The sequence below is a fragment of the Oreochromis aureus genome, linkage group 10 (genome assembly GCF_013358895.1).
Source record: "Oreochromis aureus strain Israel breed Guangdong linkage group 10, ZZ_aureus, whole genome shotgun sequence".
Taxonomy (NCBI): Eukaryota; Metazoa; Chordata; class Actinopteri; order Cichliformes; family Cichlidae; genus Oreochromis; species Oreochromis aureus.
In genome coordinates, this window is record NC_052951.1 from 941,483 (window position 1) to 1,085,661 (window position 144,179).

The 144,179-nt window shown below is 42.3% G+C and overlaps 3 protein-coding genes across 6 annotated transcripts in view; 2 read left to right on the forward strand and 1 right to left on the reverse strand.

Annotated features, from left to right (window-relative positions):
- The first annotated feature begins 1,597 nt into the window (after positions 1–1,597).
- Positions 1,598–52,264, forward strand: hlcs (holocarboxylase synthetase (biotin-(proprionyl-CoA-carboxylase (ATP-hydrolysing)) ligase)). 2 transcript variants are annotated; one of them, XM_031758979.2, is made up of 11 exons: positions 1,598–2,251; positions 2,999–3,139; positions 4,683–4,845; positions 12,766–13,739; positions 14,635–14,814; positions 24,190–24,470; positions 40,037–40,104; positions 41,403–41,563; positions 42,990–43,104; positions 50,433–50,646; positions 51,305–52,264. In XM_031758979.2, the coding sequence occupies exons 1-11, from the start codon at positions 1,877–1,879 to the stop codon at positions 51,474–51,476; spliced, it is 2,844 nt and encodes a 947-aa protein (XP_031614839.2). In that variant the 5' UTR covers positions 1,598–1,876; the 3' UTR covers positions 51,477–52,264. The 2 variants fall into 2 exon arrangements, with proteins under 2 accessions (XP_031614839.2, XP_039474062.1); XM_039618128.1 differs by lacking the exon at positions 1,598–2,251 and adding an exon at positions 2,457–2,735.
- Positions 52,265–72,444: 20,180 nt separating this feature from the next.
- sim2 (SIM bHLH transcription factor 2) lies at positions 72,445–113,918 on the reverse strand. The gene is made up of 13 exons (XM_031758978.1): positions 113,744–113,918; positions 108,833–108,915; positions 86,291–86,380; positions 85,942–86,050; positions 81,620–81,705; positions 77,902–78,101; positions 75,779–75,885; positions 75,340–75,487; positions 75,105–75,258; positions 74,434–74,582; positions 73,052–73,596; positions 72,694–72,798; positions 72,445–72,536 (listed from the first exon to the last, which is right to left on the reverse strand). The coding sequence occupies exons 1-13, from the start codon at positions 113,916–113,918 to the stop codon at positions 72,445–72,447; spliced, it is 2,043 nt and encodes a 680-aa protein (XP_031614838.1).
- A 26,080-nt stretch (positions 113,919–139,998) lies between these two features.
- Positions 139,999–144,179, forward strand: part of riox2 (ribosomal oxygenase 2) — a 14,273-nt gene continuing 10,092 nt past the window's right edge. Inside the window, exon 1 of one of the 3 annotated variants that reach the window (XM_031730358.2) lies at positions 139,999–140,273. The gene's annotated coding sequence lies outside the window, so the exon portion shown is untranslated. The other 2 variants (XM_031730366.2, XM_031730375.2) reach the window with 2 other exon arrangements.

Here is a 144,179-nt window from a genome sequence, read left to right on the forward strand (position 1 = left end):
AATACTGTGAATGCTTTTACAAGCATTCACACTAATAAGCAAGATTACAACAACAATACTGTGAATGCTTTTCAAGCATTCACACTAATAAAGAGAAACAGAAGAACAATACTGTGAATGCTTTTCAAGCATTCACACTAATCAGACCATTTAGAAACAGCATTTTGTTTACTTGTGTTCTCTTTGTCTAATATTTACATTTGTTTGATGATCTGAAACATTGAAGTGTGACAAACACACAAGAATGAGGAAATCAGGAAGGAGGGGCACACTTTCACGCCAGTGAACTCATAATGTATATACAAATAAAGTTAATAACTTTATTAAAATAAAGTTATTAATAAATACTATTGTTCATACATGACACTGTAACCAAAGCATTTTAACATGAACTTATGGTAAATGGACTGATTCTTCTATAGCGCTTTTCTACTCTCCCAAAGTACTCAAAGCGCTGTATACAACATGCCTCATTCACACCCACTCATGCAAGCACTTCTAAACGCAAGTGCAAACTAATCTACATTCACACTCTGATGGATGCATCAGAGGGCAACTTGGGGTTAGTATCTTGCCCAAGGATACTTGGCATACAGACTGGGGAAGTCGAGGATCGAACCACCAACCTTCCAGTCAGCAGCTGATCTGCTCTACCACCTGAGCCACAGCCACCCCAATGAATGACAAACGGCTTTGATTTGTTGATGTATTTCTTCATCAAAGAATAGGAAGCATTTATTGAACCTAACTTTCTTCATATAACTACAATCTTTGTCTGTGGTGTGATGTGCACAAAATAACCAAAAATGTTTCACATTTCATTTAATTGGTATCATTGCCAACTATTTTGCATGGCTGACAACAAAGATTGAGTTGCATTTCTAGTAAAAGTCTAACAATTCAACGATTTGTGGTGAAAAAATATAGTGTTAAAATTAATTTCCCATGAAATAACTGTCACATGGGACTGGTGCCTGTCCAGCTGTAACATGGTGACAGGTACATCCTGGACACGTCACCAGTCTGTGTAACATAACTGGATGGAAAATGTAGATGGCACCATTTTTATGGTTTTGTTACTACATTTCTTGACTTTTTTTTTTTTTTTTAAATGAAACGCCATAGGAGACATTTCCAAAAACAGTGACTTTTAGTTCCCACTAATCTTTTCTGAAATAACACTTTTATGCTAATTGTATGCATGTATTTGGATGTACGGGAATATCTCGCTCTCTCCCTCCTTCATTAACAACTTCAGCTTCCTTCCTTCTCTCACTCTTCTGTGCAGAGATCACAAGTTTAATTTTGTAAAAGTATTCAAACATCACCAGCTTTTGCAGTGCGAGTGGAAATGGGAGAATCTGACACAGACGAGTTTTATTGGAAACAGCAGGGCACAACCTGCAGCTGCACATCACAGCTCTCTGGACAGTCATTCAGCTCCAACGATACAAGTCTGCATCAACAATGGTGATTGAACCATCATACGTTGTGTTCATCATATTGACGCAGACCGCGTGCACACTGATCATCGGTCGGCTTCATCACGTCCTCCTTACAGCAGCTGATGGACCACGACAGCTTCAGCATAGCCGCTGGTAGCTTGTTAGCACGATGAAGCATGACATATGGAAGGACATGGACAGGACAGAGTCACTTGCGTAAAAGCTGGCAGGAGAATATGAAGAACCTGAACACTCACTGTGAATGACTGACTTTATTTAAGGACTGTAAACAAACGCGACACCGAGACGTTCAAACTGGATGTAAACAATGCTCCATTAGATCACCTGGATTATAATTAATGCAGTCATCCCGTCGGACAGCTGGCAAAATGCAAAAACTCGAAGAGGAAACCGAGATGATTTTCGCATAGATGGCGGTAATGCGCCCCGCTGCTTGTTGCTACCTACCACTAAAACCAAAGAAGAAGAGCTGTAGCGTTAGCTTCACGGCTGTGGACGCATATAGCAGCGATGCTTCCGAGTTGGTTTCAGTTGAGGAGCCACCATGGGCGCTCGGTGCGCAGCCTAACATGCTCATAACGCTGTGCTACGTCTACATGTGGGTGCGCTTTCACAGGTGCTACTCTGCGCTGATCCGGAGCAGTCTGTCCCGGCTGAACAGCAGCAGCTTCAGTTTCAGCCTGTGCTCGCGCCGCGCCGCGCGCGCGCGTTCAGGCTCGCTTCAGCTCGAGGACAACGTGTTTCTTCAGCGGGGAGATAAGGCCGTGTATGTTAGCGAGCCTCAGGTTGGTCACCGGACACACGCTTACGTCATACCGTGGCGAGCGAGTACTTCCTGAACGCTTTAAAATCCTACTAACGGCAGGTTGACGTGTGTGTGTGTGCGTGTGTGCGTGTGCGTGTGTGCGTGCGGTGGGCTGTCACACGCGCAGGTCCCCACGGAGCCTGACCTGAACAGCACGCTGAACACCTTTCTGAAGCTGTGCCGCAGCTAAACGGATGGAAAGCTGCGAGTTAGGCTGGCGTTCACTCAGTGATACTGTGTGTGTGTGTGTGTGTGTGTGTGTGTGTATAGATAGATATCTCCGCAGGCCAGTACCTCAGGTCTGGCCTGCGAGACTGAGTAATGTAGAATATGTAAATGGAGCATGGTGAAATGCTGAGCAGTGTTAGAATCAGGATCCACCCTTGTATGAAAACAGAAGGAGGTGATTGTAACTACCACTCGTGTCTTGCACAAGCATGGGAAGAGTGAATGCAGAGGAACAGGTCAGCTGTTACAGTATGAGGGACGAGTCTTTGCATCGGAGCTTTAACAGCTGGTCATGCTGAGGCCATTCCCACAATGAAATAACTCTGTTACTAAAGCCATCTTAGCCCAACACTTTCATATCGGTCACATTGTACACCACACTGATACCATACTTGATAATGGGGCAGTCAGAAAACATGTGACTATTGTTACTAACTACTTTATGTTTAACACTTTGTAGTGTTTGAACTTGTCGTCTGTTCTGTCTGTACTTTCCCAGGTATGTGAGGACCTCAGCCAGTGGACTGTTCTCCTGCGGTCTTCTACCGTTTATGCTCCACGAATAGACAATATTTTTTTCATCATAGAAGCTACAGAACATAAAGTGGGCTCTCCTTCTCATCGGCCGTCTAATAAGAAAGTAGGCACCGTGCTTTCTTAACTTCTGTTCTCATTATGAAATAACAAGCTTGTGTGTGTGTGTGTGTGTGTGTGTATGTATATGTATATAAATATAAATGAAACACTGACTGGGTGACTGGCTCCAGCACAGCTCAGGACAGATGTCTAAGAAGAGCGCAGTCCTGGGAACAGCAAAGATACTGCACAGGACCCTAAAGCTCCCAGCCTCTGGTAGAGGACCCGAGGGATAAAGACAAATGCCAAAATTAAAATATAATGAAATGAATAAAATTTGGATTTTGTTTTGTAAGCTCAGGGGAAAAAAGGTGGAGGTATCTGCTCATTTATTCAATAGTTTCTCTTGATCGCAGCTTTTCTGCAGTGTAAAACAAAACTTTATTCCTCAAAGTAGTCATCCTCTGCCCCTGACAGATTGGACGCTGTAATAATGAAACTAATAACAGGAGAGTTGCTCCAGGAAAAGAAGCCCAACAGTGCCCTTTACTGGAGACGTTCATCAGTTACTACACTGAGATACTTTTGCAGTCTTTCAATAAAAGTTAAAAGGTCCCATGTCATGCTAATTTACAGGCAAGATTAAAACAACAACAGAAATGCTCCATTTCTTTCAAAGAAACTCATAATTTAAACACCATGTTTGTCCTCACCATTGCTCACCAAGAGACTGTAACAACGTTTAGTGTTCAAATAAGTAAACCTACTTCACTTTGTCAAATTCAGAAAGTTCCCTTAATTGTAGCTGAGGGCTTAAGCTTATGTGAATGCTGATGTTTGTCAGTGACGTGGTTCTAAAGTGATAATAATTTTCTTTTAAATGGCTTAAACACATTGGCTGGTTGTCACTTTTGTCCTAATGAGCTGGCTCTTATTTTATGCTTGTTCCAACGGAAAGAAAAACAGCTGAATGTAGAGTTGGCTGTACTTTAATACAGAACTATGAAGAGAAGGGAGCATCGGCCATACGTAACATTAGCTACCCACCATGCTAATGGGACGATCCCATTGTTGTAATGTTGCCGTCACAAATCGGAGTAATTTACCAGGTCTTTGTACTTAAGTGTGTTTGTAATACAAGCGTCTGTAGCTAGCATGCAGCTGGCAGGTGCTAACGTGACATCAGTGTAAATGAGGCCGTTGTTTCCTTGTGCCTCTTTAAAACACTACACTGAATGAACCGGCGCACAATGCAGAATGTGGATACTAATGGTTTTGGTGGTTATGATGGTTTTCATATTTAGTATTTTAGCAATGTTAAATGTAACACACCGAAAAATATGCATTTAACAAATATGGGATAAAGTATGTGTTCTTCTGGTTTGTGCTGATGGAGCCGTTGATGCTGTTCAGATGATGCTGTGGTTGTTATTAGTTTAGTTTTTATGAAGTGAGGTTAAAAATGGACACGTGACCATCATTACAGGCTTATAACATTGTTTCTGTTCCAAACCCCTCCTGAACACCAGGTGATGATGTAGTAGGCGGGGCATGCTGAACTCTAACACGTGTCACTGTGAGTTGTGTTGTGTATGTGTTGTGTGCAGGTGCTGAAGTTGTCTGACTGCTGTCTCCCTGTGGCGTGTTGCCCTGGCCAGCCGTTCAGGGCAGTCGCTCGAGCCACCGTGGAGAGCTACAGCCAGCTCGGGATAGCTTTCATAGAAGATCGCCTCCAGCTGGACAATGGACTTACGCCCTCAAAGATAGTCCGTATGTTGTCTTCAAGTAGATTTTCTACAATGTTGTTGTTACATGGTATCACACCTCAGTTCCTTACTCATGTCTCGTTTGCATTGAGTATTATGTTGATCAGCGTGATTAATAAAGCCCAACAAAAACAGCACTTGGAAAGTTTCCGCTGCCAATACCTTTATCTTGTCACTGTAGAGAAAGCGATGAGGATCGTACTGAAATTCTGTTGGTCAGGTCTTGCTCCACCCCTCTACCAAACGTTCTAGTTTACGTTTCCAAGATAAAAAGAAGCGTGTTCTCACCCTGAAGTAGCTTTTTAAACTCAGCCTTGCATCCAGCAGCAGCAGGAAAGTGCTTTCACTCACAAAACCTCATATACAATGTTGAGCTTACAGTTATAGAGCTGCACACTTTAGTGCACAGTTTAAACTTAAACTGTCTCATGACCCATTGAAGAGTTACAGACATTTTTTGACTGTATTCAGGAGCTCAGGTTTAAATAATGGCACAAACATGTTTTCTGTCATCTGTGAGGAAGCTGTGACCTGTAACTGCCCGACGTGTGGAACTCTACAGCCACTGAGCTTCTTACCCCATCATGACATGAGCTGTAGCTTCAGAGGTAGAGCAGGTCATCTACTAATTGGAAGGTTGCTGGTTGTCAAACATGCCTGCATGCCAAATATCCTTCGGAAAGTTGCCAGGTTGCTCTCTGATGCTTCTATTGAAGTATGAATGTGTGTGATTGTTACATAGAAAGATCGATAAGATAATTCTTTATTGTCATTGCACAGTCATCCATAGTACAATAGTAAAATGAAATTGGAAAACTGTCTACAACACAAAACGACACAACACAGTAACTTAATAAAAATGAGAAGAATAAGCGTACGTGTATTGCACATTGTTATTGTTATTATTATTATTGTACCTTGTTGTGAATATAAATGTTATTGTTGTTACCCCCCCCCAAAAAAGTCCAGGGAGGTAGCCAATCAGGTCAGCTGTTTGCTTTGATTAGGGCTGTTGTCCTGTTGTTAAAGCTGTCCTTCAGTCTGTTTGTCCGCGACCTCAGCAGCCTGAATCTCCTGCCAGACGGCAGCAGCTTAAACACCCAGTATAGCACTTGTATACAAAAAGTACTTGTGTGAATGGGTGCATAGAAAAGTGTTTTATAAGAAACAATGGGTTTACCAAAGAACACGTGACATGTTCTGGAAGGACTTCATTGCTGCTGTCTTTAGTTCTTCTTAAGTGAATTGAATGATGAGGCTCAGAGTTTTGGACTTCAGTATCATCCTAGCCACTTTACTACCTTTACATGACTTTATCATAATACGACACAGAAAGCACCATGAGGTGATGTCATCGGGAATAGGGCTGGGCCATATTATACTGTTCACGGTAATACCGGTACAATGTTAGGCAACGATAAGAAAATCAAATATCACGATAGAATATGGGTAAAACGCGCATGCGCAGTGCATTTGTTTTCATACGCACATGGCCGAAAAAACATGGCGGCAACGGAGAATGAGAAGGGGGGAAAGTGGATTGTTGAGTGAAACGGATGAACCAGAATTGGTTTGTAAAAATGGTGCAACTTCAGTGATGTGGAACTGGTTTGGTGTTTGTCCGTCAGATACACAACAAAGTTTTTTTTTGTTTTTTTTTGTAGAACATGCAAGCGGGCCGTCGTTATTGCCGTATTTGTCGGACTAAGGTGCTCATAAATCTGGGATTCACCTGGGTCCTAAACTCCGCCTCTTCCGGTCCCAAAGTCAAACGAACACTACAGCATTGTTGCATGTTCCATTTTCTAGGGCAGAAATACCGTGGTAACTCGCACATCTCATGGAGGAATAAACCACATACACGTTGTTAGAGTTTTACATCAGAGGCACACGCCTTCCTTTGCGCCATCATTTATTGAACACACACTTCCGTATTTATACCTTTCAGATTAAGAGCACATACATATATGATAGGGCAACACCCCCACTTGCTCTTAACACTGTACATTACACATTTACATGATATACACATATTAACATTTATGTTCCAAACAAAATATGCGTAAATTTATCTATTTTCACTTTACTTACAGACTTAGTCATGATGTCTGCTACCATGTCTTCTGTTGCACAATATTTAACTTGTACTTCCTTCTCAGTTATAGCAGACCTAATAAAATGATACTTGACATCAATGTGTTTACATCTTTGACGGTTTATCGGATTTTTGGACAATGCAATTGCACCTTGATTGTCTGCAAGAATGGTAACTGGTGAATAGTGCCTTTTAATGTCCCTGCCTCGCACTTTGACAAAGCTACTGTAGCTTGCTTCCTGGTTTTCCAACAGATGACTGGCCCATTTTTGGATAGTACAAAACAATAACCCATTGTACTTCTCCTGTCACTCAAATCTGTGGCCCAATCTGCATCGCTGTATGCTATAAGATTTAGGTTTCCTTCTGTCCTTTTATAGCACAGCTCTTTGTTTAGTGTCCCCTTAAGGTAACGTAATACATGTTTTGCTGCTGTCCAATGATGCTCTTTTGGCTCAGACAGAGATTGTGACAGTTTGCTCACTATCCAACTCAAATCTGGTCTTGTACATGTCATTAAGTAAATCAAACTGCCCACTAATTCTCTATATTTTCCTGAATCAACTGATTCACCATGTGCATCAAAGTCATTTTTGAGTTCACAAGGAGTAGAACGTGGCTTACAGTCAGACATTTTGAACTTTTCCAGGATTTTTGTGACGTACCGTGTCTGGTTTAGTCTTATCTCATGGTTCTCTTGTGTACAGTCAATACCCAAGAAATGTTTGAGCTCACCAAGATCCTTCATTTTAAATTTCTCATTCAACATTTGTTTCACGTTTCTGATAGCGTCTTCACTGTTGGCAGCTATGATTACATCATCAACCCAGATGATAAGAATCACTGTCTCACTCGCTGTCTGTCTGGAATATACACAATGGTCTACAGGATTTTGTTTGTAACCTTTTTCACATAAATGGTCATGTAACATCTTATTCCAGTTTCTGCCAGATTGTTTCAAACCATATAGTGATTTGTTTAATTTGCAGACCAGTTTTTCACCTGGGTCTGATTTTACTTCAAAACCTTCTGGTTGCTGCATATACACCTCACAATCGATTGGGGCGTGCAAATAAGCAGTCTTCACATCCATTTGATGGAGTTTAAAGTTGTACTGTACTGCTAATTGCATCAGAGTACGCACTGATGTCATATCTGCAGTCGGCGAAAAGGTTTCTTTGTAATCAATGCCTTGAACTTGGCTATAGCCTTTAGCAACATATCTTGCTTTAAATGTTTTAGTCCGATTCGGGTTCTCTTTTATCACATACACCCATCTCCCTCCCACTGCATTTTTACCTTCCGGCAGCGTGGTTAGAGTGAACGTATTATTGTCTTTCAAGGATCTCATTTCATCTTCCATAGCATCTGACCAACACTTAGAGTTCGATGACTGCATAGCTTCTTCAAATGTCTTTGGTATGTTATACATCACCCTGTAACAGTAATCTACAGTCAGCAATGTTTGGTCGTCTTCTGCAGTTTGGACATAGTCTTTCAGGTAATCTGGCCTTCTCCTGTTTCGTTTAGGATATCGTTCAGACTCTGTTCTGTCACTCTGTTTGTCTGAGTTTTGTGTGTCATTTATGCCATTGTCTTGAATGTCACTTTCAGGTTCAAGGATCATACTTTCATTTGATCTCTGGTCATTCCCTGTTTTGTCCATTCTAGCGGGGTACTTCAAGATGTCCCCTGGAGTCAAATCATTATCTCCATCGTCATCATCCTGAATAGTCTGGGTTTGGTGCTCAACTACACTTTTAGTGGGGAACTTGACCAACCTATGTCTAAGAACTCGTCCTGTTTTAGGGTAGTAGATTAGATACGACGGACTGTTTTTATCGTAACCCACAAAAACTCCTTCGTCACATCTCGCATCTAACTTTTTTTTGTTGTGTCCGTAACCGTAGCAAACTGATCCAAAAATCCCCATCCTCGACATGTCTGGCTTCTTTCCTGTCAGCATGTAATAAGGGGTTTGCTTTGTGCGTCTGTTGTAACACCTATTACGAATTACTACGGCAGTCATAACAGCATAAGTCCATAATCTCTTTGGCAGGTTACTTTCAATCAACATACACCGTGCCATTTCAAAAAGTGTTCGCCATTGTCTCTCGGCAGTCCCATTCTGATGAGGTGAATACGGCGCTGATGTCTCATGCTTTATCGTGTTTTTATTTAACAATGCCTGAAACTCTTTAGATGTAAATTCAGTTCCATTGTCTAATCTGATTCTCTTTACTTGCCCATAGGGGGCGACGTCTGCCAAAAATCTTTCAGTTGCTTTTACGGTGTCACTTTTAGCCTTTAAAAAGTACACAAACATTGTGCCTGAGTAATCATCAGTAAATGCTAACGTGTACCTGAACCCGTCTTTAGCTTCTGGTTCTATCGGTCCAGCTAAGTCAGTGTGCACTAGCTCTAATGCTTCTTCTGCATCAGTTACGTGTTTAGCAGTAATCTTCTTTCGTCTGCGACAGTCGCTGTCCTTATGCGTTGAGCTTTTGCAGTAACCGCACCACTGCTTCTCTTTCTTCCAGTTATTTGCCTTCATCACATTATCTTCAGAACATGTGGCCTTTTCGGTGCTCTCGTAGCTTCTTAATTTAGCTTTAAATTCATTGAATGTCATTGCTTTTTCACTGTGGGTTACGTGTATGGAAAACGGCTTGAAAGATTCAGGCAACCCTTTTAACACCATTGCAATAAGCAGTCCATCACTTAATGTCTCTTCTGCATTCCTCAGAGCTGTAATGGCAGTCTCAGCCCTTATCATATAGTCTGTGACGCTCTCACTGGGCGTTTTCTGTAGCGACGTTAGCTCCGTGTACAGGCTAATCACACATGGTTTCCCCTTACTGGCGTAGTGCTCTCTCAGAATTTTCAACGCTTTCCGTCCGTCATCCCTGGCATCTCTCATCACGAGTGAAAGACTTCTATCATCCAATACTTGGATTAGCTCTGCATAAGCTACTTCATTTTTTTCATCCAAGTCCTTGTCTTCTTCCTCCGACTCACCGGGCTCGTCCAAAATGGCGGCCTTTAGCCCAAGTAGCCGCAGGTATCCCAGGAACTTTGTTTCCCACAATTCATAGTTTCTCTCGTCTCCGTCAAAGCACAGATGGTTCCACCGGCTTCCCACATCCCTTCTGGGCCCATAACCTGTTGCATGTTCCATTTACTAGGGCAGAAATACCGTGGTAACTCGCACATCTCATGGAGGAATAAACCACATACACGTTGTTAGAGTTTTACATCAGAGGCACACGCCTTCCTTTGCGCCATCATTTATTGAACACACACTTCCGTATTTATACCTTTCAGATTAAGAGCACATACATATATGATAGGTTTTAACTCTCAGTGATGCTTGTTGCCCTATCTAAATTCTTTCATCTTTAATAAAACGATCAGCATTGCTGCTTTACCAGGTGTAACTATGAGGTTTAACATCCAGGCATCCATGAAAACAGAATTTATTACATTTAACGGAGTTAGAAGTTAGCAGGAAGTTAGCGGAAGTTAGCTCGCTAGTTTCGCTAGTTACCTAAGCATGATATAGCATGTTCTGACTGAGAGATTTCTGAAACATTCAAACGTACAGCTCTGCTATCACCTCCAACATAAATGAAGACAGGAAACTAAACAGCAGTGACGTTTGTAGGGTTACTGAAGTTGGGCTAGCTGGTATATAATGATGTGCTACGTGATCGCTAGCAACACAGCTATGTTAGCATAACATAAACACAGTGAAGCTGGAGGATGAACGCTAACTTTTTTCCACTCGATAAAAGTTAACGTGAAGGTTCCTGATGGTTAGGGACAAATGCAATCGCATGGCAGGATGCTGTAAACGGACCAAACTTCAGTCAGGAGAACAACTGAGATAATCCATCCACAATACCAGGTTAGTCATTAATATATTGCAACAACATGGGAATAGAGCAGCTGTGATAGAATAACAGCATTAACCTCCTAAGACCCGAACTCTTCCACGACATGCATTTTTAATTTCTCTTGGATATTTGGGCATATTGGGGCCCAATGAATGTAAAAACAAAGAATTTCCAGATTTTTTTTTTTTTTTTTTTTTTTTTGTTTTTAAGAAAAATGAGAGCCACAAATGAGGATATTCATTTAAAATTTTGATAGGACAGTAGCAGTATAATGTCCTCGTAAGTGGATATCAGGCCCATGTAGAGCAAAATTTAGTATTTTGGTCTAAATAACGCAATATGTGATGTCCACATATGTGGACGGCAGGTCCTAGGAGGTTAATGAATCAATGTTACAGAAGTGGAGGAAGCAAGAAGAATGTGTTGAATAAAGTTTGATTTATCTGACTGCTTTGTTTCGCTTAATGTGCCTTATAATCCCGTGCACCTTATGGTCCGAAAAATACGTATTTGACTTTTTTTATTTGGCACACTGCACTTTAATGTTGCAAAGCACCTCTTTTTAACTTAAGTGGATATTATACATGGTTATGCTCAGGATATGTCAGCCCATTTCTACTGGAAATGCCTTTTGGTTAAACTTTCAGCAAGGAATTTGCATTTGCACTCTTAAATTTTTATATAGCTTTAATGCACATAAAAAACAGCTGCTTGTTTAAGTGAAAATAAATGATGGGTTGTTTTTTTTTGTTTTTTGTTTTTTTTTGCGCTAGTAAAGTTGTGGGGTTGTATTTTGTCTCGCAGAAATCATATCGTCAGTTATATCATCATTGCAAATTTTCAAATCTATATCGTGATAAATATTTTTGGCCATATCGCCCTGCTCTAATCGGGGAGCAACCCATCGAATCCACAGAGAAATCAGACCGTACACAAGTTATGTTTATTCATGATAAGCGACACAGGTAAAAAGTATTGAACACATGACGAAAGAGAGGCCTGGAAAGTCACGACACCAGCTCTATTAGTAGTTAGAGAGCAATCCTGCCACTTAGTGAAAATTAATATCAGACCTGACTGATGACCTTTCACCTCATCACCAAGGTGGCACAAAAGAAACGTCTCATTATGGGTAAACCAGTGAGTTCTCTCAAGACCTTGTAAAGCAAAACATACTGATGACAGTGGTTACTGAGCCCTCTGGACGCCATGATACACAGCATGTTTAGAGGTCAAAATGTGCTACGTATCGCGGATGATGAAGATGAAGCGAGGGTGAATGTTTCAGCCAGACAATGATCCCAAACATGAAAGCCAAAAACAAGCCCCGGAAACTCTCTGTTGGTTTCAGGGAAAGAAAATAAAGCTGCTAGAAAGGCCCAGCCAATCAGCTGACCTGAATCTGACTGAAAATCTATAATCAAAACTAAAGCTCAGAGTTCATCGGTGTTCAATGCTTCCTTTCCCTGCTGTATTTGTGTATAGGGTTAAGCCTTTATACCAGGGGTGTCCAACTCCAGGCCTTGAGGGCCGGTGTCCTGCAGGTTTCAGACCTCACCCTGGGTCATCACACCTGAACCACATGATTAGTTCATTACCAGGACTCTGGTGAACTTGAAGCCATTAAAATCAGCTGTGTTGGATCAAGGACACATCTAAAACCTGCAGGACACCGGCCCTCGAGACCAGGACCTCCCCACCCCCGTTTTATACCTCTGTGGTGTAGCATAGCTGAAATGAAAGGTTTCAGCAGGTCTGAGCTGTTTGTTCTCCGAAGCTGCTGGATACAAGAACTGTACCAAAGAGCTTACATTGTTACTGTTTTACTGTTCACTAGTTTAGTGGTTGACAGAAACAGTTGTTTGAAGTTTGAATACAAAGACAGATCAGTAGATGGTTCTGATGTTTTTGTGGTGTGGTTGTATTTCCACAGCTGTCCTCCTGCAAGAATCCACTCTGAGTGCGCTGCTGGACCAGCAGTGTCCACAGAGCCTACGGGCACAGTCGTCACTGCTTCCCTGTAGCACTGAAGAGCCTATAGCTCGCCACCATCATCTGCAGTGTCGTAGAGGCAGCTTCCTTCTCATCCCAGAGGTAAAGAGGAGGTTAGAGGACCGGCGAGGGTCAGAGCCACTCCGCAGCTCCCAGGTTTTGGGATCTCTCGGTGACTTGGAGGAACACTCCCTGGGGAATTATCACCACATGGAGGGCCACGGACACCACCTGCATCTGTCCAGCTGCCATGAATGTCTGGAACTGGAGAACAGCACCATACTCTCTGTCAAATATGCCTCCGCTGAGAATATTCCAGACCTCCCGGATGATAACTCGGTTGGAAATGAGCATCTCGATGAAAATCATTCCCAAGGGGTTTTTGGTCAAAGCGGTGGCAAACCCCCAAATGTTCTCGTCTACACGGGGGGCTGTCAGGAGCGTTTTCAGACAGTTCGCCAGCTTTTATCAGAATGTATAAACATGGAAAGTAACATCATCTATCTGCTCCAGCCAGAGCAGGCACTGAATGATCCCTGGCTGGAAAACACAAGACTCCTGGTACTGGCAGAAGAGGAAACCCTAAGTCCCCAGCTTCAGACCCGCTTTCTCACCTACCTGAGCCAGGGGGGCAAGGTCCTCGGGCTAGCCTCTTCTCTGTGCCCTGCAGGACTCTGCCTGGAAGTCAGGCAGAGCCAGTGCATGCAGGTCAACAAGCTGAATTTCACCAGGGAAGACAGCACAGAGCTGAATCTGAGTATACTGGCGAGTGGGAAAGTCTACATCAGGGATCCTCGGGGGGGAGGAGAAGTTGAACTGTGGGGGGAGCTGAAAGGGGATGTCCCCCATAAGAAGGATATGGTTATTGTACGACTGACCCACGGAAGGGACGGTGGAGAAGCTGTCCTTTGTCAGGTAAACCCATGTAAACGTCTTCCTTGCGGACAATGAATAGCATGCTTTTTTTGAGGCACGCAGTAGTGCTAGCATATGTGGGACAGTAAACCTGCACGCTGTTGTATTTCTGTAGTGTCAGATCAAAGCAACAGTTGCCTCACACATAAAGACCATGTGATGTTAGAGAGAAAAGCCCAACATTCAGGCGATCCCACGTCCAAGGACTTGGCGGCAGTTGGAAAATCTCTTAACGGGAAGAATGAGGTTCAGATGTATGAGGTCTCAGTGACTGACATGAGAGGAGTGTGAGTGGCTCAGTGGGTACGCCCTACGACAGGAGTGCAGCAGCCTGGATTCAACTCTGATGTTTGCTCTTTCTCCTGAGTTTCCATCTTCAGTGCTGCACTGTCCAATAGAGGCAAAAATGCCTTCAGGTGAAGGATAAATGCATCATGGGATGTTTCTAGCAGTCTGAGCCTATAGCAGCAGATCTAAGAGAAGATCCGCTGATCCAGCAGTCTCCCTATAACACACGCTTCCTTTATTAATGGTGTAGCTAGCAGTAAATTAACTGCCACAGCAGCCTGAATCTTCTATAATCCAGGAACTGTCCTGTCCTTGTTTTGCAGTCGGGTCTAGAAATAATGTTGTTGTTGTTGTTGTTATTAGTATTAATATTAGTATTATTTATGCATTCTGAATGAATCCAGGTGCTGACAGTGGGTATGTGGTGCTGCTAACTGTTGGGCTAGTAAATGAAGCCCGGTGTCGTGTGATGTCTACATTACAAGCAGATTTATTAGGTGCAAATATTTGCAGTATAAAATAAATGATACTCGTTTTTGCTGCCACATTAATGTTTCATGCATCCTCTGATGTTTTTAGTGCTATACTTAAACGTGTATATCTGCAGGTCCACTTTGAAATTGCTCCCAACTCTCAGAATTTGCCATTGGATACTTTTGATGAACTGAAGGTCAACAATGCCTCGCGGTATGAAGTCTTGACAGAAATCCTCACCTCTCTAGGCCTCAAATGTGAACCAAGTCAGACTCCAAGTCCAAGTGCGGTACACCTGCTCGCTATCTCTCAGGTAAGATGCTCAGCGTTCTTGTGTTCAAGACTAAGAACAGCTTCATGTCCTATTGACTCATCTCTCCATGTGAAAAAGGTTCGGTGAGTGCCTCCCACCTGATCCCCTTAAAACACTGTGTTAGTAAGTACAGTAGCTTTGCTTCATTAAATATGCTACATTTTAAATATGAAGTACTATAGTTACTGTGAGTTACAGGGTTAGGATAAAGTTACTCTCTCTTCTTTCTCTGGCATTTTTGAGACCTCATAGCTTGTTGGGTAAGGGAGCTAGCCCACATAATTTTGGGGACTGAGCCTTTGTTGAAAACTGCAACAGAATCAAGTTACATCACGTTTTCTATCACTTTGATTAAATTGTATTAATGCTCATTATAATTAGTGTGGATGCTTATTAAGCATCCACAGTATTGTTCTTCTACTTTTCATATTCCGTACGTTTTTCGGCATCTATCTCCTTCAACACAGTTTAACTTAGAAAAACCATTCAACCACCGTTAGATTCTTCTTCTTTTGGACGTGTGCTTGTATTTTTCGCATTTTTAACTTCTATGTTCTTTAAATTATTCAACTTTATTCAACAAAAATTTATAATGTATTTCAATGGGAGAATCTTCAAATGCTCATTCAACTTACTCTTGTTTCAACTCTAACTACTTCCACATACGTTAACCTAGAGCCACCATTCAAACTTTAAAACGAAGACAAGATATTCAACTTGTATTTATCTTTTCAATATCTAGTATACTTTTTCTTCAGCTCCAGTTTAAGTTTCATCCTTTTTTTCAGCCGTTTCAGAGTTTATAATGGGTGTGTATGTGACGGAATGTTGGCGTTTAGAGTGAGACAACCCTAACTGCTAGAGTGGGAGGAGGGAAAAAATTAATCTTAAAATCTTCCCTTTAAACTGCTGCTGTGTCCACAATGTTTGCTCTACAGGTATGATTTTACCCTCAAAATGTAGCCATCGCTGTCCTCTTTCATCCAGTGTTATTATTGTACTAGGTATTATGGTTCGTTCCTAAATGTCACCAATGCACATCCTCCTCCCTCCAACTCTTCCATAGAGTCCAATGTTAAAATTGATCCCAAAATTCGTCTGAAAATCAGAAGTACAGGCTGTCTTTACACTGTCATCACGTCCATATAATAAACTCCACAGGCATGAAAACTCAGAATTCGGTAGACTAGACATTGCTGCCGCTCACGGTAAAAGAATTTTGTCAATACGACTTGTAGGTTTTTTCTTGGGAAGCATTTGTTTCACAATCACTTTTCTGTTTATTTAAAGCAGCAGAAGAGAGGGGCTGCTGTCTGTATGTGTGTGTGTGTGTGTGCGCGCACGTGTGTGGTGCCACAGACTGGAGTCGCTATAGCAGCCAGGCTCACACCTGCCTCCTTAATGAGCTCTGTCTGTCACTGCCAAGATTAACCTTAAAAACGTATGTTTCAACTGCTGCTGTGTGCACAGTGTTTGCTCTACAGCCATTATTTTACCCTCACAACGTAGCCATCGTTGTTCTCTTTCCAACAGTGTGTCTTTCAAAGCTCAGAGATGTAAACTTTATAAACTGTGTGGATCCAAGTAGAAGGATAACCTTCTAACTGACCCATAGAAATACATTATATTTTCAGTCAGGAGTTTATCTCAACAGCAGGAAAGAACCCACTTTTAAATCACTCATGTGACCATATTTTTGACACCCCAAGGATAAAAGAGACACTTCTGTGTAGAACAATTCCTTGGGATCCTCACAGTTCAAAAGCTGTTTTGATGGGAGTTAGGGTCCTTGATTTAGATGCAGTTTCTCAACAGGTGCACCAAGGCAGATTTGACAGGGTTTTCCCACAGAATAACAGTATGCCAGTAGTTAGTGCAGGCCAACTAAATAGGCTATTCTGATTGGCCTGTTAAATTCAAGCTTATTGTTCATTGGTGGATTTGTCTTCTGCACACAGGTGATTCAGATCTGGGCATTTGGCGTCAGTTCATGACTTTTAGAATCATCGTTTCTGACTGAATGATTAAAACTTACAGCATTTAGCTGTCTGTAGTGGATTTTCCCAAATTTCAGTCATTCAGTGATTAAAATAAAATGAGGTTTCAATTTTTTATTCAGATGTTTTCTGACTCTAAATTTTCTTTTGATATTACTCAGCTTTTTCTAATTTACATTTTAAACATGTTCACCTACTTTCCAACTTCTCATTCTGTGTGAACGTCAGCTTTCAACATTTCTGAACTTTAGTTTTCAGGGGAAAAATTCTGAATTTTTCATCTCATTCAACATTTTTAACTTAACATTCAGCAGATATTTCATTTCAGCTCAAAACATTCAGCTATCAGCATCCACGCTGCAGTTTCTTCAGAAAATGCATTTTCTAGTTAATCATAGTTTTTTAATAACATGGTAAAGGTGTCCTTTGTTTCGTCCGTAGAGCAACATAAAGCTCAAGCACAGGTATCCCCACCCCGGTCCCCAAAGCCACAAACCCAGTAGCCAATTCAAAGTTAAGGTGAGCTTTATTGCTGCACCAGCTTGAACTCCGGGGTGAACCATGGCCAGAATAACCAACAAAACAAGCTATTCCAAAGAAGTGCTACCTAAACCCTGTGTGAAAACTGAACCAAACCCAAACTCTAAAAGTTAATAAACAAGACAAAACGTACTAAAATGAATGGTCAGTTTGCTCTTTCTGCTTCAGTGCTGTTTAGAACAACGTATATAAAACAGAACACACACCCCGGGTAAATGGCCCTGAGGCCAGACTCTGTGATCAAATCATTTTCTTTTAAACACTCACTGTGACTGTACATGTATCCTACATGTGGAGAGGTTTGCTTGGCATGTTTAATTTTTGGCACAGCTGTTGCTGTCAGCTCGCAGCAGGAGATTCCCGAGTTTGAATGCCGGATTGGCACATTTGTACGTTCTCCCTGGATCAGGGACCAGGTTCGCATGGTTCTCTCCTGGTACTCCGACTTCCCTCTCCTTTCTCCACGTTGATGTAGTTCCCACATTATACTAGTGTAGATCCAGGATCAACATTGTAACTGACCTACCACACTGCAAAACTATGACATCATAACAACGTGGGGAAAAAGGCAAATAAGATGCCTTTGTTTAATCTGAACTTGTGTTAGGGAACAATAGTAGAAGGTAACTCTTGTCTGGTAGACTTCTGTGGAAGGATGGTACTGCCAGCAGGGCGGGATTGCCAGAACATTTTAAATCTACCAAGATTGTCCATTACATGTTTGACACAGCGTTTATTCCGTTTGGCAATATTACAGCAGCAACAGGCTAACACGGATCATCTATGATTTAGATGTAGAGAATGAAGACACCCATCTAACTTCATGAATAGTTGTTTTCCTGGGCTTGTAGAAGAGGGCTAGGTCACACAATGACACCACTGTTCACAACCCAACGATGGAAACACAGAGTTTGAAAGCACCGAAGGCTACAAACTTGTTAGTGCTGAATAATTAGAAAATGTCTTTGACGCAGAAGGAACCTCGTCTAACAGATGAAGCTGATTTGTGCTGGCGTCTGCTGCAGCCTCTTTCAACCATTCACCATCCAACATGGTGACATGACCTTTGAAAGTTCACCTAACATGCTCCTTTTATGGTTTGAATATGGAATTGTGGGCACATATAGGGTGCACAGTTGAACTCTGGGTCCATTGTTAAGTGCCATCAGGTCCTTAAATAGTGACAGCTGTGTCCACATCCTTGGGATGCTGTTGGACTCCACCTGTGGTTGTCTCTGATTCTAGGCCATACGTGTCAAACTGTTCAGTGCTGCCCAAAGTAAGGAACTTCAAGTATCCTGTGGTTCTGGAATCTTCATAGGATGATGGAGCGTGCCATGGATTGGTGCAGACTCTGCAGTAATGGCACATTTACCAGACTGTAAATGGACTGGTTCTTGTATATCACATTTCTACTTTTTATATAGAAATGTTTCTCAGTGTTTAGCCTGTATCCAATGGCTTAATCCCTCTGAGTGCCGGTGAGATTCAGCTGATTGTAACTGAATCATTGACAGCACTGTTACAAGGGTGTAACTTGGTTTACTGCAGTAATCTGAACTATCCAGCAAAGTGACCAATTACATTAGGACCCTGCTTCTTTTAGGCTCTGCCCTCCAAACAATCAGAAACCAGTGCAGGATTCAGGTTGGAGAGCGCAGCGTTACCACATAGTGCTAATCTGCTGCAGCCCTGATAAAACAAACAGTGTTGTGTGAATGATGTCTAACTCACAGCTCCTGAGATATTTACTCACAAGTAATTTCATTTTTTTTTAATGTAAATATAATCTCGTTAGTTCATTTAATTTGATTGGTCTCTTGGCTCATAGTGAGGAGGACACTTTGGCTCTTCGTCCAGGACAAAAAAAGGTGAAACATCTGAATAACTGAACTTTCCCATTCTTCTGAGTGCTGTCAGACACTGTCACTGTGTGCTGTACAGTCATCCTGGAAAAACTGGAAATATTCATGCCGTGTGGGGGGAGTGGATTTGGCGCTGGGAGCTTATTTATTTTTAACCCCTAGGGGGTGTTGAAGGTCCACATTGCTCAGTAGCAGGAGCCCTTCTTCACAGCAGCTCTATGGCTGAGTGTCACATTGAAAAAGAAATCTAATTTGCTGATGTCAAATGCAGTGTCTGTATTGGCTGTAGCTCAGGAGGTAGAGCAGGTCACCTACCGATCGGAAGGTTGGTGGTTCGATCCCTGGCTCCTCTAGTCTGCATGTCAAGTATCCTGGGGCAAGATGCTAACCCTGAGTTGCTCTCTGATGCATCGGAGTGTGAATGTGTGTGAGAATCGTCAGAAAGCACTCGGATTACAGAAAGTGCTTGTGAGAATGGGTGTGATTGGGTGAATGTGGCATGTTGTATAGAGCGCTTTGAGTACTCCGGGAGAGTAGAAAAGCGCTCTATAAGAATCAGTCTATTTACCATTTATCAGTCCATGTGTTTGGTATGCAGTACACCATTCATTTTGCCTTAAATGGGCAAAGTCATTTTCTCTCCCTTATCCATATCTCATACATGATCAACTACTCACATTAAATCACTGGTATGATAAAAATAAAGCTAAGTGGCACTACCACTTTCAACGTGGTGATGAGCTGGGTTTACTCCTCAGTGGGTGTCCCTGAACTCTGCTAATACTTTACAAAGCTTTTTTTTTTTTTTAAACTATCTGAGAACAGTTAACAGTTGGTGCAGGATCATATGGACTGGGTGGGCTTTAACCAAACTTGAACACTCTGTCCAAAGAACAGAGGTTATAAAAATAAGCTGCACTATAAAAATTACAAGCTGTACACCAGGCCAACAAACCACCACCACACGATAAGTTGAGATGGATGGATGTATGTGTGTGTGTATGTGTATGTATGAGTGTATCTGTATGTATGAATGTATCTATTAGGGGTGCAATGATACACAAAATTCTCGGTTCGGTTCGATACTTTGGTGTCACGGTTCGATATTTTTTTGATACAAAAAAATGTTCATGCCTTTTTAATTTGTCATTTATTAAAATTATAAATATATATTTTAACTCAAAAGTACAGTTTTTACATTTAATGTTGCTGAAACAACAAAATAATTAAAAAAATAAATCTATCTGATTGAGAAATCACTCATCTTTGGAAAAGAGAGTTTATTACAGAGAAATGGCTCTTTCCAAAATAAAAGCTATACTATACCCTTCTTCTGGGGTATATTCTCAGCAGCATATTAAACATATCAGGTCCCCATAAGGAGAATCATGTGCTAACGGCTGTCTAAATGACGCGGGCAAAGTTTGTAGCATGCGTGCTTGTTGTTTTTGTCTGCTTCCACTTGTCTTTGCACTAGGATGATGTCGGCGTAAATGTGCAGTCATATTCGTTGTGTTCCCACTAGTGCTGTCAGCGTTAATCTCGTTAAAATGACATTAACGCCATAACACGGCAAATCTCCGTTAACGAGTTACCGCGGATCGCCCCGTGCATGGGGCTGGACGGTGTCAACACGTTAACAAGCTAACTGCGCTAACGCACTAGTTCCCACCAATTGAGCATTGCGTGGCACATCTGACATACTGTTTTACTTTTGTCCATGACGCGCTTACCATCAGGGTCATGCTTCACATGAAAACCAAGATAGTTCCAAACGCCAGATCTGAATGAGGGTGGGGGAGGCTCAATTGCCATGTTGCAACGAGCTTAGCTTCTGTCTTGCTAGCTTGTGCTGCGCTCAGTGGATCTGCACTCGACAGTGCAGCCTAGGCGGAGTAGTCGAATGCAGATCCACTGAGCGCTCAACACAGACAGCATCGTCAGAAGAAAAGTTGACAAAATAAATTAAACGTTTTGTATTGTTCGATACATATGTGTACCGAACCGAAAGCACTGTATCGAACGGTTCAATATCGGTACGAGTATTGTTGCACCCCTAATAAGTGTGTGTGTGTGTCTTTGAACTTTGATAACAGCACATAAAATCAAGTTCATTTTAATAGTTTCTACTCAAGGCCAGAGCAAATAAATATCGTCTTAGTTAAATCCAGTTTTCCAGGGTTCTCTATTGGTAACAGTCCATTCATTCTTAGCTTTGTATAAAGGTGTTCTGTTCATTTTATTGGTTTTTACTGTTGGTAATAAAATCTGCCTCCTGTAGCCTGTCTGCTAGAATATTCATGTCTGTGTACACTGAAATCTTTATACAAAATAATTACAATCTTTGTAATATATAAAATAATATTTCTAAAAATGTCAGTAAACAATAAATGAATGTGTTTTTTAGCCAACCAGTTAAGACATTTATGTGTTGTTCTATTTGTCCTGAAGGATTCATATGGCTCTGTTCTGTACCATCTGCAGTTTCTGACCTGATCACTCTCCTGGATGATATCAAGACGAGATTATATTCATTTATAAAGCACAGCAACTATCACCTCAAGGCACTTTTTATTGTAGATTTAAAAACCCTGCAGTAATAAAGAGAAAAGCCCAACCATCAGACCGAACCCCTGTGAGCAGGCACTTGGCAACAGTGGGAAGGAAAAACTGCCTTTTAACATGAAGGAACCTCCAGCAGAACTAGTCTCGACCATCATTCTCTGGCTCTGCAGGTGGTGGTTGAAGCTTTCCTTGCAGACAGGGCAGGAGAAGACGACCTTAGTGATAGATGTAGCGATACTGAATGAGTGCAACGTCAGGACGAAGGGAAGAACAGAGGGCTGAGAGAAGAGCTCGAGAAGATGTGGAGGGTGAAGGTAACAGTGGTCCCCGTGGTAATCGGAGCACTCGGTGCAGTGACTCCCCAAACTAGGCAAGCGGTGGTGTCTCGTTCACTCGTGGCATACAGCTTGATGTCATCCATGTAGAGGGAGGTGATTGACGTTCTCACTTGAGGGGGTTGGGCCTGTGCAGAACAGCAGTGTGGACAAAGCATCTCCTTAGTAGATCTGCACTTGATGGTGACTTGTGCCCTTCTGGGTGTGGCTGATCCATTAGGAGCTGGTTCATTTGTGCTGCCAGACGCTCGTGAAGTTCAGTCAGCTTCTTCAGCCATTAGGCGTGAACCATGTCGGGCCCTGGTGCTGTCTAGCTCTTCATACTGGAGACCCTTTCTTGGATATCTGCCACTGTGATGGTTACTGGACCCTGTTCAGGGAGGTTGCTGTGGTCTGCCCTCAGATCCACTAGCCACTGAGCATTGCTATTATGGGTTGCGTCCTTCTCCCATATGCTTTTCCAGTATTGGTCCGTCTCCAGCCTTGGTGGTGCTGTTCTCCTGCTACTGAGAGTACACCTTGGCTGGTTCTGTGGAGAACAGCTGGTTTATTCTCCTGCCTTCTATCTCTCTGGTGTACCTCTTCAAGCAGCTGGCCAAGGCTGTGAGTCTTTGCTGTACTTCTTAGGCACCTTCTTCATTACACCTTTCTGCAGCTCTGATAGTTGGCTAACCTCCCTCCATGCTTTCTTGAGCTTGGCCTCTAGTCTCCTTCTCCATGGAGGGAACTGCTCCTTGTGGCTGTTAATCTTGTAGCCAAGCATCTCACTGATCACTGCTGCCATAGTGTAGATCAGCTGGTTATGGTCGGTAATGGTCGCAGTAGGTATTAAAAACTAGTGAAAGTTTTGGTGCTAGTAAACTATGATGAGACAGGCTAATAATAACCTAAATAAGGCATTTCAACAAAACTTTGTATATATATTATTCTAAATTTAGATGTGAAGAGTTTTAACTATAAAAATACATTTTCTCCTTTTAATAACTATTTAATTAAAATGTACTGATCAGTCTAACACTCACTTGTTCTCATGGACTTCATCAATAGGCACACTGTTAAACTGTAAAACCTGTAAAAGTGCACTCTTGTCTTTCTTCTTCTATTCTTTACTGATTGTAAATTCTTCGTGGAACACTGTACCCCATTCATATCTGAAATTGTCCTCTTTATTTTTTCAGCTTTTTCAAATAATCCCTCATGCATAACAATCCAACTGAAATGAAACCGTAACATTTGATTTTTTTTTTTTTCAAATCCAGCAACTCAAATCCCAAAGTCCAGCAATACAGCACCAGCCATTTTCATTTATTCTGTGTTTCCTAAACAATCATCTGTAGCTGCAGGACATGCCTCCCTGTAAGGATGTTCAATTCAGTCACAAAAATAAAATTTCCCTCCTCTTATTGAAGACAAGTAGCAAACTTATTGGACACCTGTCCACTATAACATTGTTTACTGGTTTTTCACAGTGGAACTATTTTACCAGTTTTCTGGGCTTGTTGGTATTTTCTTTCAATAGAGCTTCAGTGTATTTGAATGTGGCAAATGGTCGCAGTCAAGCCAGTCAACACCTCGAGGCTTATTTTCCACAAGTGTAAATTTATTATAATATTATAAGGCAATTATTTACCAGGTTAAAATTAAAAATACTATTTTTATCCGTGGTTTTGTTCTTCAAGATTTGATTTTTAATTAAATATTAGGGAGACTTTATGTTTTATCCTTTAATTTGTCACCAATCTGTAAACTGTCATTTAAAGCTAAGGTAGCATCCATCTAGATGTCTTTCTTACACCGTTTCATAAATAATATAGCCAAATAAATATAGAATGGTCATTCATACAAACGCTGGCTCCATAGCAGTAGTAAAAAAAAATCAAAAAAAAATCAGACTTTTGTAAAACCGCATTTGTTTCCTAGAATCAGAGTCAACTCTGTCGCTTAAACACACTTCTCAACTTAAAACGGACCTGAACAATTTAAAAGATATACCACTGTGCTTGTGCAGTTTAAACTACTGACAGTCTGTAAAATAAAACCAAACTGATGTCCTCTCTTCTGTATTCAACACAGGAGGCCAAGGCCAGATTCCTGAAATGGCTCCAGGCTCATGTAGAACACAACGGTGTCCTTACGTTGTCCAAGGCCTCCCTTGTCGTGACGTCTGGTTCAGACCTTCAGGATGCTCTTTTGCTGCCTAAAGGCTCTGTGGCCCTGGTCACTAATTCTGCAGAGTCGCAGAGCTGGGCCCACTTTAGTATGGAGACCTACAGCAAGAACCTGAAGACCAAGCTGCTGGGTCACACTGTTCTGTTTGCCGAAGTTGTCACTTCTACCATGGATCTATTAGAAGGGTAACACATGTTTCTAAGAATCTGTTTAATGTTTGAAATGTGGACTTGGGCCAGCAGGAGTTTATTCTAACAAGGAAATGTCCAAGTAGCTCTGAGATGAGACTGCGGCAGTATGGGCCGACAAAGCTGTAGCTTTACACCAGGGGTGGGGAACTCCAGGCCTCGAGGGCCAGTGTCCTGCAGGTTTTAGATCTCACCCTGGGTCAACACACCTGAATCAAATTATTAGTTCATTACCAGGCCTCTGGAGAACTTGAGGAGGTCATTTAGGCATTTTAAATCAGGTGTGTTGGATCAAGGACACGTCTAAAACCTGCAGGACACCAGCCCTCGAGGCCTGGAGTTGCCCACCCCTGCTTTACACCGTATCATTCACTGCATTTGGCTTCAAATGGGTGAAATAACAAGCTGATCTTATTTAGAATACTCGAGACCTAAAAGTACAAACTATGGAGTTGCATTATGTGTAAAGTCTTCTCCGGCACATCCTAGAGATCCATCTTGATGGAGGCAACGTCCAGCCAGTCCATGTGTTATAATGTGTCATGCTCCCTGACCTGTCCTTTCACAGGATGAGCCTGATAAATCCTGCCAGTGACCATAACACTGCCCTACAGGTCAGCTGTCCAAGATCTTGTTCTTTATCCTGTTATGTCCATCAGTGTGGAACAGGCTAAATCTAGACTCATCACACCACATGAGTTTTTGCCACGGCCCAGTCGTTATGCGCCCCAGCAAACTGAAATTTGTTTCCAATAAGTCTTACTGATAGTTTTTGTACGGCAGTACAACAGTTCGGTCTTTGTCCCTTGAGTTCTCGGCACATAGCTTTGAGTCCTGTATCAAGGTGTTTCCAGGTATTATTGCATTGGACATTTCTTAACTCGTATTTAGTAGAGTCGGTTTCTTTCTTTGCTTGATGCAGGCCAGTAATTTGACCCATCTGAAACAGCTCAACATTTTTCCACTAACAGGTTTTCCATGAAAACATGTTGGGTTGTTTAAGGAATGAGAAGTTGCTCATTTCCTTGTTTGGATAAATCCAAACAAAACATACTACAAGAATTAGTAGTTCTTATTAATTTGCTTGGTTAACTCCAGCTGGTGACTTGTTTTGGGGCTGGGCAATGTTGGCCATGATAATGTAAATGAAGTGCTAGTTGGGGCACCTTCATTCATTAAATGTTAATAAATAGGCAAATGAAGCAGAAAAATATTATCACAGCGGTTGCTGGAAATTCATATACAAGCTCGTATGTGGAAAGTGAGATCAGGTCTGTACATGGAAATTCAAACATGGTTTGAAAATCTTTTCTTGTTACTGAGCCTGGAGTGATTTACAAACACATCAATCCCAGAGAAATCCGTGGTAAGGGTTAGGGTTGTCTTTTTTGGCTAAATTGGTAAATAGATTTCAGGGTACGTTGATGCACAAATCTGCATATTTGAGAGAAAATGGGTATTTCTTCCAACCTCGCTTAGAATTCTTGATGGCAAACCCAAATTTTCAGGAGCAAGTAGTCATAGAAAGTACAGAACCTTTAGATTACATTTTAAATCACAAAAACTAATAAAAATACCTTCTGGTCCCTAGGAGGTCATGAAATTTATGTCAATACAATATCAGAGGAACACCAACACATCACGCATTTGTTATTATGTCTATTCATTGTCTTTTTTTCATGCTTGGGGCTGTAGTCTATCCCAGCTGTCAGATAAACAGCTGGGATAGATAGGGGCAATCGTGGCTCAAGAGTTGGGCGTTCGCCTTGTAATCGGAAGGTTGCCGGTTCGAGCCCCGGCTTGGACAGTCTCGGTCGTTGTGTCCTTGGGCAAGACACTTCACCCGTTGCCTACTGGTGGTGGTCAGAGGGCCCGGTGGCGCCAGTGTCCGGCAGCCTCGCCTCTGTCAGTGCGCCCCAGGGTGGCTGTGGCTACAATGTAGCTGCCATCACCAGTGTGTGAATGTGTGTGTGAATGGGTGGATGACTGGATATGTAAAGCGCTTTGGGGTCCTTAGGGACTAGTAAAGTGCTATATAAATACAGGCCATTTACCATTTATCTGACACAAATTTAGTCAAAATGTAGAAAAAATGTGTGAAAACCTAATAACTTCTTTTTACATGTCCAAGCCTAATAGGCATTAAGAGGGTAAGTAGCAGCCAGAAATCAGATGTGCTAATTGCTAATCAAATGCATTAATTGATTATCATCAGTTTGAGCACTGCTATTGTTAGGAAAAATATATTTTCTAGCGCTTCTTTGCTGTGTATTTTGCAGGAGCAGGAGTTTGGGCAGTTTGCTGGTCTCGAGCGAGGTGTGTTAACACATTGACAAGGAGGAAGAAGGCCAGCAATGATCTTAAAAAGTAACTCTCTTCTGGGAAGGGATAGAAGGCCATTTGTAAACAATCTACAAACAATCTTTGTAAACATCCCACCGATGTCACCCTAATCTCAGACCATGAAACACTCAGAGAACATCTCAGACTCTACAGGTATCAGGTAGCATATTAAAGTTTATTATAGTACCATTAGAGAAAGATTTAACAAGTTGGGCTTGTTTGAAAGGGTTGAAAGCCTCTTCTCTGTAAAAAGAACAACACCACAGCTTAGGCTCACAAAGTTGCACCTGAACGAACGACCATACTTCTGTACCAATGTCCTTTGGATGGACGAGACCAAATATGAGATGTTTGAGCGTAACGCACAGTAGCACATTTGGTGGAAACCAAACAGCGTACCAGCACAAACACCAATGGTGTCAGTGGTGAGCACAGTGATAGAACGATGATGGTTGACCTTGTTTTGCAGCCAGAGGGCCTGGGCACCTTGCAGTTATTGGGTTGGCCGTGAAGCTGTTTGTATACCAAAGTGTTTTGAGTCTAATGTAAGGCCATGTGTTTGACAGTGAAAGACTGGCCAAAATTGGTTCATGCAGCAGAAAAATAATACCAAGGATGGCAGCAAATCTCCCGCTGAATGGCTGAAACAGAAAAGAATCGAGGTGTTGTAATGGCCCAGTCAGTGTTCAGACCTCAGCCTGGATGAAATGCTGGGGCCTTAGAGGTTAAGTTCATTTACAAATGCCTGTGAACCTCAATTAACTGAACCAGCAGCATAAAGACGGCAGGGGGCAGTCATGTGGGGAAGAGGGGAAAAAAAAAAAAAAAAAAAAAGGTAAATGGCCTGTATTTGTATAGCACTTTACTTTGTCCCTATGGACCCCAAAGTGCTTTACACTACATTCAGTCATCCACCCATTCACACACTGGTGATGGCAAACTACATTGTAGCCACAGCCACCCTGGGGCGCACTGACAGAGGCGAGGCTGCCGGACACTGGCGCCACCAGGCCCTCTGACCACCACCAGTAGGCAACGGGTCTTGCCCAAGGACACAACGACCGAGACTGTCAGAGCCGGGGCTCGAACCGGCAACCTTCCGATTACAAGACAAACTGCCAACTCTTGAGCCACGAAAGACTGTTGTTGTACAGAACATGATTACTTCAAGTTATTTCTGCTTCAGGTGGTTCATACACGGGTTCTGCATTTGGCTGAACTTTTAAGTCAATAATGACTTGTGTGTTTTACATCTGAGGTTATATTTAAATAATTTAAGCTTATGCATGAAAGCTTAGAATTAAGACAGTGTACTTCCTTTAAACCAGGGGTGGGCAATCTCAGTCCACGAGGGCCGGTGTCCCTGCAGGTTTTAGATGTGTCCTCGAACCAACACAGCTGATTTAAATGGCTAAATTAGCTCCTCAACATGTCCTGAAGTTCTCCAGAGGCCTGGTAACAAACTAATCGTGTGATTCAGGTGTGTTGACCCAAGGTGAGATCTAAAACCTGCAGGGACACCGGCCCTCGTGGACTGAGATTGCCCACCCCTGCTTTAAACTCTGTGCATGTTTTTTCTGTCATGGTGGTTTTGCACAGAATACACCCATCCAGCTAACATTAAAACCACCAGCTAGTTGTGTGTGTGTGTAGCTCAGTTTGGATGTTGCCTGCAGACATGGGCACTGAAGCTTTGCTGGTGTGCTGTGGGGTGTGCCAGATTGTGGGTGGATTCTCTGTGGATCAGATGTACCTGCAATTCCTGTGTATGCTCAGTCAAACTGAAGTCTGGGGACTTTGGAGGTCAAGATAACACCTTGGGCTCATTGGTTTCTGCAGCACACATGTGGGGGTTTTTGACATGGCAATGAGGCATGTGTTGTTTTTGGACCAAAGATTAGGTGAGTGATACTATCATAGTAATATCAGCATGATTACCAGGACGCAACATGCTATTTGTTTAGAGTTGCCAGTGCTTCCAGTGTTGTGGCTTACTGCTGAAGATCCTGTGAACACAAGTCAAAGCTTTTCACTCGCTCTGTTGTGACCTGACTGAGATTAGGAATCAATCCCTGGCTAACAACACGGCACTAACTGTGCTGACATTTAATATCAGCTGTTATACACTAAAAATACGTCTTATAGTGCAGACAGCTTTATGGAAGGCCCAGACCACCAACCTTGCACATGCATATATGCATGTCATGCATGCATGCAATGCATGTTGAATAAGCAAAGGGATAATGGAGGACAGACCACTGGATGTCACAGTCTCTCCATGATGTTCACTCACTAGCTGGTCAAAGTGCCTCTCTATGAACATTTGACAGCAAACAACGGAAAGAAAAAAGATAAGACAAAGTTTTCAAATGCATGTAGTGTTTTGTACTGGAACCGGGCTGGAACTAATTTAATGCCCAAGTGACCTCACTGGAGCAAAGGCAAGTTGCACCTAATAGACTTCTTTGTCTGCATCCACACATGTGAGTGAAAGTGGCCGTTGAGCGGGTCGATGAGGCAGCAGGTGGGAGCAATTAAAACTGTCATAAAGTTTGAAAAATGGATCGTAGAGCAGCGCTGAGCTGATTGGAACAGACAGTGTTGTCATTAAGGTTATGCAGAAACTAAAGCAGGGTGAATAAGTAGGCCATACAACCCCAAACGTGTTGCTGCAGTTTGATTTCACTGCTAATGTTTGAGTTTCCAGATGTTTCTCTGGAGTGGCCTTGATTAATGTTATTATTAAGGAATGCCTGTTCTATTTCTCCGAGCATTTATGTTTTTTAAGTAGTCGTGATCCTTATTATTTCAACAGAAAACCACTTTTTGAGGGGGGAGAACAGACAGTTTTAAACAGTTGTAGAGAAACATGGGTAAACTGGTCTGGAGCCTCCATTGGTCAGGCTTTCTCCAATTCAACACAGACTGGTGGGGACTTTGTGTTCCTCAAGCTGTTCAACTTTCAGTTACTTTAAAGTAGATCTCAATTAGAAAGCAGTCTCTGCTTATTCAATGGCACATCAGCCGTGTCATTTTGTCTGTTGCATCTGTTCATCTGGTGATAATTTTGCTTTGCCATCAGATGACATGTCGTTTAACTCCCTTTACTAAACCTTAGAGGTTCAGGATTGTCTTCATCTGTGGGCTCATTGGTCCCGAGGTGCTCTGTGTTCAGAACTCTTCTGTGTGCTCAGGTTAAAAAACCACCAAAAAACTCTACATCAACAGTGGATTTTATATCAAACAACCACGACGTGATTGAAGACTTTGAGCTTGAGTTTAATAAGAAGATGTTTACGGATCACAGACATCTTTATGAGGGGCTCAGAGGTCATTGGAAAAAGTAAGAAATTTTAAATATAAGGATTTGTTTCAAGAATTAGATGAATGAAGTGTAGAACCCACTACATCACCAAATACTGCGTTTCCTGCTCGGAGATGTTCTGATAGATCTTTATTACAGCACCTTCAGTTGCTCCTCGTTTTAGGGTCTCTTTGTTGTGATCATGACTTGGCCACTGGAAAAACACCATTTTTCTTTGAGTTGAGACGTGTTACAAATGTGTATGGATTGATACACAAGCTTAAAGTAACAGTTACTTCTGTGTGTCATTTTTGAGGACTCACAAGAGGCCGTAGCTCAGGTAGAGCATCTACTGATCACAGAGCTGCTGGTTTGATCCCTGCCTGCTATAGTTGTATATTCATGTTAGATAGAAAACTCTTCAGTAAGACAAAGCATAGAATAAACTGCTTGTATGAATGGCTGTGAATGAGGTAAGTTGTATATGGTTCTTAGTAGAAAAGCACTGTATAAGAAATCAGTCTGTGTGCTTCAGTCCATACAAAGCAATCCGACTACAATGAAAACAGCTCGAGAAATGCATCTAAACCTGAACAAAAAGTGATCATTTATACAAGTTCAGCTTCACAAATCTTTCAAAAAGCTTCCTGTGCACACAGATGTGTAAAAATACTCATCCCGGTCAAAATGACACATCTGGGCTTCCTCTGTGTCGCTGCCTTTTTTCAAATGAAACAGACGTTTTCTTCTTATTTGGTTCTTTTATAAATAAAGAGAAAATCCCGTCAGCATAGCTTCTCCATAGCTTTTACTTCCCTTTGTTAGGCTACAACTACAATCGTAGTTTCATCAGTCCAGACTGTCAGAAGCTTTTATAGATGGTTTCTGACCTGAGCACTTCAGTCACATCTTTATAGTTTGATCTTCATTAACCTGTGAATTTTATTCAGAATCTTTATGCATATTTATGTTATAATATTAAAAATGGATCAATACCATAATTCTGAATATATTTAGGTGAAGTGTTAGAGCAGCACACAATGTGTTTTTTAATTGTTGCATCGATGAACACAGCTGTAGATGTTGTTTTTCACAGTAAGCTACGTTTTGCTCCTGGACGTAGAATAAATGGAGGATAGAAAATGAGCCTGGCATTAAAAAAGTGAACTTTCATATCCATCATTTATGGTGATGTCATACTTGAAAATTTACCTGGAAGTTTTATCAAGTAAATTGGTAGCAAGAAATCACAATTACTGTTTGCTGCCAGCAGAGTGCTTTACACTCACACTGCACACAGTGTATGCTGTCCACTCTGGAAAAGAACAGTTCATCGATTGACCCCAATTTATCACAAGCATCTGTGAACTTTTGATCACAACTGTATGTTTGTGTGATTCTAAACTGCAAAGGAAGTTTACCTTTCAGACCTCAGCTGTTACCAGGTGGGCCATCAGGTGAGTCATCATCAGGTGAGGGCCACCCTTCCTAGATGTTTCACCTTTTTAATCCAAGGACATCTTTGGGTGGTGCAGCAGCGACAGTTTGATTTATACAGCGACAAATCACAACAACAGTCTCTTCAGGGCGCTTTATATTGTAAGGTAGACCCTACAAAAAAAACCCACAATCATATGACCCCCTATGAGCAAGCACTTTGGCGACAGTGGGAAGGAAAAACTCCCTTTTAACAGGAAGAAACCTCCGGCAGAACCAGGCTCAGGGAGGGGCGGGGCCATCTGCTGCGACCTGCAGCTAGCCCTGAGATCTTTAATTCCTGATGATTTCTTCTAAACAGCAGCCATAACCTCCTGTTCCATGCCCCTTCACCCAAATCCTTTTTTTTTCTTTTTCTTTTTTTGTGCTTGGACCCAGTGACTAAGAGGGCCTGTAGCAGTGGTTGACGGGATTTCCCAGCATGTATCCAACACTTCCACTGTGCTTCAGGTACCTTTTTTGGGCCTTTTTCTGGCTTTATTAGATCAGGATAGTGAAGACTGACAGGAAGACATACGGCAAAGGGCCGCAAGTCCGCTCTCAGCCATACAGCATGTGGTCACCTGAGGTAAACAGGCGCCCCTGTACTTCAGGTATAGGTCATCTCTGGGGCTTGGCAGGGTGTTGTGTCTGAACCTCCCCTCAATCTTGCCTTTTGTCAGCCCAAGGTATCAAGTTATGGTTTTGCTTCCCAGTTTATCCATCTTCTTTTCACCAGCTCTTTTCTCCCGCTGGTTCACCCAGGAACCAGCGGGAGTTACTTCTGTATCCACCACCTCTTTCCTTTCTTTAAAGCTTTTGACCACATCTTGGGGTTGATTCCCGCCCCAGTTCTGACTATTTCCCAATGCTGTAGTTGGCTGATAGCTTGGACAAATACTTGCTCAGCTCTCCATTTGCACCCCTTTTAAATTATGCCTTGGCTGGTTGTATAGTTGGATCAGGTCAGTCTTTAAGCATGAGTCTGACTTCTTCAGGTAAACGGGTATAACTAACTGTTTTTGGATGTGGTTCTTTTCCTTCTCATCCATCCTGTACTGTTGCAGTATTTTTGCACAGCGTCAGAGGTTTGAACGACCCACCACTTGGTCTGTACAGGACACATAGGAGTTACTGAAATAGGCAAACCAGTTGTTTGATGCAGGAAGGCATATAAAAGAAATTAAGCACAAACATAGTCAGCTGTGGAACGCACATGTAGGCATTTTCAAGATCTAACTAAACCACATGGAAATCTAGCTTCCTGCATTTGTAGTTGGTTTTGGTCCCAGGGTATGGCATAGTGTTTGACACAACCAGGGCAAAAACATCTGCTCTGTTCTCCTCACATTGGTAAGTCTGGCTCTCAGTTGGTCCTAGAAAGCTTCACGTCGTCCTTATTGCTCCCATGTACTTACCGGAATACTTTATGGAGGTGTCATCCGCCTTTTATCAGCGTGAGGTTCCTCAGTCTCTCCTTTCTTTTGCTTCAGGCTGCTCATCTTCTCGGGCATTTCTCCTCTCCCTTCTGGTTGCTGGCTCATGGTGTATCCCTTGTGATTGGACTCACTCTCGCTGTTTTGTGGAGATATGGAGATGTTTAGGAGAGGGAGTTTTTAACAAGACTGTTGGCAATATGGTGCCAAGAGAGTAACTGAGTACTGCATCAGGAAGTCAGGAGTGGCAGAGAAGTGAGGGCTGTGGAGAACATGTAGGAGTGACAGGGTGGAGACAAGTGGTCAGAAGGATCGCAGCAAGAGTGAAAGGGAAGGTTTACAAAATGGTAGTGAGATGTGAGGCGTGTATGCTGCGAACAAAGCTCAGCACATCCAGGCTTTCTTTGAATTAGCGAAACCTACGCTGTTTATTTCTGATCATCAGAGCAGTGAAATTGGAACTGGACCCATTGAAACATTAAAGCTTACTGTCCCACAGCGATTCACATACATGTTGTTTGAACATGGTGTGTTCCAGGTTTGTTCTTTAACCGTTAATATTATGAGTTTTTTGCACTGTTCAGGTCATAATCAAAACATGCTGAGCATAGATCGTAAAAAGTAAGAAATACTTGTATGTAGTTCAGACCTGAGTGAATAACAGTCGGTGGTTACAGAGGCGAGAACCTTCCATGTGTGTTTAAAGCAGAGCTGCAGCTGTAGTCTGCTGAAGCTTTCAGACACTGATTTACTTTGTTTGGCTAGCTGAGTATTTTTGCACAGATATATTGTTGTTGTTCCTGATGTTTTATTGTACATGATAAGAAACTTTAGCTTTATGGATTAGTGAGGATATTAAGGGACTGGTCTCTCATTTCTTGCAGGTGTTTGTTTAACAAAAGTTTGAAGAGACGAATTTCAGATATTAGAGTCCTTTGAAGTGACAATGACTGAGCTTTTCTTCTGTCAGAAGGAGGATTATGCGTTGCCACAAATGCTAATTGACACAGACGATCTAAAAGCAAAGTTCCTGCCGGTCAGCGCTGCCTCAAACTGAATAGCTGATGAAAACGCAGGTTTAGCTGCTTGAATGAAGAGTCTTGAAGCTGAGGCTCAATGGCTGGCAGGCTGTGTGTTTGTTCAGGGTATTAATGCTTTGTCTGGCTGTGAGCAGCTAATTATAGTCAGCACTGAGACACAGGACGGTGTTCTCACAAGGTCACCCCACACTGGAATCTCATTGTGTGTCAGTGAGAAGCTTCACACTGCAGTTTCTCTTTTAATTTCACTTTTGAATTTGTTTATAGACTTTTATTAAAGGGAGGGGTGGTCGTGGGAAGATGTTTTCTGGTAGGAAATGACATGAAAGTCTCACTGATATTATGTCACCTTTGTTTCATCTGGCAAAAACTAGTGTAAAAATGTGCTCTTTTATTTACTTGTTCCTCAGCAGTTTGTGAGTGTTAGTTTGACATTTTTTACATTTTAACAAAAGCTTAAAGCTTGCAGTTTTGGGGAAGAATAGAGAGAGATCAGTAGATCGTACGGTCACACTGTAGCCTCTCTGAGTGAGAGACTATCTCTCGAGTCCGTTACATCTTCCACATGTACGGGGTATGACCCCGCTGGGTCATGGTGTGTGGAAACTTCTTTAAGACACTCCAGCTAGACTGGACACGGCCCACAGCTTACGTATAAAACAGCTGCACAGATGTGAAACCGGTGATGGTTTGATTGGAACTCGCTCGGTCTCCGAGTGGCCTGAAGGCAGAGAGAGAGTTTCTCACTCGGAGAACCAAGGTTACAATGTAACCGTATGTTCGCTATCATATCGAGGCTATCTCTCCAGCCCGTTACATCTTCCACATGTACGGACTAACTCTGTAAAACACCAAGCGAGGAGACAGTGCAACCGAACCCAGAGTGAATGTACCAGTGAACTATTTACAAATGTACACACACACACACACACTCGGTCACACACGCTCACTTTCAAGTAGAGCTCAAACCATCACCGGTTTCACATCTGCACAGCTGTTTTATACGTAAGCTGTGGGCCGTTTCCGGGTACTGGCACTGAGCCTGGTTCTGCCGGAGGTTTCTTCCTGTTCAAACTGAGTTTTTCCTTCCTACTTTTGCCAAATGCTTGCTCACAGGGGTTCATCTATTTGTTGGTTTTTTCTGTAAATAAAAGGAGGAGTAAAAGTTTAAAGATAAGATAACTCTTTATTGTCATTGCACAGTCATACGTAGTACAATAGTACAATGAAACTGGAAAACTGTTGTACGTAGTGCCACGTCGGCACTACGTACAACACGACACAGTAACTTAAGTAATAAATAGAACAAGAAGAAGTGAACATGAAAACATGAACTGTTTAACCATTGCAAACCTGCATTGTAAGACTGTGACACTGGAGGAGTTCTAATCAAATCAATATAAAGCGCCTTGAGGCGACTGTTGTTGTTATTTGGCGCTATATAAATAAAATTGAATTAATCAAATCTTCCGCTCGAGCCGTATGCTGTTTCCTGTCAGTATTTTCCTCATAGTTGATTTTTAGTGTGAGTGTTGATGGGATTGGTGGGCATATCAGTAAGCAGTTGGTGTTTTGTTAAGGTTTGTTAACGTGCTGAAGTGTTTATTGGTGGAAAACATGAGAGACTACGAGAGGCCACTCAGCTAGCCTAGAGAGCATAATGATTCTTTTCCTGCTGTGCTGAACTTGATCCCTGTGTCTGCAGCAACACTGACTACATGTTCATGCCTTTGTAAGAACTTGGACATGAAAACCCAAGGGTCCACTTTTTGCTCTTGTATTATATTTCCCCTTATTTTTCAGTCAAAAACTGGCATACATAAATGAAGAGAAGCAGTAGTGGATTTGCACTTGTGGTCATAAAGAGTCAGTTTTCATTGTTCTGTGAAACATATTTTTGAATAACCCAGTTTAAAACCATTGGCTTTGTAAAAAAAATACTGTGAAATTGCAGCCTCCGTAAATAATGTTAGAAAATGGTGTTTTGCTGTTAGAGTCACACAAATAGGAAAATTCTGTGAACAAAAAAAACCCCAACCTTATGAGGTTGTTTTTCCAGTTGTCCACTCACCGTTTGTTTGGACAAGCAATCAAACTTCCAGGCTAACGGTGTGTGTGTGTGTGTGTGTGTGTGTGTGTGTGTGTGTGTGTGTGTGTGTGTGTGTGTGTGTGTGTGTGTGTGTGTGTGTGTGTGTGTGTGTGTGTGTGTGTGTGTGTGTGTGTGTGTGTGTGTGTGTGTGTGTGTGTGTGTGTGTGTGTGTGTGGGACGAGGTCCTGTTTCCTGTGAACAGTACACACTGCACAGCGGCTGTGGTGGAAACAACATGGATTCCTCTTCTGTGGCAACAGGTTAGACCATAAAAATCAAATTGCCCTAGTTGACCTTGCATGCTCTACCTGCAATTATAAAAAATTGGAAGCAGATGCCTAAATGTCCTCAGCGTCGTATTTGGAGAAACATATGGAGGCGTGTTTGACTCAGTCCTGTGCTGGGGACTCCAGTGCAACACAGGCCATCCTGCAGGAAAGATGGTGGCACCAAGAAGCTTGGTGTTCCTTAAAGAAATACTTATCAGGCTCTTTGTGATGATTCTGAACAAAAACAATGGCTGCACTAGTCAGTGATGACAGAAACAGAAATGAGGAGCCACTGGAGGGTCTTTGAGTTTAAGCAGAGGTCAGCTGCAATTAGCTGTTCCCACACAGCGCCACTTAGGTCATGCTTTACACAGTGATGACGAAGGCATGCAAAAGTCCGTTTCATTGATGAAGTCAAAACAGCACCAAACCTGCAGAGGAGGTCAGTTGGTGTGTATGTCCTACACTACTGTGTGTGAAGCACATAGCTGTGCATGGAGCAAATCACCTTCTTTGGTTCATGATTGTAAACTCGTGTCTGTTGCATCCATTTAAAGCATGCAGCAGACACGAGTTTGCAGTGTGTGAGTGCAAAGGAAGATAAACTCCAGACTCTGAAATCAATCTGAAGGTAAAAACTAGCTACGGGTAGAGTCGCGTAGTCCAACATGCTCTTTATGTTCCAGAAACGCGCTCCATTTTGACATGCTGTGTACAGACTGATTTGAATCCCATTCATTTTAAGGCGCTGACTCTAATGGATTATTGAGCATTGCTGGCCTTTCCACACCAGGCAGTCAGCAAAGCAAGGTCGTGGGTGCCTCAGCTGGCCGCTAGTAATGGAGCAGCCCTCTCTCATTGATCACTTCCAATAATGCTATTTGGAAATGATAATTTCTGCTGCTCCAGAGTATAACGGATTAGCTCAATTAATCACATTTACAGATTAGTTTGTCCTCCCTTATTGATCATCCCTTTGTTGCTGCACCAGCATCAATGCAAACACGTTTATCTACTGCAAATCCTTTTTTAAAAATGAGCATTGATGGCAGGAATAATCTTTTCATCTGGGATGTTTTAATCTGGGAAGTAAGTGGTGAGTGTTTGTGGACCTGGGCGGCTGGTGGCAACGTTGGAAGATGCAATAATCTCTGTGTTTGGAAAGTCTTCATCATGTGTGTTTTAGGACACATCCGTGCTTTGGATGGACGTGAAAGCTGTTCAGTAAAAACCAGACTCCACTCTTCTCTTTGTTTGCTGCCTCATAGCTGTGTGTGAAAGATGGCATGTAGCTCCTCATCACAGGACGACTCGGGTGGCAGCCGTTTATCCTCCTGACCTACGGGGTCTGATGGTGACCCCCGCGGCTCGGCTGACGCCTAGACGGAGTGCAGAGCATGCTCCTCCTCTCTGTGTGTCAGATGTGCTGCTTTGTATGTCTTTGTTGTGGTGTTTTTTGAAAGAGTCCCAAAGGTCACAGCGATCATAGATAGCTGATCTCAGTAGTGGGTTTTGATCACATTCCTGCTGTGCTGCTGTTGCATTGGTCAGTAGTGATTAGAGTCGATCAATGGCAGACTATTATCAGAGTATGAGATTTGAGTACGTCATTGTTAGTTTGGTTCAGAGGGTTGTGGTTCGATCCGGAGCTTCTCCAGTCTGCATGTCAAAGTATCCGTGGCAAGACCACATGGCCACCATGCAGTGCGTGCGTGCGTATGTGTGTATGACAGAGTGTCTGATTAAACATGAAAGCGTCTAAGTACAGTAAACACTGAGTTGTGAGGAGGTGAATGTGTGAGGCTTCTGGTAAGAACGTGCTCTGAGCGCTCAGATACTGTAGAATAACTGTTGCAGATCCACAGGGTAAAGTATGGCAGCGGGATTTAACATGAGCCGTTTTTGAGTTTTAAGCTGTCTTTAGACTAGTACGTCCCAACTGCATGCACTGATTCTTATGTAGTGCTTTTCACCCACTGCTTACTATCTAACATTGACACACATTCATAACTGAATTTCATTCAATACGTGCACTCTGCTGTGGTTCAGACTGCAGCAGTGGCGTGTAGCTGTTTAGGTTTGACTGCAGAAAGCACGCTGCTGTCTTGTCTGTTACACTCAGCTCTTCCTGGCTGCAGACAGCCAGCTGGGCCCGCTGTCTCATTCTCCAGAGGCTTCACAGTCAGGGCTGATTCTCTGCTGGTCCCTTCAGAAGGGTCCTGCTCCCACTGATGTTGTCAGTCAGCTAGCAGGACAGCCACTTCGAGCCCTCCCCTCTCTGTGTACTTAGCGAATTATTTGGTGTCATAGTTTAACCATTTCTACTGCAACTTCATTTAAATATAAACACATCTTCTGCATATGTCACAGACTAATACCAGTTTTCAAGACTTTTTAGGAGTGAGCACATGGTGCCTTACCTGTTTTTACCCCTCAGCCTTAAAAGGCTGATTGGCTGTATTCATCACCCAACGGGCGGGTGGGCAGGCAGCACAGACACCCACCTGTTGTGAAGGCAACAACTCAAGAATGAGGCAATGTAGCATTTTGAAACTGACTGAATTTCAATGACCTCCAGCTCAAGGTCAATGTCACAGTTTTCTGAAAATCTTGTGACTGCATTAACTCCAGCATGAGGCGACATTTTTCAGATCACCACTGCAGCGATGACAAAGGGTTTGAAAACCCCTGTGACCCAAACAAACGTGTCTTTAAAACAGGGAAAAAGATTCGGCTACATTCTTCCTCTTTAGTGTCAGCTCATGATATCCAAAAGATATCCTTTCAAGACTGACGTAAATTTTGCTCTTGCTCCTGACCTTCAGTGGACAAAAGCCAGAGGAACAGGGGTGGGGGGTAGGGGGGATTCATATGAGGCCCTGTCACTATTATATCTGTCCTACAACATATATCATAATCACCTGTACCAATGACCTTGGCTATGAGCCTAAAGGCCTATGAATTCATTGCTAACGTAAATTACAGTGGAGGTTACACAGCCTGTTCTCTGTGTAACCTCCACTGTTACTCCAATTTCGGGGACCGCTCATATAAATGATTAGTTAACTTGCGTTATTGGATTTAATCTTTTTGGTCACTGTCCTGGATCTCAGTTTGGAGTGGCCAGGTTGGGAAAAATAAACACATATTTAGTTGGATTTAGTAGAGACTGAATTAAGAGAATTCGTCATTAGTGTGATAAAGAATATCACTTTCACCGAGTGTCTTATAGAAAATGATTAAAGCTATACAACACTCTTTACAGTAAGCTGAAGAAATGTGTCTCTGTGCACAGGCCTGCTGTGGCTCCTCTGCTGTGTTATCCAAAGCAGTTAGAATCAGTACAAACACACCAAGTAACTGTTTCTCTGTAAGAGCGTCACACACATCTGTTCCCAGGATAACACTGGAAGAAGTGTATAGATGAAACTCGCAGGATTGCCCCGTCGAGCAGTCGCATTCGTTAGACGTTCACTGTGTTACTTTTGCTTCCTTGTGAGTAAAATAAACATGTTGGAACTCGCTGCTCTGTGTGTCTCACTTCATAAGAGAATTTTTGAAACATGTCCCACAGAGACACTTTGACACATTTCTGTCTCTCCTCAGGCTGACTGTACACTTACCAAGAGACATGGGTTTAATAGTAGTAGCTACTCAACAAAGCCAGGGAAGAGGTCAGTGCATTTATTTTTTATTTTCATTTTGTACATAGACTACCAGGCCAACGTTTGGACACACCCTCTTATTTAATGTTTTTTCTTTATTTTTACTGCTTCCACATTGTAGATACCAACTGAAGACATCAAATATATGAAGCTAGATATATGGAATAATGTAGCAAAGAGAAAATGTATAAATAACTATGGGAGGACTATATGTCTTATATTTTAGATTCTTCAAAGTAACCCTTTGCTTTGTTCTTAATGACGCTGGGACCACTAGTTGTGTTGTGCAGACATCAGGTTGGTGCACAGCTGACAGGCCTATTTGACAACTGTTAGAATTCATATTATGGCAAGAACCAATCAGCTAAATAAAGAGAAACAACAGTCCATCATTAATTTAAGAACTGAAGGTCAGTCAGTCGGAAAATTGCTAAAACATTGAATGTGTCCCCAAGTGCAGTCACAAAAACCATCAAGACTACGAAACTGTCTCACATGAGGACGCCCCAGGAAAGGAAGACCAAGAGTCACCTCCCCTGCTGAGGATACATTCATCCGAGTCACCAGCCTCAGGAATCACCAGTTAGCAGCAGCTCAGATTAGAGCCCAGATAGATGCCACACAGAGTTCCAGCAGCAGACGCATCTCTACATGTTCAGAGGAGACTGTGTGAATCAGGTCTTTATGGTCAAACAGCTGCTTAGAAACCACAACTAAGGAAAAGCAACATTGAAGGCAAACTGAACCAGCATGGCTACCACAGCATCCTGCAGCCACATGCCATCCCATCATTTATTCCTCAACAGGAAAATGACCCTAAACACACCTTCAGGCTGTGTCAGGGCTGTTTGACCAAGAAGGAGAGTGATGTCTGTGCCAGATGGCCTGGCCTCCACAGTCAGCTGACCTAAACCCAGTGGAGATGGTTTAGGATGAGATGGAGCGCAGAGTGAAGGCATAAAGGCCAACAAGTGCTCAGCATCTCTGGGAACTCCTTCAAGACTGTTGGAAAACTATTTCAGGATACGACCTCATGAAGCTCATGGAGAGAATAGCAAGAGTGAGCAAAGCAGTAATCAAAGCAAAGGCTGGTTTTGAGAGTTATTTCACACTTTTTGTTTACTACATAATTCCACGTGTTCGTTCATAGTTTGGATGCCTTCAGTGAGAATCTACGATGTAAACAGTCATGAAACTAAAGAAAAACCATTAAATGAGAAAGTCTGTCCAAACTTCTGACTGGTAGTCTATTTCACAATATGCTTTAGATGTTTGGTAAAACTTGCTGCTTGTGTTTTGTGCTGTAGGTCGGGGCAGGAATGCCTGGCTCAGCCCTCTGGGTTGTGCCATGTTCACTCTGAATGTCCAGATTGAGCTGAACTCCAAGCTTGGACAGAGGATTCCCTTCCTGCAGCACCTGGCTGCTCTTGCTGTAGTGGAGGCTGTTCGCTCACTTCCTGGATATCAGGTATCCCGATATCTCCATAATAACATTAAGACATCCGACTGTTTAGCAGTCCATCTTCTTATTACAGCATTACTACCAATTAATGTCACTGTATTAAAAGCATTTTATTCGAAGCACTGCAGCATTAGGGCCTTTTTCCTGCTTAGATGTTCTTATATTGTTCTAAAAGATGATTGTGCTATTACTGTAAGTTTTATTTTATTCATTTTTTTAGGTTTTTCCTCATATACCCTGTGTTTATTCCCCCATCAATAGGCTAGTGTTTACCCAAAAGGTTGACTCTGTTCATCTGGACGTTTTCAGTGGGAGAAACGTTTCGTCACTCATCCAGGTGACTTCTTCAGTCTCAGCTGACTGCAGGTTTCCAATCTTATAAACAGTACATTTGCATAATGACTGAAACCAGCCCACTGAAGGAACAATGTGCTGTGAGGTCAGTTCCTTCATCATAATTATCCAAATTCTCGTGACCATTGATCAACAACCACTGATCTATGGCCGTGAGTCCCATTCACAGAGAGTTGGGGAATGGCTGCAATCACAGCATTGTAAGATGGTGACAGATGGATCCTTAGGCCCCCTCCTCCATTCAGAGATGGTCTTCCCCTTTTCACGTAAATGGCCTCCTCGACTCCGCCCTCAAACCAGCGTTCCTCCCTGTCCAGGATGTGTACATCCTCATCAATGAAAGAGTGTCCACTGGCCTGTAGGTGTAAATAGACTGTAGAGTTCTGGCCTGACAAAGTGGCTCTTCTGTGTTGTGCCATCCTCTTAGCCAGAGGTTGTTTGGTTTCCCCGATGTATAAATCCTGGCAATCCTCCTGGCACTTAACAGCGTACTCTATGTTACTCTGTTTGTGTCAGTGTTTGGAAGAAATGCATCTGAACTGTTCCGATACTCCTGACGCGTACGGGATCTCTACGGGTTTTCACTTAGGCAGCAGTTGTAGTGTCCTGATGATACCCAGTTTGTGCTCCAATGGATGATGAGAGTCAAACCTTAAATACTGATCCGTATGCATAGGTTGATCAAGGAACTGACCTCCCAGCCCATCGTTCATTCAGTGGTGCAAGTTTCAGTCCTTGTGCAAATGTCCTGTTTATAAGGTTGGAAGCCTGCAGTCAGCTGAGACTGAAGAAGTCACCTGAATGATGACGAAACGTTTCTCCCACTGAAAACGTCCAGATGGACAGAATCAACCTTTTGGGACAGCATACATGAAGACAGCATAGTATTTACCTCATAATGGAAATTTCTCTCTAACACATCCAAGCATGGTCATTAACATGCAATTACTTGGTACCATAACCTTGTTAATTACATGGAAATGTTATTAGACTATTTTCACACATTTTAAAGTATAATAAAGTTCATTGTGTTGGTATTAAAGTACATGTAAGACAGATGATGTTTAACCTCCTTTAGGACATAGATCTGAGGGTGAAGTGGCCCAATGACATCTACTACAGTAACCTGATGAAGCTCGGAGGAGTGCTGGTGACTTCCACAGTACTGGGACCAACTTTTCATCTGCTCATAGGTGACAATCTGCACGGTTCAACAGACACATATCACTCATATCAACATGAAGCCATTCCTCACATGGCTAAACTAACATACTGCTTTTAAACTTGTTAACGTAAGAGAGTACCTTAACGTAGCAGTATACAAAGTTTTATATGAGAATGGGCATCTGATTGGTTAAAACTGATGAGGAGAAATCCTAGTTTACATTTATTCTGCCTTCGTTGGTGCCCCGAGGTGCTCCCAGCCCCTCAGCACTCAGTCTCATCCACTCCTGAAGAGCAGCACCTAAAAGGGATGGCCCCTACTCTGCTACACGGGTACTAGATGTTTTTCCCTGTTTTCTCACCTTTCACCTAATCACTTGTTGTCTTAGTGAGCATGAAGGCCACCCTGGCTGAGACACTGGATATTGTTTTTGTCTCACGCGGTCCAGATGACCCACCTTATCATAGGACTTCGTGTCCCTTCACCTTGAAGCTTCTTCACTGTCACCATTTCTAACTAAACACTGTCTAGACATCTAAATTCTTAAGCTGTTATTACCTGTAACACTAAATAGTCCCTCCTTTTACACCTGTTAAGGTGTAAACTTTTATCTCACACATTGTCTTCCCTTCTCCATTGTACAGGGCATCTGTGGTGCCCTGGAGCTTCAAACCTTCAACACTACACTTGCTTTTGCCCTCAGAGGCCTTTACTCCCTCCTGTTACACCTACTCCTCCTCGTCATCCTCTGACTCCTCCTCCACTCGGAACAACAGCAACTGATACGGTGTAGAGTTCTTCTCCTTAGACAAAACAGCTACGATCAACCTATCCAATAGGCGTCTAGCACATGGAATACAACAACAATCGCAGGAAAGTGGAATAGCTAGAAAGCACGCTATTTATACTAACAAGGACATGCAGTGGTTTAAGCGTTTCTGTCGGCTGTCTGTCACCGGTTTCTGCCAGATTAGTCCTCACCTCGGCCAAAGTTCGCGAGGGTGGTTGTGCAGGTACACAGTGTGTCAGGTGGTACCAGTTAGCTCCAGCTTTACCTTTACCTGGACTGCATGGGTTATACATTGAATCACCTGGGTTCAGTCCTGGGTTCAAGCCATTTTCTCTTGTGAGCTTTCACCCACACCCACTCACCAACCTTTACTGCTCATTTGGAGTTGCCTCAGGCACAGCCAGCTGCACCTGCTTAGATAAAACCCGGGTCAGATTAGTCAACGCTGTCATATGTTCATCACGGCTCACCTGCCAAACATCCAGAGAGGGCATATGACCTCCCTCTGATGGTGGGCCAGGGCACCTGGGGAGGTTCTCAATGACATGAGAACAATGGGGAGAGAGTCCACCCCCATCAGTCTAGTCTTCAGAGTCTTATTTGCTCTTTCCGCCAGCCCTTGTGAGGCAGGGTAGCAAACGGCCCTGAAACTGTGTGTTATACCTTGAGCCTTTTTTACCCCTGCCAGTTCGTTATTTGAGAAATGCGAGGCATCATCAGAGTATATGCTCCTCGGGACCCTAGACCAGGGTATTAACTTGTTTTTCAGCCACTTCACTACGGTCTGCGCTGATTCATTTTTGCATGGTATTGCTTCCTTCCAGCTTGTGAACCATTCCACCATCACCAGCAAGTACCTGACCCACTCCTGCATCAGTAAAGTCAATTGTGATATCTTGAAGTGGAGCCTCTGAGACTGGAAACCTTCCCACTGGGCATTTGTAGGGAGCCCTTGGGTTGTGCCCATTGCATATGTGACAGCCCGTGACGTAGTTGACTACCAATGCGGTTATGCGGGGGTCCCACCAGCAGACTTCAGTGTTCATCTGGGTCCTCTTCTTTCCTTCATGGGCAAGCCATGAAGCTTGTTTCAGTAGCAGGTGGTATAGTTTCACTGGAACTACTATTCTTCCATCATGAGACCTCCAGAGTCCATTCTTTTGTGTTGCTCCTTTTCATAAGGTACACCCTGCCTCCGATATAGTCTATTTTATAATCAATAAAACTGTTTTTTGTTTTTTTGTTTTAATGTCTTGCTGCATTTTGTACAAATTCATTCTAAAATTTTAAAAAACAAAACACTAAAGCTATTCTGTTATACTTGTATGCAAAAAATACACTGCACCCAAAATATTTAAAAGTTCAGCAATAATGATCTTTTTATTTAAACTTTTTAGCAGAACTTTAAATCTAAGTATTTAAAGTAAGATTCAAAAAGTAATTTAAAATGCAATTTTATGCATATTTCCAAAACTCTTTGGTTTAACCTGACACTGAATCTTGTGTAACTTCTATACAAAACTTAACACAAGTATAAAAAAGTGTTTTTCATAGTTTTTTTTGGTTTGGTTGTTTTTTTGTTTTTGTTTTTTTCGAACCACGAAACTGTTTAGCCAGCTGTCGTGCCAAGGTAGGTCTCCCCGACAGAATTAGTTTCCCCTGCGTCGGGAGCACGCGCTGGGCTCTCCAAATCATGGACAAACAGTATCCCACATTCTTGATTTTTAGTTCACAAGCACTTCTTATAACGACTAACTGCTCCTGAAACTTTGGAGGTTTTAGCTCTTTATAATTCAATTCAATTTTATTTATATAGCGCCAAATCACAACAGCAGTCGCCTCAAGGCGCTTTATATTGCACAGTAGATCCTACAATAATAGATACAATCATATGACCCCCTATGAGCAAGCACTTTGGCGACAGTGGGAAGGAAAAACTCCCTTTATACAGTAAAGTTACAGGAGGATAAAAATGATTATCAGGAGAAATGTCCTTCGTTTGCTAAAATAATCCCGTCCGATACCACATGAGAACAATAAATATATAATTTTCTGTTTTAACCCTCACACACAATGGTAATGTAACGACACTCATTTTTCACAACACTAAAACATCACTACTTCCATGTCTAATTGTAATGAAGGCGGAGTAAACTGCACTCCATGCCCAGCGAATGCTCGCGATGCAGGGGGAACAGATTTTGTTGGGGATACCTACCTGGCACAACAGCTGGTTTGGCAGCATGTAGCGAGGCTCCAGATGCTTTCAGTGTGAACTACAGACCGCCCACAGGTCTCGCACACAACAGCCGCTTCATCACGTGACGCATACTGCTCCGACGTGCCAAGGTCACTACCTGGCTTATGCCATGTCGCAGGTTTTGTGAGGTGCTTTTTTTGATATCTAATTGATCGGATTAAATTTTTTATTTCTCCCCGATATCCAATCCAGTCATTTAGGTCAGGATCGGACAGAGACAGATACTGTGGCCTGAGTCGGCGTCTGGGTCCCGTCAATACTGTTCCAGATCCCAGACCTAGGATGGCATCTGATTGGGGAGCCTTGGCGTTCCTTCATACTGTCTCTGGTTGGACACTCGTGCTCCTCTGCCTGTGAATGGGTTTGGAAAAGAGGGATAAGGCTCCTGAGGCCCTGGTTGTGCCTGATTTGGCCATGCCATCACACAGTCTCCAAGGTGTCCACAGTTATGGCCGGCTCCATTGCCACGACTGTATTTTCTTTTCTTTCTGCGTCTCCGACGCTGTCCGTATTACAGTCAGTTGGGTATTCCTTCCTTAGAAGGGTTAGGGTTACCCTGAACCTGGGTTGTTGGTTGTTTCTTTCAAGTCATCTGGATCCTCCTTCAATTTTCCATTTGTCTTGGATCTCGTCCTCCAATCTGAGTCCTCCTGTAGGGCTGACCCTCCTTGGAACTGTCTTAATATGCAGCCTCTCAATGGCATGGAGGGCCGGCTGGCACTGGTTTGTGCTTCGTGGATAATCCTTTTGGTGTGGAGTCCGAGGGGGCTCGTGAACCCCCTGTGCTAAGTAAAAAAAATGGCCTGTATTTATATAGCGCTTTACTAGTCCCTAAGGACCCCAAAGCGCTTTACATATCCAGTCATTCACCCATTCACACACACATTCACACACTGGTGATGGCAAGCTACGTTGTAGCCACAGCCACCCTGGGGCGCACTGACAGAGGCGAGGCTGCCGGACACTGGCGCCACCGGGCCCTCTGACCACCACCAGTAGTGGATTGAATTACCACCTTTACCGCTGTGTCTGCCATTTCCGTCATTTCCCTGTGAAGTGTAGCATTTGCCTTCCAATCCGAAGCCTCATCTAGATCCAGGACACCACTGTTTACTTGGAACAGTGGGGCTTGTACTGTACTGCCCCCAGCATCAGCATAAGGGGGTGGCCTTGTGGGCAAAGCAGGTAGAGTCTGGCCGCCTCTCCTTTTTCTTCAGAGTTCCCTTCTCCACCTTTCTGTTGCTTTTTCTTTCCTTTCTTCGCTTACTTCCCTGCTGCTGATATCCTCTCACACATTGCTGTGCTAGTGACTTCTTTGTCCTTTCATTTCTTCAGCTTGTATAAGATGGGCCCCATTTGTGGCCACCTGAGGCCTTCCAGTCTCCCTCAGTTTCTCTCTGTGCAGCAGCTGCTCCTGTGGCGTTGCACATAATCCTGGAATGCCGTCTCCGGGTTGCTGGTGAGGAGACCCTGCTTTTCCCATTTTTTTTTTTTTTTTTTTTTTCTTCCCACAATTTCGCTGCGACTTGTTTTGTCGCAGCGAATCTTTCTCAGTGGCATTCTTGGTTACCTCCTCTATCACCCAGCCCTTTACTTGACCATTTGTAATGCAGATATCTTCCATCATTACGCACTCCTACTTGACAATCGGGGTTAGTACGTGTGTGGGTGTGTGTGTGCGTGTGTGTGTGTGTGTGTGTGTGTGTGTGTTATGGTCTTTGCCGATCATTTTCAAACTGGTTTGGCTGGAAATAGCCATTCCTGTTTATGTGATTTCTTTGGTCCTCACAGCTTGGTTGATTTATTTGTTAGACACGACAAGGAGTTTACACTAGCTGCCCAGTACACACTGTTTACATCCTTGGTTTTTTTTGTTTGTTTGGGGGGTTTTTTGCAACTTCTGTCCAAATCTAAAATGAGGATGGGGCATCCTCGGTTAGCATGTCACAGCTGAGACATTAATGCGAAGTCAGTTAAAGAATAAAAAGTTAAAATTCTAGCAGAACGGATAGTAAGGTTTTATCAGGGAAAACCTTGGTATGCTCGCCCTTTGCTCCTATTGTACCAAAACACCATTATTCTAGCTTCTTGGAGTTCACCTTTCATAAACAATGCCTGAATGACCCTCTCATTTCTACACCAAAGTCACTGCAAATCAGAGGTGTTAGATACAGCTCTGTTGTATTCTCATCTATTCAATTCAATTCAATTCAATTTTATTTATATAGCGCCAAATCACAACAAAAGTCGCCTCAAGGCGCTTTATATTGTACAGTAGATAGCACAATAATAAATACAGAGAAAAACCCAACAATCATATGACCCCTATGAGCAAGCACTTTGGCGACAGTGGGAAGGAAAACTCCCTTTAACAGGAAGAAACCTCCGGCAGAACCAGGCTCAGGGAGGGGCGGGGCCATCTGCTGTGACCGGTTGGGGTGAAAGAAGGAAAACAGGATGAAAGACATGCTGTGGAAGAGAGACAGAGATTAATAACAGATATGATTCGATGCAGAGAGGTCTATTAGCACATAGTGAGTGAGAAAGGTGACTGGAAGGGAAAAACTCAATGCATCATGGGAATCCCGGCAGCCACGTCTATTGCAGCATAACTAAGGGAGGATTCAGGGTCACCTGGTCCAGCCCTAACTATATGCTTTAGCAAAAGGAAAGTTTTAAGCCTAATCTTGAAAGTAGAGATAGTGTCTGTCTCCCGAATCCAAACTGGAAGTTGGTTCCACAGAAGAGGGGCCTGAAAACTGAAGGCTCTGCCTCCCATTCTACTTTTAAATACTCTAGGAACAACAAGTAGGCCTGCAGTGCGAGAGCGAAGTGCTCTAATAGGGTGATATGGTACTACAAGGTCATTAAGATAAGATGGGGCCTGATTATTTAAGACCTTGTATGTGAGGAGCAGGATTTTGAAATCAATTCTGGATTTAACAGGAAGCCAATGAAGGGAAGCCAAAACAGGAGAAATATGCTCTCTCTTTCTAGTCCCTGTCAGTACTCTTGCTGCAGCATTTTGGATTAGCTGAAGGCTTCTCAGCGAGTTTTTAGGACTTCCTGATAATAGTGAATTACAGTAGTCCAGCCTGGAAGTAATAAATGCATGAACTAGTTTTTCAGCATCACTCTGAGACAGGATATTTCTAATTTTAGAGATGTTGCGCAAATGGAAGAAAGCAGTCTTACATATTTGTTTAATATGTGCATTGAAGGACATGTCCTGGTCAAAAATGACTCCAAGGTTCATCTCTGCTTCAAGGAATTTGTTTTTGCAACGAAACTATAATCTCTTTAATAAAGTGGCATGAAAATAACGTACATAAGGCACTGGGTGAACGTAGAAAACAAGCAGCAGAATTTATACCTACATTTCTGCTGTATATTCACATATCACACATATTCTATCCATCCATCCATTCGCTTCCGCTTATCCTTTCCAGGGTCGCGGGGGGCACTGGAGCCTATCCCAGCTGTCATAGGGCGAGAGCCAGGGTACACCCTGGACAGGTCGCCAGTCTGTCGCAGGGCTAACACACAGGGACAGACAACCATTTGCACTCACATTCACTCGCACATTTACACCTAGTGGCAATTTGGATTATCCAATTAACCTATCCCCACAAGCTGCATGTCTTTGGACGGTGGGAGGAAGCCGGAGTACCCGGAGAGAACCCACGCAAACACGGGGAGAACATGCAAACTCCACACAGAAAGACCCCGGCCTGATGGTGAAATTGAACTCAGGACCTTCTTGCTGTGCAGCAACAGTGCTAACCACCGTGCCAGTTAAACATTTTTGCGTCCTCACCCTGGGCCTGAAATTGCCTACAGTGTGTTCACTCATTGGTGCATGTTAAATGTTAAAGTTCACGATGGTACGATTGGACTGAAATTGTTTGGAGGAAAGCCCCTTTTCTCAAAAATGAACTTGGTAGCATGGCTTGGGTTTGCATCTGAATAAACCAGAAGATTTCTGGAACAATGTCCTTTTATAGTAACACGAATTCTGTGAGGACAGTAGTGGGGAGGTGATGGTTTGGGCTTTTGCTGCAGTCCATCATGAGATATTATATTTAACTGTAGAACAGCAAAGTATTCTACAGTCAGATGTGAGGCCATCTGTCTGACAGCTAAAGTTTGCCAAAATTGGATTGTCCAGCATAACAACAATCCCTCAAGTACAGCAGCAACTCTACAACATAGTGGCTAAAGAGGAAAAGAATCAAGGTGCCATAATGACAAACCCAGGTTATCTCAGAATATTGTAATTATCTCTTAAACGTGTTCTTCCCTACAGGCTGTGGGTTTAATGTGACAAACAGCAACCCAACAGTGTGCATCAATGACCTGATCCAGTCGTACAACTTACAGCACAACTGTAGCCTGCAGCCGCTCAGCTGTGCCCAGCTCATTGCGAGGACTGTCAACTGCCTGGAGGCCCTTATTGACAGCTTCCAGCAAGGAGGCCCAGAATCTGTCCTGCCCACCTACTACAAGAGATGGCTCCACAGGTGTGTAACGTAGATAACTCTTGATGCTTTGAACTAAGATTTCACTTTTACTTAGGATCACACACTTTCTTTCAGCAACATGGAAACAAGGATTTAATGGGCGATTTTCAGTCTAGAGATGCACTGACCGGATTCAAATCAAGTATCCTTATGATACCACTTCTTATTTTTGCTTTTACTGACCCAGTCTCTAATACAGGGAAACTGTAATGTCATATATCTCACTCATTACAAATTACATAATATTTAACAATCTCTTGTGTGGATACAAATTGAGGCAATTACATGTGTTCTCTTTATCTTGTGATTAAATCTCATTCAGTCATATTTAACTTTCTTTTTCTGATTCGCCTGTTAATAGACTTTTAATCTTTTATGTACACGTATCCTTCTCAAACACTAGTAAAATGCAGTCAAATCTAATTTATATTCCATTGGGCATTCAGAAGTACATAACATGAACAAAACTGTGTTTAAAAAAGAAAAAGGAAAAAAAAGGGGCACATAAAATCCTGAAACAGAAGACATGTTTTGTTTTTCATGTAAGAGTAAAGTGGCTCTGGAGTTGGGTTTTAACCACTGTTGAACTTAATTAAGTTTACTAGACACCACACTCACATTTAAACTGTAAAAACTGCTCTCTTTGTTCTGACCTCAGTGGAACCTGGGTGCGTCTCTGGAGTGAGGACGGCCCAGAGGTTCAGGTGATGGGTCTGGACCACAACGGTTTTCTCCAAGTGCACAGCAAGGAGCAGGGTGTGGTCTCAGTGGAGCCGGATGGAAACTCGTTTGACATGCTGAAGAATCTGGTGGTCATCAAAACATATTAGGACCAAATTCATAAAGCACAGACTCATCGTGTGTGTGTGTGTGTGTGTGTGTGTGTGTGTGTGTGTGTGTGTGTGTGTGTGTGTGTGTGTGGACCATGTTAACCAGATGTTTTTATGTTGGTCAGGTTACTTGTTCAGAAACATACAGTAGTGACAAAGAGAGAAAAATCATATAGAGATCTCTACATTGGTAATGACTGGTGCGCGGGTCTGGGACTACTAAATGATGTTAATGTCTTACAATGTATATTCATTTTGTCTTTCAAAATAAATCTTGTACCTGTCACTAGAACAATTCCATGAAAACAGTGAACAGTGCAATTTGGACTGTTGCTATTTTCAGCAAAATAAAGATTTCCACACACGTTTTATGTCAATTCCTTTTTACCTAAACTATTTCCTGGTTAGACCCTTTTTTCTGTAATCATGATTTTCAGGGGAAGCTTATAATGTTCCGGCATATGGAGGACCCTGGAGTGTCCTGAAAGGCCTGAGGATAAAGATGTGCTGAAAAGTCTAGCAAGTCACTGACAAAGCTTTTCTTTGGATGTTAGCTGCTTTTTGTTCATTTTTTTGATCCCCCCACTGCTTCAGTAATGAGCTTCAGGATCTGGGAAGGCCATTCCAGGACTGTCAGTGTTCCATTGTATGTTTTTCCAGGTATGCTTTAACTGCACTGTTTAGGATCATTGTCCTCCTGACAATCTCTCACACTCACTGCACCACTCTCCTGACGTCCTGCATTCGTGTAAATGACTATTTGAATAAAAATTGTCAAACAAACACTCCATTTGACTCAGATAATGGTCTTCTGAATTGCTTTTTCCTCCACCACGTTAAAGTTGCGATTCACGGAGGGGAATCTCAGTTCTGTAAAATTTTAATTCACGTCAGCAGTAATGACACCCACTTATGTCAACTGGACATCACTATTCTGTTTCAGTTCAATTCAGTTTATTTATATAGCGCCAAATCACAACAACAGTCGCTTCAAGGCGCTTTATATTGTAAGGTAGACCCTACAATAATACATACAGAGAAAAACCCAACAATCATATGACCCCCTATGAGCAAGCACTTTGGCGACAGTGGGAAGGAAAAAACTCCCTTTTAACAGGAAGAAACCTCCGGCAGAACCAGGCTCAGGGAGGGGCGGGGCCATCTGCTGTGATTGGTTGGGGTGAGAGAAGGAAGACAGGATAAAGACATGCTGTGGAAGAGAGACAGAGATTAATGTCTTTAAGACATTCCTGCAGTTTAACTAATTGGTGTGTGTTATCTGGCTTCATGGGTAGATAGGGTTAATATTAAATCAGTGTGTAACTTTGCCCCAAAAAAATGTGGGCCCGTAGTTTTCTGTGGTCCCCTCCCCAACGAGTGACATGTTTAGCTGCATGTTCTCCTTCAATTGGTGGCTGTCTGAGTGGTGTCCAAAAACCTGTGTGGGCTTTATTGACTCTTGGGAAATCCACCCAACTCTTCCAAGTTTGTTTGTTTTTTCTTATCAGATTCTCCTTTTTGCAACACCCTTTCAGCATCTTTATACTTATCACCACACTGTGCTTATCTCCTAGAAAGATAAATAATTTCCTTGTAAATAAAAACAGTAACTCATCTTCCCAAGGCATTTTGTAGACTGTATAGCAGCAGTGGCAATCTCCACAACATTTTTCTTGAAATGGAATTCCACCTTTAATCTCAAAAAGATCAGTTATATTTTTTTCTTAATGGGACCCCAATACTCTGTAGTAATTAGACTCAATTATATAGGCTCAATGTTAGACTTCTTCAAAATACAAAAGAACCCACCCACCACTTTAATGTCACTCTGGATCTTGTTTTGACATAAAGGGTAGAAAATGAACATTTAACAGTGTTTCCTCTTTTGTGTGATTATTTCCTGATAACATTTACAGTTTTGGGGGGAATACATCACAGCAGATGTCATTCTGAAAGTGCTGTAACTAACAGTGGATTACGAATATAATCCACCCACTGTTATCTTCAGTGCCCTGTACCAACACAGAAAAGAGCAGCTACGTGAACACTACTCCCACAGAGGCTGATTATCTTGTTAATAGTATTACATCTTCACTGCATAACTCTGAATACTGTGGAAAAAGTCAGAAGTACTTAACTCTGATAAAACTCTGAAAAAGTAGTTTATTTATCTATTCAGAAAAAATACCCTTCATAAACCATCTTACTCTTCATTACTTTAAGAAAAAGATCGACTCTAGGCGTCCCCTCAGCACTGTAGCCAGGGTGAACAAAAGTCTGCCAACCATTCCTTTAACCTGAATTAGACTTCATGAACTTTTCACACTTAAAGTTTTAATCATTAGATAAAAACATCCATAACCGTAACATTATGCACAGCTGCTTTTAGTAAAATTGATATTACAAGCAAAGGGTCGAATAAACACGCCGGTCCACCATGTCCATTCATGCTTTGCTTCTCCAAAACGTGATGTATACACACATGCAGGAGTTGCAGTTAGCTGCAGGAACAGCAGAGGCAGATCATCATAACCATGGGAAAGCATTTAAACAGACATTATTAACACATTTACATGTAAATACATATTAGGAGCCTAGCTTCATTGTTTCTGGCTATTAAGGACCCTGTAATGCACTTTATAAGGTTTTTGCTCACTATCGACTTTGTGGATTTAAATATATTATCTCCCCCTGTATTTCCATGACACTGGGTTGGATATTTAGTTAGACTCCTTCTCTCCAGTTTATGTTTCTGAGTTAGCTTTGATTATTCCTTCCTCGAAACCATCAGCATGTCTTTTACACCCCGTTCCTACAAGACTCAAAGAAGTCCTGCCATTTATTAATGTTTCAATCTTAAATATGATCCCCCTATCTCTATTACTGGGTTACGTACCACAGGGCAAAAAGCAGTATTCAGTATTGTAATTCATTATAATCTGGACGTCCTAAAAACTTCCTGAAAAGCCTTCAGTTGATCCAAAATCCTGAGAAAGCATATTTCATCCATACTGTCGTCCCTTCATTGGCTCCCTATTAAATCCAGAAGCAAATTTAAAATCCTCCTCATCATATACAAGAGCTTGAACAGTTAGTCCCCATCTTATCTTAAAGACCTCATAGTACCGTACCTGTTGAACAGACCACTTCTCTCTCAGACTGCTGGTTTACTTGTGGTTCCCAGGATATTTAAAAGTAGAATGCAGAGATGATCGTGTGTGTGTGTGTGTGTGTGTGTGTGTGTGTGTGTGTGTGTGTGTGTGTGTGTGTGTGTGTGTGTGTGTGTGTGTGTGTGTGTGTGTGTGTGTGTGTGTGTGTGTGTGTGTGTGTGTGTGTGTGTGATTAGGTGAGGCTTGTTGGTATTATATACGTACCAGTCGAGTGTTCCTCTCATGAGGCTGATGTGATCACACACAGATCTATTTCATGACTCTTCATTTGTCTCCAGCACCTTACACTGCTGAGCTCTCCTCTCCAGATGAAGTGGCAATGTCAAAGGAAATGTGCAAAGTGGACGCAGCATGATGCTTTCACGGGACCTCAAAACTTCCTGTATCTCAGACATAACAGGCCATTATGGAAGTCATCATAGTGACACTACTGCAGTGTTGTCGGTTCATTCACAGCATAAACGGACTGGTTCTCTTTGTGATTGCATTTAGATTAGTTTATTAAAAATACCAGTGCAGCAACTGCACCATTCAGCCATAATGTAAACAGATGTGTGTGCCGATGCACACAGATTTACACTTGATGTGCACAAATTCACCAAAACTGAATCAAAGATCATTTAATCTTTAATCTCTGAGATAAAAGGTCAGTCTTAATTATTTATGAACACTTTATGAACACTGCCTTTCTTCCTTCATCCTTCTGTACCATCACAATATTATGAAGGTCATTTCTGTTCTCAGTCCTGTAGCCCACGGGTCCTTGTGTGAGACAAGCAGAGATATATTAAGTAAAAGGGGTGAAGAGACACCGTTAAGCTGCTCTTGGTGCCAAAAGCAATCTGAAGATTATTAAGCAAATGGCTCTCTGTTGGATCCATACTCTCAACATCCTATTAAACAACTCAAGTCTGCAGGTGGCTGAGGTCAAAAGGAAGCGCTCCCTTTTTGTATTAAGTGTGTGACACACATGTACAGCCTCGTTGGTGGACGCGCACACACAGTTCAGACCATTAAAGCGCTGTGATGACTTTTCAGAAGGTAGATTTTAAATTGAAGTCTGGGTAGAGCTTTTTTTCTCCTCCTCTCCCCTCATGTATTGTGTATTTTATTGTTTTTCTCTGACCTGTCTTCCCAGTGTGATGTTTGTACAATGTATGTATGGTCGGTAACATGTACATGTAACATTGCAAGTGACAATTAAAGGCATAATCAATCAATCAAAGCGCTTTATACAGCATGCCTCATTCACCCATTAACACAGGCACGATTTTTTTACACTTAAGTGCTTTCCCACACATTCATTGGAGAGCAACTTTGGGTTTAGTTCCTTGCCCAAGGATATTTGGCATGCAGCTTGGACCTGCCATGGATTGAACCACTGATTAGCAGATGACCTGCTCTACCTCCTAAGCTACAGCCACCCTATCTGCACGAACGCTAGCTGCTCGTTCAGGACCTATTAGGACTGAAAGGTTTTACACTAGCTCCAGTAAACTAGGTCCTGTTTACTGGTACTCAATCAAGCCCATCATTGCCATAGTCATGAAATCCTCAGCTGGCAAAAGGATTTTGCTCCTCCTTCACAGAGGTGTGTGTCAGTGATTGTTAGCAAAGAAACCAATAACTTCATAAATATCCAGATCATTTTTAAAGCTCTTAGAAAGCTGAAAAATAGGAGTTGTACAAAAGTATTTGTGCTTCTCCAAAATTTCCATGTGAAAGTAAGCATTGCAAAAGGAGAAAGATGGAAACTGCACACGATGCAGCAGCCTGAACATGTTGTCCTGTGCCTCCACTCTGCACCAGTCTTCAGCAAGCATAACACAACACAAGTCAAATTGATGAGAATACAGTGTAAAAAATGTCTGCATACTGTGTTTGAACAGGAAGGGCAGCAATGACCACTCATATTTGTGTTGAGGTGGCAACAAAGTATCCACTAGAAAACTTAGTTTGACTTAAAAACGTCTTTAAATTTAGGAGCGCTGAACTTTGTTATGGACAGATTGTCAATGACCACATAAAGAAACAGGAGGAACTGATTTGAAACAATAGCAAACAGAACTCGTGTCATGGGTTTGTTTTTTTTTAAAATAGGTTTATTTATGTAATTTTTGATAAATTACAAATGTTACTGACATGCTGGTGTAAAGCAGGTTAATAGTGTGGTACAGTCTGGAATGAAAGTGTTTGGCTAAATTAGGAATATGCAGTAGAAATTTAGCTGCGGTCAGTAACAGGTTAACTAAACACACCATCAGGAAACAGGAACAAATCAGTCTCTTTCCAAAGCTATACCAGTCCTCGTTTGATGAAATAATATAATCTTACAAACCCGGCTTATTACGCTTGACTTTAATTTGATTGCTTTCACAGGAAATTATTGTTTATAAAAAAAAAATAATAGTGCAAAGGATGAAAAAACACAAGCAGACAAACATTAATATTTAGGGTTAAAATGCTGAACACTAGAATACTTATAATAATAATTTTTGGCAAATGTTTTTACGTTTTTGGTCGTCATTATTCAGCCATAGAATGAGTGTTATCATAAACAAACCAACGTGATTCGATTTATGGGAGTAAACCTAACCCTAACCCTGAAACAAGCCCCTGTTAGAAGACAACTGTTAACAGTGAAATCAAATATCAATATAGTCTTCTGATTTGTCACACATTTGAGTTTTAATAGTGTTTCATCCTGTGTTGGTCGCTGACTTATCATATTTTGAGTTTTAATGAATAATTTCAGCTATGCAATAAATATATGAAAATTCACAACATGTCTGCTATGCAGTATTCATGGCAGCACATTAAGTAAACACAGCACAGCTAAAACACAGGCAGACTAAAAAGATCAAACTTTACCAGTTTGACAACAAGTTCAAGAGTTACAGAAAATGAAGGTGAACAATGAAATGAGCTGGAGACTAAACTGTTCCCATGGAACCTTGGCTGACTGTGACCTACACCCGTTTTCACACCTTGGCTCGTGTGATCAGGTAGGGGGTCCATTGCCCCTCTTTGGGGGGATACTCCCACAGGGCTTAAATCTGGGACTCTCCACAATTTGACCCTAGAACTGAAGAAGCTTCTCGGATGAGAGGTGAAACATCTTCAAACAACTTAAAGAAGTCCAGACGCTTTTCTTTGCAAACTCCTTTGACTACGATGACCTGGATGACTGAGAACCTTCACAGACATATTCCCATGGAAGTGACACATGGACAAACACTCCTGCTATGAAATGACTGAAGTAACAGTAGTAATATTTGCATTTCAAATATTCTGATCACAGGATTCAGACATTATTCCGTCTTTAAGTCTTTAGGTTAAGATCAAATAACATTCAGTAGAAAGGAAATAAAACACTTTCAAACGCTGCATTACTACATATGCTTTACAGAAAAGTTCTAAACCTTCTGTTTTAACATGATGGAAGAAAAACAGCTTTCAGCTGCAGTGTCAGAGCTATGTCTGCAGACACAGATAAAGCCTGCTTCTCTTTCTGGGTCACCTCTCATTTGTGATGATGACAGATGTGCCAGTGCAGTGTGGGGTCTCTCTGTGGCTCTCAGGAGATGAGCTGGAGCTGGGACTCTGGCTGGTACAGTTGTAAGACACCATCTCTTTACCTTGGTAACAATGGCCATCTGTTATATTGCTCAGTGAGGCAACAGGGGAGGCCTTAATAGGACCAGGTTTGCCCAAGACTTGATGAAAGTTTAAAGACATATATGGAGCCCCTATACCTGTCAGCATTCGCATGTCCTCTGCAGATCTGGACTGTGGCTCCGTGGCAGCTCCAAACTGCTGCTGGTCGTCAGCAGGTTGGTGATATTCTGCAGCAACATGACTGTAAGGGGTCTCCATCATACAGAGCATCTTCTTCTGCTCAAGCACTATCTGCACAGGAAGCGACTGGCTTATGCCATGCAACAGGCCACCATGCTCACCTTTACCAAGTACCAGGCTGCTGAGCACAGGGCAAGCCAGGGCCCTGTCACCTTTTGCATAATATTGCATGTCCTGGTTTAAAGCTTTACTCCCCTTTGCGGCATGAGGCTGGGCATGTGGACAAACTTTGGTATGGACAAGTGTGTAATGTTCACAGAATTCGTCCTTCAGCCTGCTGTTTGAAAGAGGGTTCATTCCACTGGAACAATCATCCTGGTACCTACGGTCAGCTGCCAGTACAGGCCCTATTAAAGAGAAGACATGTTCAGAAGTTGGCTTACACCTTAATTAAAATGACATGAGCACTCTGCTGAATGACTCCTAAGGAGTTTACAGTGTTATTCATAAAATGTCAGACTGTCACTTAGTGTTTTAATGAATCCACCTATAATGTTATTGACAAATGCATGTTTTCCTTTCTGTTCCACGCTGAGCTTGCATTCACTACTGCAGACTAAGCCTCAGTTTAACATTCTTCCATTCTGAAAACAACATGAATTGTGTGGACATGAATATGGACACTGTTACTTGCAAATTTCAGCTACAGCTTTCTGTTGTTGGTGTGAGTGGCAATGCCATTGAAAGCCTATCTGTAACACTGCAGAGATCAAGAGGACCGAATGCGTTTCAGAATAGCATCAGCTTTACAAGCTGGCTAACCTGGAAAACACAGAACAATTCAGAAAAACACCAGACTACAAAAAATGATTCTGTTGGCTTCAATATGGACTTCCTACTTGTGTTTGTGTAGTCTGGGATTTGTGCAGAACCAGAACTCCAGACCCTCAGTCCTCGCTGGAACCATTATATTTCAAACAGCTTGTGAAGCCCAACTCCTTTACCACTGCTTTCACCACTTGCCTCTGCGAGAGAAACTGAACTGCTGTTTCCCTGTGTACAGATTGTCCTGCATAGAGCTAGTGAGCTATTTTGTGTTCTTGGGAGACCTGTTTGTGGGCACCTTTGCCATCAAGCTGCCTCTTCTAAGCCTGGACGTGAAGCGATGGAAAAATACATACTTCTAGCTGCAGGACTCACTCTCCCGTCTTCCTCACCTCATAGCGCAGGCTTTTTCTTTTTGGAAAAAAAAAGATCTGAATGACAAAATTCATCAAGCACTGGGAGGTGGCACAAGCATTCCTTATCCCAACTGGTAGCACTTTAAACTGGTATAAGACATCATAAGTCACAAATGCTGACATCTCACAAACACGTTCCGTCAGTGGTACCTAACAGTACCCTTTCAAAAGATCGACCTTACGTACTTAGCCCTACCCACTTGGTCAATGCAGTCTTCCAGCCGAAGTATGGGGAAGCATCTGAATTCGTGACATGACTGACCTTCCTAAAATTCACCTTCCAAAAATGATCTGGCATCCCCTCCTTAGCAGCTAACACTACAGGTGAGCTCCACGCCCCATCTGCTGGCTCAATCACATATAATGCACTTCCTCCTTCACCACCTTCCATTTGTGAAGGGACAGAAGATGTTGTTTGATTGGGACTGCCTCTCCCACATCCACATCATCAACAATCCTATCAGAGTTTCCAGGCACATCCTGAAACAGCTCAGAATAGCAGTCAACTACCTCCTACCTCTGGCACTCAGTCAAGTGTTTCAGCTCTTCCACAAGAGCTGCTCTGGCCTCTGTGTTATATAGTCTGGCATTAACAACCTCAGATCCCACATAGTAAGCAGGTCTGGCCCGGATCTGGTATCAAGCCGGCACTGCTGGTTGACTTCTGGCATGATAAGATGTATGCCATCCAGATATGGGCAAGGCCTGACATAGATGGCACTGTCTATGTGATGGCATGCCATATCTAGGTCGATTGTGGTTTGGTTTATGTGGCCCAGGCCCATACAAAACAAGTCTGGGCCAGATCTGGCATCAAGCTGGCACTTCTGACTGACCGATGTCATGGCAGAGTGTATGTGAGCCATGTCTGGCAGTGATGGCACTATTTATGTTCCTATTTTCCTATTTTAGTTAGAAGACCCAAATGCCATGTTGCAATACTATACTGCTATAGTAGCCAACGTTTCAAATGCAGATTTGACAGGTTTGTGAGTGTACACTTTATCCAAAACCTAGTGACGGTTTACTCATGCTTGCCAGTGGGTGGCTGTAGCTCAGGAGGTAGAACAGGTCATCTACTGATTGGAAGGTTAGTGGTTTGATCCCTGGCTCCTCCAGTCTGCATGTCAAGAGTGTGAATGTAGTTAGAAAGCACTCAGTTTAGAGAAAGTGTGTGAATGTGGCATGTTGTATAGAGCACTTTGAGTAATCTAGGAGAGTAGAAAAGCGCTATGTAAGAATCAGTCCCTTCACTGTCTGAACAGTTTCGTCATGTTACTTTTGCACTATTATGTTCCGGCACATGTTGTTATTACCAGTGTTGGTCAAGTTACTTGAAAAAAGTAATCAGTAACTAATTACTGATTACTTCCCCCCAAAAGTAATCCCATTACTTTACTGATTACTTATTTTCAAAAGTAATTAATTACTTAGTTACTTAGTTACTTTTTAAAAACACGATTTACAACCTGAATAGGTAATAAAGCGATAGATCTTTCAGCCCAATTCCACTTTTTCTGCATAATCCATCATACAAAATGTAATCAACTGGAAAAGTCTCTTTTTAAAACTTGTTTTATTAGTTTTAATCTTTTAACTTTATGCATCAAGCAAAAATTAAATTATATGCAACATTCTCTGACTGGAAGAAATTTGTTTAACATTTAAACCTATTTTCTGCACATTCCAGCACATAAAATAAAATATGTTTTTGTGTTTACACTCACTTTTTCAAATAGATGCAAGTAAAACACAGCAGAAAATAAATAAAATCAAAGACTAGCAGTCCTGTTGCTCTATTTTCACCTATAAAGCAGGAGTGGGGCAAGCAGAGGTTTACCCTGGTGCAGGTGTGCCGCAGCGGTCAGTGGAAGAATCCGCGAGTTTCTCTGTGAATTTCACATTACGTCGTAGCGCACTCGGTGCTTGCTTGGAAGTTTAGGGGTTTAAAAAGAAGTTCTCTTCCCACGCAGTGAACAGTGGACACTAATGTTTTTGTCACTTTTTATGGAATCAAACTCAAAGTAAGGTCAGTACTTCCACGCTTTAAACGCTGCATGCTCATACTCTCTCCCGCACTATTATCCATTGTTGATATACAGACAGCTGTTGTCACGAACGACGCACTCGCTTACGTCACTGTCATGAGACATTCTCGGAAAAAATCATGGTTTTAGTAATGCAGTAACGCAGCGTTCCTACGTGAAAGTAACGGTAATTTAATTACCGTTTTTGCAATAGTAATCCCTTACATTACTCGTTACTTGAAAAAAGTAATCAGATTACAGTAACGCGTTACAAGTAACGCGTTACTGCCCATCTCTGGTTATTACATGGCTTGATTAAGGTACAGATTAGGCTGACATCTGGGGCCAGAGCTGAAACTGGTCTGGGCCAGAACAGGGCTAGCAGTGTGTCTGCAACTGGCCCGTGGCTGCACACAACTTATACATGGCCCACATACCGCAAAGAATGACGGCCCTTTGGTGGCCCAGATCAGGTTTGCCAGAGATAACACATGGGCCAGCACAGGACCTCCAGTGTGTCTGCAACTGGCCTTGTGCTGGCCCATGTGTGGGCCACCTCTGGCAAACCAGGTCTGGGCCACCACAGGGCCGTCATTCTTTGCGGTATGTGGGCCATGTGTAAGCACATTGTGTGGGCCAGATCTGGGCCATACCAATTTTGCTATGTGGGGATGAGACAGTTGAAGGATCCTCTGCAGCCCCATCCTGACCGCAGTCAGCCTGGTCAGAGACAACACAGCCTACTGTTGCTACTGGACCCTCATATGCCTTCAAAACATTCACATGGCAAAGCCACGTCTTCAGTCTTGTATCTGGAGTGCTAATCGTCGACTTCAGGAAGACTTGCTCCACCCACACACCACTCAGCATCCACAGTTCCACGGTAGAGACTGTTAACAGCACCAAGCTGAGAGTAAGGCCTCTTGCATCGTGCTTGACCCCTCACACCCCTCACATGGACTCTTTTCTGTCCTTCCATCCGGACGCTATCGCAGCATCGGGCCCGATCCTCCAGACTGTGAGATAGCTTTTTCCCACAAGCCATCGGACTTTTGAACTCACTGTATCTGGAGTGCTAATCATCGACTTCAGGATGACTTGCTCCACCCACACACCACTCAGCATCCACGGTTCCACGGTAGAGACTGTTAACAGCACCAAGCTCCTGCGGTCCAGGTCTCAGACGACCTGACCTGGACCGCCAACACCAAAAAGGCCCAGCAGCGCCTCCACTTCCTGAGATGCCTGAAGCGGGCCAACCTTCCTCCTCCAATCCTCACCATGTTCTACAGGAGCACCATAGAGAGCTTCTGACCAGCTGCATCTCCGTGTGGTTTGGAAACTGTAAAGTCTGCGACCTCAGCCAGCTACATCGGATCGTTAAAGCATCTGCCAAGATCATCGGAACATCTCTCTCTCTGCTACAGGACATCTTCCACAGCGCTGCATCAGTAAGAGTAAGGCTTCCTGCATCGTGCTTGACCCCTCACACCCCTCACATGGACTCTTTTCTGTCCTTTCATCCGGACGCTATCGCAGCATCAGGGCCCGATCCTCCAGACTGTGGGATAGCTTTTCCCCACAAGCCATCGGACTCTTGAACTCACTGTATCTGGAGCGCTAATCGCTAGGTCTCCTGGGCCAAAGGTGCTAATCACTGCCTTATTATCATATTTTCATTCGAACCTTAGCTGCAGACAATGTTTGCTAGCGGCCTCCCCAACTGATTTTAACTTCTCCCTAAAAGATGAAGCGAAAGCAGAATATCTCCAGGTACCGTTGGTTTAACCGCCTTCTCCTTAAACAAGTGTAATGCCCCCTTACTTTATGTCTAAAGACCAACTCAAATGGGCTAAAGCCCAGGTCTTATGGAGCATCTCTAAGGACAAAAAAAGAAAAGAAAAGGAATGCCCTCATCCCATTCCTTAGGATGAGCCACCACGAAAGTCTTTATCATACTCTTTAATGTTGCATGAAATCTTTTTATGGCCCCTTGTGACTGTGGATGATATGTGGAAGAGTACCTGGGTGCTATCTTCAGCTCAGCCATCACTTGCTGATACATTTTAGGTAAAGTTCAAACCTCTGTCAGACTGAATAGAGAGGGGCAAACCACCCCAAGAGAAGAACCTAACAAGATGTTCTACAATGGTTTTCGCCCTTATATTTCTTAACAGTATGGCTTTGGGATATCTAGTAGCCAGATCCAAAATAGTAAGGAGATATTCATTTTCCTTCTTGGACTTGGGAAAAGGTCCAACAAAGTCAACCATTATGTGAGCAAAAGGCTCCTCCTCAACAGGAAAAAGTTGTAATGGTGTTACTAGGTTAGATACACTTGGCTTTTCGACAACCTGACAAACATGGCAGCGGCGCCAAAATAATTTCATATCCTTCCACATACTAGGCCAATATAGGTATTGGCTAAGTTTCTCCAAGGTTTTCTTTGCAGCCATGTGTCCAAACAATGACGCATGCACCAACTGCAAAACCTGGCGATAACACTTTGGCAAAACGACTTGTTCCGTTATAGCCCGGTCCTCATCAGCTGGCCTAGAAGGAGGCCTCCACTTCCTGAACAATGTGTCATTATGAAAATAGTAACACTTTGGCACATCTTTAGCCTCCTGCACTGACACTGCTGACCTCATAGCATGTTCCAGGGAAGGATAATTCTGTTGCTTCTGCACCAGAGACTCCCAATTCAGAGGGTCCTCCTCATGTTTTACTCACATGACCTGTTTATCTCTTCTGACGGCTGTGAACAGCACCCATTCCTGGGTCATCACCTACACCCACACAAGCTTTATTCCCATCAACAGATTGCACATCGCAGCCATTCCAAGTGCTTAATAGGGAATCAGAGAGGTTAGTAAAAGGGTGGTCCACAGGGGGGCCACACAGGAAAAACTTCAGGGAACTCCAGCTCCAGCTCTCTTGTCTTGGGGTAATCCACTGGGTAATCACTGACAGACAGAGCAACTTTAACCCAGGCCACATCACTGCCCATAATCAAATCTATAGATCTAAAGGAGAGATTTTGTGACTCTGCTACATTACAAAGCCTGCAACCAGCTCAGATCTCAGGTAAAGCTTGTATACCTGTAGGATCTCATGACCCCTCCTACACCTCGCACAGTGATGAACTGTGGGAGACAGTGGCCTGGGAAATAAATCCATCATATCTTCTTTTCTCCAAGCACGACATCCCAGTGTACTTCAGACCCAGCAACACACTCAGACACAAACTGGTTCACCCGAAAGACAAAACTCCAAAACACAGACTGAACAACGTGGTGTATGCTGTACAGTGCAGTGAGGAATGCCCAGACCTCTACATTGGAGAGACCAAACAGCCACTTCACAAGCGCATGGCACAACATAGAAGAGCCACCTCCACAGGACAAGACTCAGCAGTCCACCTGCATCTTAAGGATAAAGGTCACTCTTTCGAGGATGCCAATGTTCACATATTGGACAGAGAGGACAGATGGTTTGAAAGAGGAGTGAAAGAGGCCATCTATGTCCACTGTGAGCGACCATCTTTGAACAGAGGCGGTGGTTTACGACACCAACTGTCTGCCATCTATAATCCAGTTTTGAGTTCCCTCCCCAGACGCCTTAACGCCCACTCACATCCTGGGCCATCTGACCTCAGGAAATCACATGATAGGGTGGGGCCAGGTTTCACAATGAGCTCACCCGAAACCCTGGCTGATTAGGTCCCACACCCGCTTTCACACCTTGGCGCATGTGATTAGAGGATCACCAGGGGGTCCTTTGTCCCTCCTTGGGGGGATACTCCCACTGGGTCTAAATCTGGGACTCTCGACCATTTGACCTTAGAACTGAAGAAGCTTCTCGGATGAGAGGTGAAACGTCTTCAAGCAACTCAAAGAAGTCCAGACGCTTTTCTTTGCAAACTCCTTTGACTACGATGACCTGGATGACTGAGAACCTTCACAGACAATCCATCATATCCTTGTAGTTCATTGAGAGACTCCCGAGCTGTTATTACAGACCTACCGGCCTGGTATTATTTTGCCTTCTTGATAACCAGGGCACTGATTTTTCTTGTGACCTAATTTATGGTGCCAATAACAATGAAGCTCCACAGGAGAGTTCTGGCTCCTACTTTGGAATAGAGCTGATCCACTGGGCTGTTGTATCAAACTCTTTTCTGGTCCTGACGGGTGCCAGGTCCTGCTTCCACCCTGACCATATGGACCATCCTCACTCCTATCCTCATTAACTCTCCCCCTCCCCAGACTGACTCCCATCTTAAATCCATGGGCAACTTCATAACAATCATCCAACTCTGTGTCCTTCCGGGGGCTCACAACATCACGTTCATTGAGATAAAAGTCAACCTCCCTGGGAGCACTCACTTTAAATTGCTCCAACAGCATTAGGTCCCTTAACTTATGATGATGACCAGAAGCCTGAGATGAATTTATCCAACAATGCAAAGCAACTTCCTGTCTATGCCACATATCCAAATAAGACTCGCCTGGTTGTCTCCCCAGCTCACGTCACTGCCTGCGGTAAGTTTCCGGAACACCTACCTACCATAAGAAGGCATCATATTTCAAAAGTGGCGTCTAGCGCTGCTACTGCGCTGAACCATCAAAGCCCACTTGTCTTCAGGCCGTCCACTATCTATAGTAACTTTTTCAAACATCTCAAAAAACACATCAACAGCATCTTCATCAAATGAAGGCATAAAAACACGAGCTCTATTCAGATCGAATCTATCATCACCTTGGCTTCCTTAGCTTTTTTCACCTCTCATTTGGCTTATCTCTCCCTCTTTTAACTCTTTCCCTCCTTTTGCTCCATTATTTGCTGTCACTTTTCTCCTCCACCAATTTTCTACATTGCTTTTGCTCTAACCACACTTCTGGCCACAAAACCTCCATTAGGTGCAGCGCAATTGCAGGTTTAGCCAGACCTTCCTCCAGCGAAACCTCCTCTTCTCCTGCCAGAGCGATCAATTCATCCTTCTTCAACCTCCTGAACTGCTCGCCTTGTCCACCTGTTCCTGACGTCCTCGTTTATAGCCACTACTTAAGGTAGCAACAGACCCTCAGTCCTCGCTGGACCATTATATTTCAAACAGCTAGTGATGCCTGGCTCCTTTACCACTGTTTTTGCCACTTGCCTGTGAGAGAGAAACTTGCCCGTTTCCCTGTGTACAGATTGTATTGGAGAGACCCTTGCTAGAGAGCGATGAGCTATTGTGTTCTTGGGAGAACATCTTTGTGGATTTTAATTTTTTATCACTGTAAATTAAATCACTGAACTGTAAAAGTGAGTCCTGCCTGCCCAGTGATCTTTGACGCCCCAGGTTGCTTCCACCACAAATGGCTTAGTGTTAGGTCACCACAGTGGCAATTCTACTGAGGTGGTTTTAACAGAAGTGGGGTTGGGGGAGAGTAGATAAAATATGGTAAAGAATATGGAATGTCAGAATGAGATTTAGTCAAAGAAACCTAGACTATAAATAAAATTAAATAAAAACGTAACCTTTGTATTTGTTGGCTGCTGTGGAGTTGCTGATGTTCCATCCTTCAGCCCCTTTACTATGCAGGGAGCCGATTATTTGTTGAGATAGCTGAGAGGAGGGAACTGAGCTGGGCAGCTGGCTCTGAACGTTCAGATGCTGATGATGGGATGGGTAATGGAGAGTCAGATTGTAAGTGGGGCTGCAGGACACCTGAACTCCTTCAGGTCTCAGGTTGGAGCTCGTCTCCCTGCAAGGGGTCACTGGGTACAGGGATCTGTCTTTCAACATCCCCTTTTGTGACGAGCAGTATGAGAGGTCCGGCTGGAAGAGGCGAGGAGCCTTCTGATGTTCATAAAAAATACAGAGAAGGTTACTATCTTAGGATAACACTTTATTTCAGTATTTATCAAAGTAGCTCTGTAAGGCAATACGGGGAAATATTTGATTATCTTTTTCCTACTAGATCCCTTGTAAGTCAAAAATGGTTTGAATTGGTCTTTGTTTGCTGTAATCATCAGGATCAAAGCTTTTCTGTGTAAAATTCAGCAGAAGCTTAAATTAGATCTCAACTTATTCACTGTCGGTGGGTAAAACATTATGTGTTAGTTCAGAAAGTATTCACAGCACTTCACGTGCTTCAGTGTTTGTCATATTCTAAAACTGAATCCTTATTCTAAAATTCCTTTTTCATCTCAAGATTTTATACACAATACCCCATAATGACAATGTTAAAGAAATTGCTTCAAAGTCTTGCACATTTAGTAAAATTAAAGAACAAAAACATAACACGTACATTATGTACCTGTTGTACATCCTGTTTCCACTGTTCATCTATCAAATGTTTCTACAACTTGATCAGAGTCTACTTGTGGTAAATTCAGTTGATTGGATGTGATTGGAAAGTACATGTAACACCTTTTAATAGTTGGGATACAGATTTGAATATTTTCATGGGTACTGGACCAACTGCAATGGTTCGACTGCTAGAGCGAACTGGATGACTAATGAAACACTCGGAGAATGAGGTTTGATGAACTTGTATTTCTTCACAACCTTATAATCTCAACATGAATAATCACTTACATATACAATAAAAAAACAATTACATCAAGAAAATAATAAACAGAATACACCCCCGGGGGATGTGACTCAGCCCACATCTCTAAGTTGTGTGAGTCCAGCAATAAAATCTCTCCTTGTAGAATGTGCAAAGGAGCAGTGAAGTGCAACTCTGTCCTGAGACTTAAGTAGAATTTGTACAGTTCAAGGCTTGTCCAAAGAATTTCAGTTTCTTCTCAGATCAATCATCTCAATAAATCCTGGAGGGGTGGCTCGCCATCTTTGGACTGGTACACCCGAAAAACCTGAGAAAAGTAAACAACAAAATGGGCTCTCCTGAACCCTCAAAATGGCGACGGTGTGGCGTCTTAGCACAACTAGAAGAATCCCAGCAATAATAAAACTCTCCTCCCACTAAACAACAGTTGCCTGGCAGCTTGTTTCCTCAGCAAAATCCGACTAAAGAAGGCAACAATGTTTCTCACTCAGAGGACCTGACTTTTTTTTCTCTCCCCCTCTTCTTGATCTCCGTAGCTGCTGCAGGGCAAATGCAAGGAGGCAGTACTCCCAAACTGTACACTTTACAGACCATCGGGACATCATAAACACCGGCTATTCAGTTATTTCAAAATAATTTTACTTAATTAAACTTGATAATGAAAAAAAAAATTCAACCTCAATGATAATGCCCTGAAACCCTTAATAACTAGGGTTACACCCACACCTGTCTATGTAAGGTCCTACAGTTGACAGTGAATGTCAGAGCACAAACCAAGCCATGAAGTCCAAGGAATTGTCTGTAGAACTCCAAGACAGGATTGTACTGATGCAAGGGTCAGTCTGGCAGAGCTCCGCTTGATCTGTGGAAAGAGGAGACCTTCCAGACAACCATTTCGGCGGCACTCCACCAATGAGGGCCTGAATGGTAGAGTGGTCAAGGAGGCCAATCCTCATTAAAAGGCAAATGACAGCTAACTTGGAGTTTGCCAAACAGCACCAGAAGATTGTCAGACCATAAGAAAAAAAAAAATTCTCTGGCCTGACAAGACAAAGACTGAACTTTCTGGTGTCATGTCTGGAGAAACCAGGCTCCGCTCATCACAAATCCCTACAATGAAACATGGTGGCAGCATCATGTTCTGGGGATGCTTTTTATCAGCAGGAACTGGGAGACTGTCATATAACCACTGTGTGGCAGGTAGCCAGGAGGTGGACCCCAAAGCAGGACTTGTCATAAGACAAGACTTAAATTTATAACAACTGGCAACTGACAGATCAACAAAAACAATAATGGAGCAGGACAGGACTAAAATGATCAGAAACTGGGACTAGAGGTAGTCACAAACCTGGGTTTTTAAATATGAGGAAAACAAACTAGGAAATGCAGAAATAATACCTAAAACTCCAAATGCTGGGTCCCAGTCCTAGGATCAAGACTGAGATTAGTCAAGGTTGAGGGAAAGACGAATGCAGCAGTGTGCAGCAGTGAAGGGTTGCTGTAGCACAGCTGGTAGAGCAGGTCGCCTATTAATCAGAGGGTTGGTGGTTCAATTCCAGTCTGCATGCCAGACTAGGGAAAGATACTAACCCCAACTTAGAGTCTGAATGTGTGAATGTTAGGTAGAAACACTGACATAGAAAAAAGTAATTTGGTGATTAAGGCAAGTTGTGCTCGTAGTGGAAAAGTACTATATAAGAACAGGTCCAATTGCTATTTGCAAACATCCTTGATGCCTCAATCTTAAATACAGTCCCGATCAAAAGTTTAGGACCACTTGATAAATGGCAAAAACTCATATTTTTTAACATGGATCTTAGCAAGTTGTTAAGATCCAACCATGCAAACTATGAGTTTTTGCCATTTTTCAAGTGGTCTTAAACTTTTGATCAATCCATCTCTATTAATGGGCTACATACAACAGAGCTTTGATGTGGCAGAAATTATGGCTTATTTGAAGAGTTTCATTCAGGTTTCAGAGCCCATCACAGCACAGAAACAGCTTTAGTGAAGGTTACAAATGATCTTCTTATGGCCTCTGACAGTGGACTCATCTCTGTGCTTGTGTTGCTAGACCTCAGTTTAGCACAATATTTTTTTTACATAGATTAGAGCAATTCAATTCTGTTCAGTTCAGTTTCTTTTATATATTCCCAAATCACAACAGCAGCCGCCTCAAGGTGCTCTATATCGTAAAGTACTGACTAAGTATTTATACACCACTCTGCATTTAATCATTATTTATTATTAATCTCTGGCTCTCTTCCACACTGTCTTTTATCCCATCTTACTCCCATCATCCCCATCTGGTCGTTTCAGATAGCCGCCCCTCTTTAAACCTTGTTCTACTTGTGGTTTCTTCCTTTTAAGAGTTTTTCCTTCACACTGTCGCCAAGTCCTGAGCTATAAAGGTCATCTCATTGTTGTGGTTTTCGCCGTATTATTGTAGAATCTTAACCTTCCAGTATAAAGTGACTTGAGGTTACTGTTGTTGTGATTTGGTTCTATATACATAAAAATGGATTTAAGGGAATTTAATAACCTGCCCCAGAGCTTCCAACACAGCAATAACCTTAAGCACACAGCCAAGATAACAAAGAAGTGTCTTTGGGACCACTGGGTGAATGTCCTGAAGTGGCCCCGCCATTGCACAGACTTGAACCTGAGTGAACATCTCTGGAGAGATCTGAAAATGGCTGTGCACCAATGCTCTGCATCCAACCTGATGGAGCTTGGCAGGTCCTGCAAAGAAGAATGGAAGAAACTGCCCCAAAGTAGGTTTGCCAGACTTGTTACATCATACTCAAAAAGATATGAGGGTGTCATTGCTGCCACAGGTGTTTCAACAAAATACTGAGCAAAAGCTATGAATACTCATACATCATCATACTATACTACATATAATGTAATAACTGAAATAACACAAATAGAAATTAATTAATAAACAAATAAAGATTCAGATGAACAAAAGGCAAGACAGGCAAGACAAAAAATAATATAGAGGGTATATTTAAAAAAAACCCAAAATAAAATACAAATATAACAAAAAACCCTCCAAACATACAGCACCTGGAACACAAAAATTAGAAAATACTCAGCTACTTATAGTCAGAGAGAGAGAGAGAGAGAGAGAGAGAGAGAGAGAGAGAGTGTGTGTGTGTGTGTATATGTCTTTATCACACATATACTTGATAATGAGGGTGGGAAGCTGCAGCGATGCCCCCCAAAAACCTGGAAGGAGAAAGAGATGGAACCAGGACAACTGCGCCATCCACGGCCCCCAAGAGTACCAAAGACTCAATGCCAAACATTTTGGGGCTATCTCCGTGCATAGGCTGTGAATACTTGTACATGTTACGGTTTTGTTCTTTTTATTTTTAAGAAATCTGCAAAAATTCAAAGCAAATGTTTTGGACTTTGTCAAAACGGGGTATTGTGTGTATTTTTTTGAGGTCAAAACTAATTAATTCCATTGCGGAATAAGGCTGTAACATGACAAAATGTGGATGCTGAGAATGCTTTCCAGATGCACTGTTGATATCCTCCTCTGCTCCCCTTCATGTGGGGTTCCACAGGGCTTCGCTTTAAGCCCCCCCCACTTAGTTCGATACTTAGGAAACACGTCATACAGACGTTATGCAGACAGGAGTCTGATTTATGTTTCTCTTTAAAATAATGATGCATACTGTGTTAGGCTATTGTTCAAGTATCTTGACCACATAAAGGCCTGGATGGTTCTCAACTTTTTAAATTGAACATTTTTAAAAAAGAATTTTAAAATTCTTTTGTTTGCTTTTACAGCCCTCAATAGTCTTGACACGCCCTATCTCTCTGAGCTGCTCTGTCTTTATTTACCTACCTGTTCTTTCAGGTCTGCCTAAAACTATATGTAAGCTCAGAGGGGGCCGTGCTTTCACTGTTGCAGTTCACTACTATGGAATGAGCTACTTTTGCACAATGAACAGGTTTCTCTTTTGTCTATTTCTAACTCATTTCTTCAAACACATCTCTTCTTTTTGACCTTGTGAAAAAGCCACTTTATTTTATCAAATTAATTTTTTTACTGCGAGCAGTGTTGTGCTTGGCCTGTGGGTACCTGTCAGCTGCCTCCAAAGTCCGACAGGCTAACCAAGCCTGATAGGACTCTTTCTTCAACCTGGTGGCTCCCTTCACGTCTGGTGTAAATCCTTTGGTTCAGGGGTTACCACCACGACAGGCATCAGAGTGTCCAGAACATATGGCCGCAGGCCTGATGATCGACCTGCGGAATAGGGTGTCCTCATGCTACATGCACTTATGGACACCCTTATGTACGAACATGGTGTTTGTTATGGACACACTGTGGTTCGCAGTCCAGTAACAAAACAGGTTCATATTGGGGAGGCCATTCCTCCCAATCACACCCCTCCAGGTCTTACTGTCATTGCTCACATGATCGTTGAAGTCTACCAGTAGGACAACAGAGTCCCCAGGTGGAGCACCCTTAAGGACCCTGCCCAGAGACTCCAAAAAGGCTGGGTACTCTGCGAATAAACGCAGACGACAGTCAGGACCCGTTCCCTGACCCGAAGTCGCAGGGAACAAACCCTTTTGTCCACTGGGAGAAACCCCAATGTACAGCCAGCAAGCAGAGGGGATAATAGGATACTCACCCCAGCCCGCCACCTTTCACCCAGGGACACTCCAGACTGAGAGAGAGTCCAGCCCCTCTCAAAGAGACTGGTTCCAAAGCCCAAGCCATGCTTTGAGGTGAGCCCGATTATACCTAGTTGCTACCTCTCAACTTCACGCACAGACTCTGGCTCCCTCCCTTCAAGTGGGGACATTCCATGTTTGAATTGCCAGTCTTGTTAGCTACGGCATCTCCTGTGCATGGTCGGCCAACAGGAGGATGGGCCCATGTTCCTTTTCGGGCTGTGCCTGGCCAGGCCTCATGGATTAAGGGCCGGCCACTAGACACTTGCTCTCGGGCACCCTCCACCCTCCAGGGCTGGGCCCCAGTAACCATATCGCTGGCAGGGTGAACTGTTCCCTTGATCTTATACTCAGAGGAGTGTTTTGAATAGTTCTTTATCTGGTCCTTCACCCAGGACCAATTTGCCATGGGAGACCCTACTGGTGGCAAAAGCCCCCCAACAACATAGCCCCCAGGATCCCTGGTACTTACAAACCCCTCCGCCAAATCAAGGTAGCGAGTCACGGAGGAGATTGGCAGACTGGGGTGGTGGTTCCCATCTTTAAGAAGGGGGACCCAAGGATATGTTCCAACTACAGGGGGGATCACACTCCTAACCCTCCCTGTGAAAGTCTTCGCCAGGGTGCTGGAAAAGAGAGTCCATCTCTTAGTCAAATCTCGGACACAGGAGTAACAATGTGGTTTTTGTCCTGGTCACGGAACACTGGACCAGCTCTTTACACTCTCAAGGATACCTGAGGGTGCATGGGAGTTTGTCCAAACAGTCTACATGTGTTTTGTGGACTTGGAGAACTCATTTGACCATGTCAGTGTCCTATGGGAAATGCGGGAGTATTGGGTGTCTGGCCCAACAACTGTTGCAAGAGCTTGGTCCACATAACTGGCATTAAGTCGGACCAACTTAGGCGATGGACTCAGCCAGGCCTGCCCTTTGTCACAGATTATGTTCGCAGTTTTTATGGACAGAATTTCTAGACGTAGCCAAGTGGCGGAAGGCTTTCATTTGGGTGGTCTCAGAATCTCATCTCTGCTTTTCGCAGATGATGTGGTTCTGTTGCTTCATCGGGTGATGGCCTCCAGCTCGCACTGGAACAGGTGGCAGCTGACTGTGAAGCTGTGGGAATGAAAATCAGCACCTCCAAATCTGAGGCTATGGTCTTCAGTCAGAAAAGGATGGAGTGCCCACTCTGGGTCAGGGAGGAGTTCCTGCCCCAATTGGAGAAGTTTAAGTATGTCAGGGTCTTCTCTTCTTAGGCTGCTGCTCCCACAATCCAGCCCCGGATAAGTGGAAGAAGATGGATGGATGGATGAATGGATGGATGGAAGGGAGCAGGAGATCAACGGATGGATTGGTGCTGCAACTGCAGTGATGCAGACGCTGTACCGGTCCATCGTGGTGAAGAGAGCTGAGTGTAAAAGCGAAGCTCTCAATTTACCAGTCAATTTACGTCCCTACCCTCACCTATGGTCACGAGCTGTAGGAAGTGACCGAAAGAACTTGATCGTGGATAGAAGCGGCGGAAAGGCCTTCTCCAATGGGTGACTGGCCTTTCCCTTAGAGATAGGTTGAGGAGTTCGGCTATCCGGCAGGGGCTCAGAGTAGAGCTGCTGCTCCTCCACATCGAAAGGAGCCAGTTGAGGTGGTTCGGCCATCTGACAAGGATACCTCTTGGCCCCCTCTTGGGTGAGTCCCACCGGGAGGAGGCCTGGGAATGCCTTGGTTTTATCGGGCAAGCTGCAGGAGGTGGCCAGGGAGATGGAGGTCTGGGCTTCTCTGTTTAAGCTGCTGCCCCCGCCACCCAATAAGTGAAAGAAGATGCATGATGTTCTACTTTTACACTTGTATGAGCAGATATGTGTTGTTGTTGTTGTTTGGTTTTTTTTACTCTGTCTTATATTTATTCTACTGTACACCACTTTGTTCCTTTCTGGTTGTTTTAAAGTGACTGAAAAGTAAAGTTGGCATGGTGGCTCACACAAACACAGTTTCCCTAATTTTGTAGTTTGCAATATTAATATTTCTGTAATGAAACTGATATATTATTTTTTGCTATAAGAAAGTTAGGAAATATTTCATTTATTTCTATATTTCTCTGGAATATTAATAATTAGTAGGTCACGTGGAAGTCCTACCTCAAGATAGGGAGCTTCTCTTAGTTTGGTCTTCATCTTGACTGCTTTGGTTCTGAATTGTCTGCTGTGGTCCTGAGATGAAGTGAGACTTACACCACACTTAGTGGCTTGACTCTGATCTTCAGATAACTGCAGTTCCTTTCTTTCAATGTCACTGTGTACAATAAAACAGGTATATAGTCTGCATTGTTTCATGCAGGTTTTTTTACATTTTAGAAGGAGGCTGCTGACTCACGTGAGGACGTAGTTCACACTGACAATACAGTGAGGTCTGGATGAACGGCTGTTGTGGACAATGGTGGCGTAACTCTGCACCCACACCCAACCTCCATGCTTTGATAGCAAGCGGTAATACTTGGTGGTAACCTGACCCTTCACCAGCACTGTAGTAAACACAGAGATAAACTGGTCAAATCTCCCTATGTAATTATCTTTAGGTTAGTTCTTTTAATTTAGTTAGCATCTAAAATTATTATTTATTTGTCAGTAACCAAACACAAAAACATTGTACCAGATTGAACTACTTTTCATCCTCAAGGCAAATACACACAACATTAATCAAGCTATAAATGCAAAATACAAATCAAAGGCAATGTTTTAAACTCCTCCCAAAAGTTAACACATAAGTCACTCCATCCTCCCCCATAAATATCACTGAAAATTTTTAAACTTACATAAATGATGAGCGTATCGTAGATGGAAAATGTCACAGGCATGAACATGGTGGTAAAGAGTCTTGTCTATCAGGTCCTGGGGCTCGTAGCCTGTCAGCTCTGCCACCCTGACTCCCCAGGAAAGAATAACAGGTCAGAGCTGATTTGAACATTCAAATTTGGAAGTGAATCATAATGTTCATTTAACAGCCCTAAAATGTTTTAAAATTGCTTTTTGTTAAGCTTATATACCAATACTTTTTAGTGAATATCGTTTTAATTGTTTAATGTATTATACCTGGGTTAATCCTTATTCAGGGCTCTAGAGTGCGACCAATTATCTTTCAATGGTGCGACTAAAAAAAATCCTAGGTCGCAGCGGTGCTACCAACTTTCCGAGTACAAAAAGAAAAAAATCTGGAACTCTGAAAGTCTCCGTGTGGTCAACAACTGACACACATTATGCCCCTATCTTGGTGTAAACCAATCAGAGATAATCAGGGGCGGGACCCTTTCGCGTGTGCGTTTGAAAGTGCAGGTGGATAGAGGGAGGTGAGTAGCTTGAATAAAGTGATATTAATTCATGAAATCCTGAATCGACTTTTAAATATAAATGTATTTTGCCAGAAACGCCAGAATCTCAGGTTAAAGCTCACAAAACTATTTGAACAACCACCAAACAGTAAATGAGAGCAGGTAAACGAATTCCACGTAAACACAGAGCGCGGACCCGACGCATCAGAATCAGCTTTCTCTTTCTCGGTTTTCTCACCCGACGGCCCGTACACGGACACGCTGTCGGGGCTGAAAGCCGACAGCTCACTGACTCTGATGCGTCGGGTCCACTTTGTGTTTATGTCTTTTTTGCGCTGATTCTGAGCTGCAGGTTTTGTCTCTCTCCAACCAAAATTCACTGAACCAGCAGCAAAAGAAGCAATACTACGATTCACATTTGATAAACATCGTCTTGAATTCTCTCTGACTTCTGCTGTTTTGCTTCTACCACGATAAAAATCACACTTCATGCACAGCTCTCTCTCTCTCTGTCTCTCTCAGTGCACTTCAAGAACAGGTTCCCGTCTCAAATCTCAGTTTTCGGCATTATTCATTCACTTATTACCCACCAGTCTACCGTTGTTTACAGCCCTGTTGGCCGTTGTTTTTTTTTCTTTTTTTTTTACTTAAATGACCTCTGAAACGAGAGCCTAATTTTTGTTGTTCAGTACTGAGGAAAATTAAACTTTTTAAAATTATGTAAAATTGCAGAATATGTTTAAGGTTATCTGCTATAAAAAGCATGCAGGCCAGGAAAATCTCCTTTTTCTGTGTTTTATCCTCAGTTACTTTCACACAAAGGCATCTGCTGTGATGCTCACAATTCTGATAAAGTCTCACATGTATCAGTACTGATAAATGATCAGAATTATAATATTTCTGACTGTCTGAGGCTAAATTGAATCAAATCGAATCGGGACCTTGTGAATTGGAATCAAATGGATTATAGAAATCAGTGATGATACCCAGCCCTAGTGAGTAGCCTAGGCCCGACAGAAGTGGATGTAGCTGTGGGTAATAAGAAAAGATGAAAAGAACTATTGATAATTTTTTTGTTAAGTTAAGGCCTGATCTGTCTGAAATTCAAGCCAGTGCTCTGACACGGAGCCATTAACCTGTTTGCTGCTGCCTGCTGCAGCAGCAAACAGATTGTCAGAGGAGCCAAGATGATGATTAAGTTTAACATTGTCTACAATATTGCCAAAGAGTGCCAAAGCACTTTAAGCACAATCACTTTTTCAGTAACTTATCTTTCTTGTAGAAATGTGCTCCAAATAAAGAACTTTGTGTTGACAAGATTGTTAATTAATCATTTACAAATGAATATTGTCTGTATAGACAGCAATTTTCCCCCCAAAAAAGTGCACATGTAAAACTGTGGCTTTAAGCGATGCGGTTGAAAGATTTGGGTGCGCCTAACTTTTAACTGTTAGGCGCACCAGTGCAACCATGGCAAAAAGTTAGTCTAGAGCCCTGTTATTACTAGATTTATCTTTATGTTGCTCATTTATTGTGACGATGAGTTTTAACAGAATATCATAATGTCATGGTTTTCCTTTATCTCCCCACCTTCTCAACATGTCTCCTACCTCATGTCCAAAAAGATGAGCTTAAAGTCCAGGCTGGCTCTGAACATGAACATGTTACTATGGAGTTTGATCTCAGTGATACCACTGGGAGGCAGGGAGTGTCCAACTGCTACCAGGCCCACAGTCTGATAGCATGATTCATAGAGCACCATGTCCACCATGTACTGACGCACTTTCAGGTAGCCACTGCAGTGGATGACCTGGGAAACAACGGTAGGAAACGAACTTCAATGCATTCAAAAGGAGCTGGGACTTTTCCAAATCAAACTTCATTGTTTAACCAAGTAGCGCTTTATGAAACAACTTTTATAGGATTACATTTTGGCAGTTAAACTATCACTTAACAAACCATGATGTTCAAACCACAGTCAGAAATGCAGCTTTCGTATTTGGGTGCATTTCATGTGGATCACATGCTCCTTTTTGTCGGATCTGATCTGGGCTCTAGTGAAGATGCTCAAGAAATATGTGTGCCACAGATGCACTGATTGTGCCCCTTTTAAGATAACTTCTCAGACATACAGTATCTCAAAAATGAAATGTGAAATGTGTTCATTTAACAATTAAAAAACAACCCTCCTGTGCCGCTCGAATAGTAGTAGTAATAATGGTAATAAATATTTAATATTTTCAGTATTTTAATATGTAAATATTTTAATTTTATTTCTATATTATTACAATATAAATTTTATAATATTTTTATAAAATATAATTATTCAAATTATCAGAATGTCATTAAAATATAGAGTTACAGCTTTAATTTAAGGGGTTTAATAAAACGATACATGCACTGGTACTGAAATAGCAGTTTTATATAGTACCTCATCTAAATACACAAAGTGCTGTCTTACTACAAGCCTTATTCACTCATACACACACACACACACACACACACACACACAGAGGAAAGTGCTTTTAACCTAACACATGCCGACACACCAAATATCAAAAATATTACGTATAACTCTCAGGAATTAAAGGTGTGGGCATGGCAGCAGAGTGGGTTGTCTACCAATCAGAAAGTCGGTGGGTCACCCCGACTCCTCCAGGCTGCATATCCTTGGGGACTATACTGGAACAGAATTGCCCTTGATGCGTCCACTAAAGTGTAAATGAGTGCAAGAGTGTTTGACATTCATGCACTCCTTACATAGAAAACAGCACCTTTTTGAATTAATGAGTAAGCTTATAATTAACTGTTTGTTTACCGTTTACATGCATGTGGACATTAGAGCACTTCACTCTCACACTGCAGGCCTACTTGTTGTTCATAGAGTATTTAAAAGTAGAATGGGAGGCAGAGCCTTCAGTTTTCAGGCCCCTCTTCTGTGGAACCAGCTTCCAGTTTGGATTCAGGAGACAGACACCATCTCTACTTTCAAGATTAGGCTTCAAACTTTCCTTTTTGCTCAAGCATATAGTTAGGGCTGGACCAGGTGACCCTGAATCCTCCCTTAGTTATGCATGTTTCTTATTCACTCACCTTTTTCACTCACCATGTGTTTATACTAGAGATGGACCGATCCGATATTACGTATCGGTATCGGTCCGATACTGACCTAAATTACTGGATCGGATATCGGCGAAAAATACAAAATGTAATCCGATCCATTAAATATCAAAAAAGCACCTCACAAAACTTGCGACATGGCGTAACTCGGCTCATAACCGTAGCAAGTCGGAGCAGTATGCCTCACGTGATAGAGCGGCTGTGTGTATTTGTAGCCTCGCTACCAAACCAGCATTTCATCTCCGAGGAAGTTATCCCAGAGAGAAGTAAAGCAAGTGTGTAAGTTCATCTCTGAGTGTTTGTAAAGCGTTCCCATGTTAAGCTTAACAACCGATATATGGAGCGACTGCCTCTCTCTCTCTCCCTCTCCTGCTGCTACTTCAATCATGAAACTGATCAATGATCAGCTGATCGGCTTTTCTGTCGCGAGTCCGTCTCTCTTCTTTGTTTTTGGCCCACTTTGCACCAGAAAGAGGAAACCAGCGTCTGAACAACAGCAGCACGTTTAAGCTTGATAAGCTGTTGTTAGAATGTATTTAATATTACTTTCTACACCAGGATCCTTTTCTATGTAGCTGACGGCTGGTAACTGTGCAGGGGCGGATCTAGCAAAGTTTAGCCAGGGGGGCCGATAGGGCATGAACAGGGAAAAGGGGGCACAAAGACATACTTTTCTTTCTTATTCTCATTTAAAATGTCTAGCTTTTAATAAATAATTATCTGAATCTTACACCCAAAGTTTTAATCTGATGTAAAATGTATAGAAGTCCATTACTGTATATAGTAACTGTTAAGTCTAATATACCCTAGTAAGCTATAGTACTTTTTCCTTTGGGAAGGTACCATCTGTGCAGTCTGCAATTCTGTTGAAGAAAGATGTTGAATCTATTTAATTATTCTTGAAAATTAATTTATTTCTGTGCATTTTTTTTCACCCTGCATCAAATTAGTTGATTACATCGATTAAGCATCATGAGGTGGAGGGTGGGGGGTGGTTCCCTATTATTTTTTTTTGCTGGGAGTTTGCAACCCTATTAGTTAGGTTGCTTAATATTTCTGCTAAGTACTCTTTAAAATACCAGAAGAGGAAGGATGGAGCAGGTTTAAGTTTATTAGATTGATCAGTGTTGCTGAACTATGAAATATTTTGGGTGCAGTGTATTTTTTACATACAGGTATAACAGAATAGCTTTAGTGTTGTTGTTTATTTAAACTTGAGTATGAACTTATACAAATGCAGCAAGATATTTAAAAAAACAGTTTTATTGATTAAAACACACACTATATCGGATTCATATCGGTATCGGCAGATATCCAAATTTATGATATCGGTATCGGTATCGGACATAAAAAAGTGGTATCATGCCATCTCTAGTTTATACATCACACTGCATTTAATAATTCATTATTATTAATCTGGCTCTTTTCTGCAGCATGTCTTTTGTCCAGTCTCCCTCCCCTCACCCCCAACTGGTAGATGGCTGCCTCCCTAAGCCTGGTTCTGCTGAAGATTTTCATTCCTATTGTTACCAGGTGCTTGCTCATAGAGACACAATAGGGCAAAAAGTGTGCTTTAAAGTTCCCTGGAGCTTGTGTGCTATAGCATACTGCAAAAGCAATCCAAGAGTTTTGCAAGGCAAGAAAATTGAATATATGTCAATGGAAAGTCAGTCATCTGATTTCAAGCAAAAGGAGCATTGTTTTCAATAAGTTCAGATGAAACTGAAGGCAGAGAGACCCACAAACAAACAGCAAATGAAGGCAGCTGGAGCAAAAACCTGACAGAGTATCTCAAGGGACTAAACAGAGCATTTATTGATGTACATGCGTACATGGGTTTTCATCCAAGCATTAAAGACAAAAACACACAATGTGTACTGTGTGTCTGTGAACAATATATACACTGAACTGTATTTGTTCTACAGTATTACAGTTCAATAAATGTTATTGAACATTAAAAGCTGTTTTCACAATACCATGAACACCCACATCAGTTAATCAATCAGTAAATGTATTACAAAGGAAGGGGGTCTTTGTTTTTGGTTAAAAAAAATTATGCTTAGAAAGGACTGGAAAATCATCAATAGGAAAAGGGAAAATTATTTTCATGTCACAAAGGAACCAAGATAGGAAGAAATTAGAAACAAATGCACCCACTGAACTTTGGTGTCCTTGTTGGCAGATTTATCATCCACTGGCTTTACATACCTTATATCCTCCACATGTCAGCCCTGCATTTCGTTTGGCAAGAACACACTTCATCCTCAAGAAGAAGGACCGCTCAATTTCATACTCTGTCAAGAAACAGACAAAAAATAGTTCAGAGGCATTACGCATGTTATATTATTTATATTATGTTCCATTTTTAACACTTCTTCAACAACTTCCATATCTCACCCAGTTGCCACTGCACAACCTTACCATAATCCTGTCCAAAAGCCCTGGGACAAGAGTTTTCTAGGAGTACAGTACAGTAAAAAATTGGGGTGGGGGTGGAATGCTCTTGCGAAAGCTTTCTTTGTCTTTATGCAGTTTACAGGAATAGTGTCCAGGCTTGCAGGTTTGTGGAAGGACATACAAAGCTGTGCTTTGGATGGTGGCTACTTTGTGTTTCATTCTCGATCACAGTGCTTCAGTAATATTGAAGTCCGGGATCTGGAGAGGCCAATCTATAGCTGGCTGTCTTTCGTTGTCTTTTTCTTTCCAGGTATGCTTTTACTGTATTGGCAAGGTTTCTGGAATCATTTTCATGCTAAAAAACAAACCTCTTGCCAATCAAGTGCTTTCCAGAAGGTATTGCATTGCATTGTGGATCTAAACTCAAGCATTTGGTGTATCTTTTGTGTTCATCATCCCATCAACTATAACAAGATCCTTAACACCACTGGCTATACGCCCAAAACCATGACTGAGCCCCCACCGTGTTTACAAATGGTTGCAGATAATCACTGTTTTATTTATCTTCCTTTGTCCTCTGTAGATTCTGACAATGATTTGAACCAGAAATTTCAAATGTAGACTCATCACTCTGTAACATTTGTTACCACAGATTTTCAGTCCATCGCTTGTGTAATTTGGCATACTTCAGGTATTTCCCTTGCTTCCCTTCCTTAAGAATGGCTTCTTGATAGCCAGACTTGCACTGAGATTATTTCTGGTGCGACTTCAACAAATAGTAGACGGATCAAGTGAAGGGGCAGATACATATCTCAGGTCCCGTGTCAAGTCTTCACTGGATTGTATTTCTGTTTCATAAAGACATAAATTTTACCCATTTTCATCTCCTGTACACTTTTGTCTTCTACTTGTCCAGTTATCTCATTGTTTTAGGATATATGACACACCATGCTGAGATATACCAAGTTAATGGCTAATAGCTCTTTCTGAATTGTATGGTTACATTGTAACTTTGGTTCTCTGAGTAAGAGACTATCTCTATTCTTTTACATATTCCATATGCATGGGAAATGAATGGGAGGGAAGTACCCGAAAATATATATGCCTGCTGCATGACAGCTACAACCCAGTGGGATAGTCTGGCCTTTGACCAGCGTCTACCAGGACCCCAAAGTTAAAACAGGTAAAGAGCTGATCAGTCTTCCTAATATATATATAGGATATATATGCCCCTAATATACTCTGTCAAGACTCAGACAGGGCACAGAGCAGCCTGGCACAGGCTGTCTTCTGCCCTGGGTTGGCCTGTAGGGTTGGAACGGAGGATAACCCCTGCTGCTTCCAGTAAAAACCTGCAACATTCTTTATGGACTAATCACTAATCCTTCTGGAAAATGTTATGTCTATCAGAACAGCTGTTTTGAGGGAAAGTCAGTTCAAATCAGCATCCTTGAGGCTTGAAGGCAGGTTGGTGAAGTGCACAAAGGTCTGAATCCAAATCCCATAGGGGGAGTGGGGATCTAGACTGGTGAACTGTCGCCCTCTGGGCACCTTTTAAAACTGGGAGATCAGAGCTGATTCATTACCACTGAGTGGAAATGAATCAGCTCTGATTCACTCCGGCTGAGTGATCATATTGGTCACTCAGCCGGAGGTGAGTGACCAATATAATCTGTCTTGATCAATGCCACAATACCTCGCCAGGTAACTGCTGATTTGCATGCCTCCAGTTGGGACTGCAAGAACTGCAGGATGATCTCCACTGTAGCCTCATGGTTGGCCATCTGGTGGGCCATGCACCAGGAGCCAAACAGTCCCCAGTGATACAAGTAGGCAGTCCTAGTGGGCTCTTGCATAGACTCTTGCATAGTTCGTACCACCAGTTCTGGTAGCCATAAGGCAAGGAGCCTTTTCCTCTCAGAGGCCACACCATCACTCTGTGAGAAAGGGGAGAATAGTGTTCCATTCACCTAAGACAGAGTTTCCTTCAAACCAGGAGCTGGCTTGTCACAACCTGGTTGCCAGCTTGCAGAGGATGTTAGAGTCTAGGCCCCTTTCCTGTTGATGTAGGCTGCTGTGACTGTAGTGACTGTGCTGTCTGTATTGATGATGACATGATAGCCTCCCAGTCTTAGCAGGAACTGCTGGAGTGCAAGGAACAGAACCATTAGCTCCACATAACCCTGCTCTAAGTTGAGAATACCTTCAAAAGTGGAGAGCTCAGTGGAGCCTCTGTGGCACCAAAATCCCTGCCTGATGAGACTGCTGTGGGCAAAGGCCCACGCTCAGAAGGCATTGCTGAACATGTTACATGTATACCTTCCACCATCCACCATCATGCCATGAAGCCCATGAGGCAAAGGCACATTCCCCAGCTGACCCAAAAGTGTAGCCTGAAGAGGTCGAGCCAATGTCTGAGTGGCCCTGTTGGAGTCCAGAGTCATACCTAGAAAAGTTGTGACCTGGGATGGGTGGAGCTTGCTCTTTTGGTAGTTCAGAAGCCAACCCACAGGCTGGACATGTTCTAAGAGCAGGACCACATGGCTGCAAGACTGCTGTTCTGAGACTGCACAGACCAGCCAGTCATCCAGATAATTCAGAATTCTGAGACCTCACAACTTCATAGGTGCAGGAGTAGTTGTTACAGGGACTCTGTGTGAGAACTGTCCATGGTATCCAAGAATCACAGTGGACATCATCCATGGTTCTGTCCCTAAAACCAACTGTGCTGCCCTCTGCTGACCTGATGGCACAGTGAGACTGTATGGAGAGTTCAAGGCCACCCTCAACACACAGCTCTGCATGGATAAGTACCCAATTCCACACATTGAGGACCTGTTTGCATCCCTTGCAGAAAGCCAATGCTTCAGTAAGTTAGACTTATCAAATGCCTAACTATATATTAATGTAGAAGAGAATTCAAAGAAGCTGTTGACAGTTTCTACTCAAAAAGAGCTATTCTGCTTTAATTGTTTACCCTTTGGGATAACATCATCACCAGGCTTATTTCAGAAGGCTATGGACCAAGTGCTTTTTGAACTACCATACACTCATTGTTACCTCAACAATGACGCTAAGCTATTATGTACGTTTCATTCCTGACAGTGGCTACACTATCCTGAATGAATTGCTCAATAAAGAGAAGAAATAACAGTAGACATCATACAGATACAGAGAAACTGGCAACTCATTGGTAGAAAAGCTTGCTGCTGCATTTGAGAATGATGGATAAAGAAAGAACCTGGCATCCCAGTGCCAGAAGGGTTTATTACAGTGAACCCTTCTGGCACTGGGATGGCTCTATGTGGGGAACCAGTGCTCCACACACCAAACCTTTCCCTCTCTTTTATACTGCAGACTGACACCTAGAGCAGAGGCCTGTGGACAGCAGATAAGGGGCGGCCAACTGCCCAGTTGTGTACATCAGCTGGAAACTGTCAGAACTAGAAACCTGGTATAGTACTGTTGAAAAAGAGGGCTTGGCAATCTGGTGGGCAGCACACTCTCTTTGCTATTACCTCCTGAGATGCCCATTCACCCTCTGCTTGGATTGTGCCCCACTGCAGTGGCTCTGTTGCATGAGAGATGCCAACACCCAGATCACCCAGTGGATTTTGGAACTTCAGCCTTTTAAATTCAAGGTAGTCCATAGGCTGGGGACTCAGATAGTTGTAGCTGATTTCCTTTCACAGGAGGCAGAGTTGGCTTGTACAGACAAGCCGAACATGGGGCACATGTTTTCTTAATTCTATGTTTTTGTTTTTAAATTCTATGTTGTTGTACTTTTTTAACATGTTCAAAATAAAGATTCAATCAATCAGTCAATCAATCAATGACCTCTGCAAGCTTAGGCATATATTATAGATTTTTAAAATATCTTTTTATGTAAGTCACATCATAACATCGTTGCAGTAGGAGGGGTGTTACAGATGGTGCCAAGGGAGGCTGGCCAACACAGATGGTTCTAATCATGCATCCCATATTTCAGTAGCACACCGCGACCCGGAGGAGAGAGAAGAGAAGGAGCAGCCAGGCATGGACAGCATCGAAGAACAAACAGTTAATTCACTTCAAGAATAAAATATGAACTACCACTGTGTGGCACACAATGGAGACATAAGGTCTTTAAGTACCTGGCAAGAAGTGATGCTGTGGGGCCTGGCGGAGACTCAGCACTGCTGTCATCTCATCATGGTCTGATGGGTGGATGTATTCAAATATACTGTTTCCTGTTAGCTCCACCTGCAGCACATACATTTGGAACATTTAGTGATTAGTTGCACAAATGCATTAAATTCATATAGAAACAAAAGAGTGTTCTATTTATGGCATGTCTGAAGTGTGTTGAAAACTCAGTTGTTACATGACACATGCTTCTATGTTACTTATACATTTTTCTCCAGATTGTTTGGTTCAGAAAATCTAAACTTATTCCTGGGTATACTAATCCACATGAGAGAGTGCTGAGGTGGATTGTCTTACCTGTGACAGACCAAGGTGCACTGATGCCGTTTCTGAAATGTACATGATTTTCCCATCTGACGCAACAACAAAAACAAACCCATCTAGAGTCTGAGGGAGAGAGCAACAATGAAGGTACTATTAACAACAAGTTATGTTGATGATAACTACTAGACCTGCCCTGAGGTCTAGTAGGACATGCATGGATATGGGTCTGCTGTTATAGTCCATAAGAAAATCTGAAGCCGGACTGAAACTCTTCAAATAAATAAATTCCTCTGTGGACGATCAGTTAGGTGTTTACAGTTAAAAGGAGGGTTGGAGACTGGCCTATAATTAGCTAAGACAGTTGGGTCAAGTTATGGCTTTTAAAGTAATGGTTTAATTATTGCTAACATAAAGTTCATTAACTGAAAGAGATTTTTAATATTTAAGATTGATGAATAAATTAATGGTAGGACTTCTTTGAGCAGTCTTGTAACAATACAGTGGTTTGGAGGAAGTAATTGCTGAAGTTAAGTCAGAAAAATAATTTGGAGAGAAAGTATCCATCCATCCATCCATCCATCCATCCATCCATCCATCCATTTTCTTCCGCTTATCCAGGGCCGGGTCGCAGGGCAGCAGCCTAATCAGAGAAACCCAGACCTCCCTCTCCCCAGCCACCTCCTCCAGCTTATCTGGGGGAACACCAAGGCACTCCCAGGCCAGCCGAGAGATATAATCTCTCTAAAGCGTCCTGGGTCTGCCCCAGGGCCTCCTCCCGGTGGGACATGCCTGAAACACCTCACATAGGAAGCGCCCAGGAGGCTTATCAGATGCCCAAAACACGTCAACTGGCTCCTTTCGATGTGGAGGAGCAGCCGCTCTACTCTGAGGCCCTCCTGGATGGCTGAATTTTCCACTCTATCTCTAAGGGAGAGGCCATCCACCCTTCGGAGGAAGCCCGTTTCCACTGCTTGTATCCGCAATCTCGTTTTTTCGGTCACTACCCACAGCTCATTACCATAGGTGAGGGTAGGGAAGTAGATCGACAGGTAAATTGAGAGCTTTTGTTTTTTTTTTTTTTTACACTCAGCTCAGGTTTTAGATGTGTCCTCGAACCAACACAGCTGATTTAAATGGCTAAATTAGCTCCTCAACATGTCCTGAAGTTCTCCAGAGGCCTGGTAACGAACTAATCATGTGATTCAGGTGTGTTGACCCAAGGTGAGATCTAAAACCTGCAGGGACACCGGCCCTCGTGGACTGAGATTGCCCACCCCTGGGTTAAACTCTTTTGTTGGACTTATGTGATAACCACAGTCTCTGCATAGCTAACACCATGTTTGAACATAAGTTGTGTGTAAGTGTATGGCAGCAGATCATGCTAGACTGAAGATTGATGTTTGAATTTGTAATCATACACTATATTGCCAAACTTATTCCCTCGTTTGCCTTTCATATGCAAATTAACTTGAGTGGGATCCTATTCTTAATCCATGGTGTTTAGTATAATGTCAGACCACCTTTTGCAGCTATAACAGCTTCAACTCTTCCAAGAAGTCTTTCCACAAGGTTTAGCACCTTAACGCCTAGTGTGTCATATTTATTACATACAGGTTTTTTTGTGAGTTTTTGAGACTTCTATTTCATTAGTGTGATCATTTCCCCCCCTGAAAAACCTAAATAAATTGCACATTTTTAAACAAAATGCCAAATGTAACAAATATGAAAAAAAACTTAAAGTCATACATGGAAATTAAAATTTAATTAATTTTTTAAAAGACATTTTTCAGATGGTTCAATAAACTCCATTTAAAAAAAAAAAAAATGGTTGAGAAAGCCTGGCTTGCAGTCTCCACTCTGCCAAATGTCTTTTGGTGGGTATTTTGCAGCACTGAGAGTTCCTTCCAGTGGAACTATGGGGCCATGCCCGGCTTCTGAAAAACAATGCCACAGCAAAATCCCCCTCCACCAAGCTGAGTTACTATCATTCCCAATCTTTTTCAGTTTTTTAACAGTTACCTTTGGAATATTTTGTAGCGAGGTATTTTCATGACTGAACTTGTTGCACAAATGGCATCCTATCATGATACCATGTTAGAATTCACTGAGCTCCTCAGAGTGACCCTTCTTTCACAAAAGCTTGTGGAAGCAATCTAACTCGTGCCTAAGTGCTTGATTTTATACACCTGTGGCCATGAAAGTCATTCTGACACCTGATAATTATTTGGATGGGTGAGTGAATAGTGGCAACATAGTGTAATTTCAGATTTGCAGCTGCATGTTCTGGACTCTCGGGTGAAGAGAAGATGTTCCACACCTCTGTTGGTGAGGTGGCTATGCAGATCTGTAGCCTGAAAGTCATTGGTGCTTGTCATGACAGTATTATCTGAGCCAAACAGTATTACTCAAAAAGCTATACATAGCTTTTGGCACTGATGGTGCCTTTCCAGATGTGCAAGCTGCCAATTTCACAGGCATGAATGTGCCCCCTTCCTATCAAAGGTGCAGGTTTTGAACTGACTGCTGATAACAAGCTGGAGTCCTTAGTCCTGACAAAATGGTGTCCATGTTTTCCAAAAAGAATAGTTAATTTTAAATTAGCTTTGGCCCAGAGAAGATCGCAGTGATTCAGAATCATGTGTATTCTTCTTTGTATGATAGCGATTTAACCTGCATGTTTCAGTGTATTATTGTAGGGTCTACCTTACAATATAAAGCACCTTGAAGCAACTGTTGCTCTGATTTGATGCTGTATAAATAAAATTGAATTGAAATTGAAATGAAAAAAAGATGCTGAAAATAAATATGAAAAATACAAAAATAAGTTGACCAATATTATACGTGTATGTAGAAAGGAGTATTATAGTAAAACATTGATCAACAATAAACATAATATGAAGGGAATATGGGATGTTTTAAACGGTATCATTAAGAATAATTCTGGACAACAAAGTTATCCTCAATATTTTATTGACAATTACAATATTATGGAAAACACTGCTGATGTGGTCAGCAGCTTTAATCATTATTTTGTAAATATTGGACCAAATCTGATAGAACAAATTCCTGAGTCACTGCCATCAGTAGACTGTAGTGAATGCCTGATTGATATGAACCCTAACTCAATGTTCCTCACAGCAGTGGAGGAAAAAGAAATAATTGACACTGTACACATTTGTAAATATAAAACATCTACTGATTGTAAAGATATTGACATGAAAATCGTCAAGAAGGTCATAGAAGGAATTGTAGGACCTCTAACATATATTTGCAACTTATCATTTCAGACTGGAAAAGTTCCAAACAAAATGAAAATAGCTAAAGTTGTGCCGCTGTATAAAACTGGGGATAGACACCACTTCACAAATTACAGGCCTGTTTCTTTATTACCACAATTCTCCAAAATCCTAGAAAACCTGTTTAATAAACGATTAGACAAATTCTTAGATAAATATAAATTACTCTCTGACAGTCAATATGGATTCAGATTAAAAAGATCAACATCTCTGGCATTAATCAAATCAATTGAGGAGATTACAAATGCTATAGATCAGAAACAGTATGCAGCTGGACTATTTCTGGATCTCAAGAAAGCATTCGACACAATCAATCATGACATATTAATTAATAAACTGGAACGGTACGGGATCAGGGGGGTTGTACTGCACTGGGTGAAAAATTATTTAAGTGACAGGAAACAATTTGTGAAGCTGGGTGTCCATTCCTCATCATGCTTGGACATTGCTTGTGGTGTTCCACAAGGCTCTGTACTGGGTCCAAAATTATTTATTATTTATATAAATGATATTTGTAAGGTATCTGATATATTAAAACTAGTATTATTTGCAGACGACACAAATATTTTTTGTTCTGGGGGGAATCTAAAGGAGCTGCTGGATACAATTACTTCAGAAATGTGCAAAATTAAAAAATGGTTTAACAGGAACAAACTATCGCTAAATCTAAGTAAAACTAAAATAATCTTATTTGGGAATTCCCTTAGAAATGCACAAGTGCAGATTCATATAGATGGTGTGGAAATTGAAAGAGTACTTGAACATAAGTTTCTTGGTGTGATTATAGATGATAAATTAAACTGGAAGTCTCATATAAATCATATACATAACAAAATTTCAAGAAGTTTTTCAATCTTGAGTAAAGTAAAAAACATTCTGGACCACAAATCACTCCGCATTCTCTATTGTTCCCTGATTGCACCGTATTTACATTACTCTGCAAGTGTTTGGGGCAATACTTACAAATGTTCGCTATCATCAATCTTTATATTACAAAAAAGGGCCATAAGGATAATCCATAAAACTGGTTACAGAGATCATACAAATCCACTATTCTTAAAATCAAAAATTCTAAAATTCACAGATCTGGTTCATTTTCTCACTGCACAAATTATGTATAAAGCAATAAATAACCTGCTTCCTGACAATATTCTAAAACTGTTTTCTAAAAGGGAACAGGGATACAATTTGAGGGGGGAATTAAATTTAAAACATCCTTGTATCCGTACAACATTAAAAAGTTTTTGCATCTCTGTGTGTGGAGTGAAGCTGTGGAACAGACTAAGTAAAGATATGAAGCAATGTCCGAGCATGGCGCAGTTTAAAAAGCGGTTTAAGGATATGGTTTTGCAGGGTACAGGGAGGAGGTAGAGATTTGATAGGGTGTTCTTGTCCAATATTTTCATGTATGTGGGGGTGCACGGGTATGTTGTTATGGGTATATATATCTGTAGGTTGTGTATCCTTTGAGGTGTTACTGGGGTTATTGAAGATGTGTATGTGTGTATGTGTATATACGTATGTATGTATATATATATATATATATGTATACATACAAAATTAATAAATAAAAATTTTTTTAAAATGCACGTAACATATAATGTAATTGCAAGGAGGTATTTCTGTAGTCTATCGATTACTAGATAGTGGAAAAGGGGTGGGATTAAATAAGCTTATGCTTCTTCCTGCTCCTTTTTTAACATGAAAGTTATTTGTAGTTGTGGTTGCTCGTTTCCCTTTTGTTTTGCTTTGTTTATTTGTCTCTTTTTCATTCTATGTTGTTGTACTTTTTCGACATGTTCAAAATAAAGATTCAATCAAATAAAATTGGATGGCAAGGTGAATGGTATTCACAGACAAAGATTTCTGGAAGTGTGTAAGGAAAGACCACAGTTTAGATTTTTAGTCTTTTCCATATCTCACAAACACATCACTAAGATGTTCTTTTTATACCCAACCATGTGACCTAATGATTAAGTTTTCTTCCTGCTGTTTTTTTGTAGCACCACTTGCTCGTCCAGTCTTTTATTGCCCTTGTTCTATTTTGGTTTTTTTTAAGATGTGCTCCTGCCATCAAATTTACATTTTTTAGAATGAAATATTAAAATGTCTCAGTAAGACATTTGATACTTTTTTAAGCTTTTATTGTGAATTGTGTGGTTTTTTTGCAAATGTCACAAACTAACTAATGGCAGTTAGTGCGTGAGGTTTAGAGGTACCAGCTAGATATAGTCAGGCTCACCTCAACACATGGCTTGGGTTCTAGAACCAGTCTCCTGGAGAAGGGGTTAGGGATACGTCATGGAAAAAGTCTTTCGGTCTACCTCAAAGAGATTCTGGCAAACTGTCAGGTGACTCAGGATGGAAAAGCGGTGCTCTACCTGCACTGTGTATAGTGCGGGTGGAGTGTTGCTGACTTCGACTGAGAACATTGTTAGGCGGTGAAAGGAATACTTCAAGGACCTCCTTAATCCCACTGGCATTTCTTCCATGGAGGAAGCAGAATCTGGGGACGAGGGGGTGACTTGTCAAACTCTGGGAGTGAGGTCACTGAGGCAGTTAAACAACTCCTCGGTGGCAGGGCCCCTGGGTAGGATTACTATAGGTCAGGGGTCAGCAACCCGTGGCTCCGGAGCCGCATGCGGCTCTTTAGTCCTTATAGTGCGGCTCCGTGTGGTTTGGGAAAATAAATTAGAAGTATTTAGCTGAAGTGTATTTTATTTGTGTTTAGTTCTTTTTTAAAAAACTTGTAGTTCTATATTGGAAGATTGTTGTGATTTTGAAATATAAAAATAAAATTATATATATATTTTTTTTTTCATCGCTTAAAATAAGCGTCACACTCAGGGAAGCCGGTGCACCCACCGAAACGCCGTGCATTTATCGAGACTTTCAATCCCAGATAGGCCAATTATGGATCTTCGGATCCACATTATGTCGGCAGCTGTTCTCCACCGTGAACTATGTTAAAAACAAACACTGCTCCCGCCTCACAGATGACAGCTTTCAGTCCTGCGTAAAGATGAAAGCCCCGATTTGCAGATGCTGTGCGCAGAGGTTTGGGACCAGAAGTCTCATATCACGGCGGACCCGACGATGTTTGCATGAACACGCTTTTCAGCATCTCTATATTGACCACTTTTCACACACGGTTGCTGTACGCATACAGCCGGCTGTAGCTTTTCAACTCACAGCCCGACGACACAACAGCAGAGAGAGCACAGACTTTAAGGCGGCAAGGCGTGATTGCGGGTGCCGCTCAGGTGCGTCCGACTCCCATTCAGCGGCACTGCAGACCATGCCCCGCCACACACATTAACCAGGTAAAATAGATATTTAGGCAGAATTTTGCAAATATCTATTTTTTTTAGCGGCATAGTGCTTTTTTTCCAATTACTTTTTAAAAGGGTGGCGGCTCACAACAGTTTTTGTTTGCTACATGGATCATTTTAGTTCAGCTGGGTGTCTTTCCTTTTGTTATATTTCTTTAAGAGTTCAAAATGTGTTATTTACTTAAATAAAATGTAATTTTCTCTGTAGCACTTCATGGATTTTATAAGCAACACACCTTAGTTGCTCTGTGGATTCTTTTAAAAAGCAGTGAAAATCTTTTCTGTTCAAACAAGCCTTTTGTTGATCTACGTATTTTATATTCTTTATTATTATTATTTACATTTGATCTTTTACATTGTGTATAATGTCTATTGATTGTATTGTTTATTTTAATATTTGTGTACAGCGCTTTGTGATTGCCTGTCTGTGAAAAGCGCTTAATAAATAAACTTTACTTACTTACTTTAGTTGTTCACACAAAGCACAAAGGTAAAAAAAACAATATATACAGTGTTATCTTCATTTTAGATTTCAAAAAGTATTTGTGGCTCCCAGTGTTTTCTTTTGCGTGGAAACCGGGTCCAAATGGCTCTTTGGGTGTTAAAGGTTGCAGACCCCTGCTATAGGTGAATCACATTCTGCATCCTCACTGTGAAAGTCTATGCCAAGATGCTGAAAAGGAGAATCCGTTCATTAGTCGAACCTCGGATACAGGAGGAACAATGCGGCTTTCATTCTGGTCATGGTATACTGGACCAGCTCCTTATCCTCTTCAGGATACTTGAGGTCCATGGGAGTTTGCAAAACCAGCCTACGTGTGTTTTGTGTACTTAGAGAAGGCATTCAACCGTGTCTCTCGGAGTGTTCTGTGGGAGGTGCTTTGGGAGTATGGGGTGTCTGGACCATTCCTAGGGGCCATTCGATCCTCATACAACTGTTGCAAGAGCTTCTGGTGGGTGATGGGCTCCGCCAGGGCTGCCCTTTGTTGCCAATTCTGTTTGTAATTTTTATGGAAAGAATTTCTAGGCATAGCCAAGTGGCGGAAGGCTTTCACTTGGGTGGTCAAGATCGCGGGTACAAGCGGCGGAAACGGGCTTCCTCCGAAGGGTAGCTGGCCTCTCAGAGATAGGGTGAGGAGTTCGGCAATCCGGGAGGGGCTCAGAGTAGAGCCGCTGCTCCTCCACATCGAAAGGAGCCAGTTGAGGTGGTTCTGAAAAGGAGGCCTCCTGGGTGAGTTGTATCACCCAGGGTGAGATTATATCTCTCGGCTGGCCTGGGAATGCCTTGGTGTTCCCCCAGACAAGCTGAAGCAGGTGGCTGGGGAGAGGGAGGTCTTCTTTGCTTAACCTGCTGCTCCCACAATCCAACCGCGGATAAGTGGAAGAAGATGGATGGATGGATGGATGGATGGATGGATGGATGGATGGATGGATGGACGGATGGATGGATGGACATTTGTAAATTATTGCATTCCCTTTGTTTGTTTATTTGTTGGTTTTGGTTTTGGAGCTGGGATAAAATATTTGAACATTATTTTTATTTTTACTGCTTTTGCTTACACTTCATGACAAGAGTTTGCTTGAAATTCATGCAAATTTCTCGAAAATGAAAACAAAAACATAACATGTACATAAGTATTCACAGCCTTTGCTCAGTACTTTGTTCAAGTACCTTTGGCCACAATACAGCCTCAATTTTTTTGAGTAGGATGATACATGCTTGGCACACCTATTTAGGGCAGTTTCTCTCACTCTTCTTTGCAGAACCACTGAAGGTCCATCAGGTTGGATGTGGAGCATTGGTGCACAGTCACATGCATGTTTAGATCTCTCCAAAGATGTTCAACCAGGTTCAAGCCTGCGTGCAAGTCTGCAAAAAGTTCAGTCTTTGTTTCATCTGACCAGAGTATTTTGTTTCTCATGGTCTAAGAATCCCCCAGGTGCTTTTTGGCTAACTCCAGGCAAGCTGTCATGTGTTTGGATGTGTTACTGAGTAATGGCTTCCATCTGGCCACTCTATTATGCAGGACTGACTGTAGGAGTGCTGCAGAAATGGTTGTCCTACTGGTAGGCTCTCCTCTCACCACAGAGCAATACTGGAGTTTTGTCACAGTAACCATCAGGTTCTTAGTTACCTAAGGCCCTTCTACCCCAGTTGCTCAGACTGGCCAGGTGGCCAGCTCCAGAAAGGGACCTGGTGGTTCCAAACGCCTTCCATTTATTGATGATGGAGGGCATTTTGCTCATTTGGACCTTTAATGCAGCAGATCTGTGCCTCAATACAATCCTGCCACAGAAGTCTACATTTAATTCCCTGAACTTCATGACTTGGTTTGTGCTCTGAAATGCATCTTCAGGGACATTACATAGACAGGTAATGTCCATATGGCTTTCCAAATCATGTCCAATCACCTGAATTTACCAGAGGGTTAGAGTTAGGATTAGACAGACAGATGAACAGTGGAAACCGGATGTTCAGTTTTAAGATAATACTTTGGTTTTGTTAGTTGTGTAATTGTTTGTTTTAGCATAGGGCACCTATAGGTACAAGACTGGGAGACCAAACTGAAACCTCGGAATAAATACATGAAATACGAATCACACACATATTACCACCAGCATACTTTAATCTCACTGTGTAAAATATTTGATGTAACAAATTACTGAAACAAATGAGTTTAGAGAAATTTAGACTTGTCACCGTCTATTACTTTAAATGCTCTAATCAGTGTAAACACAAATGCTTTCAACTGTAAACCTGTTCCAAGACAACAGACAGTGGGTCACAGAAGGTCTTATTCCTGAGTTTATCCTGTGGATGAGTGTCGTGTCACATCAGCTGATAATGAGTTTATTTGTGGTCTTTTATCTGCTTTTACTTTTCAGTGCACTGTGTCTTGGATATTTTTTAATCGTCAACGCACAACCAACATGTAGCATCAATCGGTAAAATCATTTTTAACCGTGAGTTCCTCCTGTCACTCTGGTGTAGTGGCTGGAGGGTATTCCTCCAGAGCGTGGCAGACCGTATGGAATATCTTCATGTAAGAAAAGGGGGAGACGAGGTGGAATTTGAAGACAACAATGACTGCCAAAAGCTGCCGGTTCTCCCTACAATACTCTTGTCCAATGTATAGTCCTTATGGAAAAAGATGGATGAGCTAGAAAGCTTGGGTCACACTGAAACATGACGTGAGAAACACTTGTAGGCTTCTTCAAGACATGGCTCTGTCATCCGGATCAGGAGAAGGAGCTGGCACTGACTGCATCCCTTTTCGTCTGGACCGTTCAGTGGAGACCACCAACAAGCAATGGGGAGGAGGTGTGTGCTTCTACATCTGAAAAGGTCCTGTAACACTGTGGTGGCTCGTGAGAAGCTCTCCTGACATTGAGCTGTTAACAGTCTCACTCCGATGCTTCTACTTGCCCTGTGAATTTCAGCAGATGTTTTTCACAATTATTTATATTCATCTGCGTGACGATGCCTCTGTTGCATCTATGCTGATGTAACACAGAGGCTTGACACAATTTGTCCAGATGCCCAAAAGTGTGTCATCTGTGATTTTAATAATTTAAAATGGAACATTTGTGACACGAGTTGTGCTTCCGCATCGTTGCCCCTGCCTTCCCTTCCAGTCGAGTGAACGCTGGCGCGCTTGGCTGCCGCTGCTCACCAGTTATTATTATTTTTACTTTTATTATAATTTTTCAGTTGCTGACGACAATTTGAATCGAGTATCTAAGGCGCAACGGAGTATCTAAGGCGCAACCCTGTTTTGACTTGTTTTCGCAATATTTGCGGGCTTTTATTGCTTGCGCTGCAGCTGTCAGCTGGTTGTTCGGTCCCTCCGTTTGTGTTCAGTGCTCGGCCCTGATTAAGATGTGGATCCACAGGGTGTTGGTGTGGCTCGTGCTCACCTGGGTTTTTTTATCCATCATTCATCACCCGACGACAGCTCTTCTCCAGTACTTTGCTGCGGATCTTTTGCGGCTCCGTTTTTGCCTGGCTGTCTCTGCACCTGTGGCTCTATACTTCTACCCGGACATCACCTTCAAGCCCCGCCGCAGGTATATCCACCGAGGGCTTCGGCGGAATTTCAACATCAGTGACACTAACTCAATATTGTCCATCTGGTCAAAAACTCGTCGTCCTCCCCGCAAGACTGACCGGGCTGTCGACCACAATGTGCTGGCACACCTGGCTAGATCAACTAAGCCTACTGTCAGGCATGGTAATTCCAGCATCAACTTCGGTCTATTAAACGTCCGCTCTCTCACTGGTAAGGGACATCTCATCCATGATCTCCTCTGTGATCGTAAGTTGGACTTTCTTTGCTTGACTGAAACATGGCAACAGCTTAATGACTTTGTTTCTCTCAATGACTCTCCATCTGAGTTTGTTTACACCTGTCAACCTCGCATCTCCGGGTAGGGCGGAGGTCTCGCGATAATTCACCGGAAGCACTGGAAAGTTCTCCCTGTCTCTGCCCCTCCCTCCCATTCATTTGAATACATTGCACTACAGCTCCCTGGATCTACCCCCACCATCATATGTACTGTTTATCGGCCACCTAACCCAAATAAGATGTTTTTAAATGAATTTTCTGCTCTTCTCACTCATTTCTCTGTACTTTCTCCAAATCTGATAATTGTTGGAGACTTTAATATTCATATGGACAATGATAAAATCCCTCTTTCCAGAGATTTTACCTCCTGCCTGGAAGGGTTTGGGCTTCTACAGTACATAAAATCCCCTACCCATTCTAAAGGTCATACCCTGGATTTGGTCTGTTGTTCTGGCATTACCCCCACCCATTGTAAAGCCACATTGTTTCCCCAGTCTGATCATATGTTTATTTCTTTTGATGCAAATATAACCGCTTCCAAAACCTGTATCTCTCGTAATATCACTTTTAGGAAAATTAGTAATATTAACCCAGCTGTTTTTTTATCTGCCGTCCATGACCTTCAATCTATTCACAGCTCCTCAACCCCTCATGAACTCGTTTGCCATTATAATGTCAACCTTCATAACCTTCTTAACATATTTGCTCCTCTTAAACATCGAACTGTCTCATTTTCCCGTTCAGCACCATGGTTTACCCCCGACCTGCGTCATCTTAAAGCTAAAGGACGCCAACTCGAATGTCTATTCAAGAAAACTGGACTTACTGTACATAAAGAAATGTACAGCAATCATGTTTTGTTCTATAAGGACTGCATTGCCTCAGCCAAATCTGCTTACTACTCTGGTTTAATTAGTTCTAATGAAGGTAAATCCAGGTCCCTCTATTCATTGTTCAGTAAAATTACAAAACCTCCAGACACATTCCCCTCCCACATGTATTCTGTTGATTTTTGCAACTCTCTTATCTCTTTTTTCACTTGTAAAATCTCAGATATTCACGTCAACTTAACTCTTTAGGAGCTTCTGACTCTGAAGTAGACTTCCTGTTTCCCCCACTGTCTTCCTGTCAGTTATTTTCAAGCTTTACTCTTCCCTCCATAACTGATGTATCTAATCTTATTAAAAAATCTAAGTCATCCACCTGTCAACTTGACCCTCTCCCCACTGTGTTAGTTAAAGCCTGTCTTCCCTCGTTAGCACCTCTCATAACCAATATTATTCATTCCTCACTGAACACTGGAATTGTTCCTGAAGCACTGAAAAAGGCTTCTGTTATTCCAACTCTCAAAAAGCCTGGTGCAATCATAGCACAGAAACTGCTCTGTTAAGAATTACCAATGACCTTCTGATGGCAGCAGATTCTGGTCTCCTATCCATCCTCATCCTTCTTGATCTTAGTGCGGCGTTTGATACCATTTCTCACAATATTCTCCTGAACCGGTTAGCATCCATTGGCATTAGTCACACCCCCCTTGCCTGGTTCACCTCATATCTCTCAGACCGCACTCAGTTTATCCAATTTAAATCCCATTCTTCAAGTCTCTATCCTGTTTCTGCTGGTGTGCCCCAGGGTTCAGTATTAGGGCCTCTTTTATTCATTATTTACATGCTCCCTCTTGGTCATACATTCCGAAAATATAATATCAATTTTCACTGTTATGCTGATGACACCCAGCTCTACATTTCTTCTAAACCCAATTCATCCCTCCCACCTACCTCCCTCTCAAACTGTCTTATTGAGATTAGATCCTGGTTCTCCTCCAATTTTCTCAAACTCAACAGTAATAAAACTGAAGTTTTACTTGTTGGTACACCATCTATCTTAACCAAATCCCACAGTTTTTCCATTAACATTGAAAATTCTGCTACCCTTCCCTCCCCTCAGGTTAAGAGTTTGGGTGTCATACTTGATAATACTCTTTCATTCCAGTCTCACATTAATTACATAACCCGGTCTGCATACTTTCACTTACGTAATATTAACCGACTCCGTCCCTTCCTTACCCCTCATGCTGCTGCCATCCTTGTCCATAGTCTTATTACGTCCCGTATTGATTACTGCAATTCCCTCTTATTTGGTCTCCCTAAAAGGTCCCTTCATAAACTCCAACTTCTTCAAAACTCTGCAGCACGGGTCATAACTCATACTCCGTTAAGAGCTCATATTACCCCAGTTCTTCAGCAGCTTCACTGGTTGCCCATAGAAGCCAGGATAAATTTTAAAATCTTACTTCTTACATACAAGTGTATCCATAAATCTGCTCCTTCATATTTGTGTGACCTGCTCCATATCACCACTATTTCCCGCCCTCTCAGATCCTCATCTGCTATTCATCTTACTGTTCCGTCCTCACGCCTTATTACTATGGGGAACAGAGCCTTCAGTCGCTCTACTCCTCAGCTCTGGAACTCTCTTCCTCCAGCCATAAGCCTCGCCTCTGTCAGTGCGCCCCAGGGTGGCTGTGGCTACAATGTAGCTTGCCATCACCAGTGTGTGAATGTGTGTGTGAATGGGTGGATGACTGGTTGTGTAAAGCGCTTTGGGTCCTTAGGGACTAGAAAAGCGCTATACAAATACAGGCCATTTACCATAAGAAATATTGACTCCCTTTCCGTATTTAAGTCACAGCTCAAAACACATCTGTTTAAACTAGTTTATTCGCTTTAGTGCTGCTTTTATCTGTTGTCAAGCTCTGTTTTGCAATTTTAACTTATTTTATGTATTTTATGACTATTGTTCCCTTTATTAATTTTGTTCTTTGTAAGGTGACCTTGGGTTTCTGAAAGGCGCCCCAAATAAAATGCATCATTATTATTATTATTATTATTATTATTATTATTATTAGTATTATTATTATTATTAATGGACTTCTATACAGACATACCAGACATTTTAAATGAGAATAAGAAAGTGTGTCTTTGTGCCCCCTTTTCCCTGTTCATGCCCTATCGGCCCCCCTGGCTAAACTTTGCTAGATCCGCCCCTGCACAGTTACCAGCCGTCAGCTGCGTAGAAAAGGATCCTGGTGTAGAAAGTAATATTATGTGGAGGTAAACACAGACGACAGGAGAGCTCTCGATTATCACTCGTCGTTTATTCTCATCACCACAGAACTGAACTCTTTTCCCTCCAAAACATAACAACAACACTTCCTGAGGACTGGGTGTGAGTGGAGCCCTCCAGTGGTCCACCACACATGCCCCCCCCGAACACCCAGTAGGGTCATCCCCTAGTCCAGAACCCTTGCCTTAATCAAACATCCAGAACGGCTGAACCGGGGAGGTGGAGAGCTGGCTGAGGGGAAATGTGCCTGAGGACCAGGCTGGCATGGGCGGCCAGGAGAAGCTGAAGATAGCTCGGGCCCTGCCAGGTGGGGGGTGCTCCCAGAGGAAGAAGCAGGGTTGTCCAGTCCAGTGGAAGGCGGGCGGCCACGGCCGGGGGCCTGAGCCGGCACCAACTGATCATCCTGCAGCACATGTGCCGGCTTAAGCCTGTCTATAGAGATTGAAAATGTGACGTCATTCAGGGGTAAAACCGCAAAGGATTCTGGGAACTCGTGGCAAGAGGTACTAGCGGGCACAGGCTTTCAATTGAAATCAGTTACACAGCGATGAAAAGACACAAAAAAATGGCAAGAAGCTGTTGTATTATTAACTGCACAAGCCGGGCAAACGACAGCCGCGTGAAGCCGACGGGAAATGCGATTGGTTTTTATCGGATTCTGGCGTGGAAGAGAAATTGTCCAAGCCATGTCTCTGAAGTCACGAAGAGGCGAGGGATGGCCTGGATTGCCGCTATGAGAAGACCTAATATAACGTTCGAATACACTCCAGCTCACGTTAGTCTGCTCCAAGCATTTCCACCAAGGTAAGTGTTTTGTAGTAGTTAATACGTCTTATATGGCGCTGAAAACATATACTTTTATTCACAGGATATAGATTTTTGTATCACTAATTGTCCAGTGCGATTACAGCATACAATATTATTGTCACTGCTACATTTCTGTAATGCGTACCAGAAATTCTTTTCACTACAAATTAATTACCGTGAGCTCAAAGCTCCTATTAATAAACGGTTAACGAATGTGTATTTATGAAGGCGATTTGTGAGACTGGTAAACTTACCTTTGTTCGTACGATGGTCTTGTGTTCTACACGGTGCATTTCAAGGTCCTGTACCCATCCGATGGTAAACTGTACCTGGGCTTGTTGCAGTGACCTGAAGTTACTAAAAACTTCATGAGTGTATGCACTCACTCCAAGAACCGTATAATTATAAATCTGAGCGTGGTGAAAGTTGGGCAGCACGCTGACCTCTTTTGTCCACTCTGTGTGCTCGTAAGGGTCTGACCCTTTCACTCCTTTGACTTTTCCAAGTACCTTTTCTTTGCCTTTTTCGTCGAGTCTGTCTTTGTACGGACCAGCATTGTTCTCCTTCGTTTTGTACATAGCTTTTTTGGTGAGGAAAGAAAAACCAAGAAGGTATTGGAACCGGAGAATAAACGTTTTGCGGTGCTGCAAATGCTTGCATTTAATGCGGCAATTTCAATGTTTTGCCACCGGTGCCCGGCATGCATTGCGCGAAAGTCACGTGGTCTGTCAATCTCTATAGAAACAGTCTCCTGACGACCCCCAAAGTCCAAAAGGAAATGCTTCCGGCCCGGTTGAATAACCCTAAAGGGGCCGTCATACAGTGGACGCAGCGGAGGCCTATGAGCGTCATGCCTGACGAAAACAAACTGCGAAGAGTCCAACGACCTCGGAACAAAGGTGTCGGGCAGACAATAGTGCACTGGGCCAGGAAGAGAAAACGAGTCTCTTGGGGGACGGAGAGACAGCACAGAGGGAGCGAAGCACGGGGGTGGGCACTTGGGCAAGAATTCCCCGGGGACCCGGAGGGGCTGACCGAGGACAAGTTCAGCCGGGGAAACCCCGAGGTCTTCTTTAACTGCGCAGCGCAACTCCAGTAAAACCCATGGGAGGCGGTCAACCCAGTCGCCATCTGTGAGAGAAGCACGGAACGCGGCCTTAAGCGACCGGTGGAAACTCTCGCACATCCCGTTGGCCTGCGGGTGGTACGCAGTGGTTCGGTGGACCTTGACACCCAGGCCGTCAGCCATGGCAGACCAAAGCTCGGAAACAAACTGGGGGCCCCTGTCTGAGGTGATGTCGGCGGGGGGACCGAAACGCGAAACCCACGTTGACAAAAATGCCCTGGCCACTGCTGCAGCTGTAGTGGACGCCAGAGGCACTGCCTCAGGCCAACGGGTTGTGCGGTCCACCACAGTCAAAAGGTGCGTGAAACCTTGTGACTGCGGCAGGGGACCAACCAGATCCACATGTACATGATCAAAACGCCTCCCTGGAACGCGGAAGGATTCGAGGGGCGCCTGTGTGTGCCTATGGATCTTAGCGCGTTGGCATGGGATGCACGCCGCTGCCCATTCTTTCACCGATTTACGAAGGCCCGGCCAAACGAACCTAGAGCTGACCAGCTTGACCGAGGCCCGGACGCCTGGATGAGAGAGGGCGTGTACGGAGTCGAAAACGCGACGACGCCACGAAAGTGGAACTACAGGGCATGGTCGGCCGGTGGAAACGTCACAAAGCAGGCTAGGCCCGCCGTTCCACACGGGTCTGTCCTCCAGTACAAGGCCCGTTTGCTCAGACCGAAGGGCAAGGACGTCCGGGTCCGCCCGTTGATCAGCGGCCATAGCGTCAAAGTCTATGCCAACATAAACGGGAGAAACCAGCGCGCGGGATAGACAGTCGGCCACGCAGTTGGACTTACCAGCCACGTGCTGAATGTCAGTTGTGAACTCGGAAATGGCTGCCAGCTGGCGCTGCTGGCGCCCGCTCCACGGGTCAGAGACCTTGGACATCGCGAATGTCAAGGGTTTATGATCAACATACGCGGTGAAACTCCGACCCTCGAGAAAAAAACGAAAATGCCGGGTCGCAAGGTGCAGGGCCAGCAACTCCCTGTCAAAAATGCTATATTTGCGCTCACTGTCCCTAAGCGTGCGACTGAAAAAGGCAAGCGGTTGCCAGGCACCGGAGACCCGCTGCTCCAAAACTGCGCCCACCGCCACGTCCGACGCATCGGTGGTCAACGCAATCTCCGCCGATGGAAACAGGTGGGCAAGCAGGGCAGCGTTTGCCAGCGCGGCCTTGGCATCAGAAAACGCCTGGATGCGTTCAGGGAGCCAATCAATCGGGTCCTTAGCAGTTTTACCCTTCAAGGCAGCATAGAGAGGCTGCAGCAGGTGCGCGGCTCTGGGGAGAAAGCGGTTGTAGAAATTGATCATCCCCAAGAACTCCTGCAGTGCTTTAACGGACGCAGGACGCGGAAAAGCCGAAACGGCCCGGACCTTGTCCGGCAACGGAACCACACCGTCAGCGGAAATGCGGTGGCCCAAGAAATCCAGAACTGGCAAGCCGAACTGGCACTTGGACGGGTTGACGATCAGGCCGTGTGCCGCCAAGCGCTGGAAAACCTGACGCAAATGTGACGCGTGCTGACTCTCAGAACAGCTGGCCACCAATATATCGTCAAGGTACACAAAGACGAAAGGCAGCCCGCGCAAGACAGAGTCCATCAACCGCTGAAAAGTCTGGGCGGCGCCTTTCAGGCCGAACGGCATGCGCAAAAATTCAAACAGGCCGAAAGGGGTAATAACGGCAGTTTTCGGGACGTCTTCGGCGCGCACGGGAACCTGGTGATACCCCCGCACCAAGTCAATTTTAGAAAAAATCGAGGAGCCGGCGAGGTGGGCGGAAAAATCCTGTATGTGGGGAATGGGGTAACGGTCGTTCTCCGCGACATTATTCAAATGGCGAAAATCCCCACACGGCCGCCACCGACCGTCGGACTTGGGCACCATGTGTAGCGGAGAGGCCCAGGCACTATTCGAGCGCTGCACAATGCCGAGGCGCTCCATGGCGGCAAACTCTTCCCGAGCGACGGAGAGTTTCGCGGGGTCGAGGCGGCGCACGTGTGCGAACACCGGGGGACCGACCGTCGGAATATAATGTTCAACCCCGTGCTTCGTTGCCGTGTTTGAGAAATTAGGAACAGTCAGTGAAGGGAACTCAGATTGCAAACGCTGAAAAACATTCCCAGAAGTCACCGAATTAGCCCGATTCAGGGGCTCGATGGCGCGAGTGAAACAGGGTACTGAAGAAAAAGACTGGGCGTCGATTAAGCGTCTGTTAGCGACATCGACCAGCAGTCCGTGAGCACAAAGAAAATCAGCGCCCAAAATAGGAACAGAGCTAGCGGCAACAACAAAGGTCCATTGGAAATCCCGACCATGAAAACAAACAGTCACGAACCTTTCCCCGAACGTTGCGATGGGAGAGCCATTAGCCGCAATGAGCTGCGGTCCGCAGCCCGCTGCTAAACTGTCGGCGCCGGACGGGGGAAGGAGGCTCTTCTGTGAGCCGGAGTCGACCAGGAAACGTCTCCCGGAGCGCGAGTCTTCTATGAAGAGCAGCTTTTCTTTGTCGCCAGCAGTCGCGGCCGCTACAGCGCGCTGTCGGGTCCCGTGTCCCAGGGTAGGAAAAACACAAGGCAGCAAACAGCGGCGCGCTCTGGGGCCAAAACGCTGATGGTAGAAACAGAGGTCCCGTCCGCGGTGTGGCTGTGCCGCGACCTTTGCCGCCAGCGAAGGAGCGGACACGTCGGGGCAGGTCAGCGGGGAAGTAGGAGGCGAGGCTGGAACTAGGTCGTGATCGTGGAAAGCACGGGTAGCCAAGAGAATACGATCCGCGTCCTCAGCCAGGGAGCGATAATCGCCGTGCCCAGAAGTGGAGAGTTGGCGAGGCCGGCTCTCACGGCCGCCGGCAGCTGTCGGAGGAAGATGTGGGCGAACAGGAATCCCCCGTCGTCCGGACCGAGAAAGGACAGCATGCGCTCCATCAGTTCGAGAGCCGTACCGCCACCCAGGCCTGAGAGGGAGAGGAGCTTCTCGGCTCGCTCTGCGTCGGAGAGGGCATAGCGCTGAAGAAGCAGCTCCTTAAGGGCGGCGCGACTTCCCTCGGGCAGGTGGGTCCCGGAGGAGAGGCAACGCACGACGGGTGGCTATAGCGGGTCGAGAGAGGCCACCACCTGGTGATATTTCGTGTCGTCAGCCGAGATGCCACGAAGGGCGAACTGAGCCTCCACGTGCACGAACCACGACGGGGGATCGTGAAGCCAAAAGTCCGGCTGCTGATGCATCCAGAGCGGAGTCGGTGCCACCATCGGACTGCAGCATGTTCGAGTCAGGGGTCACCAATGTGGAGGTAAACACAGACGACACGAGAGCTCTCGATTATCACTCGTCGTTTATTCTCATCACCACAGAACTGAACTCTTTTCCCTCCAAAACATAACAACAACACTTCCTGAGGACTGGGTGTGAGTGGAGCCCTCCAGTGGTCCACCACAATTAAATAAATTCTAACAACAGCTTATCAAGCTTAAACGTGCTGCTGTTGTTTAGCCGCTGGTTTCCTCTTTCTGGTGCAAAGTGGGCCAAAAACAAAGAAGAGAGACGGACTTGCGACAGAAAAGCCGATCAGCTGATCATTGATCAGTTTCATGATTGAAGTAGCAACAAGAGAGGGAGAGATAGAGAAGAGGCAGTCGCTCCATATATCGGTTGTTAAGCTTAACATGGGAATGCTTTGCAAACATTCAGAGATGAACTTACACACTTGCTTTACTTCTCTCTGGGATAACCTTCTCGGAAATGAAATGCCGGTTTGGTAGCGAGGCTACAAATACACACAGCCGCTCTATCACGTGACGCATACTGCTGCAACATGCTAAGGTTATGAACTGAGTTACGCCGTGTCGCAAGTTTTGTGAGGTGCATTCATGATATTTAATGGATCGGATTACATTTTTTATTTCCCTCCGATATCCGATCCAGTAATTTAGGTCAGTATCGGACCGATACCGGTCCATCTCTAGTAACAACATTAATGATCTCTGTTAATCTGTCTCATCATATATCACTTTTGTGTGGACTCCAACTAAAAAGTTATTTATCCAAAACCCAAATGTTGGATAACCAAGGAAATCAAAGCATTCATCAATAACAAAGAAACTGATATACAGATGTGGAGATGTTCCTGAGAAAAAAGCTGTCTCCTGAGAGGTACGAAATTAAAAAGGCTAAACAAATTATAAAGCTAAAATTGAGGTGAATTATAGAAATAAAAATCTTACAGCTGCCTGGCAGGGAATTAAAAATATGCCCTCCATTAATCAGTATGCTAATGCATAGCAGTTGTACTTACATGACTAGTAATGGAAACCTTTGAAAAGTAAAAGTATTAAAAAAGTATTATTGTGTCCTTTATTAATGGAAAACTTGATCCTTTGCTATTTGCTTATCAACCAAGTAAGTGTGGATGACGCTAAACTATTCACATTAAATAAAGTCTATTAGCACTTTGAAAAACCCAGTTCTCATGCATCTGTTTTGCAGATTTCTCCTCAGCTTTTAATAAGATTCAACCTCATATTTTGATGGAGAGACGTGCCTCTTATTTTAAACTCCCAGACCAGCTCCTAATGCTGATTTTACACTTTCTTACTGACAGAGCTCAACAGGTCCTCGTTAATGGACAAGTGTCCGTCAGAGTCGTGTCAAGCTCTGGTTCACCTCGGGGCTGTGTCCTGTCACCAGTTCTTTTTAGTATGTAAACCAACAGCTGCTGGACTTGGTATGAGAAAAGATTTATAATTACGTTTTCTGATGACACTGTCCTCTTGTCCTTGCTTCAAGGCAGGGGCGGATCTAGGGGGTGGCATGTGCCACCCTAAAATGATCTCTTGCCATCCCTATGCATACGGCAGTGTTGTTTATTAAAATAAGGTAGCATTAACACTTTGATCCCAGCAACAATTAAAATTAATATAATTGAATTGAAAATTGAATTTTAAAACTGAATACATTGCATAGATGCCCCCACCACCACCACAACCATCACCACCACCATTAACAAATGGTTCAGCCCATAGCAACAAGCTGCAGCCACGCTGAGTCTGTGTTTCAGCTTGTTTTGAAAGTTCGGACTTCAAAGTATACACCAGTTTTTAAATTTTAATGACAGGACACTAAACTCAGAGTTATGATTAAAAAAACGAAGTATAAGCGGTTAAAAAAAAGCATTTTCTCAGGACAGCGTGAAAAACAGTAAAGAAAGAACAAAAGCCACCTCTTTCCTATCGGTGGAAAAATGTACCATAGATAAATAGTTGTATATAACTTTATTGTTTACAAATTTGTGCACAATTCTTTCAAAATGTACACTTTATATTTGCATTTCAAGTTATGAAAATAATTTACTAAACATGTCTGTGTTTTTTACAGTAAAATAATATAACTACTACTAGGATTTTATATTTTGTGTGTGATTTCAGATCAGTTGTGTTAATGTAATATGTCAATGAAAAAAATAACTGTAAATTGAGACACGTGAGGTTGAGCTGAAGAGAATGACACCAAGCAAGGCAAGGAAAAAAAAACATTTGAAGGTGAAATACAAATGTAAAATCAAAAGGAGTGAAAACTGGACAGTTATATTTTGGACCTCACAGGGTGAAATAATGAAAAATTAGATTTAAATTTTTGTTCATGATGGTGCAGATTTCTGACATTTGGTGTAAATTTAAGCAACAATTTTATTTTTTTTAACAAAAGCTTCAGTTAGACTTGTGTTTGTATATGAACTGCCCCATGTTGTGTAGCTTTCTGGATTTTATACTTATTGGGCTACATATTTTTTAATTATACAGGCTATACAGTACATCTAATCAAAATTCACATGTGTTATGTAATTGAAATGTTTAATTATGTGGGCTACAGAAAATAATTAAGTTATAGAAACACGTGTATACTTACTGCATTTGAATCATTTTAACCATATGTAACACCTGCATATGAGTTTGTTTTTTTGAAAGGCTTTGATTTGGCCACCCCATTTGATTTCCATGCCACCCTAATAAAATTTCTCTATATCCACCCATGCTTCAAGGTCCTGAGCCTGTCCATGGCCCTGTTTTACCCAAATTTGTGAAGTGGAAGTCAGGCATTGTTACAAACAGAACAGTCTTTGACCATCAACTCAAGTTTGATGTGAGTCCTTCATAAAACAGGTTCAACAGAGAATATACTTGTTAAGAAGATTGAAATCTTTTAATGTTAATAAGAAATATTATATAATTTTTCACATCATATAATTCATTTGATATTCTTATCTTTCTTCTGCAGAGATATGAGGACCATATTTATTGCATCATTGCATTAAAAAGTCATTTCCAGATGTGGTGTAAAATGCAAATGTCAGAGGAACCCAAATCATTTAAGTTAACAAAATCGTTTAAGTCCAAATTTAGCTCTCACACCAGCACACCAGCACTCACATGCAGTAATCTCATTTTACACACGGCGTCAGTTTCATACAACACGTGATAAGTTAGTGATTAGAGGAAACTGTGTAAGAGCATAGTACGGTGACATGGTGGGTTATTGGCTATACTGACTTGTAAAAGGTGGGTACCCAGCTCCTTTGCCATGCTGTCCAGAGGACTGAACCTTGTTGACTGCCCCCATCCATCACCCAGACCTGCACAGAGAGACAGACACAATCAGAGAGACAAAGGCTGGCTCCATCAGTCACACAAACCACAGACTACCCAACAAATTAAAAATATATCTTTGAAAAACACACACGGTCACTAGAACAAAGTTAATGTCACACATTCATTTTCTTTTTTACATGAAGAAAATATTCTTTCACAAAGTTTTTGGGCAAATGAAGCCGACCTTAATAAAATTAAATAACTGAAGCATCAGACATGCTGATTTTTTATTTCACTACAAAGCCAAGCAGAGGAAACTTTATTTATTAGATACTGATGCCATCAGAAGAGTATTAAAATAATGTGTCATGATTTATATATAAAAGGTTGTTGGAAATTTGTCGTTGTTTGTTTTCATTGGAAGAAAAAACAAGTTGGTGTTTTAGTATTTTTTACAATCTGGGTGGAATTAAATGAAAAAATCTTTAATCTCAGAAAAACTTTTAGAATATTTGGCACATTTTTTCTACTCTAACTGTTTATTTATTTGTCTAACTAAGGGTAAAAACATGCAATATTTGTGACACTGAGTAGACTGTTGCTGCTGTCCAACATACAGGATCAAAAGAGCTCAAAGCACTTTACACAACTTTCCTCATTCATTGAATTCATACATGTGCGTTTTTCTTTGTTTCTGTTTTCCATTGAAGTGCTTTCTATCTAACATTTACACACATTTATAATGTGATGGATGCATCGGAGAGCAGCTTCGAGGTTCAAGGATATTTGGCACGCAGACCGGAGCAGATCGAACCACTGCTGTTCTTCTAGAATCGGACCGTGTAAATTTTCAGATCAAAAGGAAATCTCTAATGTTAACTTTCCTTTTCCAAGAGTATTCTCCTACCTATGTATGAGATTTGCCCAGAACCCTCAGCTGTGTATTCTGTATGTTGGCCAGCTGACATACAAAAATGAATCAGTGGGAGTATTCTGAATATTCTGAAATATTACAGTGTTCTATAATTTAATAACATTATTGAGCTGCATCCTTCTTTGTATACACAATGGAACTAATTACTACCTACTGTATGTGCTGTGCCATATTTACACAGTATGTGTGGGAAAATCTGAAAACAGACAATAAGGAGGCAGATAAAATATGAGAATTGTCCTGAACAGTTAAGGCTTGACATAATTCATCTAAACTCTTTTTTGTCATGTCGTCATGGTGGTGTCCCATTCACACAGTGGAAGTTTTGTTTTGTTTTGGTTTTAAATCTATAACTTGGAAACTAAGTGAAACATTTTCAGGCTACATAAATATGGAACAGTTCATCTCTGCACAGTCAGGTCCTGCAAAGACATTGAGACAGAACTGTAAACCAGTGTTTCTGCTAATCAGTGCAGTTTGTAGAACTAATTCTGCTTTTAATATCAAATGTTATTTCACATGAAATCTGCTGAAAGCCAGTGAGTGAAGAGATGTGAGAAACACAAAGTAAGTGATTGAAAAAAGAAGGAGAACAACGTTTGATTTGGGTTTTTTTTTTTTTTTTACTTATTGGAGTGAATTGTGTTATTGTGTCATTAATACAAAAATGATCCAGTTAAATTTCTCTAACTATGCCAGTAATCCAGACATGCGCTCAGCAGAATAACATCCTATATTAAGCTGATGACCACAAAATCCCTCCTGACTCCAGGCTCTGCTGTGGACTGGTGTGTGCATGGAAAAGAGAAAGAAATAGCTTTAAATAGACTGAAATGTGTGTACGTTTGTTTCATGCTGCTATCATGAAATTTAACCATACGTCTGGGAGAGACACATTTTAGCTGTTAAAAGACATGAAAAGTATCCAACAAAATGAGACATCAAAAGCACATTTTTTAAAATCAATATTGAGACAAGTGAAACAAATAAAAAAAAAAAGTGAGGTACACTCTACAACGTGTTAATACTGAAGAAAGCTTGTCTTGAAACATGCTCGAGAATCTGGGCACAGAAATCAAGTTGATTCTTTTCGTCCAGGTCTGAAAATATCCAGAAAAACAGGATCAAGTTTCTGGGAATGCAAAAAGTTTTCTCTGAATTCCAGTAAAAAAAATAATGCTATCCTCTATTAGAGGTCAAATAAACCGTAAAGAGTAAAGAATGTTTCTCACAACCTCAGTTTGAGATTGTTGGTATTTTCTCTGGATTGCTGTTCACTCTCTACCTTACAATATAAATATAATGCCATAAACAGCACAAGAAGCTCATTTCTCTTCTGCAAAGACACCTGAGTGACCTGCTGCCTCAGCACCCATCGGAGGTCAAACCGAGGTACGATTTCTTCCCCAAGGCCACTGGAACTACAAATGAATTCAAATAGCAAAATCAGAATAGCCACTGTGTAACGTTCACCATGAGTACTGACATCATACAGTTCCACTCTGCAATACTATAGCTTTTACTTTTGAAAAACAGAATATATATATATGCTTTATACATTTCATACATTTATTTTTATTTGTTTTTTTACATTTATCAGTTGGACATGTTGGTATTTGAAATTATATTACATTTAAATTACAGTTGTTGTTTTTTTAAAACAAAATATTAAACCATTCAAATAAACTGTAAAACAGTAATAGGAGTCATCTCACAGCCCGCCAAGCGTCCACTGAGGAAATAAAAAAATCAACAGAGTTTTTATTTTGCAACAGTCTCAGGAGGAGCAACTGGAAAACAGGTTACACTTCCCTTCATTACTCACAGAAGGCTGAAACGACACTATCTTTTAATAAAAAGAACGTGTGCGGACTAAAGAGTAGTGCATTTTGCCTAATACTGCGCACACTGTAATGTTCATTTAAATGGAAGGAAAATAGAGAAAAATAGGTCATATGACCCGCAACACTTAAAAAAAGTCACGTAATCACATTACTATAATAGCATGAAATTATATGTAATTATGTAAGGTAAAGAATGTTTGTATATTTACAGTCTTTCGATGCCAGGTATGGTGAGTATTCCTACTTTTCTTCAAAGTCAAACTAATGTGACGGTAACTTGATTTCAATCCTTTGAGAGTTCATTTTGGACAATGACACTGATGAGCTAATGAGACCAGAACAGTTTTACAAACGAACAACAGATATTAATAATTAATAATAATCAATAACGCAATAAGATCACGTGACAAATATAGTTCAACGTGTATTTGATAGTAATAGAAGTGAAATGCATACTTGTGTATTTCTTCTGAATGTATGTATATCTCGGTATGTGGATAATATTTTTTAACACATGTAAAACTCACACTTTGATACAAAAAGATGTTTTTTCATCTTTACATTCCACTTGAAATTTCAATTGAATTAAATATTTTCTATTTTTTAACTGCAAACAGAGAAAAACAAGAGTCCTGATTTGTAACTGTTACAGTTACAGTTGTTGTAATCCTGTTCGTTTTTAACAGATGACGCTGATGTCAGCTATCAGGCGGGATAAATGCTGTCAGATTATGCCGAGGCTCCTGATGTGGAGCGTTTAGCTTCAGCCAAACGCGGCATGTTCTGAATCAGCGCAAAATAAACAATAACTGCCTCATGATGATGCCAAACTAAACACTGAACATAATAAACATTTAGCAGAAGAAGAAATAAGCTCTCCGTATCAGAGCGATGCAGACCAGTACAATCAGAGACAAACGAAGCTTCCTTCATTAAAAGCAGCCTCAGCCGTGCAGTAACAGGCCCACGCTTATTTCTGCACTCACTTTAACACAGGCTCAGCACTGCTAACACGTTTAACTTTGACGGTCACATTTACACAGACACGAGTCATTCTGTCAAAGATCCACAAAAAGTACCGGCCACATGTGGCTTCACATGGGCCTGGATGCTGAAACCCATTTTAAAAATGTAAAAAGAATGCAAGCTGCGATCTCTGCTGGAGAGAATAATAATAATAATAATAATAATAATAATAATAATAATAATAATAATAATAATAACAGCGCTTCATAACCTCGCTCCTCCATATTTATCTGATCGTCTCCATACGGAGAGCTTCCCTTCTGTCTGTTCCACCTGCCCGCCTGCCGTGGGCCTACCGTGGGACTACCGTGGGGCTACCGTGGGACTTGTTCTGCCCGAGACTTTGGATGCACTTTCAGCAGATCTCCGGACTACAGACCTCCTCTCTCCTTTTAAATCGCGTCTTAAAACCATCGATTCTAAGTCGATTTTAACCTTGTTTAGCTTTTATACTTTCATTTTTGTTTTGTTTTTTATTTTACATTTACCTTTTGTTTTTATTTTGTTGTACTAATGTAAGGTGACGCCTAGAAATCAAATGTATTAGTATTATTATTAGTAGTAGTAGTAGTATTACATGCTATTTGTATATAATATTATCAAACCAAATAATAAACCGTTGAACTTTCAGCATGAGAACACATTTGTGCTGAAACACAGCGGCGTCCCTGAGCAGGACTCTGTCTTTCGTCTATGACGCCTTTAGAAATCCACGTCTCGTGCATCTGTATTATGAAGCTTTGTTGTCATTCGTGGATTACAGCTGGATTAGACTTCAAACTCGGTAAGAATCCACGCGGGAACGACCAACGGGCCGGTCAGGTGACTGAAGCAGACTTTCTGAGTGTTGACAGAGTTTTCCCGCACTGCCCCAGTGCCTACGGGCACTAATGAAATAATTCATCTTGATAAATGAGTCCGGCGTTTGAAGCAGACATCAGTGTTTAAACTTCTAACCTACTGTGACCATCTAACTAACAAAATACTTATTAATAATTATTGTTATTATTATTGGAAGAAAACCTCTGGTCTGAATCGGCTACAAATGAAAGGGTGTCGGGTGCCTACCGTCGGGGAGAATGCTCCGCATCCTGAGGTAGCTGCTCGTCAGTCGGATGATGGAGGCCTTGTCCAGCTGGGAGGTGATGGCCGCCGGCAGAGGCAGCAGCTTGGCCAGCTCATAAAACTCTCCGTTCTCTTTCTCTCTGCGCTTTTTCGCAGCATTCTTTGATTTTTCCTTCATTTGAAGAACTTTCAGTTAAACGCTGCTTGCATGAAAACACGCGACGAGTCAGAAACACGGCGTTTCCGTGAGAACGACTTGCTGTGTGTCGCAGCAGTGCGATGTGCTGAGTGCCGGAGAGGTCCGAGAGTCCCGGGCCTCCTGTGCCCGTATCAGCAGCAGCAGCTCAACTCCCAGCCCTGTCAACTTTCCACTCTCACCTGTGCCACGGCACGCGCCTACACAAGCTGCAGTCCAAACTCGCGAATGCCACGTCCACTTCACGCGGTTTCCACGGCCCTCTGAGCAACAGCCCTACAACTATTCAAGCGCAATCACATCAGAACATAGACAGCAGACCTGTCTGTCTCTCCGCCCGCTGCTCTCTGTGAGTGTGTGTGTGTGCGTGTGTGTGTGTGTGTGTGTGTGCGTGTGTGTCTGTTCCTATTTTTCCTGTAGCTCTGCAGTAAAACCCGTATAAGTCTTCTGCTCACTGAACCCTAAGAAATAAAGAAAATAAAGAAATAAGAAAATATTTTATACACTAAAGTTCTTCTTATAACACAAATCACAGTTTTCCCACTAACTGGTCTAAGTGCAACCAAAAACCAGTTCGGATGTTTTAAAGTAGCAAGACTATTTCTCAACAAGCAAACATAGGTCACAATGTTAACAACATAGTATACACAATTACACATTTACTGAAACAATATGAAGGTTTCAGCAGTAAGGAGGCGTTTCCCCAAACAGCTCAAACATGAAGCAGAATACTGCAGATATCCTGGAGAGGGTCTCTGTCAGTGAATCATTCATGCCACCAAAACTGTAACACTTATTCCACACAATAAGACGACAAAATTGTATTATTTTAAAATAATTGTATTATTGTAAATCATTCTCATTAGCAGAACAAGAAGAAAAACCTCCTGAATTCTGTTTCTTCCCTTTGCCACACATCCACACAGCCTCCATGTTCACAGCCTGCACCTGTCCGCTCACAGCGTTTGATAGAAGACGTGAGAAACTACATTCAAGTTTCTGTCACACGTGTTTCAAAGGTTACCCACCGAAAGGACAACTTCACCAACAGAGTGATTCTGACACATGTTGATGATGTTGGAAACAAGGTCAGCGGTCAGAAGCCCGAGTGGGTAAATGCTAGTTCAACAATCATTTTAGTGCTCCAAGGTGTCACAGAATCAATTCATCAAAGTCATTTTACTTTATAACGAGAGGAATTTCATCCTAGCCACAGCAGCTGAGTGTGTGGACTGGATAGTAACTGGAAGAAAAAGGTTTCTTACATTCCTGTAATCAGGCCATTTATTTGCACTGGCAGTAACAGCACGGCTATCGTTTTCTGCACGGCTGTCTGTGGTGATGGATGAACATTGCTCTGGCTAGATTGGAAAAATCTTTCCACAGGTACTTCCTGTAGACTTCTGAATCTGGGCTTGTAGTGTTTTAACAACCAGATTGGACAGTTAATATGTTTTATGTCATTAGTTTCATCGACAATTCTGTTCATTATTAAAACACCTTGGTACAATATGACATAATTCAACTGGATCACACACCGCAGCCTCGAAAATACACAAAGATTTAAACCAGAGAGCAGAATGTTAAACAGCCTGTGCCTGTACCCTTATTAAATACAGCAAGTACCAAATGTGTTTCTACAATACTCTGTATGCATCGTTAATGTGAATTCCATCAGTTTAGATTAGCCAGTGTGTAAAGCCGAGCATGAAATGAATTGAAATGAACTGTTTGATTAAACTGAGGACTTTGAGTATCTGTCACTTTTATGGTTGGTCGGTAGGCGAGCAGCAACTGTTGTGTTCACACACTTCCATACATGCAAACTGCAAACATTAGTGAAGCATGTCTGAGCGATTCACTCTAATTTTCTCCTCGTGTAAGGGAAAAATACAGCTGGCAAAAAGTAAGCCACAAAACATTCCCTTCCACAACGTTCATACTCGTGTGCCTCGTTAGCAAATCCACTACCTTGATATCATTTGAAGAAAGCTTTGTGCTGCTGAGACGGTTAGTAAATCTGGTCCCAGTGTCATGGTCCCTCATGTCCTACAGATGCACAGTGAAACTAACCAGCAGTGTTCAGACTGTTAATGTACCACAGGTAAGAGTTCTGTTTGAGTAAACGAGGCCTGTAGTTTAATTTTGTTGTTGCAAATGAATCCAGAGTTTGTATATTAAACTTGTGAAACTGCCTCCGCATGTGTGAGTGCTCTGTGTCCCATGGTGCTTCTCAAACCTGAGATCACCTGACAGTGATCTCAGGTTCATTATTTTAATCAATTAGGTCATCAGAACTGCTCTCTACTATTTAAAACATACTGTATATCAAAACTTAGAAAACAGACTCCTACTGCAATCAGTGACGTTATCAGATGACTGTTATGGGGATTAAAAATCTCTAAAGAACAAACCAGATCTGGTGATTTAGCACACAGAGCAATAAAAGAAACATTTTAAGTCAAGTGAACTGTTTTTTTTTTTATTGAGTGTGGTCTCAGTGCTGCGGGTTATTTCAAGCTTAATGTCAGATTTTGTTTAAATGTATCCAGTTTAAAGTTGATACATTAAAGGTTACTGTCCCATATCTCACAAGGGAAATTCATTTGCTTTGTTTTATTGATTGTTTTTGGTATGTGTCCTATTGATGATCACCCAAGTGCAGAGCACTGTAAAAGTTTATTCAGGGCCCCGAAGTGTCGGTCAGGTATCGCAAGCTTCACAGTTCCAGGTTTCGAGGTTGATCTGCACAGACAGAAATCTGACTCCAGACGATCACAGACCGAGAGTGTACCTGGCTGATGCAAAGATCTGAAGACAACTGAACATTTATTCCAACATTAAGCAGACGGCTCATTGTGACTACGAAGTGCCACACAGGAAGGCGGAGAGACCGGACGACTCATATTTAAAGATTTACTTCTGGGTCACTGAGCTTCAGTAAACAAAATGAAGTATCCTTCCACAGGAGTAAAATCACACTGTTGCCTTTCATGTTAGCTAGCTAGTATAATAATAATTGTATAGCGCTTCTCAAACCCCGTATCAATATGAAAAGATTAAGATGGAGATAAACTAAGAATGTTCAAAAATATCAAATCTATACTAAAATGTATTTCTAAATATAACCTTATGATATAAATGAGCCTTTAACAATGAGCTGACTTCCTCAGGCAGATCAGTCCTCACAGCAAATGCTCAGTGGCTTCTATCTTTAAGCTTGATGTATGAAAAGCTGACACATTTCTGCTCGAGCACCTGAGGCTACACATTGGTTGGTTCAGGAACAACAGCTCACGTCAGGAAAGATTTGAACATGAGTAAAATCTCAATATTAGTTCTCAAACTAATAGGCAGCCAGTGCAGAGCCATTAAGACTCTACACGGTTTTCTTGGTTCATGTAAAAAGCCCAAGTTAATTTCTGATACGTAAAAGTTGAAATACCATTACAATAATGTAATCAAGAGGATAACTAATAGTCTGAATGTCACTAAAACTCAATATTCAACTCAAGTCAAGTCAATTTAACTTATAAAGCACATTACAAACCAACAAGCGCCGACCAAAGTGTTGTACAATTTGGACAATATCAAAAGAAAGGCATTATTTAGACAGGTTTAACAGCCTGGAAATAAAAGGGTTTTAGGTTGTAGGTTTTTAAATGAGTTTTAAAAAGATCTCAGCTACTGCAAAAGTCTGGTCTCCTCTGTGTCTGGTATTGATTGAATCCTGGTGTTTATATGTTTGTCAAAGGTGAGATTAGAGTCAAATATCACACCAGGTCTCTGACAGCTGATTTTATATGAAATGATAAAGGATGAGACAAGAAGATTACGCTTGTCTGAACAAAAGATCCTTTCAGTTTTGTATTTTAATGTCAAAAAGTCTCCAGTGGAGCACAGGTCAGACAGGACAGCAATAACAGAATCCAGAGCTGTTTTGGATTTCATTTCAAAAGTTTAGAAAGTTAAGACATTCTACACTACATGCTGTGGTTTTATTAAAACTTGCAGTAGGATGAGCAGGCGGTCGGCCTGGGTTCAACCTGCGGCCCTTTGTCACACATTTCTTTCAATCCACTTTCCTGTCAGTCGTCACTCTACCCATCCAATGAAGTCAGAAAAAGGCCAAAATAATCATTAAAAACACCAAAAAACAACACTACAGGATTTCAAAAAAGAATCCAGTGTTATACAGAAAGAGCTCTGGAGCTGTGCTGATTCGAATGAATCAAAGTGCTAACCTGATCATAAATGAAGCCGTTAAAACCATCGAGTTAATACTGAAGCCATGCATAAAGTCCAAGTTTACACATAGTCATGTTGTTTTAAATGAAATGACCCATAGTTCACAGACAGGCTCGTCTTTTTCTACAATGTGATTTGAGCTGATCTTAAAAATAAAGTCATTTAAAACAAGAGTCTTACTGACTGATGTCAGGCTGCCATCTACTGGAGTGGAAGAGTTTGCACAAGTTGTGTCTGGGGAGGAGGGCCCGTATTTCACTTGTAGATTTGATTTAGAAAACATAAACACATTACATCCTCCAATGCATTTGTGTATAGAGGGAGAAAATCAATTTCAGGCAATATTACAGTGTATTCAGACATTTCTGAGACCTCTGTCCTCCCACTCACAATGAAACAAGTACTCATCATCAGCAATTTTTCACACCAGCCTATTATTAAGATAAGATAAGATAAGATAAGATAACCTTTATTAGTCTCACACGTGGGAAATTTGTTTTGTCACAGCAGGAAGTGGACAGTGCAAAAGTTATATAGCAAAATTAGAATACAATAAGAATAAAATACTGTACACAACTGTACAGAATAGAATAAAATAAAATACTATATACAGTAGAATAAATAGAATAAAATATACAATAGGATACAAATAGAATGCAAATGCTTTATAGAACTGAGTAAAAATACAACTTTGTCAGAAAAAGAGTATTGCACTTATTATTGCACGTGTGTGTTAGATCGGTTGAAGTCTTTATTGTGGAGTCTGACAGCAGTGGGGAGGAAAGACCTGCGAAGTCTCTCCGTCCCACACCGTGGGTGCCGCAGCCACTGAAGGAGCTGCTCAGTGCTGTCAGAGTCTCATGCATGGGGTGGGAGATGTTGTCCATCAGGGATGACAGCTTAGCCACCATTCTCCTGTCACTCACCACCTCCACTGGGTCCAGAGGGCATCCTAGAACAGAGCTGGCCCTTCGGATCAGCCTGTTCAGTCTCTTCCTGAATATGATTTATTTATTACATTTTATGTGGAGTGAATAAATAAAAGTATATTTACGGTGGCCCCTAGAGACAAAGCAGCACGTACAAACTTCAAAACACGTACAAAACACAACAGAAGTGCTCCGGGATGCTCGGCGCAGTGTTGAGCTTTTGTTACCTAGTGGCTTCACAAGCCAGGAAGTACCAACGACTGGATTTGGTGTGTGGTAGTAACATGTAAATGAACATTTTTTTTTACATTATTTGAATATATATGAGTGCTTGTGTATAAATACACAAACAATACACATATGCTTTCAATTGTGTAATTTAAGTGATCTAGGTAGCTCTGTTTTGGAAGTTCAGTTAATGCTAGAAATGTGTTTTGGAGTTTGCACGTGTTTTGTCTCTAGGGGCCACTGTATATATTTATATATAAACATATAAATAAAACCACTTTTTTACATTAGTAATTCCTTTTGTGCATAATTTTATATTATTGTTAATAATAACTTAATTAAAGCAACAAAACAACCTGAAGATCCGGCTCTTTTTAGTGAGGCGAGCCGAAATTCAATTCAGTTCAATTCAATTCAATTCAATTCAATTTTATTTATATAGCGCCAAATCACAACAAAAGTCGCCTCAAGGCGCTTTCTATTGTACAGTAGACAGCACAATAATAAATACAGAGAAAAACCCAACAATCATATGACCCCTATGAGCAAGCACTTTGGCGACAGTGGGAAGGAAAACTCCCTTTAACAGGAAGAAACCTCCGGCAGAACCAGGCTCAGGGAGGGCGGGGCCATCTGCTGTGACCGGTTGGGGTGAAAGAAGGAAAACAGGATAAAGACATGCTGTGGAAGAGAGACAGAGATTAATAACAGATATGATTCGATGCAGAGAGGTCTATTAGCACATAGTGAGTGAGAAAGGTGACTGGAAGGAAAAACTCAATGCATCATGGGAATCCCCGGCAGCCTACGTCTATTGCAGCATAACTAAGGGAGGATTCAGGGTCACCTGGTCCAGCCCTAACTATATGCTTTAGCAAAAGGAAAGTTTTAAGCCTAATCTTGAAAGTAGAGATAGTGTCTGTCTCCGAATCCAAACTGGAAGCTGGTTCCACAGAAGAGGGGCCTGAAAACTGAAGGCTCTGCCTCCCATTCTACTTTTTAATACTCTAGGAACAACAAGTAGGCCTGCAGTGTGAGAGCGAAGTGCTCTAATAGGGTGATATGGCACTACAAGGTCATTAAGATAAGATGGGGCCTGATTATTTAAGACCTTGTATGTGAGGAGCAGGATTTTGAATTCTGGATTTAACAGGAAGCCAATGAAAGGAAGCCAAAACAGGAGAAATCTGCTCTCTCTTTCTAGTCCCTGTCAGGACTCTTGCTGCAGCATTTTGGATCAGCTGAAGGCTTTTCAGGGAGTTTTAGGACATCCTGATAATAAAGAATTACAGCAGTCCAGCCTGGAAGTAATAAATGCATGAACTAGTTTTTCAGCGTCACTCTGAGACAGGATATTTCTAATTTTAGAGATGTTGCGCAAATGGAAGAAAGCAGTCTTACATATTTGTTTAATATGTGCGTTGAAGGACATGTCCTGGTCAAAATGACTCAAGGTTCCTCACAGTGTTACTGGAGGCCAAGGTAATGCCATCCAGAGTAAGAATCTGCTTAGATACCATATTTCTAAGATTTTCAGGGCCGAGTACAATAACCTCAGTTTGATCTGAATTAAGAAGCAGAAAGTTAGCGGCCATCCAGGTCTTTATGTCTTTAAGACATTCCTGCAGTTTAACTAATTGGTGTGTGTTACCTGGCTTCATGGACAGATAGAGCTGCGTGTCATCTGCATAGCAGTGAAAATTTATGCTATGTCTTCTAATGATGCTGCCTAAGGGAAGCATGTATAATGTAAACAGAATTGGTCCTAGCACTGAACCCTGTGGAACTCCATAATTGACCTTAGTGTGTGAAGAGGACTCTCCATTTACATGCACAAATTGGAGTCTATTAGATAGATATGATACAAACCACTGCAGTGCAGTACCTGTAATACCTACAGCATGTTCTAATCGCTCTAATAGGATATTATGGTCAACAGTATCGAACGCAGCACTGAGGTCTAGCAGGACAAGCACAGAGATGAGTCCACTGTCAGAGGCCATAAGAAGATCATTTGTAACCTTCACTAAAGCTGTTTCTGTGCTGTGATGAGCTCTGAAACCTGACTGACACTCTTCAAATAAGCCATTCCTCTGCAGATGATCTGTTAGCTGTTTGACAACTACTCTTTCAAGGATGTTTGATATGAAAGGAAGGTTGGAGATTGGCCTATAATTAGCTAAGACTGCTGGGTCTAGAGATGCTTTTAAGTAAAGGTTTAACTACAGCCAGCTTGAAGGCCTGTGGTACATAGCCGATTATTAGAGATAGGTTGATCATATTTAAGATTGAAGCATTAATTAATGGCAGGACTTCTTTGAGCAGTTTTGTAGGAATGGGGTCTAAAAGACACGTTGATGGTTTGGAGGAATTAATTATTGAAGTTAACTCAGAAAGATCAACTGGAGAAAAGAGTCTAACTTAACATCGATGGTACTGAAAGCAGCTGTAGATAATATTACATCTGTGGGATGATTATTGGTAATTTTTCTCTAATGATAAGAATTTTATTTGTGAAGAAGTTCATGAAGTCATTACTAGTTAACGTTAAAGGGATTGTTGGCTCAGTAGAGCTCTGACTGTTTGTCAGCCTGGCTACAGTGCTGAAGAGAAACCTGGGGTTGTTCTTATTTTCTTCAATCAGTGACGAATAGTAAGATGTTCTGCTTTATGGAGGGCTTTCTTATGAAGCAGCAAACTATTTCTCCAGGCTAAATGATGATCTTCTAAATTTGTGACACGCCATTTCCTCTCCAGCTTACGAGTTATCTGCTTTAGGCTACGTGTTTGAGAATTATACCACGGAGTCAGGTACTTCTGATTTGAGGCCTTAGTTTTCACAGGAGCTACAGTATCCAGAGTCGTACATAGTGAGGAGGTAAAATTATTAACAAGATGATCGACCTCTGTTGGAGTAGCGTTCAGATATGGAACGCTACGCCAACAGGAAATAAACCCGGCCCAGCAAGCAGAAGATCCCATAGCTGAAGAAATGAGGTGGTTCTGGGATAATGAGGAGGCTGAGCGTGACAGCGACAGTGTCCCTGAGAGTGGTCCTGACAGTGACACCGATCACAGCAACACTGATAACAATGACAGTGATGATGATGGACACAATGTTCAGGATGCCCCTGTGCTATTGCTCCCCAGCCCAGTACCGGAAGGTTCACGGAAGACACCAAAGGAAGAGGAGGAGAATGATGAAGAGGGAAGAACAGCGACCTGTTCACCTGACTGCCACGTGCCACCTGTGGATATCTGTTCAGCCTGTGACCCACTATGATTGAGCTTACAAGTGGAATGCAACAAGTGTGTGTTTCATACCACTGGTACCTTGTTAGGTGGTGATGATCGTGCTCTTACTGGTCCCAGTTACGGAGGGAGTCGTCCTATTGGTTGGCTCCCACATTAGGAAGGCGGGGTTGGGGCCTTCCTATCTTCTTATGCTAACGTTATTAATATTGTTTGTCTGTCTTCCTCCCCTCAACCCTGACTGGTCGGCGCAGATAGCTGCCCCTCCCCGAGCCTGGTTCTGTGGAGGTTACTTCCTGTTTAAAGGGAGGTTTTCCTTCCTACTGTCACCAAATCCTTGTTCATAGGGGCTCATCTGATTGTTGGGGTTTCTTTGTAATATTGAAGGGGAGATGAAGACAGTGAAAGAAAAGAAAAAAAGATATGCTCAGGAAGGAAGTCAGCAGGCTCCAAGAAGAGGTCATACACATGGACGAGCTTTTCAAAGGCACCTTAGAAGGACGGCTCACACTCAAGCCGACACAGACCTCCTGTAGGACCACCTAAACAAGGAAATGGAAAATGCAACACGCTGCAGGTATGCTGCCTTGACTGATCAATATACCTTACAGCAGCTCTTCTGGGAGCCGGAGTGGACCAGAAAACGTCTCCCCGAGCGTGAGTCCTCTATGAAGAGCAGCCTTTCCTTATCGCCAGCGGTCACGGTCGCTACAGAGCGCTGGCCTTAAAACTGCAGAGGCGGGAGGCGCTGTCACTCTGATGGTAAAAACACAGCTGCGATCCCAGCCACCATGGATGAGTTGGAGGCCCCCGGGAGAATCGTGGGGGCGCGGGAGATGCCGTCGGTGAGTCCGGGAACTATCGCCTGGATGCCGAAGCTCCTGGTAGCCAGGAGAATGTGACCCGCTTCTTCTGCGAGTGAGCGGTAATCCTTCGCAGCCAGCAGCGGGGAGTTGGTGAGGCCAGGTTGCACCGGCATCTGTCGGAGGAAGACGTGAGTGAAGAGGAATCCGCCGTCATCCGTTCCTCGCAAGGACAGCGTGCTCTCCATGAGCTCGAGAGCGGCACCATCACCCAGGCCCGAGAGAGAGGAGTTTCTCGGCCGCTCTGCATCAGAGAGGGAGTAGCGGTGCAGCAGCTCTTTGAGAGCGGTGTATTTCCCTTGAGTGGGGGGATCCCGGAGGAGGGTCATCACACGCCGGGTGGACAGCGGATCCATCAAGGCCACCACATGATGGTATTGTGTCGTCGGCTGAAACGCCACGAAGAGCAAACTGACCTTCGGCGACGCACGAACCGCGAAGGAGGGTCGTGAAGCCAAAAATCCGCAGTTTAACCGCCACAGCAAAAATTCAAAACGTACAGCTCTGCTGTCACTTCCAACATAAATGAAGATAGAAAACTAAACAGCAGTGACGTTTGTAGGCCTACTGAAGTTGGGGTAGCTGGTATATAACAATGCGCTACGTGGTGGCTAGCTACATAGTTGTGTTAGCATACCACAAACATAATGAAGCTGGAGGATGAATGCTAACTTTTTTTCCACTCGATGGGGGTTCCTGATGGTTAGAGACAAATGTAATGTAAATGTTTGGGGTGGCTGTAGCTCAGGTGGCAGAGCAGGTCAGCCACTAACCAGAAGGTCCAGGCTGCTCCAGTCTGCATGCCAAATATTCTTGGGCAAGATACTAACCCCATGTTGCTCTCCGATGCATCCATCAGAGTATGAATGTTAGATAGAGGACTTAAGAGCTTAGAAGAAGTGCTTGTGTGATTGGGTGAATGAATTAGTTGTATAAAACGCTTTGAGTGCTCAGACAGAGTAGAAAAGCGCTAGTCCATTTACCATTTAATTGCATGGCAGGACGCTGTAAACGGACCAAACGAGCACAGCAGCCATAGATCTCTTTCTCTTCAACATGCCGTCAAGTAGTGATGCGTCGGACGCGAACGAAATGGCTCTTAGAGCCGGATCTTTGACGTGAACGACTCGAGCCGGCTCCTTACTGCGAGCCGTGGGTTTTTTTCTTTTTCTCACCTTCTCTGTCTCACTTTTTTTCCGCTTCACTCCGCACGCGAGCCTTGTGTTTTGCGCTGGGCAGAGGGGGGAGGGGCGGTAGTTACACTCGCAGTAGCACAGGAACAGAGTGGGAGGGAGAGAGAGAAAGAGAGGCAGGGACAACAACGTCACATTAGAAAGGTATAGTAATCATCCACAACTATTTTCAGTTGCAGATGATAAAGGATTCAGAAAGTTTATTCATGCAGGCCCATATGACAGAGAATATGCATCTTCTTTTTGTTTTCATATTTTAATTTATATTTAATTGTGTTGCGGTTTGCAGTGTTTTGTGTTGTTTCATTTTAAATTTGTTTAAAAGGAAAAAGCTGAAAATTTAAATAGTTAAAAGTTGAAATGTGAATAGTTGGTTTTTGTATTATATAAGATAAGATAAGATAAGATAAGATAAGATAAGATAAGATAACCTTTATTAGTCCCACACGTGGGAAATTTGTTTTGTCACAGCAGGAAGTGGACAGTGCAAAAGTTATATAGCAAAATTAGAATACAATAAGAATAAAATACTGTACACAACTGTACAGAATAGAATAAAATAAAATACTATATACAGTAGAATAAATAGAATAAAATATACAATAGGATAAAAATAGAATGCAAATGCTTTATAGAACTGAGTAAAAATACAACTATGATCAACCAAAGACCCAGACAGACTTTTAATTCATTTGAAAGCCTGATGCTTAGCCTCGTCCACCCCAGCTGTAAAACTCAGAAACCAGTCTTACTTGTTATCATCTATCGTCCACCTGGGCCTTACAGAGTTTCTGTCTGATTTCTCAGACTTTTTATCTGATTTAGTGCTCAGCTCAGATAAAATAATTATTGTGGGTGATTTTAACATTCATGTAGATGCTAAAAATGACAGCCTCAACATGGCATTTAATCTGTTATTAGACTCAATTGGCTTCTCTCAAAATGTAAAAGAACCCACCCACCACTTTAATCACACTCTAGATCTTGTTTTAACATATGGCATAGAAACTGAACATTTAACAGTGTTTCCTGAAAACCCTCTGCTGTCTGATCATTTCCTGATAACATTTACATTTACAATAATTGATTACACAGCAGTGGAGAGTAGACTTTATCACAGTAGATGTCTTTCTGAAAGTGCTGTAACTAAGTTTAAGAATATAATCCACCCACTGTTATCATCTTCAATGCCCTGTACCAACATAGAGCAGAGCAGCTATCTGAACGCTACTCCAACAGAGGTCGATCATCTTGTTAATAATTTTACCTCCTCACTACGCACGACTCTGGATACTGTAGCTCCTGTGAAAACTAAGGCCTCAAATCAGAAGTACCTGACTCCGTGGTATAATTCTCAAACACGTAGCCTAAAGCAGATAACTCGTAAGCTGGAGAGGAAATGGCGTGTCACAAATTTAGAGGATCATCATTTAGCCTGGAGAAATAGTTTGCTGCTTTATAAGAAAGCCCTCCGCAAAGCCAGAACATCTTACTATTCGTCACTGATTGAAGAAAATAAGAACAACCCCAGGTTTCTCTTCAGCACTGTAGCCAGGCTGACAAACAGTCAGAGCTCTACTGAGCCAACAATCCCTTTAACGTTAACTAGTAATGACTTCATGAACTTCTTCACAAATAAAATTCTTATCATTAGAGAAAAAATTACCAATAATCATCCCACAGATGTAATATTATCTTCAGCTACTTTTAGTACCATCGATGTTAAGTTAGACTCTTTTTCTCCAATTGATCTTTCTGAGTTAACTTCAATAATTACTTCCTCCAAACCATCAACGTGTCTTTTAGACCCCATTCCTACAAAACTGCTCAAAGAAGTCCTGCCATTAATTAATGCTTCAATCTTAAATATGATCAATCTATCTCTAATAATCGGCTATGTACCACAGGCCTTCAAGGTGGCTGTAGTTAAACCTTTACTTAAAAAGCATCTCTAGACCCAGCTGTCTTAGCTAATTATAGGCCAATCTCCAACCTTCCTTTCATATCAAACATCCTTGAAAGAGTAGTTGTCAAACAGCTAACAGATCATCTGCAGAGGAATGGCTTATTTGAAGAGTGTCAGTCAGGTTTCAGAGCTCATCACAGCACAGAAACAGCTTTAGTGAAGGTTACAAATGATCTTCTTATGGCCTCTGACAGTGGACTCATCTCTGTGCTTGTCCTGCTAGACCTCAGTGCTGCGTTCGATACTGTTGATCATAATATCCTATTAGAGCGATTAGAACATGCTGTAGGTATTACAGGTACTGCACTGCAGTGGTTTGTATCATATCTATCTAATAGACTCCAATTTGTACATGTAAATGGAGAGTCCTCTTCACACACTAAGGTCAATTATGGTGTTCCACAGGGTTCAGTGCTAGGACCAATTCTGTTTACATTATACATGCTTCCCTTAGGCAGCATCATTAGAAGACATAGCATAAATTTTCACTGCTATGCAGATGACACGCAGCTCTATCTATCCATGAAGCCAGGTAACACACACCAATTAGTTAAACTGCAGGAATGTCTTAAAGACATAAAGACCTGGATGGCTGCTAACTTTCTGCTTCTTAATTCAGATCAAACTGAGGTTATTGTACTCGGCCCTGAAAATCTTAGAGCCTGGTTCTGGAGGGGGTTTCATCCTGTTAAAGGGGAGTTTTTCCTTCCCACTGTCGCCAAAATGCTTGCTTATAGGGGATAATACGTTTGTTGGGTTTTTCTCTGTATGTATAATTGTAAGATCTACCTTACAATATACAGCGCCTTGAGGTGACTGTTGTTGTGATTTGGCACTGTATAAATAGAACAGAATAGAATAGAATAGAATAATGTACTTCAGACCGGGAGATTGGCAAAATGCATAAATAGGATGGCGATTAGGGGAATTGGAGACAGCTGCGTAACACAGCAGGGATACATTGGGAATAAGAAGACAGTGAAAGTAAGAGTCAACACAAGAAAGAGACAAGAGGCCACCAAACTAAGACCCAGACTAAGACACACGAGCTTGACACAGACAAAACCATAAACAGACATGAAGACAAGACTGACTTTAACACTAGAGTGTTTTCACAAGTGTTCCATCCACTTGTGGAAACTGAAGAAGAACTACACTAAAAAGCAATATGGAACTGAAAACAAAAAGAATACATAATGTAAACATATCATCAAATAATCCAGGACTCACCAACAATGATATGATGAACAGAACTATAAAGAACAAAACTGAGAAATGCTTGGTAAACTGACCAACGACTATGTCATCATGTCATTTTTTAATATCACAGTTAATGTGTCCTGATTTGTAGATAGTGCCATCTTACAAATACCAGGAAATCCAACTGGGTGACAAGCCAGAGTTGTCTGCCCACACACCCACTGACTACAAAAAGGGTCTAGGAATCTTCAAGCTGGGATACAGGCATCAAAGAAAAAGATGTAAACAGATAGAAAGAAGGCATTGCCTGTTGTTGCTGCTGCTGTCAGACTTTTTAATTCATCCACTTGTGTCAGACACATATTGAACAGGAATAAACATGACTCACTGCACTCTCTCACTTTGTATACCACAATGTTTGCTTAGACACCTGTATGCTTATATTGTTTATTATATCCCAGAAACATTAATGTTAATACTTGTGTTCCTATGTCTATATATAAGTTTATTTTCATATCTCTATATTAATCTATTTATAGTTCCATTCCCTCACTTCATTTTATACAATTGCTTTGTTCCTGCATGAGAGCTATTTAAAGTGGTTTCACACACAGTGCCTCCAGATGAATACAGAGTAGTTTTGGACAGCAGAGGCTGGAGAATGGTATTGCTCTCTGTGTGAAAAATAACTACTTATTTGAAATGAAGACGAATGTATGTTGTCAAGGCAAAAAAGTTTTTTCTATTAAACAGTACATTGCATAATGACTGAAAATGCAATGTACTGTTTATAAGATAGGGGAAACCTGCAGTCAGCTGAGACCGAAGAAGTCACTTGGATGAGTGACGAAACTTTTCTCCCATTGAAAACACTACGTCCAGATGAACAGAATCTAACTTTGGGGATTTAATTACCTGGATGATTGAGCGTGCATCAAGACATTCTCCGTGTTGTTTCTGAATTCTTTGTCTCCTTATGAATAATGTATATAATGTTGAATAATTTCATGTAAATTTAAGTCTTATTAACAGAAACTGAGGAAAGAATGTAATTTGTTTTTACACTTTTTGATACTTGGATATGGGGATTAATAGGTAGTTATTTATATATTTTCATTATTTTCTGTATTTCAAACTGTAAATTAAGCTTGTTTGGTTATATTTTTTATTGCATTCTTGTAATTTTTCATGTTTGTACTTTTAATACATTTTTGATAACATAAAAATAAATTCTGAAAGAAACCCGCATTTTTCAATACAGAATTCACAGATATTTTCAAAATTGATTTGGCATGCAGCGTTACATTGGTAAAGTATAATATATTGCATTAGAAACTTTCACAGGATCAGTACTGGACTATATCAAGTTCTGTATTGCAAATGTGACTGTGGACAAAAGCATTCGGGTTTTCCCAAACCAAAAACCCTGGATGACCAGCGAGGTCCGCTTACTCCTCAAAGCCCACGATGCCGCCTTCAGGTCAGGTGACAGAGCTCTGTACAGGGCTGCTCGAGCTGACCTGAAAAGGGGTCCCACCTGTCCAGCAACAACAAACGGGAGGTGTGGCAGGGAATGCAAGACATCATAAATCACACAGGCAGCACTGTGAAAACATAAAACCTGAGTGTGCAGCTAGCAGAGGAAATAAACAGCTTCTTCGCCCGCTTTGAAACACCACAACAGCAGCACTCATCTGCTTCAGCCCTGCTCCCATCCTCATCCTCACCTGGTTCCTGCACCACTCCATTCACTGTAACAGAGCACGATGTCAGACGTGTGCTCCTAGCAGTGAACCCCAGGAAGGTGGCCGGTCCAGACGGAGTACCTGGTAAAGTGCTAAGAGCATGTGCCCACCAGCTCACCCTCATCTTCACCAGAATCTTCAACCTCTCACTGGATCAGGCAGCCATCCCATCCTGTCTAAAATCAGCCACAATCATCCCAGTGCCAAAGAAGTCTCCCATCACCAGCCTGAACTATTATCGCCCTGTGGCCCTCACGCTGGTAATCATGAAATGCTTTGAGAGACTAGTTCTTCAGCACACCAAGGATTACCTCCCCCCCAGAATTCGACCCCCACCAGTTTGCATACCGCGCAAACAGATCCACAGAAGACGCCATCGCCACAGCCCTCCACTCTGTGCTGAGTCACCTAGAACGGCGGCAGAACTACGTCAGAATGCTCTTCGTGGACTACAGCTCAGCCTTTAATACAATCATCCCAGACATCCTCAGCTGACCTTCCACCACTCGCCCATTGAGAGCCTGCTAACTTACTGCATCACAGTATGGTACGGCAGCTGCACTAAGGCGGATAGAGCCCCCCCCCGCATGTTTGCACTGAGTAGGAGATGCTTCTATTCTAGGACTCTATTCTAAAACTTGGGTTAATCGCTATAAACAGAGGAACCCAAACTGATAAAAAATGGCGAATATTTTTTTTCAAATGACTATTTTTAGTGGATTTTTGATATAGAAGCAGAATGACAGAATGTTAAAAGAAGTTACTTTTAGTCGATCTAAGCTGGGCATTGCATTCTCTGGCTGTTCAAAGCCATGGAACTTTAGACTTTCCAAGCAAATAATGATGGCCATACTGATGTTCATTTCAGAACATTTTACTTTATGTTCATTTTCATTTTTATGAAGTCTCTATTTTTACATAATTCATCCCACATAGCAAAATTGGTATGGCCCAGATCTGGCCTACACAATGTGCTTACACATGGCTCGCATACCGCAAAGGACGACCCTTTGATGGCCCAGATCAGGTTTACCAGAGGTGGCCCACACATTGACCAGGACAAGGCCAGTTGCAGACACACTGCTGGCCCTGTGCTGGCCCAGAACACTTTCAGCTCTGGCCCCAGATGTCAGCCTAATCTGTACCTTAATCAAGCCATGTAATAACAACATGTGTCGGAACATAATAGTGCAAAAGTAACATGACAAAACTCTGTTCAGATAGTGAATGGGCTGATTCTTACATAGCACATTTATACTCTCCCAGATTATTCAATGTGCTCTACGTAACATGTCACATTCACCCACTTTCTCTAAACTGAGTGTTTCCTAACTACATTCATACTCTCGACATGCAGACTGGAGGAGCCAGGGATCGAACCACTAACCTTCCAATCAGTAGGTGACCTGCTCTACCTCCTGAGCTACAGCCACCCACTGGCAAAGATGAGTAAACCCTCACTAGGTTTTGGATTAAGTGTACACTCACAAACTTGTCAAACCTGCATTTGAAACGTTGGCCATCATAGCAGTATTTGGATCTTCATTTGGATCTTCTAACTAAAATAGGAAAATAGGAAGATAAATATTGCCATCATTGCCAGACCTGGTCCACATCTGGTTGACATACACCCTGCCATGACACCAGTCCAGGGGTAGGCAACCTTTCTGATGGCGAGTGCCATTTAAAATTTCCTCAGAAGTCAGTGTGCCATATGATTGCATTAGCAATAAATTTAATAACGCTTTATATTAACAGTTACATACTATATAGAACAACTTTATAGAAGTATATTTGTTCGCAGATGTTGGCAGCTATCAGCGAATAGTTATCAGCTATTTTGAAACAAAAACAAAAAAAAAGTTCCATAACAAGAACTCCATTACAGCAAATACAGAAAATCCATCCATCCATCCATCCATCCATCCTCATCCGCTTTATCCGAGATCGGGTCGCGGGGGCAGCAGCCTAAGCAGAGAAGCCCAGACCTCCTCTCCCCAGCCACCTCCTCCAGCTCATCCGGGGAACACCAAGGCGTTCCCAGGCCAGCCGAGAGATATAATCTCTCCAGCGTCCTGGGTCTGCCCCTGGGCCTCCTCCCGGTGGGACATGCCCGAACACCTCACCCAGGAGGCGCCCAGGGGCATCCTTGTCAGATGCCCGAACCACCTCAACTGGCTCCTTTCGATGTGGAGGAGCAGCGGCTCTACTCTGAGCCCCTCCCGGATGGCCGAACTTCTCACCCCTATCTCTAAGGGAGAGGCCAGCCACCCTTCGGAGGAAGCTCATTTCTGCCGCTTGTATCCGCGATCTCGTTCTTTCGGTCACTACCCACAGCTCGTGGCCATAGGTGAGGGTCGGGACGTAGATCGACCGGTAAACTGAGAGCTTCGCTTTTGCACTCAGCTCCCTCTTCACCACGACGGACCGGTGCAGCGTCCGCATCACTGCAGCCGCAGCACCAATCCGTCTGTCGATCTCCGGCTCCCTTCTCCCATCACTCGCGAACAAGACCCCGAGATACTTAAACTCCTCCACTTGGGGCAGGAACTCATCCCCGACCCGGAGTGGGCACTCCACCCTTTTCCAGCTGAGAACCATGGCCTCAGATTTGGAGGTGCTGATCCTCATTCCCGCTGCTTCACACTCGGCTGCGAACCGTTCCAGTGCGAGCTGGAGGCCCTCACCCGATGAAGCCAACAGAACCACATCATCCGCAAAAAGCAGAGATGAGATTCTGAGGCCACCGAAGTGAAAGCCCTCCGCCACTTGGCAAATACAGAAAATACAAATGCTATTTATGGTCTCCTCACAACAATGATAAGAAAAATAAACTGGGCCAATATGGCATGTTTGTTAATACAGAGATACACATGTTAATGTGATCTCTGGTCTCCCACTCAGAGACACAGGTCTCCGAGTGTCCAGCATTCAGACAGCTACCTGAGGACACTCATGTGAGAGAAAATCTGCTCACACAGATATGTAGAGCCAAATGCTGTCAATAAGGCCTCTGCAATGTTCTGAAGACAGTTAAACTTGTCAGGTAGTGATGTCCAGCAGGTGACAATGCAAGCTCCATGAACACGCACATCTATGGATTCCAGCTATTTCAGTGTTATATGTATGATTTCTATACATTTTATGTCAGATAAAAACTTTGGTTGTAAGCTTCAGATAATTATTTAATAACAGCCAGACATTTTAAATGAGAATAAGAAAGTATTTCTTTGCGCCCCCCTTTCCCTGTTAATGCCCTACCTGGCCCCCTGGCATCACTTTGCTAGACCCGCCACTGCACACTGTTAGACTTTTCATCGCCACTTTACGGTAACATACTGGCGTCACTGTTGCCAGCGTCATACCGTGACGCCGTGTTACGGTAGCTTACCGTTCTGCAGGATGATACCGTTTTTTGCTGGTGTGGTATAATACTCTTGGACAAATTATGGTAACGCACCGTAGCTTTTTTTTACGGTATCTCACTGGCGTCACTGTCGCCAGTGAGATACCGTTATGTCGTTATGTCGTAAATTACGTCAACAAAGTAACATCATACTGTGATTAAGAAATTGGTATACTACCGTTTATTCACGGTATGTCACTGTAAGCCCGCTGCAAGGTAATAAACTGCAATATATTAACCAGTAACTTACCGTTATCACGCATCATCAGTACCAAAAATATTCATCTCTGCTAGAGGATACCGTGTCCCAACAGGCGGTCATTTACTGTTTAACAGGTCGTAATTTACCGTAATTTCAGTTAACAGTAACATACTGTAAGAGACTGGAGGGTTCCAAAAAAACTGGATGGATGGATGGATAGATAGACACACACACAAAAAATATAATTCATGTGCTTTACACCACTTTTTATTTCAGTTCTGATTTTCCTCTGCAGAAATACACATTTCCAAAATCAAAAACTGAAAAGAACTGAAAACATATTTTGATTGAGGAAGCACTTGTTTTACTAAACCATGTAATCCATTATTTTCTCAGATGGTTGTACAAACAATAACGATATTATGTCATATCCATATCATGGCAGACAACATATGCTCAAGTGTTGGGTTTTCTTAGTTATATTTTGTAGGGTCTTAAACCTACAATGTGAAGTGCCTTGGCATTCATTTTGTTGGCACCATACAAATAAACTGAATTGTAATGAATATAATATCAAGCCCCACACTTCTGCCTTTATATACACTTTGTCCAAAATACTGGCTCACACCACCAAATCAATGCACAAAGCAGGGTCCACAAGGACATGGATGAGCGTGTGTGGTGTGAAGGAACTTGACTGACCTGCACTGAACCCTGATCTTGCTTTGTGGACTGAGTTCATTGATTTGTAGGGTGAGCCAATACACGTGACAATTAAAGTGTAAGTAGCTGCAATAATTTTTAACAAACGGTAAAAGAAGAAAAAAAAAAATCAACACTGTTGCACTCAAAAACCTGTTGGACAGAGACAGCGTCTTGCAAGATGGCAAGAGAGCTTGTCTTCATTGTTGCTCATCTTGTGTAAATGTCCAGAAAGCATGGGCCATGGATCATCTGTGGAGACACAGGTAACAACACATTGGTCACTTAAATTATACAAGAAATTCACTAAAATGGCAAAAACAGTTACCTAATTTGAAGTTCTCCACTCAAATTCAGTAAGCCACTGGAGGAAAGTTGTGACATGAGGGTTAATGTGAACAACCTTTCGCTTCACAGTGGTCCCAGTCTTTCTGCTTGTCCCAACCTTGGAGGTACATTTTGTTCCCTCTTCAGGGTTTATCCTTACAAAAACCTTGCACACGCTGACTCCTGGTATTCCAGGTTCAATACATAGAATGAACCAAAGAAGACTGACATTGCATCAGCAAAGATGTTCTCTTTGTCCAGCTCAACAATTACACGCCCCTCTGCACTCACCATCCAGCAGGTGGCGGTCATTGAACTTTGTCCTTAAATGTATAGGGGCAACATGTTGTCATTATGCAACATAAAATAATTTCAATACTTCACTTCTTCACACTGTCTAGATAGTCATAAAGCAAATAGCTGCGTACAGTTAATTATTAATGGCCTTATGTACATAAGTCCGTTTTAACATATTATAATTGTACATAATTGGGAATTATTCTGCCCATTAAACACACCTAACAAAGAGTCAGCCCAGTTAAATTACCGGAGATGAATCAACTGTATGGTTATTTTGGAGTTTATAGTTTGTTCTGCTGTTAAACTTTACAGTATTGACTTCAGTATTTTTGCTGTTGGTGTAGCTAGATTACTATGTTGATCAGTAATATGTAATGTGAAATTTGATATTGTTACTTTGCTGGATTCACTGAGACACATGTCCAACAACCTTGGTTTATAAAGAAAATTACAGAAATTTGAGCTAACAAAACAGAGACTGGATACCTGTGTCCACTTAAAAGCTCCTGTGCCAAACAGAAATTTTAATATGGTCTAATCAGCTCTATTTCATAAATGACTTCTTACCAAGCATAATCAGCCTTGGGGTGCTTGGCAGGCTTTTTAACATGCAAACTGAACAATATAAATTTGCGTGCACTGAAGCCACAAAATTTAGAAATACACAGTTGCAAAAGTTCAGTGACCAATTACCTTTCCTGAATGACATATGCAATGCAAAAAATAAGAGTATTGTCAATAGGGACCAATTCCCAGTTTTACATGATCAAAATTATTCACAAAAGGCTTCAATAAACAGAAAATGTGTGCCGACAAGAGAGCAGTGCACAAAAACGAAAAGATATTTGAGCTCGACGCTTTAATGGGTTTAACATGACTTAGTCAGCACTCCGCACCGTACAGGTAGTACAAGCACACCTGAAAACACTGACCAGCTAACAGCTTTAAGCATTTGGGCGCAACCTCGGTAGTTCACCGATTCACCTGTTGCAAACGTCCAAGTTTCTATCAAGTCTCATAAATCCATCGGCAACTATTACCTAACTAGTCTTTTGAGTCTCCACATTCATAGCTATTGACATTTTGTCTTAGCATTTGAATGAAAATATCCTGGTAGGGTAGCTTAAAAGTCAAAACAAACAGTAATAAGAACGCATTTCGGACTTCTCTCGAATAAGTGAAAAACACTTACCTTCAGACTGATTAGCTGGTTCGATCCAACTTTAATGTGTCCCATGTCAGTCCGTTTTAGGGAAAAAGTGTTAAGTGGTTTCATTTAATTTTGGGATACTCCCGCATGGACGAGCAATTTGGAGTCTAGCAGAGTTATCACGAATAGCATACGATCTTCAGATATAATCCAATCAACCTTGCATTTAACCCGATTGAACATCCAGTTACCTCTGACTACTTCTAAGTTGCACATGTTAACGGTCTCATCATCACTCTGTGCTGCAGCGAACTGGATCTGTGGCACAGAATAGTTGATGGTCATGTTGTTCTCCTGCTTTGCAGCTTTGTTTGAGTGTGAATTGCGGCTTAAACGTGCAAAACTAAGAGAAGCAGATCAATATTTTCTTCTTGTTGTTATTTAATGGTGGTTGGCAACCAGCGAAAGGAGCATTAACCACTCGAGCAATATTTTCTATCCCCATTGTTGTTTTGAAAGTGAATACCCGACGTGTGCGTCATACGTCACGTTGTACGTCAGGTGAAGGTGTGGTGTCGGCTATCGCACCTGTCGCATTAAAAGCTTTGAAAACGTAACAATTGATTTAAAAACACAACCCAACGCTAAACTGTGATAATGTGCAGAGCATATTATTAGGTTAGTTCACTGTAGTTAGGCAGAGGTGTCTTAAAAAGTACCACCTTATACAAAACAAATGAAGGTCCAGAAAGAATAAGAAGAGAAAAAAGGAACACCATGCTAAATTAAGTCATTTTTAAACATTACTCTAAATGTAGCCATTAGTATTTGTTGCTGGCCATACAAAAAATAAGTATACTTCAATTATATTTCCCAAGTATACCTTACCTAGTACGTATACTAATAATGCTTCTTGGGACTATATTGGCCCCGTTTTAGTACATAACAGTATTCTTGAAATTAACTTTTAGATGTACTTTTTGTTCACCATAATTGTACTAGCATAATGTCATAATGTCTACAAGAGTATAATTAAAATATACGCGACTCTATCACAATGCTAACCTTACAAGTATACTATTAATTAATAGTATTACTAATGTTTCACATTGTTTGACTTAACAAATACATTTATTAATATATGAGGTTCCATTCAGTTCAAGGAATTAAATTTTAGTGTGGCTGCAACTTACTCCTTAAGTTAAAAATTATGCTGTAGTTTATATGTTATACTACTTTCACAGTGAATCACATTTTATGGTAATACACTCTGAATGAGGATTTAAGTAATTACTTTTAGATCTACAGTAGAAAACAACAGAAATCCGGATGGTGTAATAGTATAATCTCAGTAACATCACCAGTTGTTACATTTGCTGTATTTTACAGCTGTTTCCATGAGTACGGTGAGTTACCGTAAAAATAATGTAATCTCATGGAATTTTCCCACAATTACATGCAAATTACAGTACTAAACTGCTAACATCCTTTAGAGTTTTTTACTGTTGATTTTGCAGTACTAAGCTATGGAAATTACTGCAAAGGCTAACAGTGCACAGTTACCAGCTGTCAGCTATTTAGAAAAGGATCCTGGTGTTATTTGTCTCTCAGAAACAGTTCATAACTTCCCTTCAACTCATCCATGTCACCTAAAAGGTAAACCTGTTTCTCCATCACCTGTTCAGCTCTGATGATTCAGTAAGGACATCTCCTGGTTTCATCTGCATGTTTCCCTCTCACCAGATATACAAACCATCATGACCAGCAGCTTTACAGCTGTGGCTCCAGCAAACATCAACTGATACTAGAAAGTAATATTAAATAAATTCTAACAACAGCTGATCAAGCTTAAACGTGCTGCTGTTGTTTAGCGCGACATCCGCTGGTTTCCTCTTTCTGGCGCAAATAAACAAACACGAGAGAAAAGCCGATCAGCTGATCATTGATCGTTTCATGATTGAAGTAGCAACAGGAGAGAGAGGGGGGAGAATGAGAGGAGAAGAGGCAGCTGTGCAGCAAAGACACAGAATAACTCCAGCTGTGTCTTTTTCATTTTAGTTAAAGTACGGGACAAACTGTGTTCATTTTCAGCTTAATACGAAACACGTAACATTTTCTCTGAATGAGGGACGATTCCGTCTTTTTACAGGCAACTCTACTAACTAACCTTATGAATAAAATACAGTTCACTATGGTATCACTAACATCAAAGCACACACCCAGCTGTATAGAAACTCTGTCATGCTAGCTAGCACGCAGTACGAGTTATTGTAACTGACTGTAAAAAGTCAGCACAACGAAAATAAACTCCACCTAAACTTGGTTTAGATCTGACCCGGATAGACTCCAGGTCATAACTTCTTACCTGAAGTTCCGTTCACCTGACACTCGGCCGCCTCGGGTCTCTCCTCCTCCTGCCTCCCTTTTCTCTCATCCACCTGCTGGCCTCCACCACTTGCTAATTTTACTGAATCTGGGGAAGCGCCGCCATAGCCACCACCACACAACTGAGTTATTTTTACACACCGACTAGCATCTGGACTAACCACCACCTTTCATTGTTTATACCGTTACAAAGGGGGAAAAAAAAGTCACCGGGCCACCGAGCAAATGCCCGTCCAGCATTGGTCGTGCCATCAGTTAACCCTTCGCGTGCCAGTTGTGGCACGCGTGCCGAGGGTTGCCGACCCCTGCACCAGTCAGTCAGAAGTGCCAGCTTGATGCTGGATCCGGGCCAGACCTGTTTTCTATGAGCCTGGGCCACATACACCAAAACACAATCAGGCCAGATGTGACATGCCATCACATAAACAGTGCCATCTATGCCAGGCCTGGCCCATATCTGGATGACATACCACTTACCATGCCAGAAGTCAGCCAGCAGTGCCGGCCTGACACCAGATCCGGGCCAGACCTGTCTGCTATGTGGGATGACTTGTTCTTTTTTTTTTTTTTTTAAATTATCTATTTTATTTGGACAGCAGTTGAACAAAACAATTGTATGCCTTTTTACACTTTCTTTGCTGTTACATTTTTAAGTTATATGTAAAAAAAAAAACAGAACAACAACAAAAAAAAAGATAATAATAAAAAAAAAGAAAGAAAAAAAAAGAAAAAACCTAAAAAAAAATAATTGAAAAATAAAAAAATAAAGGATTAGGAAAAAAAAAAAAAAGGGACTAGGGTTGGAGGGCAGCGGGGTAGGTAGGTTTAGATAGTACTCAGGGTTGTAATATCTTGTACAAAATCACACCTCATATGCTTAACATAGTCCGTCCATTTAGACCATATTCCGTAGAAGTTATCCCTTTGAAGTTTAATAGAATATGCCACTTTTTCCATCGCATAGATTTCTTGTACTGAATGTATCCAGTCTTCCATCGTTGGTGGTTCAGGATTTAGCCATCTTCTCGTAAGAGGCTTTTTACTTGCGGCCAGTAGGCTATACAGGAGTCTTCTGTCGTTGGAATTTAGTTTATCCACTGGTACATTGCACAAAAAAATGGTCTCAAAAGTTGAAGGAAAAACAAAAGAAAAAACATTTTGTAAATGATCATGAATTAAAGACCAATACTGGCGGATGACTTTACAGTCCCAAAAGATGTGGAAATGGTTGGCTCCGTCTCCACCACATCTCCAACATTTATCACCATGTTGACTTGTTCTTTTGGAGTTTTAGTTGTGGATTATGTTTGGGCTGTGTCTCTTGCCCTTTCAGTACAATATTGTTTTCTTGTGCTTCTAATTGTCCCTTTGTTTCCACTATGTTTCTTTTTAGGTTATGTAGTATGGGTTTGGGATATTTTGTATGTCGTTTTCGTTTAATAAAAGCGCCTTTTGGATTATTCCCTGATGTGCGGGGGGTTCTGTTGTTTAGTGTCACTTTGAAAGGCACACAGTCAGCCTTGACATATAATTGTTCTTTCAATATTTGATAAATATTACAGCGGATTGAGATGTAACATGGCCCAGAGGTACAGTAGGTGGCCTAGAGTAAGACGGTGTTGAAAGTTGGACATCAACTATTAAGGATGATTTTTAATGAAGTTTTGAAATTGACATAATGGTAGTGTATTGACTGTATTGCATTGAATACAAGTTTCCTTTAATTTCTGAGGAATATTACAGTAAATCTGGATGAAACTTGGCACAGAGGTACAGTAGGTGTCCCAGAGGAGGGGTGTGTTGAAAGTTGGACATCAACTACTAAGGATGATTTTTAATGAATTTTTGAATATGCAACCAGACTGTCACTTTGGTTGTATTGGGCTGTTCCATTGCAATTTGTGTGCGCGCGCGCACGTGTGAGTGTCTAGGCTTTCAATCGGGATATAAAGCGAAAAGGCGCTACCGTAAAGACTGGTGTAAAAGCGCAAGGAAATTAATGCGGCGGAGAAGAAGCGGCTGGCTTGACCGCGGCTCACAAATGACGGCTCACTTGACCGCGGTGACCATCTGACACGTACAAACCGCTAAAGTCACCGTTTGTGTTTGTGTTTCACTACATGTCCCGTGTTCTGGCGCTGGTGTGAGTTTCCAGTCGGACATAATTTGGAAAACACTTGTGAAGTCACACGTGTGGCTGACCGGGGTCGTCATCGAGGTCGAGTGGAGGTGTGTTGGGAGGTGAGTGAGTGCGTGGGGTTGTTGGATGTGGTGATGTGGAACATAAAGCTGTCGCTTTGCTGGAGCTGTGATGAATCTGTCACAGCGTCTTCGTGATCCGAGCACCGCTTTATGACCGAACAGCTTCACCGATGCCCCGTCAGCCCATCCTGATCCGGGACCAATCCAAACATCGTTCGGGTAGAAAACTCTGTTCGCAGCGATGCTTGCGGTGTGGGCTGTGCTGTGTTTACAAGCTTATATGGACTGAATCTGAATGTTACGAGCTTCTGTGGATGCTATTACTCCTTCTGACCAGAGGTGTCGCTGTGCGCCAGGTGAAAGAGGCGGGAGAAGCTAAGAGTTTTGCTAAAGTGCCTAAAAACGAGCCACAGGCTGGTGTGTCCACTGGTGATCAGTCTTTTATTCCCACTCAGTAGAGCTCTGTGGATCAGCTGTCTGCTCCACACAGCTGATCCACAGACTGGCTCAGTGGGATGATCAAGTGTTCCCAGTTTGCTCCAGCAGACATTGGCCAGTTTAAGTAAGGCTACGTTCACACTGCAGGTCTTAATGCTCAATTCCGATTTTTTGATCAAATCCGATTTTTTTGTCTGCTTGTTCACACTACACATAAAATGCGACATCAAACGCTCTCCAGTGTGAACGCTCAAAGCGGCCCGCATGCGCAAAAGAAGATGTCACACACAACTCGCTCTGTTTAGACCCAGAGCAAACAATATTGTTTGACTGATTGCCCTTAATATAAAGACTTTGGACTTTATGTTTCCAGATTTTTGCTTTAAGTTATTTTGTTATTTACATAATAATGTAGATGACCTAATAATGATCCTTTTTGCTGTTTTAGAGGAGCGGTGCTTCAAAGGATAGTTGCAGATTTCTGTCAGAATCTGCAGAAAATACAGTAAAAATAAAATGTTCACATTTCTCCAACGTTGTCTTCCCAACAGTTTCACCGGATGGTAGGAAATCGTTCGCGATGTCCTATCGGGCGCTTCTCCGGCGCTGATAATTGGCGTCTGTCTTGTGTCAGTGACGTAAAAGACGGATTTAATGCGACTTGACCGTTCACACAGCAGTCGCTTTCTAAAACATCGGATACGTATCGGATTCAGTACCACATACGAAAGTGACCCAGATCGGATTTGAAAATATCGGATTTGTACGGTGGCCCTGAGAGGCCAAACGGACTGCAACTTCAGAAAACACTTGCAAAAAGAAAAATGCTGCAAAAAGAAAAACACTTGCAAAAAGAAAAACACTTGCAAAAAGAAAAATGCTGCAAAAAGAAAAACGCTGCAAAAAGAAAAACACTTGCAAAAAGAAAAACGCTGCAAAAAGAAAAACACTTGCAAAAAGAAAAATGCTGCACAAAGAAAAACGCTGCAAAAGCACACAAAGCACAACGGAAATAGGAAAAAAGACAACGGAAATGTTTCTGGGGAGACAATAACCGGACGGACCAGTTGCACGAACCAAAACATGTATGTATGGCTGTATCCCAATTCAGGGACTGTTTCCCAATTCAGGGTCTGCAGCCTTAAAGTACGCAGCCTTAACGGTCCTTAAGGGCCGCACTCAAAGACCGCTGAGGCCGGCTTGTAGGCTTGTGAGATGGGACGGTCTAGCCTCCGTCGCGCTGCCCAGGTTGCCTAGCAACCATGATACTAACAGCTGGAAACGTTTCATACAGCTTTGTTTGACAGAAATGAAGGAGAACATATTTTGTACATTTGTTTCTACATGAGCTTTGTGTGATTTTCTAAGTATCTGAGGCTGATGATTTTTGGGCTTCATTTCTGTACTGAACAGTCATTTAAGATTAGCTAGTAAATAACAATTAGCTCATGTTGTTCATGAGACTAAAGTCATCTCACTTTGGTAATGTAAATATAATATGGCCAATATTTTATTAATCATTATTAGTTATTACAGCAGTGAACATGAACTCTGTGCCAAACACTGAGCTTCAGTAAAGATTCAAGTTGCATTTATTTATATTTCCTATCACCTTAAATCTTCACTCAAAGACAAGCATCTTTGACAGTGTATATATAGATGTATTATATATAAGAGACAAATATTGTTTTTTTTAATATGTTGGCATTACTAAATTTGGCTCAATGCTTATATATGTGTGGAAGAAGCAAATGTACAAGCTGTGATAGCTGTTTCTGATAGAATGAAGAGTAGACTGATATATGAAATATTCCTTTATTGGGTGAGAAAATCAGACCATGTCATAACTGCTTTAAGTCATACAGAATAGATATCAGAGCCTTAAACAGGCTGACTTCTGCTAAATGGGTCAAACTGGGCAGAAAGTCTACAAACACATAACATCCTTATAGAATATGATGTAACACTATAGATCAACTTACCTCAGAATATATAAAGCATATAAACAATTACAGCAATATGATGCAACAAACACAGCAGTGCTACTAATCCAAAATACTCAAAGCTTCATAGAACTGAAACAAACATTTATTTTTAGCTCCATTCTGCTGCTGATACATACTTTAGGTTTCTGAATATTAAACTTGTTGCTGCCTTTCATAGTGTGTAACTTGAAGGCCCTGAGTACTTTCTCCCACACTGAAAACACTGGGATGATAACATTATTTGAACATTACCTAATAAGACTGATTCAGGACAGACAATTAGTTATGTTAAACTTTCCTAGCAGTCCTTCACAAACAGGGAACAGTCTGTCTATTCTCTCCATCTGTCAGCTGCTGCTGGCTCTTCCTCCTCCTCTTCCTCACACACTGCTGAGTTTGTCCTGGTGGATCATCAGGGGTGCAAAGCCTCACAGATGATGTGCAGCAGTGGGTCCCTCAGTCTGTCCTCACTCTGGACACTTGCAGTTGTCACACATGGAAATCAAATGTGTGATAAGCTGCAGGATTCAAACACAAGTGTAACTTATAAATACATGTTCATACTTTTATTCCACAATCAGAGAGAAAGAAACAGAGAGAGTGCAGGACAGACAGACAGGTGACAGTCTCAGGTGTACACACTGCTACAAAACAGCACAAGAGAAGGAGGATTTAGTGTTTGTGTTATTACGAGTGCTAAACAAGAAGAGTTCCAGATGGTCCAGTGGACACATGTGTGACTCCTGTGATTAAAGCATCTTTCTTTCAGCTTAACGAGTGAACCGTCAGCTCGTTCAAACACACGTTAAAGTCCGTTTGGCTCGACACCACCGAACAGAGGCAGCAATATAACATAGCTAACATTAACAGTGCAGTGAATCCTGCTTGTGCCGTCATATTCAGGACTGCAAACCGAGCAGCATCACTAACTTTCAGCTTGTTGTGTTTGTGGATATATGACTGACTTTAATTATCCATAAAATCATCAGATTCTCTGTAAGATTAAGGTCGACTATCTAACTGCGTATAAAGTAAAGGCTTTAAAACAAAGTAAATGCTGAAAGTACAAACATCGCTAATGTCACATAACTTTGCCGGCATGTGGCCAACAGTAATGTTTTAATGTTCCTCATTATTAAACATTTGCACATAAATAAGTGACATAATATTCAGAACTTACTTTTGAAAGTTTACTCTTTGGCCGCTCCACTTCTTTGAAGTGTCTCCCAGTGCACTTGTTAGCATGTTTTGGTTCGTGCAACTGGTCCGTCCGGGTATTGTCTCCCCAGAAACATTTCCGTTGTCTTTTTTCCTATTTCCGTTGTGCTTTGTGTGCTTTTGCAGCGTTTTTCTTTTTGCAGCGTTTTTCTTTTTGCAAGTGTTTTCTGAAGTTGCAGTCCGTTTGGCCTCTCAGGGCCACCGTAGATTTGTGCCGTTCACACTGTCATACCAAGATCGGATACGGGTCGCATAGGGGCGAAAAAAATCGGATTTGATGCGCTTTCGCCTGCAGTGTGAACGT

Excerpts from the sequence above, each read along its gene's own strand:
- hlcs (XM_031758979.2), top strand. The coding sequence starts at position 1,877 with ATGGCGGTAATGCGCCCCGCTGCTTGTTGCTACCTACCACTAAAACCA. Across the intron at positions 14,815-24,189 it reads ACCTGCTCGCTATCTCTCAG|GAGGCCAAGGCCAGATTCCT; the intron begins GTAAGATGCTCA and ends TATTCAACACAG. Across the intron at positions 24,471-40,036 it reads ACCATGGATCTATTAGAAGG|GCTGACTGTACACTTACCAA; the intron begins GTAACACATGTT and ends GTCTCTCCTCAG.
- sim2 (XM_031758978.1), bottom strand. The coding sequence starts at position 113,918 with ATGAAGGAAAAATCAAAGAATGCTGCGAAAAAGCGCAGAGAGAAAGAG. Across the intron at positions 86,381-108,832 it reads TGGGTACCCACCTTTTACAA|ACTCTAGATGGGTTTGTTTT; the intron begins GTCAGTATAGCC and ends TCTCTCCCTCAG. Across the intron at positions 81,706-85,941 it reads ACAGCATCACTTCTTGCCAG|AGTATGAAATTGAGCGGTCC; the intron begins GTACTTAAAGAC and ends GTTTCTTGACAG.